The sequence below is a fragment of the Capra hircus genome, chromosome 10 (assembly GCF_001704415.2).
Source record: "Capra hircus breed San Clemente chromosome 10, ASM170441v1, whole genome shotgun sequence".
NCBI lineage: Eukaryota > Metazoa > Chordata > Mammalia > Artiodactyla > Bovidae > Capra > Capra hircus.
The window spans coordinates 96,261,718-96,405,896 of record NC_030817.1 but is presented as its reverse complement, the minus strand read 5'-3'; the positions used below and the strand labels follow the sequence as shown (position 1 = coordinate 96,405,896).

Sequence of the window (144,179 nt, the reverse complement as noted above, 5' to 3'; positions counted from 1 at the left end):
TTATGGTCAAATAATATTCCATTGTCTAGATATACCGTGTTTTGTTTATCCCTTCATAAGCTGGTGGGCATCTCGATTTTTCCACTTTTTGGTTACCATGAGTAAGGATGTTATGGACATTCAGGCACAGCTGCTTATGTGTACATATGTTTTAATTTTACTTAGGCACACACCAATGAATAGAATTGCTGGGCCATATAGTAACCCTGAGATGGATCATTTGAGAAATGGTCAGACTGTTTTCCAAAGTATAAAAGCTGTACCACTTTCCATTTCCACTAGTAAGGTGTGAGGGTACCATTTTCTTTACATACTCTCTAACTCTTGTTCTTATCTGACATTTTGATGTTAGCTATCCTGTTGACTTTTGAAAAATTATTTTTTTCTGAAAAAAGGCAACGTCTTTCTCATCTAGACCTTTTTTGTCCTTTCCCAACATCCCCATTTAGTTCAATACAGAAATGGAGAATTATGCAGTGTTCTGGAGTCTAAACTGCTTTCTTTCTCCCCTTTCCAAATTATAGTACCCAACCCTCCCACACTCTATATGTGAAACATACATTAATCTATATTTAATCTATGTTAATCTATGTTTAATCCCTTCAGTGCCTCCTAAATTCCTAACACCAACTCTGAGCCCCTCTTGCTGGCCTTCCAGAAACTCCTGGAAAGTCTGGCCCTCCTTATGCGCGTCACCACAATCTTCCCTCTCTCTGAACACATCGGCAGATTCCACCCTCCTACCAGTAGTGACGCTGCTGCTTGGCCTTAGACTTCTCCCTGTGAACATCCCCTTTTCTCTTCCCCTTGACCAAAAAATACCACAGCTTCTAAGGAGTTTTCTCTGCATCTTTATCTTTCCAAGAGGTGGGTGGGCTAATCATGGGTCCAGCATGTAAGCCAATCACCTACTTTCTCCCTGGAATGTGAGTCTGAGCCCAGTGATATTCAGGGTGAAAAACAGAGACTCTTCCTGCTCTTATGCAGATCCCTGATTTCCGTCCCTTCTACGATCTAATTCTTTACCTCTTAAGTCTCTAAGCTATCCCCTTAAATTACCATGTTCCTTTTTGTCTGCCTATACTAGCTAAAGCCATACTTTATTGCTTAAGCCTGATCATCCTGATGGATACATCAAGCACAATAGTCCTAGTATGAGTATGTCTTCAGCACTTGCCCTGGACCAGGTGCTGTGCCCATTTCTTCACCTGGGTGACTTCAGTTAAGCTTTGCTACCACCCTCTGAAGTAAGTAGCATCTTGTCTCCTTTTTATGCATGAGGAAATTATATCTTTAATAAGGCAGAAAACCATCCCAGATGACAAGCTGACTAATGGAGGCACTAGGTTAATACTTGGTTCTGAGCATGTGCCCTTAGCTATTATGCAGTAAGGCCTCTCCGGGAGATGGTGATGGACAGGAAGGCCTGGCGTGCTGCGATTCATGGGGCTGCAAAGAGTCGGACACGACTGAGCGACTGAACTGAACTGAACTGAAGGCCTCTCATGGCAGCTGTCTGGCAGCCCATGACGACTCTGCTCCACTGAGGGCCTTAGACATTTGTACATTCTTTGGTTAGAGAACAGGTCACATTTTCTGATGGCACTTAATCACCTTCTTGTGATTATTTGTGTATGTGTTTGTGTTAACTTCCTTAGCCCAGGACATAGTATATATAAGAAATAAACAGTAAGTATTCCTGAATGGATAAATGAATGTACGAAGTGAAGTTGCTCAGTCGTGTCCGACTCTTTGCAGCCCCATGGACTGTAGCCCACCAGGCTCCTCCGTCCCTGGGATTCTCCAGGCAGGAATACTGGAGTGGGTTGCCATTTCCTTCTCCAGGAGATCTTCCCAACCCAGGGTCTCCCGTATTGCAGGCAGACGCTTTACCATCTGAGCCAGCAGGGAAGTCAAATGAATGCATAGTTGCATCTAAAGAAGATCAAGTGAAATTTCCAATTCTAATGAAAAAAGGAAAACACTTTAGCAGGGTTAGTAGAGGAACCTCACCCTGGTAGAGGTGGCAGCAACTACCCTTTCCCCATATTTATAATTTCCTCTTTACAAAGTATGTTACTGTAAAATACCGATCTCCTTTCCAGTACTTTACACACAAACCTTTAACAGTAAGTTGTGGTTTTGGTCACCAAGGTTACTTTAATTAAATTCAATAATTAGCGAATACTTGTGGCAAAATTCCTCTCAAGCTGTACTGCTGGCCAGTGGAGCAAACTGCTTTTTACCAGGGCCTCTCCCCTGAGATATTTTCTCCTTCTTTTCTTTAAAATTTTTCAAAAATTTTCTTTATTTTCATCTTGCTTCTCCTAGACTTTCATTATGGCCCAGCCGAACCAGCTGCCCCTCACCTTGTAACCTTCATGTTAAATCCTGGAAGGAACTGGAAGAGAAGCAGTTTTTCACGTAGCAGCTGTTGGCAGGGGGGTTGGTAGGAACAGAGGTAGGGGAGCAGCCTTGCTGGGACAGAAAGATGCCAGGCTGGCTGGCTGATCCTGGGCAGAGTTAAGCAGGATGGCAAAGACCAGCGCCAGTGACGTCAGTAATAACACTGTCGTGTCTCCGCAAACTGCATGAGTTGTCTTAGTGAGGCAATTTTTTGAAGCTTCCACGGAAAAGATGCAAAATCTAAGTTTTATTTTAAATATCATCAGATACTATTTGCTATCCAGGGGTCAGTGTTTTAAGACTACTGTCCCCCTTACGAGGGCTATTGAACACAACATTTGTGGGCCTCTTTGGTAATATAGAATATTTTAGGCTGCCCCTATCCTATGAACTATGTGGCAGAAAACCAACTAGACCCCTGCACATACAGGAAAGAGGAGCTGTTACTGTGACTGGAGACAGGGGAGAAAGCCTGAGATAGACCATGCAATCATGTCACTTCAAGGAAGGATGAGACGAGCTTAAGAAGATCAATATGTAGGATGACAGAATTGAAAATAGCAAGAAGTCACCTTCATTTCTAAAAGTGAATATATTCTACACACTTGAAAAGATTTTGTTTCATTGAAATGTTCTTTCACAGCATTAATAAATAAGCAGAATGGTTCTGAAGAGAAGCATGCTAAACAGTGCATTCAGGGCACAGACCTGGATTTAAATCCCAGCTCTGCCGCTTCTCAGCTCTGTGTTCTTAAGAAACCACTGAAGCTCATTGAGCCTCAGCCTCCACGTTTATACAGTGGAGATAAAACAACTGCCTGCAGGCTATCGTAAAGGGTAAATGAGATATGTGTGTATAAAGTACTTGCTAGAGTGAGCAAAGGGGCTTCCCTTGTGGCTTAGTGGTAAAGAACTCACCTGCCAATAGCTTCAGTTCCTGGGTGGAGATCTCCTGGAGAAGAGGGCAACCCACTAAGGTATTTTTGCGTGAGAAATCTCATGGACAGAGGAGCCTGGTGGGCTAAAGTGCATGGAGTTGAAGAGTCAGACATGACTCAGCGACTAAACAACAACATCAACATAGCAAGTGATACACAGTGGTTCAGTTCAGTTCAGTCACTCAGTCGTGTCCTACTCTTTGCGACCCCGTGGACTGCAGCACGCCAGGCCTCCCTGTCCATCACCAACTCCCGGAGTTCACTCAAACTCATGTCCATTGAGTCGCTGATGCCATCCAACCATCTCATCCTCTGTCGTCCCCTTCTCCTCCCGCCTTCAATCTTTCCCAGCGTCAAGGTCTTTTCAAATGAATCAGCTCTTCCTATCAGGTGGACAAAGTATTGGAGTTTCAGCTTCAACATCACTCCTTCCAATGAACATTCAGGACTGATTTCTTTTAAGATGGACTAGTTGGATCTCCTTGCAGTCCAAGGGACTCTCAAGAGTCTTCTCCAACACCACAGTTCAAAAGCATCAATTCTTGGGTGCTCAGCTTTCCTTATAGTCCAACTCTCGCATTCATACATGACCACTGGAAAAATCATAGCCTTGACTAGACATACCTTTGTTGGCAAAGTAATGTCTCTGCTTTTTAATATGATGTCTGCTGCTACTGCAGCTGCTAAGTTGCTCTAGTCGTGTCTGACTCTGTGAAACCCCATAGACATCAGCCCACCAGACTCCTCCGTCCCTGGTTTCTACAGGCAAGAATACTGGAGTGGGTTGCCATTTCCTTCTCCAACATGCTGTGTAGGTTGGTCATAACTTTTCTTCCAAGGAGTAAGCGGCTTTTTATTTCACGGCTGCAGTCACCATGTGCAGTGATTCTGCTGCTGCTGCTGAGTCACTTCAGTCGTGCCTGACTTTGTGCGACCCCGTAGATGGTAGCCCACCAGGCTCCCCCGTCCCTGGGATTCTCCAGGCAAGAATAGCAGTGATTTTGGAGCCCCAAAAAATTAAGTCTGCCACTGTATTCACTGTTTCTCCATCAATTTGCCATGAAGTGATGGGACCAGATGCCATGATCTTAGTTTTCTGAATGTTGAGCTTTAAGCCAACTTTTTCACTCTCCTCTTTCACTTTCATCAAGAGGCTCTTTAGTTCTTCACTTTCTGCCATAAGGGTGGTGTCATCTGCATATCTGAGGTTATTGATGTTTCTCACAGCAATCTTGATTTCAGCTTGTGCTTCATCCAGTCTAGCATTTCTCATGATGTCCTCTGCATAGAAGTTAAATAAGCACAGTGAAAATATACAGCCTTGATGTATTCCTTTTCCTATTTGGAACCAGTCTGTTGTTCCATGCCCAGTTCTAACTGTTGCTTCCTGACCTGCATACAGGTTTCACAAGAGGCAGGTCAGGTAGTCTGGTATTCCCATCTCTTTCAGAATTTTCCATAGTTTATTGTGATCCACACAGTCAAAGGCTTTGGCATAGTCAATAAAGCAGAAATAGATGTTTTTCCGGAACTCTCTTGCTTTTTCCATGATCCAGAGCATGTTGGCAATTTGATGTCTGGTTCCTCTGCCTTTTCTAAAACCAGCTTGAACATCTGGAAGTTAATGGTTCGTGTATTATTGAAGCCTGGCTTGGAAAATTTTGAGCATTACTTTGCTAGCATGTGAGATGAGTGCAATGGTGCAGTAGTTTGAGCATTCTTTGGCATTGCCTTTCTTAGGGATTGGAATGAAAATTGACCTTTTCCATTCCTGTGGCCACTGCTGAGTTTTCCAAATTTGCTGGCATATTGAGTGCAGCACTTTCACAGCATCATCTTTCAGGATTTAAAATAGCTCAACTGGAATTCCATCACCTCCACTAACTTTGTTCATTGTGATTATCTGAATTATGAAGATCTTTTTTGTACAGTTCTTCTGTGTATTCTTGCCACTTCTTAATATCTTCATCTTCGTTTAGGTCCATACCATTTCTGTCCTTTATCAAGCCCATCTTTGCATGAAACGTTCCCTTGTATCTCTAATTTTCTTGAAGAGATCTCTAGTCTTTCCCATTCTGTTGTTTGCCTCTATTTCTTTGCATTGATCACTAAGGAAGGCTTTCTTATCTTTCCTTGCTATTCTTTGTAACTCTGCATTCAGATGCTTATATCTTTCCTTTTTTCCTTTGCTTTTCACTTCTCTTCTTTTCACAGCTATTTGTAAGGCCTCCTCAGAAAGCCATTTTGCTTTTTTGCATTTTTTTTCCATGGGGATAGTCTTAATCCCTGTCTCCTGTACAATATCACGAACCTCAGTCCACAGTTCATCAGGCACTCTGTCTATCAGATCTAGGCCCTTAAATCTATTTCTCACTTCCACTGTATAATCAAAAGGGATTTGATTTAGGTCATACCTGAATGGTCTAGTGGTTTTCCCTACTTTCTTCATTTAAGTCTGAATTTGGCAATAAGGAGTTCATGATCTGAGCCACAGTCAACTCCTGGTCTTGTTTTTGCTGACTGTATAGAGCTTCTCTATCTTTGCCTATAAGAATACAATCAATCTGATTTCAGTGTTGACCATCTGGTGATGTCCACGCGTAGAGTCTTCTCTTGTGTTGTTGGAAGAGGGTGTTTGCTACGACCAGTGCATTCTCTTGGCAAAACTCTATTAATCTTTGCCCTGCTTCATTCTGTATTCCAAGGCCAAATTTGCCTGTTACTCCAGGAGTTTCTTGACTTCCTACTTTCATAGTCTAGTCCCCTATAATGAAAAGGACATCTCTTGGGGTGTTAATTCTAAAAGGTCTTGTCGGTCTTCATGGAACTGTTCAACTTGAGCTTCTTCAGCCTTACTGATTGGGGCATAGACTTGGATTACTGTGATATTGAATGGTTTGCCTTGGAAATGAACAGAGATCATTCTGTCATTTTTGAGACTGTATCCAAGCACTGCGTTTTGGACTCTTTTGTTGACTACGATGGCTACTCCATTTCTTCTAGGGGATTCTTGCCCACAGCAGTAGATGTAATGGTCATCTGAGTTAAGTTCACCCATCCCAGTCCATTCTAGTTCGCTGATTCCTAGAATGTCGACGTTCACTCTTGCCATCTCCTGTTTGACCACATAGTGGTCACTTCAACATATGATAAGCAGTATATGTGCTCTTCCACCACCCAGTGTGTTGACCTGATTAATAACCTTCTTTTTCACGACCAGTGAAGTGAATAAGAGCGTGGGCAGCTGCGACGGCACTCAGAGCACGGCCGAGAGGAGCTACCCCACATCCGAGGTCAGGGGCAGAAGCCGGGAGGACCCCACGCCGGAGGGACAGCCGCCAAGAGGAGTTACCCCACGTCCAAGGAGCGGTGGCTGTGCGGACGCAGGAGGGCCTAGAGGAGCTACTCCATGTTCAAGGTCAGGAGGGGTGGCAGTGAGGGGATACCCCTCGTCCACCGTAAGGAGCAGCAGCTGCACTTTTCTGGAGCAGCCGTGAAGAGATACCCCATGACCAAGGTAAGAGAAACCTAAGTAAGACAGTAGGTGTTGCAAGAGGGCATCAGAGGGCAGACACGCTGAAACCATACTCACAGAAAACTAGTCAGTCTAATCACACTAGGACCACAGCCTTGTCTAACTCAATGAATCTAAGCCATGCCCGTGGGGCCACCCAAGATGGGCGGGTCATGATGGAGAGGTCTGACAGAATGTGGTCCATTGGAGAAGGGAATGGCAAACCACATCAGTATTCTTGCCTTGAGAACCCCATGAACAGTATGAAAAGGCAAAATGATAGGATACTGAAAGAGGAACTCCCCAAGTCAGGAGTCTAATATGCTACTGGAGATCAGTGGAGAAGTAACTCCAGAAAGAATGAAGGGATGGAGCCAAAGCAAAAACAATACCCAGTTGTGGATGTGACTGGTGATAGAAGCAAGGTCTGATGCTATAAAGAGCAATATTGCATAGGAACCTGGAATGTCAGGTCCATGAATCAAGGCAAATTGGAAGTGGTCAAACAAGAGATGGCAAGAGTGAACATCGATATTCTAGGAATCAGAGAACTAAAATGGACTGAAATGGGTGAATTTAACTCAAATGACCATTATATCTGCTACTGCAGGCAGGAATCTCTTAGAAGAAATGGAGTAGCCATCATGGTCAACAAAAGAGTCCAAAATGCAGTACTTGGATGCAATCTCAAAAACAACATAATGATCTCTGTTCATTTCCAAGGCAAACCATTCCATATCACAGTAATCGAAGTCTATGCCCCAACCAGTAATGCTGAAAAGGCTGAAGTTGAATGGTTCTATGAAGACCTACAAGACCTTTTAGAAATAACACCCCAGAAAGATGTCCTTTTCATTATAGGGGACTGGAATGCAAAAGTAGGAAGTCAAGAAACACCTGGAGTAACAGGCAAATTTGGCCTTGGAATGCGGAATGAAGCAGGGCAAAGATTAATAGAGTTTTGCCAAGAAAATGCACTGGTCATAGCAAACACTCTCTTCCAACAACACAAGAGAAGACTCCGTACATGGACATCACCAGATGGTCAACACCGAAATCAGATTGATTATATTCTTTGCAGCCAAAGATGGAGAAGCTCTAGATAGTCAACAAAAACAAGATTAGGAGCTGACTGTGGCTCAGATCATGAACTCCTTATTGCCAAATTCAGACTTAAATTGAAGAAAGTAGGGAAAACCGCTAGACCATTCAGGTGTGACCTAAATCAAATCCCTTATGATTATACAGTGGAAGTGAGAAATAGATTTAAGGGTCTAGATTTGATAGAGTGCCTGATGAACTATGGAATGAGGTTCGTGACATTGTACAGAGACAGGGATCAAGACCATCCCCATGGAAAAGAAATGCAAAAAAGCAAAACGGCTGTCTGGGGAGGCCTTGCAAACAGCTGTGAAAAGAAGAGAAGCGAAAAGCAAAGGAAAAAAGGAAAGATATAAGCATCTGAATGCAGAGTTCCAAAGAATAGCAAGGAGAGATAAGAAAGCCTTCCTCAAGATCAATGCAAAGAAATAGAGGCAAACAACAGAATGGGAAAGACTAGAGATCTCTTCAAGAAAATTAGAGATACCAAGGGAACATTTCATGCAAAGATGGGCTCAATAAAGGACAGAAATGGTATGGACCTAACGGAAGCAGAAGATATTAAGAAGAAGAAGTGGCAAGAGTACACAGAAGAACTGTACAAAAAAGATCTTCACAACCCAGATAATCATGATGGTGTGATCACTCACCTAGAGCCAGACATCCTGGAATGTGAAGTCAAGTGGGCCTTAGAAAGCATCACTATGAACAAAGCTAGTGGAGGTGATGGAATTCCAGTTGAGCTGTTTCAAATCCTGAAACATGATGCTGTGAAAGTGCTGCACTCAATATGCCAGCAAATTTGGAAAACTCAGCAGTGGCCACAGGACTGGAGAACGTCAGTTTTCATTCCAATCCCTAAGAAAGGCAATGCCAAAGAATGCTCAAACTACCATACAATTGCACTCATCTCATATGCTAGCAAAGTAATGCTCAAAATTCTCCAAGCCAAGCTTCAGCAGTTCGTGAACCATGAACTTCCAGATGTTCAAGCTGGTTTTAGAAAAGGCAGAGGAACCAGACATCAAATTACCAACATCTGCTGGATCATGGAAAAAGCAAGAGAGTTCCAGAAAAACAGCTATTTCTGCTTTATTGAGTATGCCAAAGCCTTTGACTATGTGGATCACAAGAATCTGTGGAAAATTCTGAAAGAGATGGGAATACCAGACCACTTGACCTGCCTCTTGTGAAACCTGTATGCAGGTCAGGAAGCAACAGTTAGAACAGGACGTGGAACAACAGACTGGTTCCAAATAGGAAAAGGAGTACGTCAAGGCTGTATATTTTCACTGTGCTTATTTAACTTATATGAAGAGTACATCATGAGAAACGCTGGGCTGGAAGAAACACAAGCTGGAATCAAGATTGCTGGGAGAAATATCAATAACCTCAGATATGCAGATGACACCACCCTTATGGCAGAAAGTGAAGAGGAACTAAAAAGCCTCTCGATGAAAGTGAAAGAGGAGAGTGAAAAAGTTGGCTTAAAGCTCAACATTCAGAAAACTAAGATCATGGCATCGGGTCTCATCTCTTCATGGGAAATAGATGGGGAAACAGTGGAAACAGTGTCAGACTTTATTTTTTTGGGCTCCAAAATCACTGCAGATAGTGATTGCAGCCATGAAATTAAAAGACGCTTACTCCTTGGAAGTAAAGTTATGACCAACCTAGATGGCATATTCAAAAGCAGAGACATTACTTTGCCAACAAAGGTCCATCTAGTCAAGGCTATGGTTTTTCCAGTGGTCACGTATGGATGTGAGAGTTAGACTGTGAAGAAGAAAGCTGAGTGCTGAAGAATTGATGCTTTTGAATTGTGGTGTTGGAGAAGACTCTTGAGAGTCCCTTGGACTGCAAGGAGATCCAACCAGTCCATTCTGAAGGAGATCAACCCTGGGATTTCTTTGGAAGCAATGATGCTACAGCTGAAACTCCAGTACTTTGGCCACCTCATGCAAAGAGTTGACTTATTGGAAAAGTCTCTGATGCTGGGAGGGGTTGGGGGCAGGAGGAGAAGGGGACGACAGAGGATGAGATGGCTGGATGGCATCACCGATTCGATGGACGTGAGTCTGAGTGAACTCTGGGAGTTGGTGATGGACAGGGAGGCCTGGCGTGCTGCGATTCATGGTGTCTCAAAGAGTCGGACTTGAGTGAGTGACCGAACTGAACTGAACTGAAGAAGACAGATTTAGTATGTCTGATGCAAAGAGAGATGGTAAAGGAAGTTAAAAGATTAGGGAGAAGAGCTTCTATGACAAAAAAACATTTTTAAAGGTAGCATCTTTTTTTAAAGTAAGTGTTCATGGCAGTGCAGAAGCATCTTTTGTAAGATTGGCTGCAGCTGCCACTTTCAAAGAGAGTTGCAGTCTGAGTACATCAAGTAAAGTAAAGACTGCCCAGGCTGTAGGTACTGTATGACCTCAATACAGTTCTAACGGTTTTAATTCTGGCTAACTCAAGCCTATCTGAAGTCAGGAAAGCTAACTGTGTCCCAGAAAGCAAAAGACTGTTTGAAGCAATGGTGAATTTATATTATGCGGAAAATAAAAGGGATGGGGTAAAATGAACCCTGTGATCTAAACCAACAAGCTTTAACAGCCTGCAATAAAAATCAACAGCCAGTTGTATAATGTAAGTATAAAGCCACTGGATAAGAGTTGGAAAACTGGTTACATAGCCATAGTCAAAATACACCGGAAATCATAGACCATTGATTTCATCTTGAAAGGCAGATTTAGTTTGGATTTGAATGTTTAAATTATATGCAATAATTTCATCCTCGACAGCTTTCTAGTTTTTGTAAATGATTCTTGGCCTTAGTAGTAACATCCTTGATGCTGATTCTATGCTAGTGAATGTAACTTCCATGGAAATAGAGTAGAACATAGAGGGAAAATCAGAACTGTTTAAAATTGTTCACCAAATTTGCAACTTTTTCTTTAAACAATAACTTGTAATTTATCAGGTATTTCCAGAGAACAAGCTGCCATACCCAAATAGATTCTGTAGGCAAGAACCAAGAAAACTTAAAAAAAAAAACTTTACTTCTGTGAGGCACTCTTACATTTTCAGCTTCCAGGCAATGGCACCCCACTCCAGTACTCTTGCCTGGAAAATCCCATGGGTAGAGGAGCCTGGTGGGCTGCAGTCCATGGGGTCACGGAGGGTCGGACATGACTGAGCGACTTCACTTTCACTTTTCACTTTCATGCATTGGAGAAGGAAATGGCAACCCACTCCAGTGTTCTTGCCTGGAGAATCCCAGGGACGGGGAAGCCTGGTGGGCTGCTGTCTATGGGGTCGCACAGAGTCAGACACGACTGAAGCGACTTAGCAGCAGCAGTAGCAGTAAGCAAAGTAAACAGAATATAGCTAAACCTTTTCTGACTTGGATATGGGTAACTCAGGGTGATCGTTTAGAATATCTGGAAAGTAGAGCAGTGATGTATTAGAAAAAACACAGGATCAGGAGATCTATTTATAACTAATTCTAGTACTTGGACAAATCACTTTATTCGAATCTCTATTTTCTCACATTTAAAATTAGGGATGGGTTTCTAAGGTTCTTCAAGAAATGAAATGCTTCACTTCTAGTCAACTGTGGGATTCTGCTCAAAAGCTTATGCTATAGCTAAATCCATGTCCTCACCTGCACATTCAACACAACTGATCACTCTCTCCTCCTCAAAACATGTCGTTACTTGGGTTCCAAGACTTTGCACTCGTCTTGCTTTTCCCTTCACTGGCATCCTCGTTTCTGTGTCCTCTGTCCTTCCTCATTGTACTGAAATCTAAATCTTGGCATGCACAATCTCCTCTCCATGCATACATCTTTCCTAGATTACTTCACTTAAGTGTATGGCCAAAGCCATAAAAAGATCCCAACTATTGATAACTTCCAGATTTACATGGACAGTCCTCATGTTTCTCCTAGATTCCAGGCAGCCTACTTATTACCTCCATTTGAATATCCAACAGACATGTAAAAATCAATGATTTAAACAGAACTTTGATTTTCCACCACAAGCCTAAACCTTGCCAAAAATTCTAGATGGCAATAAATGACACTTCCACTTATCCTGTTTTTCACAAGAGTCAAAGCTTTGGAGTCAGTCTTGGCTCGGCTCTTTCACTCATATTCCATATGTTTTCCATTAGCAGATCCTTTTTGACTCTACTTTCAGAATATAACCAAAATCTAAGCACTTCTCAACACTTTCAACTTGATACTATCAAGGTCCAAGACACCATCATGTGTTGCCTTGAGATTGTCTCCTAACTGGTCTCCATCAGCAGCAGGGTCATCCTGGTTGTATTCCTCCCCGGCTCACAACCTTGCCCTGGCTTCCCATCACACGGAGAAGGAAAGCCTGAGTCCTCACTTGGCCCTGGATGGTCCAGCCCTGGCCTCACCTGCCCTCACTGTTCACGCCGCGCCAGCCACATCCCTTACTGTTTCTGAAACTCAGCGCACGCTTGCCTCAGGGTCCATACTGCTCCTTCTTCCTGGAGCGCTTTCTTCCCAGGTCTTTGCGTGGTTTGCTCTCTCACTTGTCTAAATGTCCCTTCTTCAGAGAGATCTCTAGCTGTTCTGTCTAAAATGGCAGTTGCTCCCACTTCCATGACTCTCTTCCTTTATTGACTTTCTATTTCTCTGAAACATTTATTTCACCCCAATATTATTGATCTGTTTTCTTGTTTACTGTTTCCCCAACTCGAATAGCACCTTCTTGAGGGCAGGACTTTGGCCGTTCTGTTCACTGCCACATCCCTAGCAACTATAACAATGCCTGGCATGCAGTAAGAGCTAACTGTTTGTCAAATGAACTGTGAAAGTGTTGGACTGTTTGCACGTAACTTCCAGAATATTAGTGGGCACAATGTTTGATGGCTCTGTAATCGCCTTACTTCTCAGGGTGTAAACTTCCATTTCCACTCCTAGCTTTTTATAATCAGCTGCTCCTTATGAACTATGGTTATAACCTACAAAAATTCCAAGGTTTCCAAGGGAAGCTGGATAAGTAAATGTTAGGGCAGCGAGACTAATTTTTATGTATGTTGCTGCATTAATAGGTCTTGACTGTGGCCGTGTGAAGCTAGAATGGGAGCCAGAAGCTGGGAGCTGTAGTTTACTACTTACTACTTAGTAAGTAAATAAGTAGTAGGTTATTTAGTAAGTAGTAGCTTACTACTCTACCACCCAGCTGTGTGGTGGGGGTGAAGCACATGGATTCCCATCCCCCCTCTGTCTCTAGGTCTTGAAGATATTGTCCTAGGGCTGCTGGTGAGCAGAGTACCTGAATTTGTGACATCTATTTCTATCACAGCTGGGAGGATATTTTTCTTACATTTGGATTTGGGGCTGAGTGAAAGGTGATATAGTAGTTGATTGGAATTCAAGAATCTTATATTTCTTCACTAGTTTTTATGGAAGATTTATTAGGCTTATACTATGCCAAATAGTAAAATAGGAATTATAAACAAAGTGGTGCGTGAGACAGTCCTTATCTTTGCCTGTATGGAGTAAACAGTCCAGTAGACACAACAGACCTCAAACAAGCAGCTGCATGCCAAGTGACCACTAAAAAGCTTTTGCAATTCTTCAGGTCAAGCGTGATGTCAGCCTGGAAGTGTATAGAGAGAAAACTAGAGAGATGTTTTGGAGGCAACTTGGCAATTTTTTGGATGTAAGTAGTAGAGACGAAGGGGAAACATAGATTACTTCCTAAATCTGCTGATTGAGTGAATGCAAGAAGTGAGGAGGAAGGAGGAAGTGTGCCTAACTCCCGATTTTCTGGCTGCAAGAACTAGGGCTGGGAGTGGTGATATCATTTCCCAGAGGGAAACTCTGGAAGAGGAGCAGATGCGGGACAAGACTCTGGGAGAAAGGATGAGTCCAGTTCAGCCTGAGGGGCCTGTGAGACAGTGAAGATGGAGCAGCGGGGGACATGGGTCAAGACCACAGACACTGGACACAGATGCAGGGTCCGTCAGCAGAGTGAGAAAATAGCACCCAGGACCAAGCCTTGAGGAAACTGCTATATTTAATATTTGGAGGGAAGAGAAGGTTGGGTAAAGGTATCAAGAAGGGCCAGAGAGGAAGAAACCAAGGAGAGCTGGCTAGGTCCCAGAGGTCAAAGAGAAGAGAGTGGCTGACTGTGACCACTGCTGCAGAGAGGCCAAGTGAGGTCAGGACTTTCGATTCAGTGCTATGCACATACCAGCGACCACAGAGTGGGCAGTTCCAGCAGATGAGTTTGGAATTTCAAAGGCGGTTATTTGGAGAGTTGAGTAACAGGAGAGAAAATAGAGTGCCTAACTTTTTAAAGTATCTTGGCTCTAAATAAGTGGTAGAACTGAGGAGCCAGCAGAGGCTGGTCCCCATGGGTTTATACTGTCACCAGCCTGCCCGGTCATGCTACCTTCTCCTGTTTTGCTTCGCCTAACAGCAAAAGTAAGATAGAGAAAAGTATGAAGAAGAAAACACATATCAGCCACGAGTGCTGGGGTGTTTCTTTTACCATCCATCACCCTGGGTACACTCCTGAGTTCCCACTATCATAAATTTATCCATTAGCTGTCTCTGTGCCTGGGGGGCCAGGGAAAGAAGCCCTCCTGGGAGAAAGAAAGGCTGAAACTACTGCTGCCATCTTGCCACCATGACGAAGAACCAATTAAAAGCTCACTAAGTGAGCAAATGTTGCTGAGGATGGGGAGAGAGAGAGAGAGGTTTTCCTGGCAATGTTGTTTGAGCCCTGGACCTAGCGATGTCTGGAATGATACCCTGCCCTTTCCAGCTCCAGAAGCCAGTAAGTTTCCCTTTTTCCTTGAGGTAGTTTGGACCGAGTTTTCAAAAGGGCTTTTCCCTGATGCAAGATTTCAGTTTTTAAAAGGAGGCCCCTACTTCCTCAGTCTTCTCTTCTTTGGAGATCCTTTGCATGTGAGGACAAAGAATCAAAAGAGAGGCAGATCAGGGGAGTGTTTGTCAAATGGTTGACAAAAATGCTTTGGAATGATATAAAGTTTTTTAAAAAGCACAGGATTTAAATTGTACAAAAATTTTAGTTACAATACCATTTTTATAAAATCAACAGTAGATTTAAATTGTACAAAAATTTTAGTTACAATACCATTTTTATAAAATCAACAGTAGTTGATTTGGGTTATGAAACTGGTTGATTCCCCTGCCCCCCTTTTTTGTTATTATTTTCTAAATTTTTCTTTTTTAAACTACTTTTTAAAAAATTATTATTTATTTTTACTTTTGGCTGTGCTGGGTCTTCGCTGCGGTGAGCAGGGGCTGCTCTCTCGCTGTGGGGTGCGGGCTTCTCATTGCAGTGGCCTCTCTTGTTGCAGAGCATGGGCTCCAGGGCTCACGGGCCCGTGGGTGCAGTCGTCCCACAACATGTGGGATTTTCCTGGATCGGGGATCGGACCCATGTCCCCTGCACTGGCAGCTGATTCTTAACCACTGGACCACAAGAGAAGCCCCTTTATATATTTTTCTTAATGAGCATGTGTCATTTATATGTGTTCATCTACATACTTACTTCTGAAATGAATTTATATTTTCATCAGAGTAATAGGTACACCGGAGAAGGCAATGGCACCCCACTCCAGTACTCTTGCCTGGAAAATCCCATGGATGGAGGAGCCTGGTGGGCTGCAGTCCATGGGGTCGCTAAGAGTCGGACACGACTGAGCGACTTCACTTTTGCTTTTCGCTTTCATGCATTGGAGAAGGAAATGGCAACCCACTCCAGTGTTCTTGCCTGGAGAATCTCAGGGACGGGGAAGCCTGGTGGGCTGCTGTCTATGGGGTCGGACACGACTGAAGTGACTTAGCAGCAGCAGCAATATGTACACATTTAAATGAAAACCAAACAATGCTAACAAATTTATAATAAAAAATAGCAATCTATTACCATACCCCTCTCCACACATTCCTGTACCTACTTCAATTTTTCCTTGACTATATACTTCCATATTTCAAAATACTATGCACAGACAGATATTTTTCACTGTCATTTTTAGAAAGTATCTTTTGACATTCTATTAAATCAAAATTATGAATTAAGCTGTCTTCTATAGCACCGCCTTTCAATCTCTTTCTTCCCATCCTCCTAATAGTTTTGTCACAGTTTAATTCATATCAATAACGACTGAAATGCCCATTATTCACTGATAAACCAATAATCTAGCTGTGAGTATATTTCTGTTCTGAGACAATTTTTTCCTTCCTATTGGAGTTAGTAATTATCTTGTTTTTTCGCTTGTTCAGTTCAGTCGCTTAGTTGTGTCCGACTCTTTGCGACCCCATGAACCGCAGCACGCCAGGCCTTCCTGTCCATCACCAACTCCCAGAGTCCACCCAAATCCATGTCCATTGAGTCAGTGATGTCATCCAGCCATCTCATCCTCTGTCATCCCTTTCTCCTCCTGCCCTCAATATTTCCCAGCATCAGGGTCTTTTCAAATGACTCAGCTCTTCACATCAGGTGGCCAAAGGATTGGGGTTTCAGCTCCAACATCAGTCCTTCCAATGAACACCCAGGACTGATCTCCTTTAGGATGAACTGGTTGGATCCCCTTTCAGTCCAAGGGACTTCACTTGTTTGTATCCATTTATTTCCACGTATGCATTGCAGTTTTCTGTAAAGGGTCCAATGATCAGTCAAACTTTCAGCAAAAAAGTTTCTCAAAAAACAGAACATCTCAGATCATCCCACCATCACTCCCACACCTCCTCTAGCCTGGAAATAATATGGCCCTTCACCCTTTTAGACAGATTCTTTCTAGGTCTGTCACACGGCTTTCAGCCCCAGGGCTCATGGACGGCTAGCCCCACGTCATCATCTGACTTCAGTGTGTGGAGAAGCACATCTTTCACTGGCTTCCTAAGAAAGAGAATGCTGTTCAGCTGCTGAGTCTCTGTGACTCCAGAGACTGCACCATACCAGGCCTCCCTGTCCATCACCACCTCACAGAGCTTGCTCAAACTCATGTCCATTGAGTCAATGATACCATCCAACCATCTCATCCTCTGTCACCCCCTTCTCCTCCTGATTTCAATCTTTCCCAGCATCAGAGTTTCTTCCAATGAGTCAGTTCTTCGCATCAGGTAGCCAGATTATTGGAGTTTCAGCTTCGGCATCAGTCCTTCCAATGAATATTCAGAGTTGATTTCCTTTAAGATTGACTGATTAAATCTCTTTGCAGTTCAAGGGACTCTCAAGAGTCTTCTCTAACACCACAGTTGGAAAACATCAATTCTTTGGTGTTCAGCCTTCTTTATGGTCCAGCTTTCACATCCATACATGACTACTGGAAAAACCATAGCTTTGACTATATGGACCTTTGTCGGCAAAGTAATGTCTCTGCTTTATAATATGCTGTCTAGGTTTGTCATAGCTTTTTTTCCTAGCAGCAAGCATCTTTTAATTTCATGGCTACAGTCACTGTCCACAGTGACTTTTGGAGCCCAAGATAATAAAGTCTGTGACTGTTTCCATTGTTTCCCCATCTATTTGCCATGAAATGGCAATAGACTGGATGTCATGATTTTAGTTTTTTAAATGTTGAGCTTTAAGCCAACTTTTAAACTCTCCTCTTTTACTTTCATCAAGAGGCTCTTTAGTTCCTCCTCACATTCTGCCATTAGGTTAGGGTCATCCATGTATCTGAGGTTATTGATATTTCTCCCAGCAATCTTGATTCCAGCTTGTGCTTCATCTAGCCCAGCGTTTCACATGATGTACTCTGCACAGAAGTTAAATAAGCAGAATGACAATATACAGCCTTGATGTACTCCTTTCCCAAGTTGAAACCGGTTCATTGTCCCATGTCCGGTTCTAACTGTTACTTCTTGACCTGTATACAGATTTTTCAGGAGGCAGGTAATGTGGTCTGGTATCCCCATTTCTTTCAGAATTTTCCAAAGTTTGATGAGATCCACACAGTCAAAGGCTTTAGCGCAGTCAGTGGAGAAGAAGTAGTTCTTTTTCTGGAATTCCCTTGCTTTCTCTGTGATCCAATGAGTTCAGTTCAGTCACTCAGTCATGTTTGACCCTTTGTAACCCCATGGACTGTAGCACCCCAGGCTTCCCTGTCCATTGCAACTCCTGGAGATCACCCAAACACATGTCCATTGAGTCGGTGATGCCATCCGACCATCTCATCCTCTGTCGGCCCCCGCTGCTCCTGCCTTCAATCTTTCTCAGCATCAGGGTCTTTTCCAATCAGTCAGTTCAAAGTATTGGAGTTTCAGCTTCAGCATCAGTGCTTTCAATGAATATTCAGGACTGATCTCCTTTAGGATGGATTGGTTGGATCTCCTTGCAGTCCAAGGGACCCTCAAGAGTCTTCTCCAACACCACACTTCAAAAGCATCAATTCTTTGGCACTAAGCTTTCTTTATAGTCCAAATCTCACGTCCACACAGGACTACTAGAGAAACCATAGCTTTGACTAGATGGACATTTGTTGGTAAAGTAATGACTCTGCTTTTTAATATGCTGTCTAGGTTGGTCATAACTTTTCTTCCAAGGAGCAAGCGTTTTTAAATTTCATGGCTGCAGTCACCATCTGCAATGATTTTAGAGCCCCAAAATAAAGTCTGTCCCTGTTTCCCCATCTATTTGCTATGGAGTGATGGGACCAGATGCCATGATCTTAGTTTTCTGAATGTTGAGCTTTAAGCCAAATTTTTCATTCTCCTCTTTCATTTTCATCAAGAGGCTTTTTAGTTCCTCTTCACTTTCTGCCGTAAGAGTGGTGTCATCTGCATATCTGAGGTTATTGATATTTCTCCCAGCAATCTTCATTCCAGCTTGTGCTTCTTCCAGCCTAGTGTTTCTCATGATGTACACTGAATATAAGTTAAATAAGCAGGGTGACAATATACAGCCTTGATGTACTCCTTTACCTATTTGGAACCAGTCTGTTGTTCTATGTCCTGTTCTAACTGTTGCCTCCTGACCTGCATACAGGTTTCTCAAGAGGCAGGTCAGGTGGTCTGGTATTCCCATCTCTTTCAGAATTTTTCAGAGTTTGTTGTGGTCCACACAGTCAAAGGCTTTGGCATACTCAATAAAGCAGAAATAGATGTTTTTCTGGAACTCTCTTGGTTTTTTGATGGTCCAATAGATTTTGGCAATTTGATCTCTGGTTCCTCTGCCTTTTGTGAATCCAACTTGTACATCTGGAAGTTCTTGGTTCAGGTACTGTTGAAGCCTAGCTTGAAGGATTTAGAGTGTTGCCTTGCTAGCATATGATATGAGCACAATTGTGCAATACTTTACACACTAGTACTTTACTAGTGTGTGAGATGAGTACCATTGTGCTGTAGTCTGAACATTCTTTGGCATTACCTTTCTTTGGGATTAGAATGAAAACTGACCTTTTCCAGTCCTGTGACCACTGCTGAGTTTTCCAAATTTGCTGGCATATTGAGTGCAGCACTCTCACAGCATCATCTTTCAGGATTTGAAATAGCTCCACTGGAATTCCATCACCTCCACTAGCTTTGTTCATAGTGATGCTTCCTACGGCCCATTTTACTTCACATTCCAGGATGTGTGGCTCTAGGTGAGTGATCACACCATCGTGGTTATCTGGGTCATGGAGATCTTTTTTGTACAGTTCTTCTGTGTATTCTTGCCACCTCTTCTTAAAATCGTCTGCTTCTGTTAGGTCCATACCATTTCTGTCCTTTATCGAGCCCATCTTTGCATGAAATGTTCCCTTGGTATCTCTAATTTTCCTGAAGATATCTCTAGTCTTTCCCATTCTGTTGTTTGCCTCTATTTCTTTACATGTTCACTTAAGAAGTCTTTCTTATCTTTCCTTGCTATTCTTTGGAACTCTGCATTCAAATGGGTATAGCTCTCCTTTTCTCCTTTGCCTTTCACTTCTCTTCTGCTCTCAGCTATTTGTAAGCCTCCCCAGACTGCCATTTTGCTTTGCTACATTTATTTTTCTCAGTCCGTCTTAGTGTCCTGGAAATATACGATGGAGGTACAAAATAAGCCTACTGCTCTAGACACACGTGAGGCGAAGGGCTCGTCAGTGTTTCTTCAGAATCTCCTCAGCGTGTCCAGGAACAATCAGTGGAAAATAAATAGCACCCCCTTGTGAGACACAGTACAAAACGCTGATTTTCCATTAATGTGATTTGTGACGCTCAGCACCTCAGCAGGTAATGAGAACCGTGCTTTGTTATCTGGGTTTGGATTCTGTGACGTGATGACCCGCCAATCGAATGATGCTGAGTTGTGTGTGGGCGGCATGCGGCCCTACCACTCCCATCACAGGGACGCCATGTCCCTCGGCATGGGCTCCAGGGAAGGCAGCTTTCTTTTCTGCCCCTTCCTTTCTGTTCAAGGCCCCAAAATAGGGAGAAATAGTAAAGTAGGAATTTCAGAGGAGATGACTCTTGGCCTGTTTATAGTTGGGTTTCATTAATTATGTTTTAGATTTTCTTTTTCTATTCTGCTTTTATAGTATATTAAGGTCATGACATCCAGTCCCATCACTTCAAGGCAAATTGATGGGGAAACAATGGAAATAGTGACAGACTTTATTTTGGGGGGCTCCAAAATCACTGCAGATGGTGACTACAGCCATGAAATTAAAAGACGCTTACTTCTTGAAAGAAAAGCTATATGACCAATCTAGACAGAATATTAAAAAGCAGAGAAATTACTTTGCTGACAAAGTCTAGTCACAATTTCCAGTAGTCATATATGAATGTGAAAGTTGGGCTATAAAGAAGGCTGAGCACTGAAGAATTGATACTTTTGAACTGTGGTGTTGGAGAAGACTCTTGAGAGTCCCTCGGACTTCAAGGAGATCCAACCAGTCCATCCTAAAGGAAATCAGTCCTGAATATTCATTGGAAGGACTGATGCTGAAGCTGAAACTCCAATACTTTGGCCACCTGATGCGAAGAACTGACTGATTGGAAAAGACCCTGATGCTGAGAAAGATTAAAGGCAGGAGGAGAAGGGGTCGACAGAAGATGAGATGGTTGGATGGCATCACTGACTCGAAGGACATGAGTTTGAGCAAGCTCCAGGAGTTGGTGATGGACAGGGAAGCCTGGCGTGCTAAAGTCCATGGGGTTGGGAAGAGTTGGACACAACTGAGCAACTGAACTGAACTGAACTGAAGGGCTTACATTATATTATATTCTTATATTAAGGCCTTATCTGGTGTGTGTTGTGTGTCTCAATATCTTAGAATATATTCCATTATATTAATGGAATGGATATTCTGTCAAGGCACCTGAATATGTATTCAACTCCTGCTTTAGTTACCTCTTCTCTGGAGAAAGAAATGCCCAAACATCGGCCATCCTCTGGAAGGATGTGTGTGGCATGTTGGAATCAAGCAGAGTGGTCTTCTTCAGAAGACGTGTGGCATGGCTTCCTGGAGTCACTGGTTGTGCTCGACCCAGTGCTACTGGGGTGCCTGAGGGTGCCTTGTGGGGGAGGAGAAAGAGCTGACCCCTGAGAGTGGCAGTCTTGGGATTCCCAGCACGGGGCCTGGCTGAGCTCCTCCACTCTTCAAGAACCAGAGAGGCCTGTGCAAGGATCTAAATAAATAGGACATCTTGGGAGAATAGGCAGTATATACACCAGGAGCAGTTTTTAAAAGCAGCTTCATACGACAGTGAAAGCAATGCCAGTCGTAGAATTAATTAGACCTCTGTCTTTCTCCTCTTGGGGTGTGACCTCCCTACCCACCTTCCATCACTGAGAATTTTCAGAAAAAGGTGGCTGGAGATAGAGTCATTTGACACAATTTTTAAACAAGTTACCACTCCTGTATTCTTTGGGAGTGCGGGATAGTTTGGGTGGTGCCACATAGAGGAAAGCTTTATTATGGAGATAACAGACTACTTGCTATCAAGGCAACTAGCGAAGACTATATCTGTACTGCTTCTGGAGGTTTTGTGGTAGTTCATACGAGTCATCCTTTGCTCCATTTATTCCTAATTTAATATCTATCACTTTAATCTTTGTCTTCCTGCTTCTGCCTTGTTTTCCTTTATTTTTGTATACTTAATCTTTACATTTAAACTCGTATTTTTTTAATTGAAGTATAGTTGATTTACAATGTTTTGTTAGTTTCAGGTATAAGAAAAGTGTTTCAGTTAAACATATCTGTGTGTGGGCGTATAAACATAAATTTATATGTTTAATAATGATATTAATTTATAAATTTATATTTATAAATATATAAATATATTTATATTTTCCAGTCCTGTGGAAAATATGTACACACATATATAAGTATATTCCTTTTCAGATTATTTTCCTTTATAGGTTAAAATCCTTATATTTGTAAATTTATTTTTATTTCTATCTTACTAATGACAGTTTTAGATGTTTATTCGTGATCTCGTCATTTATTTTTTAAAAATCCTTCTGTTTTTCTAATATTTTGTCTTTAAGAATATTATGATTTATTTTTGTTTTAAATTTCCATTATTTTATATTCTTAATTTAAACTGACAAGATTCTTTTCTTTGGTTAGAATTTTATCTTCTCTCCTTTTTCTTTTAAATTTCTTTTTATTCTGAATTTTGAGTCAATCAGTTCTTAAATGTTGATTCCGTATTAACTTTAGATCTTTTCTCTTTTTTACTTATCCTTTAAATTTTGTTTGACTTCATGGTTTGTTTTTCTGGAACTTGGATCAAAGCTTGGCTACTTAGGAGCTGCCCCTGCAACCACCCTTCTGAGTTCCACTTGCCCTTTCAACCCTTCTAAAGAGAGCTCTTCTAGAAACCTGACCATCGATGACTCCACCTGGGTCTCCATAGGGCTTTGCTTACTGTTTGTAGATGAGGGGGCTTAACCCACCAGCCGTTGTGTGTGCGTGCATGTGCTAAGTCGCTTCAGTTGTGCGTTACTTTTTGCAGCCTTATGGACTGTAGCCCACCAGGCTCCTCTGTGCATGGGATTCTCCAGGCAGGAACACTGGAGAAGGGTTGCCACACCCTCCTCCAGGGGATCTTCCAGACCCAGGGATCGAACCTGTGTCTCATGTCTCCTGCATGGCAAGTGGGTTCTTACCACTAGTGCCACCTGGGAAGCCCAGGAGTTATTGAGACGGTTATGAGAATATAGTGTCTCTAGGATCGAAATATACTGGCAGCCAGCAGGGTTGCTCCTTCACATCTATTGAACAGCAAGTTAGAGTTGAAGACCAGGAGGCTTAGGGTGGTCATCCCACTGAAAACTCACAAGTCCTCGTTCTGTTTCCAGGCTCAAGCCAGTTTTATATCTGAAGCACACTGACTGGAGAAGTAATTATAGAAGGAGTACCACGATGTTCACTGGTGTCTACTGACAGGATGCTTCCTGTCCTGCAAAGGGATACGCGACCCTTTACTTCGGTGACTTTACACTGAGAAAAGGGAAATCACCAATTTTGAAGGGTACTGGACACAGAATCTGAGCTGACAAAATGCTAGAGACCTAAAGTGTCTTCATGGATGGTTGTTAGACCGGAGCCTCGGAGTCTAATAAGTGGAGTCCTGGCTAAAGTCTGGTCCCCAGTCCCTGAGTGCACACAGCTGGCATGGTTACACTTGGTAGCTGGGATAGCCCTAATATTGAGACCCTTGTCTGTGAAGTAAAGAGCATCACAGGGGGAAAGACCAAACGGGAGCCTCTGAGTCTGTACCTCCCTCCCCAGTTAGATAGTAGATCAGAACAATCCTTGTACCCCAAGGAGAATGGCAGGGAATGATGCCGCCGCTAAAGAGCTGAAAGAGGCAGGGATGGTGGTTCCTATCATGTCTTCATTTAATTCCAGTCTGGCTCCTACGGAATCCAGATGAACCCTAGAGAATCACCAGACTGCTGCAGATTTGACCAAGTAGAACCAATGGCATTCGTGAACAATTATTTTGAAAAGGCCCATTCTCACAAGGATAGGTGACCTGTTTGAAGTATGGGTTTGCCTTTGCTGCACAAAGCCTTGGCTAGAACCATTATCAAGGGGCTGTGGGAACGCTTGATCCATAGACACAGAATCGCATACAGTGTAGCATCTAATGTGGGGACCCACTTTACAGTAACAAGATCGTGGCAGGTGCCTCTGCCTATGGGATTCCCTGGTTGTGGCACACATGGCAACATCCAGAGGCAGCTGACCTTGTTTGAGAATATAGAATATCCTGACCTTGCTTTAGGATATATAATATCCCTTATAATAGGATGCGGAAGAGGCCATCTAAGGCGTAATTCAGCTGCTGCCTTGAAGGAAACTTTGAAAGAATGGGGTCTCACCCTTCAGAGTGCGGTTGAGTTGTTAAATCAGAGACCCTCTAATGTGCTGCTTCCGCAGTTGGAAGGGTTCAGTATGGAAAACAACAAAACCAGGATGGCCCTACCTACTATTCCTTCCAGGATCTCATGGGGAAATTTGTATTTCTCATCTCTGCAATCTGGGTTCTATGTGTGGTTGGAAGTCCCAGTGCCCTAAGTGGGTATACTCTTCCTAGAGGACCCAGCAAGGGTACCGTTGAACCATTGCTATGGTGGCTACAGAGCACTTTGGACTCACTGTGCTCGGGGGGCGCCAGCAAACAGAGGCGCTACAGTGCTGGCAGGGCTAGCTGACCCTGATCGGTGGGGAGAGGCGGATGCTTTTACGCAATGAGAACAGTGTCATGATCCAGCTGGGCACCTTGAGGTACTTCCTTGCCCCGTTGTAACTGTGAGTGGACATGCACACCAACCCGAGACTGAGAAAGGTGTGGCGATCGAGTGATCGTCACACGGTCAACCTTGGGAATGAAGGTTTGGTTCCTGCTATCAGATAAGCCACTAGACCTGCTGGGGGTAAAGGGAATTCGGCATAAATGGTGGAGGAGGGAGGGGCTGAGTTTCGGCTGTGGCCTTGAGATCAACTGCCAGGTCAGGAACTACAGGACATCCTGCTAACCTACTTGCTCTTAGTTTCCCTGCAGAAAGAGAGGCCAATAGGAAATGGCAGAGGTGTGGTTCCTGGAGAGAAGCAGCGCCTCTGTGCAAGGGATGTCGCAGGCAAGAATACTGGAGCGGGCTGCCATTTTCCTTCTGCATGGTATCTTCCTAGACCAGGGATCGAACCTGTGTCTCCTGTCCTGGCAGACAGACTCTTTACCACTGAGTCAGCAAAACCATTTCCTCTTGTCCTTTCAGCACAGGACTCCCTTGGGTCAACTGCCGCATACTTAGCTGCACGTGCACAGGCTAAAAGGCCATGAAGCTAGCCAGAAAACAGAACAAAACAAAAAACAGGAAGCTGTAAGAAGATTGATTCCAGAGTTTATAAAACTCTGGAGGATATTCAGGTTCCAGCCAGTCAGAGTGAAGAGTCCTTGCTGTACTTCGAGGCACTTAATCAGAAACCCCAGAAAGGAAACTCCTTGGCTTTTGGGCTGACTAACCTTAGAAGAAAAGGCTATTTGAGACCTGGCCCACCTAAGCCTCAAAACAAGCCTCAGATGTTCCAGATGACTTGACAAGTAAGTTATCTGTCTGTCGGAACAAAGTCACAGCTCTGTGTTCAGTCTGCACCCTTCAGGAGCAGACACCAAATGCCAAGAAGAGATGAAATGTGCCAGGGTTTTATTAGGGGAAATGCCTGTGGGGAAGAAAATAGGAGGCAAGTTGGGAGGAAAACGGGAGAGTCATTAGACCTCAACGTAAATTTGACCTTGAGTGAAGGAGAGAGGGAAAGAAAGTTGGGTACAGGTTTCCTGGACTGCCCTGTGGCTGGTGGAAGGGTTGATAAGGCTGTTGGGAGTCCCAGAGCCACCCTGTAAGCCCGGGCCCCAGTTGCTTTGCTTAAAAGCTGTCACCAAGGGAGGCCGCGCCTCCCGCTGCGGGCTCTCCTCGCTGGGTCAGATAGACGCAGAGCTCCGACCGCAGCCTGTGGGCCCTGGGACACCACCTAAGGACTGAACAGCAAGGACGATGACTGGTGGGATGCTCCCAGGATGTGGGAATTAAAAAAAAAATTCCTGATCTTACTTTGATACTGTCAGTCCACGGGAAAGCTTCTCAGGGAGGTAGAAGTAGAAACAGGAAGGGAAGTGGAATTTTCCAGCTCCTACCTGCTGTTCAGCTCTGTACCTGAACTTCAGAACTTCCCCCGTCTTCCTTTTGCGTGGTGATTTACGCAGAGGCTGAGCTTCACTGGATGCCAGTGGGAGGCTTGTGGCCTCTGGGCAGGCTGAGCGAGGTGCCAGTAACAGGGCGGGGCTCAGGGAAGCCCCCACCTCCTCAAGGCGGTGTACTTTTAGAGGGAACCCTGGAAAATTGAAGGTGCTCTTGGCAGGTCTGAGGCCCATTTTCAGGTGAGCTTCATTGGCTCAGAAACGGTGTGACAAATAATAACTACCCTGAGAGACCCTTCTGTGCGTCCTTAAGTATTGACGTTTGGCCATACACAACACTCTCCCTGAGGTTTAGCTTTGTGGTAGCTTCCTTCTTATTTAATTTAATTTTGAGGCAAGAATGACTATACTAAACTTCTTTTTTCAAGAATGGAAAAGACTAGTAATTGTCTTCCAATGTCCATTCTTTCTTCCTTTTAGTCCTAGAAATCACCACCTAGCATATTAGAAACAAATCTAGTTTTCCTTAGAGCCAGATATGGCCACATGACTTCCTTACCACTGGAATATGGACAAAACATACATGTGCAACACATCTGTATCATTTTCCTAGATAGAAACACTTGCCCTCCACTCTCTGCCTTTTCCTTGGTCAGGGCCAGGGTGCAGTTGTGGAGCTGGTGAGGCCGTGAGAGCAAGTGGACAAAGGCCACCCCTCAGGGGATGGATGACACCGTGGGAGAGAACCACCTGCCCACCTAGGTTCCCAAGGGTCCCAGCCTTACCACTGGCTGTCATGTGAAGAAATAATTCTCTGCCTTGCTGAGCCACTGTGTTTTTGAATTCCCTTGTTATTAGCAGTCTAGCCTGAACCTTAAGTGATGATACATCAGGGTTTTTCCAAAAGTTACACATGACAATGGGCTGTTCTGTGCAAACTTGTCTGAGAAACTCTCCTGTAAGCCCTAGCTTCCCATCTAAATGAACAGGTGACCAAACAAAATATTTTATCGAAAAGGAGGTTTTGTATTAGTTTTATGTGCTTAAATGGATAGCTGAAAACAGAAATGAACATTTATTTTAATGTGTGTTTTTTGGTATTATTTCTAGGACAGTTTTCTCATTCGTGTGCTTTTTCATTCATGTGTTTTTTTCCTCTCCTTTGAAAAAATCACTATTTTTCATATGTACGGTTCCCACACTACGTTGTGTGCAAGAGACTACAGAGAAGAAAACACACATCTTTATCCTCCTCTTCTTAGTTGTTCTCAGCTATTCTACGTGAATTGTCAAAGTCAGGAAGGGTATTTTCTGTTTTTTTAGTGTTTATTATTATTTTTTTAATATAAATTTATTTATTTTAACTGGAGGCTAATTACTTTACAATATTGTATTGGTTTTGCCATACATCAACATGAATCCTCCACGGGTGTACACGTGTGGCGTGTACACCTCCCCATAGGCAAGAGGGTTGGTTTACATACAGTTGATTTTCATTTTAAACACCTTAGCTTAGTGAAAGTGACTAATATATAATATCTGATATGACAGAGTAGAAGAAATAAAATGCTTGGGAACTGATCATTTGAATTCCATTGTTCATTCCACAAACATTTATTGACTATATTGTGCTGTGAGGGTACCGGACTCAATGTTTCTTTAACACTCGGGCCATAGTTTCTATGAGAAAGGCCTTTAATATATAGAAGGGAAGAGAGCTCTTTGCACTTGTCTTATATAAAGCTATGAATAATGGAGTTAAGGCTTCTTTAAACCAGCCTCTGAGGAGAGCTTTAAAAAGGTTAAATATAGCACCACCAAAAACCGGGAGTAACGACTGCTGATAGCATTTGGAGGAGTTTCTATGACTCGTTCCATGACGTCAGAAACAGGGCAACTCTCATTGCCTGGAAACACACCAGAAGCCCTCTGCTCTGCCTAGAGATCCATGAGCAAACAGGACAAAATGAGACTCTTACCTGACAACATAAAAAAAAAAAAAGCCCTCAAGATGCATCAAAGACACAAACAAAAGAAAAATGAAACTCATTCATTTCATAAACTCATTTCATTTCATAAAAACATGAGACTCATTGAAGAAAGCCTTGGGAAAGTCTTTCCGACATTGGATTTAATGAGCTGAGGAAGTTATGCAGGGAATGAGTGACATGTTGCGTCTGAGGTAGTATTATTGCCACAGATAAAGCTTTTCAAGTGGGAATAGAGACAAGCGGCAGCGAAGCCTTTGGGCACTAGAGTTTCCTGAGCTGATACGCAGCGACGGAGAAGGTAGCGGGGCTACTGGTAGGGGAGGCAGAGAGTGGAGGCCTCACTTCAGCCCCGTGAATCCCTGCGTTCCAGCCACTCTCATCATCCACGGTGTGTAGGACTCTCGGGCAAATGACTTCCTCAGTACTCAGCTGGCAGCTTGTCCAAGTCCCAAGAGTGGATCAATTTTTCCTTTTGTGCATCTTTATCATGAGGAGGAAATACCTGATAGATTCTCCAAGAACTCAAGAGAAAAATGACTTAAGATAAAATAAACAGAAAGAGCGTAATAGTTCAAGAAGAAAAAAATGACAGAGATTCAACGCAAGAATTATGGATGTATCTGATAAAGGAGGAAAAAAATGAAACAGAAGAAGCAATAATTAAAAACAGAAGTCTATGAAACGTTATTAAAGTAAAAAAAAAAACTGATTACAAATCTCAAAAGAGGTTATGTTTAAGTTATAGCAATCCAATTTGAATTTATACCAACTTAATTTCTAAAGCATACAAAGACTCTCTTCCTATACAGTTTGATTCTCTTCCCCCTACCTTCCTGTTATTGATGCGACATCTTTATATACTGTGTGGCCATAAGCACACAGGAAATAAAAAGCGGAGGCACTAGCCAAAATTACAATAATACCAGCTTTTGTAATTGCCCATGTGTTCACTTTTTCTGAGAGATCTTGATTTCTTCAAATGGCTTTGAGTTACTGCCTGCTGTTCTTTCATCTTAACTTGGGCTCCTCTTAGCATTTCTTACAGGCACACATAATGGCAGCATTCTCCTTCAGCTTCCGTTTATCTGGGAATGTTTAATTTCTTCTTCAGTTTTGATGGACAGTTTTTGTTGGTATAGACAGCTTCTGTTGTCCATATCAAAAGTTTTCATTGATATAGATAGTTTTTGTTGTCTACCACCACAGTTTTTGTTGTCTATATCCACAAAGACTTTTTTTCCCCCCAGTACTTTGAATATGTCAACCTACTGTTTTCTAGTCACCAAGGTTTCTGATGAGAAGTCGGGTGAGAGTCCTACTGGAAATCCTTTGTATGTGATGAAGCACTTCTTTCTTGTAGTTTGCGAGATTCTCTCTTTGTCCTTGGCTGTTGACAGTTTGATTATAATACATGTTGATGTGAATTTCTTTGAGTTTATCCTATTTGGACTCTGTTGAGCATGTTAAATTTATAGAGATATATCTTGTAAAAATTTGGGGCAGTTTTTATATATTATATCTTCAAGTAATCTCTTTGTCCCTTTCCCCCTCTTTTCTTTTTGGTATTTCACAGTCTGTATGCTGGCCTTCTTGATGGTATCCCACAGGGCTCTTAGGCCCTGTTTGTTTTTCTTCTTTTTTTATTCAGACTGGATAATCTAATTTGACCTATCTTTAATTTCACTGATTCTTTCTCCTTCCTGGTTAAAAACTGCTCTTGAACTCCTCCAGTGAAATTTTTATTATTTTAGTTATTATGCTTCTAACTTCAAAGTTTCTATTTTGTGTTTTTTAAGAATTTCTACCTCATTTTTGACATTCTCTATCTGATGAGATATCATTTCCATACTTTCCTCTAGTTTTTCAAACATGGTTTCCTTTGGTTCTTTCAATATATTTAAAATAGCTAATTTAAAGTATTTGTCTCTTAAGGCCAAAGTTTAAAAGTCCTTAGGAACATTTTCTATTGACCATTTTCACCCCTGTGTATGGGCATATTTTCTTGTTTCTTTGGATTTCTCATAACTTTTTTGTTGGAAATCTATTTTAAATAATGTGAAAGCTCTGAAAAAAATATTTTCTTGCTTCTTCAGGGTTTGCTGTTGTTGTTGTCATTTGTTTGCTTAAAGACTTTTCTAAACTAATTCAGTAAAGTCTGTATTCTTTGTTAAAGTAGCCACTGACATCTATGTTCAGTAAGCTTTTTGGTCGGCTGATAGCTGGACAGAGGTTTCCTTGAAAAGCTAGAATCGGTGCGTTCCCCAGTTTTTGCCAAGGGGTTCTCTGTGTGTGTCGAGGCATCCCTTTAACACTCAGGCAGAGTCGGCAGTTCTGCCACAGCCGTCACATCTGCCGAGAGCTGTGCCTCCAGATTAGCCAGATGTGAGTGTTTAGGGCCTTTCCATTGCCTGTCTGAACATGGTCATGTGCACAGCTGAATACGCGCCTGTGCCCTCTAGATTTTCAGGAATATGCTGGAGCTTTCAGAGCCCCCTATAGGTGCCTAATTCCTGAATTTTTCTTTTAGGCTTTCTATTGAGCTTAATGTTTGCCTCAATTGTTTGCCCACCCGGGCAGTTGCAATGTTAAACAATCGCCTATTTTTATTGTCAACCACCGTCCCTGGGGAAAGGCTGTTTGCACTGAATCAGCCCCGAGTCAGGTCAATAAAGACAGCCTTGACAGTAGAGTCTTCCAGGGAATCACCAGATGATTCAAATAAATGACAATTCTCTCAGAATGAGGCTTTAAAGGAACTTAACATTGATGGCTGCCAGACTGCTGGTTTTCACCACGATACCAGGTTGTTAATTTTTAAGTCTACTGCAGAACTAAAGAGAGGAAAATGAGAATCAAGCAAGTTAAAATGCCATAAGCGCACTGATTTTTTTTTTTTAACTGAAATTCGGCCGTTTTTCTTGAACAAACCCTCTCTTAACGGCTGCAAGCTTTTGGCTACTTTCTTGAGCTCTGAAATAGTTAATTCTGACCATGTTTCCAGTGTTCACAGTGGTTTCATGGAGGAGACTTTCAGTGATCCTGGCCCTGCCTTCTTTCTGGATATCTGATTTTTGACTCTCGATCAGTTTATGATGTGTTGATTAAGGTCTAAAATTTTCCCGGGAAACCCTTAGGGTCAGTTTCTTTACTGACAGTTTACAACTGGATTTATGGTCTGACTAACCTAGCTTGATTATTTCAAGAGCTTCCCAAAGAGCTTCTCCTTTGAGCCCTCTGTAAACAAGATTCCTTTCACAGACCTTAGTGGTTCTAGTTGGTGACATGGCATGGCCCACTTAGGCAAATAAGGGCCCTGGAGGAGCTTGCAGATGGGAGGTCTATCAGACTTCCTATGCTTGCCTGTCTTGTCTTTCTCTTCCTGCACCGTATTATTTTTCATTTAAATAAAAGCTTAAATGAAAGTACTCTGTGAAAGCTGGTGAATCCTTTCAAATGACCAAACTGGGAGATACTGGCAATGGTATGGACATACAGTACAATAGCATGCAGCTATGGAAAGGAACATGAAAGGTATCTGCGGACTGATATGAAAAGACATCCAGGATATATTGTTAAATGAAAATGCAAGGTGCAGAACTGTATATGTGGTATACTATCTTTTTTATGTAGTAAAGAGGAGACATACAAGGGTATATAACTGTATTTGCTTGATTTGCATAAGGAAATAATGAAAGAATACAAACAACCTATTTAAGTGATTAACTATGGAAGTAATGGAAGCAAGATACAATTTTCATATTGTTTTGATTTCGAAATTTATGAATATTCCCATTCAAAAAATTAAAATTTCAAAGTAAATAAAGAAAAAAGGAAAATAAAAACTAGGTCAGGAATGATGCTGAAGCTGAAACTCCAGTACTTTGGCCACCTCATGTGAAGAGTTGACTCATTCGAAAAGACTCTGATGCTGGGAGGGATTGGGGGCAGGAGGAGAAGGGGACGACAGAGGATGAGATGGCTGGATGGCATCACTGACTCGATGGACTTGAGTTTCAGTGAACTCCGGGAGTTGGTGATGGACAGGGAGGCCTGGCGTGCTGCGATTCATGGGGTCACGAAGAGTCGGACACGACTGAGCGACTGAACTGAACTGAACTGAACATGTGACCCAAGGGGGATAATAAAGTATTACGGAGGCCTATAATAAATACCAAGAAAAAAAGGATGGAAAAATAATTGACATGCCAAACAATAAATGTAAATAACGAAAGTAAACAGACGCAGATACAAGGGAGAAGTTTCACTTGGGTGGCATAGAAAAGGCTTGGATTTTTGCTTAGCTTAGGATTTCTGAAGGGCAGCACTGACAATATTTTAGGTGGAGTATTTCTTCATTGGAGGAGACTGTCCTGTGCCTGGGAAGTTTAGCAGAATCACTGGCCTCTACCCACTAGTTACCAGTAGCACCACCCCTGAAACATTGTCACAACCAAATATGCCTCTAAACATTGCCGAATGTCCAGGGAAGGGGGACACCAGAAGCACCCCCAGTTGTGAATGACTGCTTTAGCTGATCTGATTTAGCTGATTTTCTGAGCAACTCATTAAAACCTAGTAACTGTTTTCCCAGCAGTTGATCTGGGTTCCAAAACTGCTCTTTCATGGAAATGTCAAATATTGCATATAATAGTATTTTCCAGTCCTTTAAAAATTAACATAAGCATGACTCAATCAGTATGTTATTTTGCAACTTCTTTTTAGTGACATTAATGGTTTATCAGAACTATTTTCCCTTTAGTAAGATATTTAAATTTCTCACCACCTGACATGATTTTATGACTTTTAGGCTTTTTGTGTGGTAGCCAATCTCTGTTTCTTCAATGATATTAGAGAAGTGGAATTAAATAATTAGATCCAGGTAGACACTTTTCAGTAGGGTTTTTAATTTAAAAAATGAGGGGAGGGACAGCTCTAATGTTAAGCAGTTGTGTTACTGACTTTTTCTTTTTCTTTCTACTCTTTCCATTTCCTTTCTTTTTTCTATCCTTTGTTTCTTAATCTTTCCTTGGAAGTCTGGAATCCATCAAAATGCTTCAAGAAATTGTCCAGTGAGTGGTAAGGCCAGTAATTAATCAGCTCCATATCTGTGGCGATCCCTATCTGGCCATGACCTACACCCAGAGGGCCTTCCTAGCTCAGTTCAGTTCAGTTCAGTTCAGTCGCTCAGTCGTGTCCGACTCTTTGTGACCCCATGAATCGCAGCACGCCAGGCCTCCCTGTCCATCACCAACTCCCGGAGTTCACTCAAACTAACGTCCATCATGAGAAACGCTGGGCTGGAAGAAGCACAAGCTGGAATCAAGATTGCTGGGAGAAATATCTATAACCTCAGATATGCAGATGACACCGCCCTTATGGCAGAAAGTTAAGAGGAACTAAAAAGCCTCTTGATGAAAGTGAAAGAGGAGAGAGAAAAAGTTGGCTTAAAGCTCAACATTCAGAAAACGAAGATCATGGCATCTGGTCCCATCGCTTCCTAGCTCAGTAGCTCGCAATTCTGACAGCCTGATGGCGGTAGGTCCTGCCCAGGAACGGAGCTTCTCCTCCCTCACCGCTTCCCAGAATCTTCTGAGAGTGGTGTGCGTGATCCTAATTATTTTTAAATATGATTATTCCCTCTCTGAAGAAAGCAAACCCCACCTGTAATCACAGCACAACCATTGCACAAGCTTGGTGTTAAGTCCCCTGTCTTGTTCCAGAGGTCTTTTTGTTAATGTGATTAATTTCAGTTCGAGGAACTGTGAAGATCACAAGGCCCAGGAGAATCACTTCGGGTTACCCCGACTCTGACCTCTGGTGAAAGGGCTTCCTCATTGGAATGGAGATACGGTTCCAAGCAGAAAAGCGAAGACTTTTTAATGGCTGCGAAGAAAAAAAAATCTCTTCATTCTGAAAACACAAAAACATTGAAGGAATCTAAAGATGGGGTATGTCCGGAGCAGAATCTTCACCCACCTCTCCCCCTTCTTCCCCAGCGCCTCCTGGGTCTTCCCAGTTCACTCGAGTGCGAGTCACGTAGGTGGGAACCCGGCTCACAGCACGCGGAACTCCCCCGGAAGCATCCGGTAAATAGCAAACAGATGCCCAGGACGCCAAAGACCTCGCTGACCAAGGCTCCGCCTGGAAACGAGTTCCAGCCGGCTGTTTTCAAGTGGAAAGGCTAACCGCCGGACTGTGCCGTTCCCTGTACTTGAAACCAGTGGGTTTCGAAAGCAGGGCGTCCTCTTGCCCCATGCAGGGTGTGAGGAGCCAGTCCGAGCTCCAGTACTGAAAGCCCGTCCCCGGCCGTTGCAGAGCCAAGACACAGCTCTATGCCTGGTTTCTTCCCGAAGTAAAGCAGCCTTCACCTGGAGACGCAGACGCCACGCTCGTCTGTCTGTTTGTTGTCCCCTCTTCCCGCCCCTCTTCCCAAGCTGGGAAGAGGCTCCGGGACACCCCGGACTTTGTTTCCAACCTCGCACTTGTTGCCTGGACCGCGTGAGTCCCGAACTTATCTAGAAAGCTAATTTAGGGCCAAAAATTTGGTTCCGGAAGTTAGTTCAGACAGAGGGACTGTCTCTTGGAGGATCATCTCAGAGCGTATCCTCCAAAGTCCTGGTCCTTAAGTCGCTACCTCCGCGCCTAGCTCTAGAATCCCCAGGTGGGGGGTGCAGGTGTGAGCCCGAAGCGCATCACTACTGTCAGGGAACCGAGGGTCCTCTGTAACTGTCTCTTTTGCGACAGCACTCGGTACCACACCGGGGCAGCCTCAACAAATCCCATGAATCCAGATACCCCCGTCAGAGATGCCCCCTTTCCAGTCTGGTCCGACCGCGCCGATTCTAAAAGCCTCTTCGGCGGTGTCTCTCGCTGCGGACTCCAAGAGGCGCGCGCGCTTGCTTGCGCGCGTCCGCCTCCTCCCCCGGCCCTGGCAGGGGGCGGAGGGTGGGTGGGCAGAGGACCTGGATCCGATTAGCTGGGAGGGGAAGCTGTGGTCCCAACCACTCTCTCGAGTGTCCTCGCGGAGGAGGGAGGGACGGTGCTCGAGAGGAGGGGCAGGGGTCCCATCACTGAGCGCTCAGGCCCGGGGGTCTGAACGCTCACGTCTCCCCAACCCTGGGCCGCGGCCATGGGACCCCCTTCCAGGTCCGGCTTCTACGTGAGCCGCGCCGTGGCCCTGCTGCTGGCGGGGCTGGCCGCCGCGCTCCTGCTGGCGCTGGCCGTGCTCGCCTCGCTGTACGGCCGCTGCGCGCGCGTCCCGCCGTCGGAGCTTCGGGACCGCGGGGCTCCGGCTGCCGCGCCCTCCCTCCCCGGCAAGCAGGAGCCGGCCTCGCAGCCCGGCCCCACTCCGGAGCCCGACGCGGCGGCCACCCCGCCCACCTGGCGACCCCCGGGGCCCTGGGACCAGCTGCGCCTGCCGCCCTGGCTGGTGCCGCTGCACTACGAGCTGGAGCTGTGGCCGCGGCTGCGGCCGGACGGCCTCTCGGCGTCGGCGTTGCGCTTCACTGGCCGCGTGAACATCACGGTGCGCTGCACCGCGGCCACCGCGCGGCTGCTGCTACACAGCCTCTTCCTGGACTGTGAGCGCGCGGAGGTGCACGGACCCCTGTCCCCGGACGCTGGAGACGCCACCGCGGGCCGGTTATCTGTAGTGGAGACGTGGTTCGCGGCGGACATGCAGTACCTGGTGCTGGAGCTCGGAGAAGCCCTGCAGCCCGGGAGCCTCTATGAGCTGCAGCTCAGCTTCTCCGGTCCAGTGAGCCAGGACACCAGGGAGGGCCTCTTCCTTAACCTCTACACGGACCAGGGTGAGCGCAGGTAAGGGCAGAGCGGCCTAGGCCTCATCGATCCCTGGCTCGAGGGCCCCCGCGCCGGCTGCGGGTCTAGCTGCCTCGGGGCGCATCTCTTGGCCCTTCGCAAAGATCGCCAGCCCAGCCCTCGCGACGTTTTCTTCTAGAGTCCGAGGGTGAGCGCCTCCTTCCTCCCATCCCTCCAGAAACTGCTCGGAATAAAAGGCTTTGGAGACCGTGGTGCTTCTTCCAGCCAGGTTTCAGCCCCCATCCTTGCCCATCCAGATTGTTCCTATCGTTGTCCCTTTTAATTTTCTTGTTCTCTTCAGAGAACCCCTCTACCTCTAATTCAGGACGTTCTCTAACCCAGATTATCCTCAGGGCAATGAGTAAACCCCTTGCTACTCAAAGTTTGGTCCACGGACCAGCGATAGGTGTACAGTCTGGGAGCTTGTTAGAAACGCAGACGCGTGGGCCCAACATCGCCCAAGGGGATCCGAATATGCATTTTAACGGAGGTCCTCGGGTGATCCGCCCGCGTTCGAGTTGAAGCTCGGCGCTGGAGCACCCTTGAGGCTCTTCCTCTTTAGCGTCCTTCTGCGCTTTTCCTGCTCTGCCTCTGTTAACTGGAGGCGCCCTAACTGCTGCTCTTGCAACAGAGACACACGTCCGGGCTGTTTGTGTCATCGCTTTTTCTTTTTTTTGCCAAGGTTCTCTCAAAACTTCAGAATCACCTTTCATTCCTGCCCTCCCACCCCTGCCCGGCCCCGCGAGTCGTTTTGCTGGTGAGCAGCGGACATCCCCTGCTCTTTGACCGGCTCTGTGCCAGCGTTCAAGAAAAGTAAAAGCAATGACGGGGACCTCCCCTCTGCGCCTGCAAGCCCACAGAGTGTACATGTGTGTTCTCTTACACTCTTCTGCGATAGTGTCTCCCACACGGAATGTTTCCAGCTCAAGAATTGCCTCTTGCCACGCTCTGGGACCACATCACTGACCTCAAGCAAGCACCAGGGAAACTGATTTTTTTCAAACTTGTGAGCTCCTGCTTCACTCATGTACTCGTGGAGCATTTGCGGTTTATACAACTGCATGTACTTTCCCCTTTATTATTAGAGAAAATGTTCTCAGATGTTCTCTGAGGGAAAGAAACCCACTAAATTACCCCCTAAATCTTCTGAACTATTTTCAAAACTTCGAGGGTTTAAAATAAGTTTAACAAGCTGGCCTAGGTGGGTGTGTAAGTTTTGTGTTTTAGGACAGCATGCTTGATTTTTCCTTAAAAATGCATCAGTGCTCGAGGAAAAGTTTTGAAAATCTTCTGAGGGTCATGCGTTCCTGTACTTACGGGGCTCTGGAAACCTTTTGAAATAACTGAAAAGGGGTTGCTTTTTACACACCTATCTGCCAGTGTTTTCTGCTGTCAGTAAATTTTCAGCTGTTCACCACTCTTCCTTCCTCCTGTCTTCATGAGGCTATGGCCAGGACAAAGGACCCTAGCAGACACAGGAAAGGAAAGTCCCCTTTCATTTTTCTCTTGTGCTGCCAGCTCTAGCGGTAACTAGAAACCGTATTTTGAGAGCATTCAAATTCAAATAAGCAGAAATTTTAATGGAGTCCTACAGGTGTTCATAGACCTATAGGTAGGGCTCTGGGACTGTGGCGTCTGGGAGGAGCAGTTACCTGGAAGTTGTTCTTGAGTCTCTGCCTCTGAAACCAGGAAGAAGAGAAACCTGCAGTTGTGCTTGAAGCCAAGGTCACAAAGAACCTGAACAAAATGATGACTTGTGATGGGGCAGAGTTTGGAAGCCCAAGTCTTAACTTGGGCTTAACTGTGTGACTTGAGCTAGTCTCTTCACCTCTCTGAGTTGCCTCATTCATGGAATAGACATAATAACTGTCAGCCTTTAGAATATGAGAGTTGAATGGGAAAGGGGGGATCCTGACTGGTATATAAGCTATGTAGTGGTGGCCACTAGCATTAGCTCGGGTGTTATTATTAGGCACAGTCTCCTGTTATCTAAGCATGAAACCTGCCATGTTACTGGTAGATAAAATTCTAAGACTATTTCTACATGCAAAGAAATTGCCTACTGTCTTCACATTTTTCTTGGGTGTCTCTAATTCCAGTCACAGTGGTTGGGACATGCTTACTTCTGCTCCTAGATGGTCTCTTATCACATTCCAGACAGGCTAATGTTTCTAAATAATTTTACTCAACTCTAAGGGAAGAGAGATGCGGCTTGCATCCTTAGGTCAGGAAAACCCCCGGGAGGAGGGCAGGGCAAGCCACTCCAGTGTTCTTGCTTGGAGAATCCCACGAACAGAGGAGCCTGGTGGGCTACAGTCCATGGGGTCACAAAGAGTCTGACACGACTGAAGCAGCTTAGTGAACACACACACACACACACACACACACACACACAAGGAAAGAGAGAAAGTCAATCCAGGAAATACAGAGAGCATCACCATTTGACACTTGCAAAGTTTAGGGAACGATTTTGTAGCTTCAGAAGTTGCTGGGGACGGCTTCTCCTCATTCTCAGCCTCATTTGACAGGTGACTTTACGTCTCTACTACAGGATCCATCTACTGGATGCCTTGGACAGGCGCATCTTCCACATGTGGAAGGTTGAGAGCAAGATCCAAACGTTAACGTCCCTCTAAGCAGCATTTCCCAAGCTTCATTGGCTGTATCAATGTTCAGATTTGGCTGTATTCACATGACTGGCGGTGCGTGCTGTTACTTCAGTCATAGCTGACTCTTTGTGACCCCACGGACGGTAGCCCACCAGGCTCCGCAGTCTATGAGATTTCCCAGGCAAGAATACTGGAGTGGGTTTGCCGTGCCTTCCTCCTCCAGGCGATCCTCCCCACCCAGGGATCCAACCTGTATCTCCTGCTGCATTGCAGGCAGATTCTTTACTGCTGAGCCACCAGGGAAGCCCATCTCTGGCCATATTATTTGCTTAAAAAAGCTTCTTGATTTAAGCATAAATGTTAAATAGATTTATCGAAGCCACTCTGTATCATTATAGATGAAAACCCACTTGAAATTTACAGAAAGGAAGGGGCACAAATACAACAAAACAGAACATTGTTAATATGTTCAGCCTATTATTATTGCCTGCTGAAGGATCTGAAGGCTTTGAATAGGACGATTGTTGTCTCTTTGTTAAAAAGGGAAATTAGAATTAGTTGTTCAAGACAAATAACACCAAGCCAATGCTTTCTCTTTTACAAATCAGAATGATTCGTAAAACTGAAAAAGGACTGACTTTATCATGTGTGAGCCTGATCTATCTAATAGTGTGTGTGAGGGTTACCAAAAAATTTTCTCCTTCTATGCTTTGGGAAGTCTTGCATTGCAATGTGGTTCACACTTCAAGGTGCATCAGAAGCCCCAGAGGAGCTTGTTAAACATGCAGATTCCAGGGGTACACCCTCAAAAATGCCAGACCAGTACGATGATGCTCATAGCAACTGTTTTCACAGGAGCTATAAGGTAGAAGGAACCCAAGTATCAATTTATGGATGAAGGGAAGAAACAAAATGTGGTATATACTCACAATGAAATATTTTTCAGCCTTAAAAGGAAGGAAATTCTGACCCATGCTACTACACAGATGAATCCTGAGGACATTATATAAGGACCTAGAACAGTCAGATTTATACAATCATAAAGTAGCATGGTAGTTGCTAGGGGCTGGTGGCATGGAGAGATTTTGTTTGATGAATATAGAACCTTAGTTTTGCAAGATGAGAATTCTGGAGACTGGTTGTACAACAATGTGAATGTACTTAACACCACTCAGTGCTATGCTTTAAAATGGTTAAGATGGTGAATTTTATGTTATGTGTATTTTTGACCATTTAAAAATTTCAGAAGCAAAAAATTTCTAGAGCAGTGAGTTTTGAGTGAGGGTTTGGAAATTTGTATTTTTCAGCAATTGCTGCAGATAATCATCTTTTCATGCTTACTTGCCGTCTTTATATCATTTCAGTGAAATGGCTCTTCGCGTCTTTTGTCCATTTTCTGATTGGATTTTGTTTCTTTACTGTTGAGTTCTGTTATTTCTTATATATTCTACATCTGAGTCCAGTGTGAGATATATGGCTTACAAATATCATTCTCCTAGTCTCTAGCTTGTCTCTTAATCTTCTTAGCAAGGTCTTTCAGAAAGCAAAAGTTTTAATTTTAAAGAAGTCCAGTTTATCAAAAATGTTTAATAGAACATGCTTTTGGTGTCATGTCTAAGAATTCTTTTTTTTTTTTTAAGAGAGAGACTTTTGTTTTTTTAAGAGAAGTTTTAGGTTTAGAACAAAATTTAGAGGATAGAAATTCTTCATCTATCCCCTGCCCCAACACATGGATAGCCTCCCCCCATGATCTGCTGCTGCTGCTGCTGCTGCTGCTGAGTCGCTTCAGTGGTGGCTGACTCTGTGCCCATAGACGGCAGCCCACCAGGCTCCCCCGTCCCTGGGATTCTCCAGGCAAGAGTACTGGAGTGGGTTGCCATTGCCTTCTCCGCCCGCCATGACCAGGCAATCATTAAAGTGACACTTTTTTTTAAACTGAGGCTGCGTCTATAGAAATACATAGTTTACCTTGAGGTTCCCTTTTGGTGTTGTGCGTTCTGTATGTTTGATCTAATATATGACGTATCCATTCTTACATTATCATACAGAGTGTTCTCACTGCCCTAAAAATCCTGTTCTCTGCCCGTTCCTCTTGCCACCATCCACTCTGCCCAGCAACCACAGATCTTTTCACTGCCTGCATAGTCTAGCCTTTTCCATATGCCACACAGGGGGGAATCATACAGTGTATCAGCTTTTCAGCGTGGCTTCTTTCACTTAGCAGTATGCGTTTAAGCTTCCTCCATGTCCTTTCATGCCGCAGGAGCTCCTTTCTTCTTAGTGCTGAATAATATTCTGTTGTCTGGATGTACCACAGTTTATCTATCCATCGGCTTACAGAAAAGGACATCTTGTCTGCTTCCAACTTTGGCAATCATGAAAAAAAACTCTTATGAACTCTATGGCCAGGTTTTTGTGTAGACATACATTTTCAACTCCTTTAAGTAAATACCAAGGTGCATAATTGTTAGGTCATATGGTAAGCATGCGGAGAAGGCAACGGCACCTCACTCCAGCACCCTTGCCTGGAAAATCCCATGGACGGAAGAGCATGGTAAGCTGCAGTCCATGGGGTCGCTAAGAGTCGGACACGACTCAGCGACTTCACTTTCCCTTTTCACTTTCATGCATTGGAGAAGGAAATGGCAGCCCACTCCAGTGTTCTTGCCTGGAGCATCCCAGGGACGGGGGAGCCTGGTGGGCTGCCGTCTCTGGGGTCGCACAGAGTCGGACACGACTGAAGCGGCTTAGCAGCAGCAGCAGCAGCATGGGAAGCACGTGTTTAATTTTGTAAGACACTGCCAAACTGTCTTCCAGAGTGGAGGTACCATTCTCTATTCCCAATAGCAGTGAGAGTTTCTTTTGCCCCATATTCTTGTCAGCATTTGGTATACCACTGTTCTGCATTTTGGCCTGTTTTCTAGTAAGTATCTCGTTGTTTTCATTTACAATGTTGTATTAATTTCTGCAGTACAGCAAAGTGATTCAGTTACACAGACATAGAATGAAATTGTTTTCTTTTTCTTCCTTGGGTGTGAGAGAGACTGCGCTGAGAAGCTTGCAGGATCTCAAGTTCCCCAACCAGGAATGGAAACGAGGCCAAGTCAGTGCAAGTGAGTCCTAAGCATTTGGACCACCAGGGAATTCCCCCTTCTTTTTTGATTGTTGAATTTTCAGGAGTTCTTTGTAGATTTTGGATGACAGTCCTTTTTCAGATGTGTCTTTTGCAAATACTGCTAGTCTGTGACTTGTCCTCTTATTCTCTTTATATTGCCTTTCACAGAACAGAAGTTTTTTACTTTTAGTGAAAGGTGAAAGGTGAAGTCGCTTAGTCGTGTCCGACTCTTTGCAACCCCGTGGACTGTAACCTACTAGGCTTCTCCGTCCATGGGATTCTCCAGGCAAGAATACTGGAGTGGGTTGCCATTTCCTTCTCCAGAGGATCTTCCCGACCCGGGGATCGAATCCGGGTCTCCCGCATTGGAGGCAGACGCTTTAACCTCTGAGCCACCAGGAGAAGTCCAGCTCATCAATTATTTCTTTTATGGATCTTGTACTTGGTGTAGTATCTTAAAAGTCATCGCCATACCCAGGGTCATTTAGATTTTCTTCTGTGTTACCTTCTAGGGGTTTTATAATTTTACATTTTACATCTAGATCTGTGAACACTGTGAGTCAGTTTTTATGAAGGGTGTAAGGCCTGAGTCTAGATTCTCTTTTTTTGGAGTGTGGTTGTCTAGTAAGAGGTTTTCTTTGCTCTGTGGTTTTGTCTTTGCTCCTTTGCCAAAGATTAGTTGACTATATTTATGTGGGTCTATTTCTGGGCTCTCTATTTTAGAAAGCCCAGAAATATTTAGAAGTATTTCTGTTTCTACTTCTGGGCTATTTTATGCCCTTGGCCTCTTTGTCTGTTCTTTCGTCAGTACCACACTGTCTTGATTATTGTAGCTTTAAAGTAAGTCTTAATATCAGGTAGTATAAATTTTACAACTTTGTTATTTTCCTTCAGCATTGTGTTGAGTATTCTGAGGTTTTGTTTGTTTTTGCGTCTCACTGTAAACCTTAGAATCAGTTTGTTCTTAACTTGCTAGGATTTGAGTTGGGATTGCATTGAATCTATAGATCAAGTTGGGAAGAACTGATATGCTGATAATATTGTCTTCAAATCTGTGAATATGAATTTGTTTAATTTGTTTAGTTCTTTTTAAAATTTCACACATCAGAGTTTTCCATTTTTTTCTCTACCTAGATCTTATACACATTTTGTTAGATTTATGCCTAAGTATTTCATGTTTAGGGGCACTAATGTAAATAGCTAGGCTTCCCTGGTGACTCACACAGTAAAGAATCTGCCTGCAATGCTGGAGACCCAGGTTCAGTCCCTGGGTCAGAAAGATCCCTTGGAGAAGGGAATGGCTACTCACTCCATTATTCTTGCTTGGAAAATTCCATGGACAGAGGAGCCTGATGGGCTACAGTCCATAGGGACTGAATGACTTAACAGTCTTACTTTTTCAGTGTAAGTGGTATTGTGTTTTTAATTTCACATTCCATTTTTTTCATTGTTGGTATATAGGAAACAAATTGACTTTTGTGTATTAACCTTGTATCCTGCCAATTTTCTATAACTGCTTATTAGTTACAGGAGGATTTTGTCAATTCTTTTGGATTTGTAGAAAACCCAGATTATGATGTAATCTGCAAATAAGAGTTTTATTTCTTCCTTCCCAATGAATACACCTTCTATGTCCTTCCTTGACTCATTGCATTTGTAATGACCTGTACAGTGCTGAAAAGTGGCAAAACATCCTTGTCTTGTCCCTGATCTTAGTGGAAAGCTTCAAATTCTCACCATTAATTGTGCTCTTAGCTGTAGATTTTTAGGACTGAGTAACTAACACTTTCACTTCATCAAGATTAGGCAGTCCCCCTCTATTCCTACTTTACTGAGAAATTTAGTCATAAATGGGTGTCGGAGTTCAGCAAATGCTTTCTTTGCCTCTATAAAGTGGTGATCATGTGATTTTTCTGTCTGTTGATGTGATGAATTATACCAATAGATTTTTTTAATGTTGAAAGCAGTCTTGCATACCTGGGATAAATCTCACTTGATTGTGGAGCATAATTCTTTGTACGCCTTGCTGGATTTGGTTTGCTATATTTTGTTGAGGAGTTTTGCGTCTGTGTTCAGGAGGGCCGTTGGCCTGTAGTTTTCTTTTCTTAGAATGTTTTGTTCTAATTTTGGTGTTAGGGAGAGGCTGGCCTCATAGAATGAGCTAAGAAGTATTCCTTCTGTTTCTGTCCTCTGAAAATGATTGTAAAAGAATTGATATTCCTTAGATGTTGGTAGAATTCACCAGTGAATCCATCTGGGCCTGGTGATTTCTGTTTTGAAAGGTTATTAATTATTGATTCAATTTCTTTAATAGATATAGGCTTTCTCAGATTGTTTCTTCTTGTATGAGTTTTGGTAGGTTGGTTCTTTCTAGGAATTGGTCCATTTCATCTAGATTATCAAATTTGTGGGCATAAATCAGTTCATTCCTTATTATCCATTTAACGCCCATAGGATCTGCAGTGATGTCTCCTCTTTCATTTCTGATACTGGTATCAATGTAATGGGATGAATATATACCATAAGTGTTATTTTTTTCTATTTTTTGCCCTTGTTCTTTATACTTATTTTTGTCTTCCTCTATTTTCCTGCTTTTCTTTACTATGGGTTTTCCAGTCTATGAACATGAAATAACTGTTCATTTATTTAAATCTTTAATTTATTTCATCAGCATTTTATTTTCAGCATATAAATCTTATACCTGTTTTGTTAGAGTTTTGCCTAAGTATTTATTTTTACTTGAACAATTATAAACAGTATTGTACATTTAATTTTCGTTTTCATGCATCTGTTTCTCCTACATAGAAGTGCTGAGTTTTGTGTGCTTATCTTATATCAGAGGACTTGGTGATCTCACTTGAAATATCTAGGAAGGTGTTTTTTTTTAATAGATTTCTCATGATTTTCTGTGTAGAGCATCATGTCATCTGCTTATAGAGGCAATTTTATTTCTACCATTCCAATACATATGCCATTTCTTTTCCATTCTTATCTTACTTTGCTGGCTGAAATTTCCAGCACTGTGTTGAATAAAAGTGGAAAGAGTGGAGATTCTTTTCCCTAATGTTAGGGAGAAAGTTTTTTTCCCCTAATGTTAGGGAGAAAGTTTCTAGCCTTTTACCATTAAGTATGATTTTAGGTGGAACTTTTTGTATGTGCCAGAGAAGGCAATGGCACCCCACTCCAGTACTCTTGCCTGGAAAATCCCATGGATGGAGGAGCCTGGAAGGCTTCAGTCCATGGGATCGCTGAGGGTCGGACATGACTGAGCGACTTTACTTTCACTTTTCACTTTCATGCATTGGAGAAGGAAATGGCACCCCACTCCAGTGTTCTTGCCTGGAGAATCCCAGGGATGGCGGAGCCTGGTGGGCTGCCGTCTATGGGGTCGCAGAGTCAGACACGACTGACGTGACTTAGCCTTAGCCTTTTGTATGTGCTCTTTATTAAGATGAAAAAGTTCCTGTTGAGTCATAGTGTTTCTGGGTTGCTTTTTTTTTCTTTTAATCGTGAATAGGTGTTGGATTTTGTCACACATTATCATTAGCTGTCACAGGATAGGACGTGATGGATTCTGGAGCATACAGCGAAATTAGCCAAAGGGCACCTGAGGAAGACCTCAGAGCAAGACCCTTCTTCTTCCCTTTATGGTGAGCGTGGTTGGCAGTCAATGTGGCATCTAATTTATATACTAGAAATGGCTTAGGCCAGTGGGCCCTGGATTGTGCAAGTTATCTCTGTGATTTATTTGAGACCTGAGGGGATGTAGAATTTTTTACATGGGATAAGGATATTGACTAGGGAGCTAAAGAGGGGCCGCCATGCCAGGGATCAGAGTAACTGTGTTGCAGTGAATGCTGTGGAGTGGTTGTGCAAGGTACGCACAAGCTTCCAGAGGGAGCTGCAGCCAGGCTCAGAGGACTGGCCTTGTGAGCAAGAGCCCAGATGAGCACCATGCTATCAGTGAGAGCTGCTGGACCTTGACTGTCGTGAAGGAATTGTTTACAAGTCATACCAGTCAAGAGAATGCAGGTAAACCAGCATGGCAAATCCAAGAAGTCCTCTCCTTTCAAGAGATCTCCTCTTTCTCTGCTGACATTCGGGTGTAGGAGAAAGCATCTTAGTTCTCATGTGCTTAGGAAATAAAAGATCCCTGGAAGGTAATTTGGATTTTGAATGACTATCCCTGCAAACAAGACTGTTTTAAAATCGGTAACAATGAGTAACCTATAATTGGCAAACTGGCATTTTTTGCCTCTACCAACTTTGAGTACAGGGGTTCCAGAGTATGAAGTCATAGGGCAAGATTGCTGTACATATCTGAGTTTTGGTAAGTAAATTTCGACAATTAGTTCCCTTCATGTAAAATAAAGGTTTCCTCCAACATGAATAAGTAGAGCTTATAACCTTTGGACTCATCCAAGCTTTCTAAACCATTCTTCTCCATGAAACAATATTTCATACCAGTTTCTTCTGACCTTTGGAACCTATTGCAGAGAATACTTAGGCTAAATGCCAGTTTCTCAGCTCATGAAGCTTTACTTAGCCATCTGATAACAGGCATATTATGAAAATTAAAATTAAAAAACATATTCTTTTCTTTCCTGGTAAGTATGAGTCACTCAAATGGCCTTGGACTACAGAATGGCTAACAGGTTGTGTTTGGCTGCTTTAAAGATGTAAATTGGTCTTTTCTAAAATGTCTTTCTGAGGGTAAAATTGGCTACAGCAGTATTGAGAATATTAGGGCACCATGTTCCACTTATACCTCTTGAAGATGAACTTGGCCTTCCCTGAGACGCTTGCCCATGATCACTAATTCCAATTAATAAATATACACCCTTTGCCATTACTAGTTATGAGAATTATAAATATGCATCTCTTCGTTTACCGTGTGCAAGATTTATGTTAGGATAGGGTGGACATGAGAAGCATGGAATCTAACTCCATGAAAAGCAGTTTAAAACCGTGACAGTACAAGAGCCACCTCCTTATTAGCACAAGTAGATTGAGAGGGCTTAGAATGCGTTTAAAAAGCATAATTCAACTGCATAAATGTAAAGATGTTAGTGGCTTTATTCACTGATGCATAAATCAGGCAGTATCCCATCTGGCGGGTAAGAGAAGTGCCCGCAGGAGCGCTAAAGAATGAAAGGCGTACTGGCAGAAGTGGGCAGCACAGAGAAGTTATACTGGCAAAGAGCTGACTGTTTACTGCAAGGTCATCTTTCTCCAGGGAACAGCTAGGGTCTATCAGACACATAAGCTCACTAGTGATAACTAGGGTAATTCCAGGCTGAATGGTTTAAAATTCCATTCCTGGGAGAGGCTGAGACTATAATTAAGTATTCAAGTCTTGGTTTGGTAATGTGGGCATAGGACAATGACTCCATTTGGGGCCTGTTCAGTTCAGTTCAGTCGCTCAGTCGTGTCCAACTCTTTGCGACCCCATGAATCACAGCACGCCTGGCCTCCCTGTCCCTCACCAACTCCCAGAGTTCACTCAGACACGTCCATCGAGTCAGTGATGCCATCCAGACATCTCATCCTCTGTCGTCCCCTTCTCCTCCTGCCCCCAATCCCTCCCAGCGTCAAAGTATTTTCCAATGAGTCAACTCTTCTCATGAGGTGGCCAAAGTACTGGAGTTTCAGCTTCAGCATCATTCCTTCCAAAGAAATCCCAGGGCTGATCTCCTTCAGAATGGACTAGTTGGATCTCCTTGCAGTCCAAGGGACTCTCAAGTGTCTTCTCCAACACCACACTTCAAAAGCATCAATTCTTTGGCGCTCAGCCTTCTTCACAGTCCAACTCTCACATCCATACATGACTACAGGAAAAACCATAGCCTTGACTAGACAGACCTTAGTTGGCAAAGTAATGTCTCTGCTTTTGAATATGCTATCTAGGTTGGTCATAACTTTTCTTCCAAGGAGTAAGTGTCTTTTAATTTCATGGCTGTAGTCACCATCTGCAGTGATTTTGGAGCCCCCAAAAATAAAGTCTGACACTGTTTCCACTGTTTCCCCATCTGTTATCTTGTATTTAACAAATAAAATCTTTTAAGTTTACTGTGAAGAAAATAGCCCCCTTTTGTTTGAAAAAAATCTGAAGGTCAAATCTACATTAGAAATGACAACCCTTGCCTAACCTGCTCATGGCACTTTTGAGAGAATGTGCCCTGCATGGGCCATACACCAGTGATCTTCTCCCTGTATTCCCGTTCCAGCTTTCTTTACTATGTACATGATACATCTTTTTCTAAAGTTTTACTTTTAACCTATATGTGTCTTAATAATAAAAATGAATTTGTTATCGAAACCTAGTATTGGGTCCTTTTTTTGTTTTTTAATTCTACCAGTTTGTTGTTACCAGCCCCTCTCCCTCCATCCTCTGCACGCATGCATGTAACCCCATGGACTGCAGCCCGCCAGGCTCCTCTCTCCATGGACTTTTCCAGGCAAGAATACTGGAGTGGATTGCCATTTCCTTCTCCTGGGTCTTACAGTCTGACAATCTCTGCCCTATAATTGGGGTGTTTAGACTGTTTGCATTTGATGTAGTTATTGAGTTGATTGGACTTAAATCAACTATCTTGCTATTTGCTCTTTATTGTCTAAACTGTTTTTTAATTCTGTTTTTCTCTTTTTTTTTGCGTTAAGTAGTTTTTAGTATTCCATTTAATATTAACTCAGCTGATTAGTTATGTCCTTTTGTGTGTGGTTGAGGTAGGAAGTAGGGAAAGAGGATTGCTCTAAGGTTTATAATATGTGTCCTGAACTTACCACAGGCTAAAGTCAAATAAAATTACTTCTCATATTATGTATCAGTCTTAGAAGCATATCCTTTCATTTTACCCATCCTCTACTTTGGGCTATAGCTGCTACACATTTCACTTTTACATAGGTTATAAACCCCACCATATACTGTTACTGCTTTTCCTTTAAACAGTTAATTGCTTTAAGATAAATTTTTACAAAAGAAAAACATTTTTTAAAATTTACTTGCATATATACCATCTCCAGGGCTCTTCATTCCTTTGTGTACAGTTCAGTTTCCATGTTGTATTACTTTGCTTCCACCCAGAAGGCTTTAATATTTCTTCAAGGTTAGGTGTACTGGTGATAAATTCTCTTGGTTTGTGTCTGTCTGAAAATGTCTTATTTTTCCTTCACGTTTGAAAGATATTTTTGCTCAGTATAGAATTCTAAATTGGCAGGTTTTTGTTTTTAATTTCAGCAGTTTAAGGATGTTACTTCATTGACTTATGAATTAAATAATTTCTGAAGAGAAGTCTAGAAACTTTAATTTTTATTCCTCTGTATAAGATTTGCTCACTGAGATAAACATATGATTTTTCTTTTTAAATTTGTTAATATGGTAAATTACACTGACTGATTGACTTTCTAATATTAAACTAACTTTCTACTGCCGTGACAAATCCCACTTGGTCTTGATGCATTATCCTTTGTATGCTTTGTTGCAGTTTACTAAACTTCTGCTTATGATTTTTATCTTTGCTCATGAGACATGTAGACTTGTGGTTTTTACGTTGCCTTACTTTTTTCCTTGCAATGTCTTTGTCTGGTTTTGGCATCAGAGTAACACTGGCTTCAAATAATAAATTTGGAGGTATTCCTTTAATTTTCTGGAAAAATTTATGTAGGATTGGTATTATTTCTTCGTTAAATGCTTCATTGCTTTTCACCAATGAAGCCACCTGGGCCTGGAGCTTCTTTGTGGGATGGTTTTTAACTGCAAATGTGTTGTTGTTCAGTTGCTTAGTCATGTCCAACTCTTCCTGATCCCATGGGCTGCAACACTCCAGGCTTCCCTGTCCTTCACCGTCTCCCGAAGCTTGCTCAAACTCATGTCCATTGAGTCGGTGATGCCATCCAACCATCTCATCCTCTGCTGTCCCTTTCTCCTGCCTTCAATCTTTCCCAGCATCAGGGCCTTTTCAAATGAGTCAGTTCTTCACATCAGGTGGCCAAAGTATTGGAGTTTCAGCTTCAGCTTCAGTCCTTCCAATGAATATCCAGGACTGATCTCCTTTAGGATTAACTGGTTTAATCTCCTTGCCATCCAAAGGACTGTCAAGAGTCTTCTCCAGCACCACAGTTGGAAGGCATGGATTCTCTGGTGCTCAGTCTTTTTTATTGCCTAGCTCTCATATCCATACAACTGAAAAAACCATAGCTTTGACTCTACAAACCTTTGTAGGCAAAGAAATATCTCTACTTTTTAATATGCTGTCTAGTTTTGTCATTGCTTTTCTTCCAAGGAGCAAGCAAGCGTCTTTTAATTTCATGGCTGCCTTCACAATAGAAAATTAAGATCTTTATTTGGACAGATTAAGATGAGGATAGCATGATCAAAATCAATCATTTTGTGCAGGTGTCTTATTAAAGAGTGAACAGTGAATTGAAAAAGACTCCAGTTGCTTTTTATGCCAAGAAATCTGGCACAGTCCTCAGGGTGTGACACATAAGAGAGAAATTGAGTAATATTAGGGAAGAATTTAAAAGTCTCAAGACAAGTGCCAGGCACATGATATCGTTGGTGTCACAGAGAAAAGAGGTCAGTTCATTATCTTATAGAGGTGTTAAACCCATGTATTTTCTGTGGCTGAGTTGTTTTCTCTGGGAGATGGTTTACTCTGCAGGGTTTTAGAGCTTGTTTTTTTGAAAACAAGTGCAACTAGCATATTGAAAAAGCATACCTCATATTTCAGCAAAAATGCAGTCATTTTTCTCTCACTTTCTCTTTACAGTTTTATCTCCTGCCTGGATCCTCTAATATTATATATATGAAAATGCAGGTATCCTCAGTCATTTCTGACTTTTTGTGACCCCGAGAACTGTAGCCCCACCAGGCTCCTCGATCCATGGAATTTTCCTGGCAAGAATACTTGAGTGGATTGCCGTTTCCTTCTCCAGGGGATCATCCTGACCCAGGGATCGAACCCACATCTTTTGTGCCTCCTGTATTACAGGTGGATTCTTTCCCACTGAACCACTGGGGGAGCCCCACATGAATGCTCTGCTGCTGCTGCTGCTGCTGCTGAGTCGCGTCAGTCGTGTCCGACTCTGTGCGACCCCATAGACGGCAGCCCACCAGGCTCCCCTGTCCCTGGGATTCTCCAGGCAAGAACACTGGAGTGGGGTGCCATTGCCTTCTCCAATGCATGAAAGTGAAAAGTGAAAGTAAAGTTGCTCAGTCATGTCTGACTCAGCGACCCCACGGACTGTAGCCCACCAGGCTCTCCGCCCATGGGATTTTCCAGGCAAGAGTACTGTAGTGGGGTGCCATTGCCTCCTATGACGAATGCTCTAGCAACCCATAATTGTCTACTAATTCTTAAATAACAGAAGATCTATGTTCACTAAGTTACAATCATTATCCTGATGCAAAAAACTTAGAAAATCCAGTCTTGGATGATACTCAAAACTCTGAACTTTAGTTACTATTAAATCTCCCTTTTTCTCTCTCCAACATTACTTCTCGGAGCTTGGGCTGACTTCAGAATGGAAGCCTGCGGTGAGATAGAGAGCGGTGGTCCTTCCTTCCCGCCACCTCCTATTTTGAGTCCCCCATCTCCATCCTGAGAGCTGTTGTTTCAACCCCACCAGGTCCTGGGGGGAAGACAGAGGCAACACATGGTGCAGCTTTGACTCAAACCAGTCCTCTCATTGTTTGCTCTCACTCTGGTCTAGCAGATGCCTTTTTCCCTTGAGATGTCATGTTCCCAGACTCTTCAGAGCTTTCTCCCTGTTTCTTTTTCTCCTACAATTCTCTTGTCCCTGCAGCATGTTTCTCTTATTTCTCTGTTCTGAGGGTCACTTGGGACTCCTTCCTTAGGCCCTAGACACACAGTAATGCCTCTTCAAACTCCTCCAAGTGGCTCTATCGGACAGAACCCAGGCAGTCTTCATACTGGCTCACTGTGTGTGTCAGGGACCACAGCTCTTCCAAGGAACATTCATACATCCCTTGCCCAAGGCTGATGTGGGTGGCTAGACAACAACACCCTCCTGGTTTTGCCTCCAAAACAGTCGGTATAGATTCCTACCTGATAGGAGTTCGACTCTAGCCAGTGTCAATTTCAGCTTTCTCAAGAGTGAATTAGTCCCTCTCTCAGGGCTTTCCTGGGGGGTAAAGAATCCACCTGCAATGCAGGAGACCTGGGTTCAATCCCTGGGTTGGGAACATCCCCTGGAAAAGGGAATAGCAACCCACTCTAGTATTCTTGCTTGTAGAATTCCATGGACAGAGGGGCCTGGTGGGCTGTAGTTCATGGGGTTCCAAAGAGTTGGACATGACTGAGAAACTCACACACACACACACACACACACACACACACACACTCTAAGTCTCTCAGCCTTGGGAAGCACTTTCTCTGCTCTCTGAAGGATTTTTTTCTGCCTAGCTCAGGCTTAGAGAGTAGCTGCCTGAATGCAGGACGACTTGGCAACACACTGTCCCTCCCCATCAAGGAATCTTTTCTCTGATCACTCTTGTCTGTTCCCTGACCCTTCTCCTGTGTCCTCAGTGTAGCTGAGAATCCCAAGATTGGCTCGGAGGTTCTTGAGGCCATTTACTTTCAAAATCTTCATAACATGGTTTGGCACCTTTCTTTGGAATTTTACATCTATTATGTTTTGTCGTCGGGTGGAACCTTCAGTTTTAAGATCGTATTACATAAGTAATAAACAAACATGATTCATGGGCCAATCCTTGAACCACAGTCCAGTGGTGTACCATCTGTCTTTACTAAACATTCTGGTTTCTGAGTGTTGTTACTGTGTTAAAAAAAAAAAAAAAAATCAGGGCTGGGGGAAAATGCTCCAGAGCATCTTATTTAATCTTTAACCAGCCACGTTATTTAGCACTTCTTAACTAGAGCTGTAGGTAGACAGCGTTCATGAAATAATTTGGAGTGAAATACTGTACTGAATGGGTGTGTTTTCTATGAGAGTAGATGAATCCCCAAGGGCATTGCGTATCTTGCCTGCTAAGACTTTTTCCAGCACAAGAACGTGGTGAGTCCACAATTCTCTGGCTATACAAGAGGGCAGGAGAGTGGCTTTGCAATACTGAGCCACTGGGAGACAAATTCTCCAAAATTAACTCTCTCCCCAGCTGACCACTCTAAACCCAGACTTCATAGGCACCATAATAACATGGTTCAGTAAGGTTTGCAGGGAGGAGAGGGCGGTGGAGGTTCTATATTCTGAGACCAGGATATCCTCACAGGGTTGCTTGAATCCGAAGCAGAGAGAGAAGGGAAATAAATATCAACCTCGGGTCCTGACGCGGCATAACCAGATTGTGTGTGGTGCTGGCTGGCCCTGACCTTTGCAGTTAAGAATTAGCCAGAGTGGCTCTATGTTGTAGGGCTTTCCCCTTTTTTGTTTGTTTGTATGAAACCAGGGAGGGAAATAATTGAGTAAAACCCAAGTGTTTTTCTTTCATTTCACTTCTCTGGAGACCTTAATCACGGAATTGGAAGGACTCGCTTGATGGATTTGTTAACGCAGTGACTCCCTAAACTTGTGTCTCCTAGTCTTTTTGAACCTGCAGCTCCTTCGGGTGAGCATGAAAGTTTCCCACCTCCTTGAAGAGTCTGATTTTCTCCCTCCTCCCCACCTTGCCACCTCCTTGAGATCTGCGTATTTTGGGAAGTCATGGCAGCAGAAAAGATGTTACCAAGCTGCATTTTCTATAGTTTCCATTACAAAAACTACAGGCATGTGTTGGCTTTCCAAATATATAAGCGTGTGTTACATAATTGAATGTGCTTTTTCACCTTACATTGACTTTTCATGCTGACAGATCACCATTTGTGCAAAGTATCCTGCTATTTGAGAAGGCTCATAGATCTTCTGAAGGTCATGTGTGAAAACTCCCGAGGGGACTGTTTGTCACCACCCCAGATGGCTCAGTCTTGGCCACCTCATGGGCTCTTTTTTCTCTCCTGTTGGAGTCGTTATCTCTGTTGGAATCAGTTTTAGAGCTGTAAGTGGACTTACAGACTCATCTAGTCCCATCCCCGCATTTTACAGAAATGGATGTTCAGAGAGTTTAAGCAGCTTTTCCAACATTACATCACTATGTTTACACGGCAGGTCCTGAGCCATGACTCAGGTTGCTGAATCCCCTGCTCATTTTTTCTCTTTATTGTATTGTTCGTTACTCGCATATTTCCCATACCCTTTAAAGTTTATCCCATCCCCTTTAAAGATACCAACCGATACTACAAAGCAAAGAAATGCCAATGTGGCATGTGGCGAACTCTACCAAAATATTTCATATTCTTCTGTATATATTAATATCCAGCTTCCTTTACTTTATAGTAACTCCAAGGCTGAGAAAATAGTTGCTGTGAACCCATATTTTTGCCAAGTTTTAAAAAATCATACAAAAGAAAAATATATAATCCCTAATTTCTGGTAGTTTAAAATTAACTGGGGAGACAAACTTGGTTTATATCCAGCTTATGGCCACCTATGATCTCTGGAACTCAATTTTTTTTTTTAATTTACAATGTTATGTTTAATTTCTGCTGTATGGGAAAATGATGGAACCTTTTTAAATACATTTGTAATTAGTGATCTCCACCCCAATCTGTAATTTATCCCTCCTTGAATTCTTCTGTGGTTCATCTATATCAAGAACAGTTTGTGAGAGCGGAAGGAGTAGAGAGAATTCACAGATCATTTGTTGCTGAATTCAGTTACTAATAATATAAAGCCTCAATTAATCATGAAACAGAGCTAGTGGAGTTATTTTCTAGAAGGGGAAACTGGGGCTCAGCAAGGGTACATAACTAGTTCAGGGTTACCATTACATAGAGCAGAGTCTTGGAACCGAAGTGGCTGCTGTCAGAGGCTCAACTCCTTTCAGCCCATGAAAGTAAGAGTGTAGTAAAGTTGGAAAAAGCAAATAAAGCAAAATAGGCCTGTTGAAAATTACAGTTTTGTCACTGTGACGTTGAGAGCCCATCAAACCAGCTGATGGGAAACGTTTGAACATGCCCCTGGTCTGTGTGCTCTTCCGAAAATTGTGTGAAGTTTCACGTGAGCAGGGCCCTTATCACAGTGGAGGAGGGATTTACAGAGGCGGATGATGGGTGGGCTGAGCTTTCAAGCTATCTGTGTTGAATTCACCTTTTATTTCTCTAAAAACTGGTCTGGAACTTCCCCAGTGGGTCCATTGGTTGAAACTTTGTCCTCCAAGGCAGGGAGTGTGGGTTCCATCTCTGGTTGGGGAACTAAGATCCCCCATGCCTAATGCCCTAAAAACCAAAACGCAAAAACCGTACCATAATGTCGACTAAAAAATGCACAACTGGAGAGCTGCAAGTTAAGTTTTACTGGGGGCAAAGCTCGGGAGACAGCACATCAGAGAGCTCTGAGAGACTGCTCCAAAGAGGCAATGGTGGAAGGTCAGTATATAAGGTTTTGGTGAAGGAAGAGTTCCATACAATCAAGCGCTTACTTTACAGAAGGCTTTCTGCTAGTCGTGAGGAGCTGATGTCACTATGAAGGGATTTAGTTATTTTCTAGATACAAAGAGATGCAAGGATTTGGATCATGAAATCAGTTCCTGAAAATATCTAACTAAAGATCTAAACTACCATAACTAAAGCTATGACCAAGTTAGCATACTACAAAGCAGAGACATTACTTTGCCAACAAAGGTCTGTCTAGTCAAAGCTATGGTTTTTCCAGTAGTCATGTATAGATGTGAGAGTTGGACTATAACGAAAGCTGAGTGCTGAAAAATTGATGCTTTTAAACTGAGAAGACTCTTGAGAGTCCCTTGGACTGCAAGGAGATCCAGCCAGTTCATCCTAAAGGAAATCAATCCTGAATATTCATTGGAAGGACTGATGCTGAAGCTGAAACTCCAATACCCTGGCTACCTGATATGAAGAACTGACTCATTAGAAAAGATCCTGATGCTGGGAAAGATTGAAGGTGGGAAGAGAAGGGGGATGACAGAGGATGAGATGGTTGAATGGCATCACCATTTTGATGGACATGAGTTTGAGCAAGCTCTGGGAGTTGATGATGGACAAGGAGGCCTGGCATGCTGCAGCCCACAGGGTCACAAAGAGTCGGACGTGACTGAGTGACTGAACTGAACTGAATTGAAAGATTTGTTCCACCAGATTCCCTGGAGCACAGAGTGCCTCACTCCGCCCTGAACTCCCTCAGCAGTTGCTGAAGGTCAGCAGCAGCAGCTGCACAGGGTTCAGTCTCCACAGAGGCATTTGGCAAATCCTCTTGTTGTTCACTCACTAGGAGGTGCTCTTGGGAAGTGCCAATTTGTAGTTGACAGTAACAAATTCCTTAAAGACTTTAAAAATGGTCCACATTTAAAAAAAGAAGAAGAAGTGGGCCTGAAGCTAGAATGACGTTAGCGTGAGAGACATTAAGTCTCAGCACCTGAGGAGAAAAAAGGGAATTTAGCATCTGTAATTGTCACCTAAAAGCAACTCCCAGGTCACAGAGTCTTGGAAAATGGGCTAATGAGACTGCAGATTTCTTCGGAGGAGAAAGCACCCATGGTCTTGTCTCCAGCAGTGTTTACAGAGGGAGAAACTGGCAACCTCCATATTTCCTCAGGGTACTCTTGTTCCTAAGCTTTTCCCTGTAAATCACCAGTCCATTGTGAGATAATGTCACTTTGGAATTTTTCCATGAAGATGCAGGAAGGAGCAGTAAGGATCCGATTGTTGTTCTTGTTTAGTCGCTAAGTCGTGTCTGATTCTTTGCGACCCCATGGACCGCAGCACACCAGGCTTCCCCCTTCCTTCACCGTCTCCCAGAGTTACCTCAGATTCATGTCCACTGAGTCAGCGATACTATCTAACCATGGCATCCTCTGACGGAGACTGATGCTGAAGCTGAAACTCCAGTAGTTTTGCCACCTGATGCGAAGAGCTGACTGATTGGAAAAAGCCTTAATGCTGAGAAAGATTGAAGGCAGAAGAAGAAGAAGTAGGCAGCAGAGGATGAGAGATTCGATAAATCCACCCATATGCAAATGAAAGTTGTTTTGTTCAGTTGGGATATGTCTATATTGTTTAGCACCAAGGGTATGCAAAATAAAACCTTTTAAAATTTCCAACCAGGAAAAAGAAGGAACATGTGAGAAAAAGATAAAAATATAGACATTCTTCTTCTGACTTGCACTTTGGTGGGGAATGAAAGCAATAGGCCATCCCCAAAGAATTAATCCTAGTTTAAAAAATCCTTGGTTCTCAAAAGCCTGGCATTGCATATTTGTTCCTATTTTGTTTGTGAAAGGGTTTAAAGGCATATGATGTAATGAAGGAAATGTTATTTTGTGGCTGAAAATTAAAGAGTTCTTTTGTATTTTAGGTCTTACAGGAAATCTCAGGGGTAGTGAGAACTGGAATTTGTGTATATTATGGGAAGGGGAATAAGGAAGATGAGGGGAAAACATTCCAGCTCCTTTCTTCAGATAATTTTAAGCCATAATCCATCTCTCTCTCTCTCTCTGTATATATATATATGTATATATACATATATATGTATATATACACATATATGTATATATACACATTTGCTTCCACTGGTTTAAGATAAAAATAAGTAGATTTGTCCCCCAAATGTGTTTCAGGGCCCTGTTAGCATCTCAGATGGAACCAACATTTGCCAGGAATGTTTTTCCTTGTTTTGATGAGCCAGCTCTGAAGGCTACTTTTAATATTACAATCATTCATCATCCACGTTATGTGGCCCTTTCTAACATGCCAAAGCTAAGTAAGTAATGTTTTCTATCATCTTGTATCTATATGTTTATATATATACTTATATATTTTATATGTGCACATATATTTGTGTATTACATGTTTTATATATGTGTATGTGTGTGTGTGTGTTTAACTCTGTAATAGATTTTACAACAATAGATTTTCTTGGCAGTGTATTGAGAATGTATTTTAATTATGGTATATTATAACCAGAGAGGACGGTCACCTAGGATATGTGTCAGCACCCACATCTTGGTGATGGTAAATCCTGATCCTTTTTGTATTAGGAGCTGGGAACATTGTGCTGTTTTCATACATTGGTATCCTGTCTGCCCATTGATTTGGGTTTCAGTCTCGTAATCATTAACGATAGCAAGCTAGTGGGTTTAGTCTAAATCTGGTACATAGATGTGGGCTTTTTGTTCATTTCAGGTTTTTTTTCTTGTTTCAAGGGTGTGGTTTTGTTTGTTTTTTTTTTTTTTTTTTTGCTGTTAGCTCACAGCACTTTTTTTTTCCTTTTAGTGGAGTTAGTATGCAACTTAAAACAATTCTGATATTTCTCATAAAAGTTAAAATTCTTGTTTTTTGGGGGAAACTCAGGCCGCCTAACAGCACTGGCCCTGCACTTCCTACCTGCCAGTTTGGCTGCGGGTGAGAAGAGGCTGCCCCCTGTGGTCCCCACCCTCCCTGTTATGGACATCAGCCCGTTCACACTGAACACCTGGCCGGCACAGGACTTTGAGTTTGTGATTTCAGGTTCAGAGACCCCAGCGGGACTCCACTGAGGACCTGCCCCAAACCTGAGAATGGCAGAATTGTGCCTTGTTGACCTGCCATGGGTCTGGGAAACTCTAGACTAAGTGCTGAGAGAGACGGGCTGGAGTAGGAAACAGCAGTGGATGGAAAGAGAAAGCAGCTCACGGGCCTGACTGACAGCTGCTGGTGGATTTGCCCTCCACCCAGACCGTATTATTCACGGTGCTAATTCAGAACCAGGAATCCAGTCCTTGGCTTGGTGATGGTTTAGTCGCTAAGTTGTATGCGATTCTTGCGACCCCATGGACAGTAGTCTACCAGGCTGCTCTGTCCATGGGATTCTCCTAGCAAGAATACTGGAATGGATTGCCATTTCCTTCTCCAGGGGATCTTCCTGATCCAGGAATTGAACCCGGGTCTCCTGCATTGCAGGCAGGTTCTTTACTGACGGAGCTAGAAGTGAAGCCCGACACTGTCCTTAGGCCTTCCTAATAAATAGCTCGAAGGCAGAGAAATCCAAGCCACTGAACCGTGGGGTGTAGTTGGGAAGACCGTAGTTGCGAGGTCGTCGAACTTGGCAAGTTGTTTCAAAGGTAGATAATTGTGTTCCTTATTGCTTATTTACAATGATTTGGACTAAAATCAATTTCTTTAGGTCAGTTTGAGAAAGAAGATGTGAACGGAACCAAGTGGACTGTTACCACCTTTCACACCACGCCCCCCATGCCCACTTACTTAGCTGCCTTTGTCGTCTGTGACTATGGACACATCAGCAGGATCGAGAGGGGCAAGCAGGTGAGTGAGGGAGACTCCAGGTGCGGCACGTTGGTGCTGGCAGCGGACCGTTCGCGCCCTCCTTCGCCTCAGGGGCTGGGCCTGCACCCCTCACGGACCTCTCCTGGTTCTTCCCCGAGCCCTGTCACTGCTCTGGGCGAAACACTGCAGAGCGGAGCGCAGCCCTTCCCGCTGGGGCTCTGCGGCGGGGTTTCTATGGAAAGGTTGCGCCTCACGTTCCCTGGAGGCAGGTTCTGAGCCCCCTCTTCCGGGGCCCTCGCTGCCTTTCAGAGCGCAGAGAGAAGAGGGCAAGGGGCCATGCTAGCTTCTTGAAGCTCAGGTTATGTGTTGTGTACCTTGCCTACACGCTCCTGATGCCAGCTGAAGCAGCTGCTCTGGCTGAAATGCAGGCAGGTTAAGCACCGTCCCTATGAAGGACCGGGCCCGCTGGGTATGAACACTTCCCCAGAGCTGTGGAAATAGGTGCTCTGTCCTGGAACACCTAGTTTTCACCCAGTTGTACACTTCTTACGTAACAATCCTTTGGGAAAATATCAAGGTGGCTGTAACAGTATTTTTGGACTGGTTCACTCCCTATGTAGAATGTGGGCTAGGTAGGGCCACTGCCTTAGGCCCAGTTCTTTCTAATCAGATGGGCCTCATCAGGCTAAGGCTGTCTCCCGGGCCTGTGAACTTCCAGGCTTGTGCCTTTGGCTTGTGCAGATAAGCAAGCTGTAGATCTTATCACTGGGGGAGAATTGCTCAAAGTTTCTCCTCCGAAGGATGAACGCACCAGATGCAAAGGACAGCTCATTATCACCCTCAGCTGTTGGCTCCGGCCTGATTTCCCTTACTGAGTAATCACTGCTAGATCCTTGATATTCACAGATAGAACTCGGGCCAAGTCAAACATTCATGACGTGTGTTGATAAATCCACTCAGACACGGTGTGGAAGCCTATGCTTTGTACCTGGTATGAAGGAGTGACTTGGAGCTCGCGAGCGATGGAGATGGCTGTCAGCATCCTCGTCTCCCCTGGCTTGTTGCTCTCAATGCTGCTGCACGGTGAATAATTCTTATAAACGGATTGTATCTGTTTCTTCCTGAAAGGTCACCCTGAAAAGAAAGCTGCCATGGAAGCAAAGAGAAAATGGAACATGCCTAAGAAAGTACTGGTCCTAGCCAGAAAGTTGAAATTTGGGATGAGTTTATCAGTGGAATGTTGTGTTTGGCTATGACTCAGTTCTGGAAAGCTAAGGAATCCACCATATACTCTACAGGGAACCAGACTGTACTCTTGGAATAGCACCCAGACTCTACAAAAAGGACTCCCTAAATAAGAGAAAAAATTTAGCAAAGTTGAAAATGTGGTTCATGCGTGGCATGAGGATCAATCTAAGACAGGCATAACTGAGGTTGGAAATGAGAAACGGAATATTTTCTGCTGTATCAATAGAGAAGGATGTCATAGTCGTCAGCAGTTGCAGCCTTCCAGTGTGAGCTGGTGAGCCCTGAGGGGACTCACTCACAGTGTGAGCTGGTGAGCCCTGAGGGAACTCCAGTGTGAGCTGGTGAGCCCTGAGGGGACTCCAGTGTGAGCTGGTGAGCCCTGAGGGAACTCACAGTGTGAGCTGGTGAGCCCTGAGGGAACTCCAGTGTGAGCTGGTGAGCCCTGAGGGAACTCCAGTGTGAGCTGGTGAGCCCTGAGGGAGCTCACAGTGTGAGCTGGTGAGCCCTGAGGGAACTCACAGTGTGAGCTGGTGAGCCCTGAGGGAGCTCACAGTGTGAGCTGGTGAGCCCTGAGGGAACTCCAGTGTGAGCTGGTGAGCCCTGAGGGAACTCACAGTGTGAGCTGGTGAGCCCTGAGGGGACTCCAGTGTGAGCTGGTGAGCCCTGAGGGAGCTCACAGTGTGAGCTGGTGAGCCCTGAGGGGACTCCAGTGTGAGCTGGTGAGCCCTGAGGGAGCTCACAGTGTGAGCTGGTGAGCCCTGAGGGGACTCACTCACAGTGTGAGCTGGTGAGCCCTGAGGGAGCTCACAGTGTGAGCTGGTGAGCCCTGAGGGAACTCCAGTGTGAGCTGGTGAGCCCTGAGGGAGCTCACAGTGTGAGCTGGTGAGCCCTGAGGGGACTCACTCACAGTGTGAGCTGGTGAGCCCTGAGGGAGCTCACAGTGTGAGCTGGTGAGCCCTGAGGGAACTCCAGTGTGAGCTGGTGAGCCCTGAGGGAACTCACAGTGTGAGCTGGTGAGCCCTGAGGGAGCTCACTCACAGTGTGAGCTGGTGAGCCCTGAGGGAACTCCAGTGTGAGCTGGTGAGCCCTGAGGGAGCTCACAGTGTGAGCTGGTGAGCCCTGAGGGAACTCACAGTGTGAGCTGGTGAGCCCTGAGGGAGCTCACAGTGTGAGCTGGTGAGCCCTAAGTGTGAGCTGGTGAGCCCTGAGGGAACTCACAGTGTGAGCTGGTGAGCCCTGAGGGAGCTCACAGTGTGAGCTGGTGAGCCCTGAGGGAACTCCAGTGTGAGCTGGTGAGCCCTGAGGGAACTCACAGTGTGAGCTGGTGAGCCCTGAGGGAGCTCACTCACAGTGTGAGCTGGTGAGCCCTGAGGGAACTCCAGTGTGAGCTGGTGAGCCCTGAGGGAACTCACAGTGTGAGCTGGTGAGCCCTGAGGGAACTCACAGTGTGAGCTGGTGAGCCCTGAGGGAGCTCACTCACAGTGTGAGCTGGTGAGCCCTGAGGGAACTCCAGTGTGAGCTGGTGAGCCCTGAGGGAGCTCACAGTGTGAGCTGGTGAGCCCTGAGGGAGCTCACAGTGTGAGCTGGTGAGCCCTGAGGGAACTCCAGTGTGAGCTGGTGAGCCCTGAGGGAACTCACAGTGTGAGCTGGTGAGCCCTGAGGGAGCTCACAGTGTGAGCTGGTGAGCCCTGAGGGAACTCCAGTGTGAGCTGGTGAGCCCTGAGGGAACTCACAGTGTGAGCTGGTGAGCCCTGAGGGAGCTCACAGTGTGAGCTGGTGAGCCCTGAGGGAACTCACAGTGTGAGCTGGTGAGCCCTGAGGGGACTCACAGTGTGAGCTGGTGAGCCCTGAGGGAACTCAGGAGGGAAGAGAATAGCTGTCATCCAGGAGCCGTTAGATGACAGCCACCCCCTAGGGTGAGCCCCAGGGAAGCTCAGGACTCACTCCTCCCCTTGCCTCCTCAGAGCAGTTCTCTCTGGTTTCTTGAGATGCTATCTCCCGGGCTTGAAGCCCTAAAAATTTCTGCCATAACTCTCAGCTTTTAGGTTGCTATATTTTTTCACTCGACAGTTATGGCAGCCACGAAGGGACGGGAACCCTCAGCTACCTGGGACCGATACCCTGTGTTTTTCACACCTTGAGCTTCCTTGGGGCTGCTCACCATGGGGAGTGGCTACAGTCTGACAGCTGCTAGTGGCCAGGCGCTCTTTACCTTGCTGTCTTCTCTCGGGGCTCCTCGGCTCGTGCGGGAGGGCTGCAATCATTGACAACTGTAACATCTTCGTTTCCTGATACAGCAGGAAATATTCTGTTTCTCAGAAATAACATTTTGGGTAGAATTTATCACACATGTGCACGTGTAAAGATATTTTTCCTTTAGAGGGTGAGGTCTGCTGGGTCTAAGCAAGACCACAGGGACACACTGGTGGGCTAGGTGTGATTTGGAAGGAACTCTTTTTTCAACGTGTTCCGCACATATTTGTGATCCTCACTGCCCTGGCCCTCCCCGACAGCTTGAAGTCATCATTTGCCTCCACTGTGGCTTAGAGTGGTCATTTGTGGGAGGAGCCTTGTGAACTGGAAATTTATATACACACTTTATTACTGCCTTCCCTCCCAAAAGGCTGCAGTTAATATGCGCGTATTATCCTGAACATGGTGACTGTTGCCTCCGCTCAGCAGTGTGGGCTCTGGTTTCGATGTCCTCCTGACCTTGCCTTGGAGGTGAGGGCTTGAGACGGGGCAGGTACCGGGAGTGTAGGGGCAGGACTGAGGCCTTGGGGTGGGAGGAGGCTGGAAGAAAGGAGAGCATCCAGGCAGGAGGCTTCTAAAACAGGCCGTTGCATTTTGTGAAAGGGAAGCATTCCGAAGACCTCATGTCATGCAAAAGTCACAAAACGCAAGACAAACTTTCCAGCAGAAATAAAAGCAAAGACAAGTGAGCATTTGGTTGGGGGACAGCAATCTGCAGATATTATGCTGCTTTGGGTTTCTTCACGTTGTCTCTTGTATTTTGTAGAGAGCTCTTTCTCAAACTAACTGCATTCACAATCAGGACGATTCCCTCCTTGCTAACTCTCATTCTAGAGTTAGGTGTTTCAGACGTGTTTTTAAGCACTGACACCAGCAATGCCATTTAAAAGTGCTCAGATGGTGTTGTTGAAGGAGTACCATGATTTCAAAATAAAATGACAATGGATGGTAAAACAACATCGAATTAGTCACCCAAATAACACAAACAAGTTCAAGCACCCAAACAATACAGTCACACTGAACTAACAAAGCATGGCAGAGCTTTCTTTCCATCTGCTACTGACATGGAAGTGTCATATGCAGAGGCTATAATTTGCTTACTTCAGAAACTGTAGAAGTCATGAGACTTTTGATGAACTTTTTAAAATTAAGGAAATTAACCTTATTTCAAAATTTGAAAATAAGATGGGACTCTTCATGTTTTGGGAGCTTCCCGTGTGGCACAGCGGTAAAGAATCCACCTACCAGTGCAGGAGATGCGGGTTCAGTCCCTGGGTCAGGAAGATCTCCTGGAGTGGGAAATGGCAACCCACTCCAGTCTTCTTGCCTGGGAAATCCCATGGACAGAGGAGCCTCGTGGGCTATAGCTCATGAGGTTGCAAAGAGTTGGACATGACTGAGCACACTTGCGTTCGTGTTTTTTATTAACAAGTCATTTTAAATTTGCATGATTCACATTTGTTTCATATGTTCTATACTGCGTAACCCCTACTAACTGCACAACTCTGTTTTGAATCGCTGGAAATATGTCCTGAAAAGGGAAGCTAGCATCCAAAGGGCCCTTTTACTCTAATATAGAATCCATGTTTTCTGTGGGGGTAGATACCACTCCCCAGGATTTTTTTTTTTTTTAATTTATTTTCTATGCATTTTTGGCTGTGCTGGGTCTCTGTTGCTTTGCAGGCTTTGCTCTAGCTGCTGCTAGCGGGGGCTGCTCTCTCGCTGTGGTGTGCGGGCTTCTCATCGCTGTGGCCTCTCTCGTTACGGAGCACGGCCTATAGTGTGGCTCCCAGGCTCCAGAGCACAGGCTTGGTAGCTGTGGCGCACAGGCTTAGTTGCTCAACAGCCTGTGGGCTCTCCCTGAATCAGGGATCAAACCTGCATTGGCAGGCTGACCCTTTACCATTGAGCCACCAGGGAAGACCCCCACCCCCACCCCCCGCAACCAGGATTATTTTTGAATTATAGAAGTTTTACACATTATTGCAAAAGATTGAAACAACACACTCTCTGGAGAGTCACTGTTCCCAACTGAATGAGTAGCCTCCAGGGCTTTTCTCCTCGCATGGACACATGTAAACATTTTGTCATGCAACTTCTTCTGAAAAGATAACCTTTGGCTCCAGAGCATCAGGAAATCGGAGCAAGCAGGCTGCCACTTTCAAACATCACTGTACATGTTGCTTTTCCTAATCACTGCTTAATTGTTTCTGTCTAGATACGCATCTGGGCCCGGAAAGATGCCATCGCAGAGGGAAACGCAGACTTTGCTTTGAACATCACAGGTCCCATCTTCTCTTTTCTGGAGGATTTATTTAATATCAGTTACCCTCTTCCAAAAACAGGTGAGGTATCTTCCCTAACAATGGGTTTGATTTCCTATTATGGGTGCTCTAGGTTGAGATCAAAAGATACCTAGATGGGCCTCCAAGGACCCGTTGGCATTTTGCTGTTTTTGCTGTTTTGGAGTCAGCCCTGCTGGCTTCCCCTCATTGTGTCCTACACGTTCCTAAACACGCAGAGGTCTGTCTGCTCCTTCTCTGCATGGTGCCGCGTGACTAGCTGGTGCTCAGAGGGCTCCCGGCTTCAGATTCCTCCTGGGTGCTCACTGGCGGCTTACCTCCTCCAGACCTTGCCTTCTCCCTGGCTTTCTGTCCTTTCATCTCATATAGCAAGCATGCAATGCAATGTTCTGGATCCTCTAACCACTTGCGCGAATTACTCCAGTTCCCTTTAGGAAGGTTTTGTTGTTTTTTGCAACATATGTTCTTTAGCTGTGAGTCATTGGATTAGAACTTGGGGGTCCCATCAGTGAATTTTTATTGTATAAAATTGGAATCATGTGCGAACAGAATACGATCCTCGAAGGAATATGTAAACATTTTATTTCTCGTAGATTTGTATGGAATGCCCTTAAAATTATGTGAGCCGCTCAGCCCAGAAAGTTGTTCCATGTTTTTTCTCTCTCGCTTGAGGGTATCATGTCAGTGTGTTTTGTTCCTCTGAAAGGTTATTTAGTCGAAGTCTTGGGGGAAAGTATGCTTGGCCTTTACTGGCAGACAGTGGAAGAAGGTGGGGAGTAAAAATTAGGGCGCTCCAGGCTCCCGAATGCTGCGTAGCCAGGGCCTCTGCCGCTCAAGCCTGGCTGAGGAGGGACGGGGAGTGAAGGAACGGGGGCCAGCTGTGGCCTGCTTGTGGATCCCAGAGGTTATACCTGTCACTTAGAGAGTTGGAGGCAGGGACTTCCCTGCAGGCCAGTGGTTAAGGCTCTGAGTTTCTGCTGCAGGGGGCACAGGTTCGATCCCTGGCCAGGGAACTAAGATCCTCGATCCCACATGCCACGCAGCACGGCCAAAAAAAAAAAAAAAAACTAGAAAAAGAAGGAAAGAAAGAAAGTGGGCAGCAACAGGAATCTGAGCATGCAGACCAAGTTTCTGGCACTTCTGTGGCCGGAAGATCTCAAAATGACCCTTGTCTAGGCAAGAAAATTTCTCTTTATCTTTATTTAGATAAGGAGGAGTCCAGAGTTATTCTTGATATCCTCGTCTGTCAAAACATCTCCTCCATCCAGTTAGTCGCCTCCTTATTATCTCCACCTCCACCCACTTCTTGCCCATCCCTCTCATTCTCCCTAGTTCATATCACCAAAGTCTCGACCACAACTGACCTTGCTTAGTTTGACCACCGTCCCTCTTGTCTCCTCCAGTTCATCTTCCACACTGAGGCCTGAGGGATCTTTCCAAAGCAAAATCTGATCGTGTTATTGCCCTGTTTAAAACTCTCCTGTGGCTTCCCAATGCCCTGGGGATAAAGTCCAAAGTTCACACCCTATCTTTAACAGCGCATCTCTTGCCAACCTCTAGGGGCTTTTGACAGTTTCTCAGAGTAGAAGGGCGTCTCTAAGCAGCATCTCTGTCCTCTTCTACACTTTCATCTTTTTCTCCTCTTGGTCAGGCTCTTGCATATTCAGTTTGCACATCCTGCCATTCCTTTTACCCAACTTGTTGATTCTTATATTTCTCAATGCAGTGCCTCCTCCTCCAGGAAGTCTTCCCTGACTCTCTCTCTCCCAAGCTTCCACAGCATCCTTTGCATCCCTGTATTCAAGTTCTTGAGCTGCTAGATCCTAATCATCTCTGGATTAGGTCAAGGGCAAGTTGAGGATCAGGGTCTGGACTGTCCTTTATTAAGTACCTTCTGAGCCTGTGATGCTGCTTTTCTCAGTTTTTGTTTAGTTGCTAAGTCATGCCTGACGCTTTTGCAACCCCAGGCTCCTCTGTCCGTGGGATTCTCTAGGCAAGAATGCTGGAGTGGGTTGCCATTTCTTTCTCCAAGGGATCTTTCCAACCCAGGGATCAAACCCACGTTTCCTGCATTGGCAGATAGATTCTTTACCACTGAGCCACAAGGGAAGGCCCTCTCTCAAACTAGTAAACAGTAAACATTTTTTTTTTTTTTTAGTGGGAGGAAAATATGTTCAATGAGTTCCGTAATTCCATGTAAATTCTGTCTAGATTACCAGCTCCTGGAAGTCAAGGTTATGTTGGCACTTTTTTTTTTTTTTTTCTGTATCTTTCATAGCATCTGAGCCAGTGTTTCTCTATGAGCACGTGTAGGTGGTACTTAGTCAAAACTGCCTTTTGATGGATAGATGATTACAATAGAGTTTTTCTGTTACTGGATCTTTAAGAGAAAGATGAACTAATGTCTCCTAATTACTTTGACTTTTGGTTGAGTCATTTAAAAACAAAACAAAAAAACTATTATAGCCGCTGGTGGAGTTGGCTGTTTAGGTTGTTATAAGCTTTAAAAGAAAAAGTGACATCATGATGCTTTTAGGAGTAAGTATGGGCAATGGCACCCCACTCCAGTACTCTTGCCTGGAAAATCCCATGGATGGAGGAGCCTGGTAGGCTGCAGTCCATGGCGTCGCGAAGAGTCGGACACGACTGAGCGACTTCACTTCACTCACATGGGTGTTTAAGATTTGCAGACTTTTAAAATAGCAACTTCCCTTTTAAGTTTTTATTTTTCTTAACTTATAACCATAGCAGGCTAATGATATATATGGTACATCTCAGCAAAGTTTGAATTTTTGAAGCAATAAAACTCAAGTACTCTATAAATCATAAAGCGGTGACATGATTACCATAATTAGTGAGAATCTACTGAGTAAATGAGAACCACCTACTACTTTTCTAGGTGCTCTCTGAGTGCAGAAGCAGTAGATGGCAGAGGCTCTGTTCAGGTAGCTGAGTTTGGCAGATAGCTGCTGCTGCTAAGTCGCTTCAGTCGTGTCCAGCTCTGTGCAACCCCTTAGACAGCAGCCCACCAGGCTCCTCCATCCCTGGGATTCTCCAGGCAAGAACACTAGAGTGGGTTGCCAAAGTTTCCTTCTCCAGTGCATGAAAGGGAAAAGTGAAAGCGAAGTTGCTCAGTCGTGTCCGACTCTTTGCGACCCCATGGACTGCAGCCTACCAGGCTCCTCTGTCCATGGGATTTTCCAGGCAAGAGTACTGGAGTGGGGTGCCATCGCCTTCTCCATTGGCAGATAGCATGTACATGTTAAAAACAGAAGCAAACAAATTGTGAAGGAGGAGATAGCACTGACTCATAACGTCAGCATGAAGTCTCAGCAGAAAGAGGACTGTGTGGCAGAAACCAACACAGTATGGTAAAGCAATTGTCCTTCAATTACAAATAAATAAATTTTAAAGAAACAGTGAAGCAAAAAATAAAGGACAATAAGTGGTCATGGGAGTACCCCCAATATATAAAGAACACCTACAGATAAATAAGAAAAATACAATAGGAAAAAAAACAAGTAAAAGATATATGAATAGATGTTATACAAAAAAGGAAACACATGTGGCTAACAAAGTTATGAAGAAATATTTAAGCTTTTTAAGCAGTCTGAGAAATGAGTACGCAAGGTCACAGTGACAACCTACTCAGTTGTCAAAGAGTAGGCATTCTCACAAATACAAGTGTTAGAAAGTGACACTGTTGAAAGGAATATCAGTTGTTACAACTTAGAAAGCTGTTTGTTGTCTTATAATGTTGATCATCAGAATACCTTAGAACCCAGAAATTCCATTCCTAGATATATCTTCAAGAGGAATTTGAGCACATACATGCCAGAAGACATGTGCAAGCATGTTTGAAGCTACACTTTTCATACTCATGCCAAACTGAAAGCAACCAAAGTGGTCACTGATAGAATGGGTATGGGTCATTCACACAACGAAAAACTATCCAGTAGAATGGGAAACTCAGGCTGAGGCAACTAAGTATGTCGAAAGATAATGGAGCATTACCTGTTGAGGCTATGCAATGACCTGAATGTTTCTTACTATACACTGTCAGCTTCAACTAAGTGTAAAGTCAACTAAGTTACTGAGCGTAGCATAGCTAAAGCATTCATGAGGCAGACGTAGCATGGACTATAGCAATGACATTTCTTTCACTAGCAAAGGAAAATTTTGAAACTTGCATCATTCTAGTTTTAGAAGTGACAAATGATCACACTGTAAAAAATTTGGAAAGATAAGGAAAGCACAAAAAGGAGAAGCAAAATCTCTTGGGATGCTGCCATGCAGAGATGACCGTGGGTAACGTTTTGATGTCTAGTTTCCCCGGTATCTGTCTTTGTCTCAATTTCCATCTTTCTCTGTATTTGCTTCTTTGTTTTTAACAAAAATGACACCATGGAATTGATACTATTCATTGATTAAAAAAAAAAGAACAATATAAAGCAATATGATCCAGGTAACTGTTCTTTTTTATTGTCATTTTAACGCGTAGGCTGCCTACGTATCAATTTGACAAAATAATTTTTTTAATCTTCAGTGGTTGAAAATTGGGACTGATTTTTCTTTCTTGAGGGGGAGGGGGCTGCTTTTAAAACACGGAAGAAAACATAAGGAAGTGTTTACAAATATCCATGCTATTTGCCTTAGTAGAAATTGCAAAATTTGAAAGGCTAGGAACATTTTTAAAAGTTACGAAGCATTTTGCTGGTCTGCTCCAGAAAAACTACTAGTTCACACCCTCACCAATAGGCTATGTGTCAGTTTTCCCATACCTAATTATAAATTCTAGCCAATACTAATTATTATATTTGAAAATGTATTTCATGCATTTGAAAGTTATATCATTGTTTTAATTTTTGTTTTTGATACTAATGAAGCTGAAAATTTTAAATAAGATTTTTGGGTGTTTGAATTATTTCTTTATTGAATTGTTCACATTTTTCCTTTTTGATTCATCAAAGTTCTTTAAGTATTGAAAAAATATTATCTAGTTGTGATATAGGCTGCAGATACTTACTCCAGTCTGTGTTTTGCCTTTCAAATTTGTTTGTGGTGTTTTTGGTGCACTAAAACATTTAATTTTAAAGACACTTAATTTTTTTAGAACAGTTTACGAAAAAAGTGTGCCCAGAGTGTGAAGAATCCTCATATATCTCCTCTCCCTCCCCTTGCCCCCACTCTAGTTTCTCCTCTTGTTAACATCGTACATTGGTGTGGATTTTTAAAAACTATAGTTGATGAATCAGTACTGATATATTTTTGTAACTAAAGTCCATAGGTGAGTCGGCAGTAAAGAATTCTCTTTCAGTGCAGGAGACACAGGAGACATGGGATTGTTTGATCCCTGGGTCGGGAAGATTCCCTGGAGGAGGGTGGCAACCCACTCCAATGTTCTTACCTGAAGAATCCTGGTGGGCTACAGTCCAGTGGGTCGCAAAGTTGGACCCGACTGATTTGACCGAGTACATAGTAATGACATATGTCTACCGTCACAGCATCAGACGATAGTTTCACTGTCTTAAAAATCCCGTGCTCTACCTGCTCATCCCCTCGTTTCCCACAGTCCCCGACAGCCACTGATCTTTGTACTGTCTATATAATTTTGCCTTTTCCATAATGTTAGGTACTAATGGAATCATACCATGTGTAACTTTTTCTTATTGGCTTCTTTCACTTAGTGGGATTCCCTGATAGCTCAGCTGGTAAAGAATCCACCTGCAATGCAGGAGACCTGGATTAGATTCCTGGGTTGGGAAGATCTCCTGGAGAAGGGATAGGCTACCCGCTCCAGTATTCTTGGGCTTCCCTGGTGGCTTACTTGGTAAAGAATCTGTCTGCAATGCAGGAGACCTGAATTGACCCCTGGGTTGGGAAGTTCGCCTGAAAGAGGGCGTGGCAACTCACTCCAGTGTTCTTGCCTCGAGAATCCCCATGGACTATGAGGTCGCAAAGAGTCGGAGACCACTGAGCGACTTTCACTTTTCTTTCACTTAGTAACATTCACTTAAGTTTTATCCATGTCCTTTCATAACTTAATAGCTCATTTCTTTCTAGCACTAAATAGTACTCTGTTGTATGGCTGTACTACAGTTTATTTATCCATTCACCTATTAAAAGACATCTTGATTGCTTCCAAGCTTTGGCAGTTATGATTAAAGCTGCTATAGGCATTCACGTGCATGTTGCTGACTTCAGTTGTGAACTCATTTGGGTAAACCCTTAGGAGCTCAGTTGCTAGACTGTATCGCCAACCTATGTTCAGCTTTATAAGATGTCTTCTAAAGTGGCTGTGCCATTTTGCATTCTCACCAGCAATGAATGAGTGTTTTTATTGTTCCACATCTTCTCCAAAATTGATGTTTTGTTTTGAACTGCTGTATCATGGTATCTCGTTGTTTTCATTTGCAATTTCCTAATGACATATGGTGTTGAGCATATCTTCATCTGTTCGTTTGCCATTTGTGTGTCTCTTTAGTGAAGTGTCTCTTTAGTGAAGTGTCTCTTTAGTGAAGTGTCTCTTTAGATCTTTTGCTAATTCTGTAAAGTTGTTCTCTTAATTTTGAGTTTCAAGTGTTCTTTGTATATTTTGGATATAGGTCCTTAATCAAAAGTATTTAATTTTCATATAGTCAAAACAATTTGTTTTCTGAGCCTGTCTTCTCTATGTCTTTAATGCCTTTCTCCTGCCCCTAAAGTTATAGATATTCACTTGCATTTTCTTTCAGTAATTTTATGATTTCATTTTGAGATGTTGTATCTGGAACTCTCAAATCTTTGGAAAGAGATGATTCATTTTCCCCTCCATTTAAATCCACTTAGATATAATTGCTTTGCCTACTTTTGACAACCGTGCAATGGAAAACTGGGGACTATTGATATTTGACGAGTCATTATTGTTGCTGCAACCAAATGATAAACTAACAGAAAAAAAGATCGTGATCTCCTTTACTGTCTCCCACGAAATCGGACATCAGGCATGTGGTAAAATGTTCTTTCTTATTTCACACGAAAATAGTCTCCAGCTTCTGTACCGAAAGCAGCAAAAACTCCTCAAACTCTACCGTACAGCAAATTTCAAAAAATAACTTGAAAAGTGGTCCAGTGAGTGAAAACAAGGAAGGATCCATGTAATCAGACCCTGGGTGGATTTGAACTTTCGGTGATAGATCATAGTGATGAGAAATCTCAGAACATTAGCAGGTCGTGTATTCAAAGAGTAATTGTGTGCCACAAAGTTCGCTTCAGGAAAAGTGAACCAAGCAGACCTATGATTATCTGCTTTTCATTCCATCTTAAAATAGAGATATTCAAAAGAGTCACCAGAAGATATTCCATTTCATCAGTAGATTGTCACAAACTTTTTTTTTTTGGCGAGAAGTTACAAGTTAAAGGATTATAGTCACTTTGCTAGCATCACTGAGGTGGCAACCATCTAAACTGTGAAATTATCTTCTTGTTATATGGACCCCTAAGAAGTTTTGGAGAGGAATGATTTACTGTGATTAAATTACACCCTGTTACACAGTCAACACATACTTTCACAAGTCTTGATCATCACCCAAAGTGTCATTTTTTATTATAGCCTAAGTGACACATTGTTTTGGAAAATAGGGTGCTAACTATTAGCACATCACAGCTATTATAAGAATTTGGTTAAAAACCAGGGTGTGGATTTGTTGGTTTTGGAAATTATTGTGTTTTTCTTTCCTGATTCTATTCATCATCATGTGACACTTTCCTTCTGTTAAGCTCAAATAGAAAATAATTATAACTGGACCACTTTGCAGAAACGAATACTTGAGTGATTCTTACATGGTGCAGATCAAATTATGTCCTTAAAACATAATCGACTGCTTACAGCAAAATTCTGATGTAGTCTGTTTAGAGTATGAGATGCTGTCATTAGTAGGTGTTAAGTGAACATTCAGGCCTTCTCCTTTAACTTAACTTTGGAGTAAAGTGGACAATTTAAGAAATGCTATTCTAGCTTACTTTATGTCTGAGCATCACAGTTTTAAAGCAAAAATTGCTTCCAGGCTTTGGATGTGAAATTTTACAGGAAAAAATAAATGATTTCATGTTATTAATAAAACAACAACATGACTTTGGAGTTCTGTTTTCAAGTTTTATCACTGATAGCAAATTACATTTAATTTTGTCTTTGACCTTACATTTATTTAACATGTAATTACAACAAATATTACTTAAATTGAAGTTAAGATTGTTCTTTTTATCCCCAACTCCAAAAGTGGTTTGGAAACTTGGTTACCATGAATTGGTGGAATAATATCTGGCTCAATGAAGGTTTTGCATCTTATTTTGAATTTGGGATAATTAACCACTTCAATCCTAAATTCCCAAGGGTAAGTATGTCTGTTAAATTAATTTATAATTTTTCTTCTAATTATAATAGTAGTTAATTTTCATTGTTGAAAGTGTGTAAAATACAGAAAAATATAGAGATAATAAATTGTCTGTAATATCAGAGATGATCAATGTTGTCTTTTTGATTTGTTTTCTTTTGTCAGGCTTTTATGATTGTAAATATTCCTAGAAGTGAAAATTACACAGAAATGTGTAATGCCCTTTCTACTTCATACTATATCAAGAGCTTTTCCACAGGTCATTAGATCATCCTTGAAAATAAGATTTTTAAGGGTTGCCTGGTATTATCATATAACTTTATAAGATGTGTGTATATGTGTATATATATATATATATATAATATTTTCCCTACTGTTAGATTTTAGGTTATTTTCATTTATTTCTACCTAGACTGACTTTTAAAGCACTTGCAATCAGTAATCTACAACTTTAATAATAAGTAATATGCTATGTTATATTACCCATAATGTAGCTGAGATTGCATATGATACTCATAGCTGACATTGTATCTATTATAGCTGATAATCTTTTGCTATGTTGAGTAAATAGTAACATGAAAAATTAATCTATGTGTTTGCAAATCTGAATTGAAAGTTATATTTCCAATATTTTATTTAGAGTAGTTAGGTAATGCTTTCAGAATGGCATGATAAAGCTAAATTGATTTAAGTGTTTAAATGTTTAGATTTAATATGATCTTTTGACACAGACCTCATTTCTTCACAGCAAGTCAGGGTTTCTTCCTTCCTCTCTGTTCCTGCCTCCTGCCATCCCTCTGATGCTCAGAGCTGCTCTTTCTGCTGCTTTTCACTAATCTTTTTCTCTCCCCTCCCAAGTGTTTCCAAGGCTCTACTTCTAGCTTCTTTTCTCCTCTCCATACCCTTGCTCATTAGAGTGTGTTGACGTTTGACATGCTGATTTCCACTGGTCAGATATTCACAGGCTGAATTTATTCACTTTGAAGGAGAATCTAAGATTGTTCTTTCTATTATTATGAAAGTGAAAGTCCCTCATTCGTGTTCAACTCTTTGCGACCCCATGGACTATGTAGCCTGCCAGGCTTCTCTGTCCATGGAATTCTCCAGTCAAGAATACTGGAGTGGGTTGCCATTTCCTTCTCCAGGGGATCTTCCCAACCCAGGCATCGAACCAGGGTCTCCCTCATTGCAGGCAGATTCTTTACTGTCTGAGCCATCAGGGAAGCCCATTAATATATTGGTTGTAAATTTTTCCCTCTTTTATGAAAGGAAGAAGATAGTAAGTAGATGATATTTATCTTTTGTTTATTAAAAAGTTGGCAGAAAAAAAAAATTGACAGACCTCTCTTGGCCACACAGAAACTTAAAAAAAAAAACTTTTTTTACCTGTTTGTGAAATTGTAGCTTCTGAGGAGCACTGATGTAGCAGTCTTTTACTGCCCCAGTTCCATGCCACTTAGCAAGTTCAGTTCAGTCGCTCAGTCGTGTCTGATTCTTTGTGACCCCATGAACGACAGCACGCCAGGCCTCCCTGTCCATCACCAACTCCCAGAGTCCACTAAAACCCATGTCCATTGAGTTGGTGATGCCATCCAACCATCTGTTCTTCTGTCGTCCCCTTCTCCTCCTGCCCTCAATCTTTCCCAGCATCAGGGTCTTTTCCAAATGACTCAGCTCTTTGCATCAGGTGGCCAAAGTACTGGAGTTTAAGCTTCAACATCAGTCCTTCCAATGAACACCCAGAACTGATCTGCTTTAGGATGGACTGGTTGGATCTCCTTGCCGTCCAAGGGACTCTCAAGAGTCTTCTCCAACACCACAGTTCAAAAGCATCAATTCTTCAGCACTCAGATTTCTTTATAGTCCAATTCTCACATCCATACATGACCACTGGAAAAACCATAGCCTTGTCTAGACAGACCTTTGTTGACAAAGCAATGTCTCTGCTTTTTAATATGCTGTCTAGGTTGGTCATAACTTTCCTTCCAAGGAGTAAGCATCTTTTAATTTGATGGCTGCAATCATATCTGCAATGATTTTGGAGCCCCAAAAAATAAAGTCTGACACTGTTTCCCCATCTATTTGCCATGAAGTGATGGGACCGTATGCCATGATCTTCGTTTTCTGAATGTTGAGCTTTAAGCCAACTTTTTCACTCTCCTGTTTCACTTTCATCAAGAGGCTCTTTAGTTCTTCTTCACTTTCTGCCATAAGGGTGGTGTCATCTGCATATCTGAGGTTATTGATGTTTCTCCCAGCAATCTTGATTCCAGCTTGTGCTTCTTCCAGCCCAGTGTTTCTCATGATGTACTCTGCATGTAAGTTAAATAAGCAAGGTGACAATATACAGCCTTGACAGACTCCTTTTCCTATTTGGACCCAGTCTGTTGTTCCATGTCCAGTTCTAACTGTTGCTTCCTGACCTGCATACAGGTTTCTCAAGAGGCAGGTCAGATGGTCTGGTATTCCGTCTCTTTAAGAATTTTCCTCCTGCCCTTTGTGAACATCCTATAAAATGCCCACCATCACACAGTCCAGCCACTCTACAGTACCTCTGCTCTTCCTCCCCTGGGCTAGACGTCATTATATAGATCTGCAGAATGAAGTACTGAAAGGTTAATTGACTTGCCCAAGGTCATTTGCCTGGTTGAGGCGAAACTGTGACTACATTCCAGTGATCTGGGTCTAGGCTGAAGATGAGGATAATGATGATAATAAATGTTAATAGATAATCAAAAATATTATTTAATACCATTCACTGAGCACTTGAGACTTAACTGCCTGGTAGTGTGATTCTTATATATCATCTTAATCAATGTTCAAAATAATCCTATGAGTATAGTTATTATTTTTTCTACCTTCTATTGAGGAAACTGAGGGTATAAGTACTAGGTAAGTTGTTCAAGATCTCACAGTCGTTCAAGGTCAGAGATGAGATTCAGTCCCAGGTTTCTCTAGCTGCAAAGTCCGTGCCTTTAACCCTGGGGAGAAAACACCTGGTAGTGTGCTCGTTCTCAGGGGGCTTACGGTGTGTGTGAGCGTGTTCATTGCGACGCTTCTCATTTATGTGAACTATATGCGTATATAGTAACTCTTAGTCCTTCCATATATGCTACACCTACAACATTGTTCATCTCTCTCTTTTACAAAGCAGCATCTACACGTGGTTAGTGTTCTCTGTAACTATTTTTGAAAGCATTTGGTTGTACCCCAAATCACCCCTGTGCTGAGAGTCAATATGGAAAGACATTCCAGTCCTTGAAACAATTAGATTCACCCTTATGTCCTTTATAGACTGTACTAAAAATATCAATCAGTTCAGTTCAGTTCAGTTGCTCAGTCGTGTCTGACTCTTTGCGACCCCATGAATCGCAGCACGCCAGGCCTCCCTGTCCATCACCATCTCCCGGAGTTCACTCAGATTCATGTCCATCGAGTCAGTGATGCCATCCAGCCATCTCATCCTCTGTCACCCCCTTCTCCTCCTGCCCCCAATCCCTCCCAGCATCAAAGTCTTTGCCAATGAGTCAACTTTTAATGCAACAAAAATGGCTAAGATATTATCATTTCTGGGAAACATCGATGAAAACATGTCACCAATGTTTTTGAAGCTAAAATGGTAAGATTATGGTCTCATACCATTTATTTATATTTTTTTATCATTGGTTCGTAATCACTGTTTTCTGAGTGTACATTTCTCAATCACTTGTAGAGCTGAGTGAACCATAACCCTTGCTAGAAGAGTATCTGATCTTGGAGCTTGAAAAAATTGCCATGAGCTTTGTTTTTGAAAAGTTTAAGGCTTTGTTTCAATGGTCTTTCAGAAATCAGAACTTTAGCTTCCTTTGAATCAGTCGTTAGATTGAAATTAATTAAAGAGCATCACAGAAACATATGCAGAAACAGATTTCCATTTTTTCTAATTCTGGTCTATTTTCAGCTGAAAGTTATTAACATACAAGATGAATGGGTCATGGTCAAATATTCAGAACATTCCAGTTGGTTTCTTGATCCCTGAAGCTCCAGCTTTAACATTGCTACTCCCTGACTTTCCTGTATCCCTCTTCTGACTGGTCTAAGGAAGCAGCAGATCTCATGAAGGGAAAGGGCACATAGCGGCCTTGCAACCAGTCAGGTCTCGCTATGTTTTTATGATCACTGTAAGCTGAGGCAAGTAGTCGAACACGTGTGAGCATTCATTCCTCACCTGTAAGATAAAGTTTCATGCAGTCATTCAATAGATTGAGTATTTAGTGGGCACTATTGTGACAGCCATCATTTACTAAGCATTCATTATGTGCTTAGAGTGTATTAGGTACAATATCTGATTCGCCCTTCTGAAGCACTAATGATGATGATATAATTACAGTAGTGGTTAACCCTTATTAAGCATATTCTACTTGCCAGTCGCAGTGCTAAAAATTCTATGTAAATTAATTTAGACCTGATAATAATCCAGTGAGGACAGTGTTCATCCCATTTTCAGAGGTGAAACTGAATTTCTGAGTGATGAAATTAGTTGCCTTTTGTGAGTCAAACAAACCCTAAGAGGCTGCACTAGTATTCAGACCCAGGTAGCTCAACTCCAGACCCTGTGCTTTCAACTTCAGTGATAGTCCATACAAATTTCATGATAAATACTGTTACATTTCTTAGGATAATCACAGATTTGATAGAAATAGGTTTGTTTTCTGGGATCTCACAGCTCGCATGAAGAAAGAAATGGAAAGTGTACGGATTCACTTTATCCAATCATAATATGCAGTAGCTAGATAGTGTTTTTTAAAAAGCTGATATTGCTTTTTACGTATAGTTTCCCTTCCACAAGACCAGAACAGACTGGGACGAGCATCACCTTATGGAAGGCCCAGAGTAGAAAAACCGAGGAATGTTGAGTAAGAGGTGTTCGCCTCATTCATCACAGTTATCTTGTGTGATTGGGAAGAAACCAAGAAGATTATATAAACGTTATGCTAGGCGGGCGCAAGAGAGACAGACAATCCATTCTGAAAGAAAACTATGGAAAAGGTTATGTGTACAAAGGTATTCATTAATACTTTGTCTATAACAGAAAAAAAAAAAAAACTGGAAACAACTTAAACGCCTACCCAGTAGGGCAATGACTAAGTCAGTTATAGTCCATCAACCTGAAGGGGTATTATGCAGCTGTGCATTTGTTTATTTTAGTGTTTTGCTTTTGCAAAAGTTGTATCTTCCCTGTGAGAATCATGATTAAGTCTGGGGTTATTTCTTTCCGATTTGTATTTGTTTCATTTATAATACAGCAGCCATTATTAGGAATAGTTATGAAGATAAGATAGCAAAACTTCTAAATGAATGTGATAGTAAGTGAATGAACAAGACGAAAACTTTTTACAACTGTAAGAATGAATAAATGGGGGAAAAGATTAGAAAGAGCTGGATTAACAGCATTCTAATGGGAGTTATTGCAGGATGTGTACTTACGGGTGTTTTTTTTTTTATTTTTGCTATTTTCTTCATTGGGTTTAAATGAACACAGGGGTTGACAGTGCACACTCTCAAGAGGTCTTACGTGTTAAATTAATAAAACCTATACTTAATGAGTAAGGTGGGACTTTATGCAGATGTCTCCTGTAAATCTTTGCTACGCAAAGTGTGGTTCTTGAGCTATATACCAACATCAGCATCACCTGTTCATTGAGTAGAAATACAGACCCCAGACTTCCTGGTGGTCCAGTGGTTAAGTGTCCACGCTTCCACTGGAGCGGGCATGAGTTTCCGTCCCTGGTCGGGGGAACTTTTAAGATCCTGCATGTCTCAAGGTGTTGCCAAAAAAAAAGCCCAACCCCAGCACAGACCAACTGAATTAGACTACAATTTGACAAGATCCCCAGGGGATCCTTATGGACAGTAAAGTTTGACCTGCATTTCTCTAAATGACAGGCTTTCTCATTTTGAGAAAAGCTCAGTTTGATGATAACGTAACCAAAGTATTCATAAATCTAAACATAATATGCTAACTAGAGAGGATTGGTTGAAACATTGGCAGATGGCAGTGGGGCAGAGTTTGAAGGCTTATCTGACACTGTCGAGGGGTGAGGGAGTCAACCTGTGACCACAGAGAGAATGCCCTGCGAGCTGAGACTTCCCGTGGTTTCCAGGTGCTCGCCAGGGTATGCCTCTGCCACCCCTGTGGTGTCTCCACTGCCCTTTCTTTGGCTCTGTCTTTGCACACACCTCTTAATTCTTTGGTCTTCCTTCTAGCTTTCCTTCTGAAAGAAATGGCCCTTCTCATGTGTCTAAGAGAGATCGAATCTTTCGGAGAGTTCTAGACCTCACTGAAATATAAATAACTGCCAGTTTCTCTGGTGGCTCAGAGGGTAAAGAATCTGCCTACAGTGCAGGAAACTGGGGTTTGATCCCTGGATAGCAAAGATCCCCTGGAGAAGGGGATGGCTGCTCACTCCAGTATTCTTGCCTGGAGAATTCCATGGACAGAGGAGCCTGGCGGGCTGAAGTTCCATGGGGTTGCAAAGAGTCAGACATGACAGAACAACTAACACTTTTACAGTAAAAAAGTTCCTAATGCATGAGCTATAAATTACAGCATCCAGTTTGTAGATTTATTTTGATTTATTTCTAATAACTGATATTACTACATCATCATCACTGTGAATTTGTAAATTTGGCATTGCTTTTGGTTTATAAATGTCCATATAAGAGACTGATACATTTTAAGGGATTACTAATAAAGTTACCAATAAAACTCTAGAGGATTAAAACCACCTAGAAATGCTGTTCCTGGAGGACCTGTCTGGATGGTCAGGGACCTCCTTACATAAGGAATGTGTTGGGTTGGCCAAGAAGTTTGTTCCATCTTATGGAAAAGTCAAACAAACTTCTTGGCCAATCCAATAGATGGCTGTCTTGGAAACCACATTAACTTTTGTAATTGATTTTTCAAATTGAAATAAAAAAGGAAAACAAATGGGAAGGAGAGTATCATAGAGTTTTGTTATTCAAGGACTCCTGACTTATTTGGCACATTGTAGCCCAAAGTGAAAGTGAAGTCGCTCAGTCGTGTCCCACTCTTTGCGACCCCATGGACTGTAGCCTACCAGGCTTCTCCATCCATGAGATTTTCCAAGCAGGAGGACTGGAGTGCATTGCCATTTAAGGGCTGCTTCTCAATTATTGATTTCTTCCCCTCTTCAATGATAGTTTCTGAAAATATTTTAGGAACATTGAACTTCCTGTTTCTGTGATGCCTCAGAAGTTAGTGTGTCTCAATGTTTTCCTTTTAGAATGAGATCTTCTTTTTTAACATTTTACATGGTGCACTCAGAGAAGATCACGCCCTGGTGTCTAGAGCTGTCTCCGTGAATGTGGAAAGTTTCACAGAAACCAATGAAATAAATGAGCTCTTTGACTTATTTACTTACAACAAGGTAAAGCAGTTTCATATTTATATTCATGCTGCACTCTTGCAGAAGGCTACATAAGATGGGTTCTTTGGGTTCTAGACTAATGTGCTACTACACAATTTTGGCACAAAGACCTTAGATGGATTTCAGAAAATGTGGTTAAATCAGTTCTTATCTAGTAAATGTTAATCTATAACAGGTGCTCAATGCCAGCTACCTTTTTTAATATTGACAGACAGCTGGACACTTTTAAGGTGAACTCCTCTGCCTGGTGGAAATTTGTTCCTGTTTCCCTGAAAGAAAAGCACACACCATAAAAGCTGTGTTATTCAGGAGCCTGACTGAGGACTCTAGCCCAGGAGACCGCCTCTCAGAGTATTCCGAGAAACTGTTGCAAAGAGATAAGGGAGGCGCCAGGATATAGCGGAAGGTTTGGTTTTGTATTGTTCCTGGGAAAAACATCCAGTCAGGTATAAAAAGAGGACTGCTAGTCCCAAGGAACATCCCAAGTGAATACGTTCAGTGCTTTTCTGTGTGTGGAAGGATGCCAGAATCGGGTCATTGAAAATTTTCTTTAGATATGTATCTGAACTATCTTGGCATTCGTATATTCAAAACAAAGAATGCTGCCTAGTTTTCCCCATCCTAATCCCCCCTGCCCGCCCCCTACACCACCCAGGGACATTGTCATCAGGCAACCGCAGCGGCTAATTGCTGATCCTTGTAGAACTGGAACAACAGGCAACATTTATTTATTTATACCTGTCTTGTGAGTATCTCGATTTAAAAGGTTTTCTGTACCCTGAATTCTTATACGTAGGACATTTTCTCATCTTTTATCTATTAATTAGTGACAGTTAATTTTATTAGCACATTTTGGGTTAACCCAGACATTCAGTTGAGGTATACGATACGATGAGGAGCACAGCCCAAAATCTTTCATGCCAAAATGGAATGTGTCAGTATTTAGATACTGAATTTTGTTCAAATAATGGACAACTTCTTATGTCTTAGGGAGCGTCTCTGGCCCGGATGCTTTCTAGTTTCTTGAGTGAGAAAATATTTATCAGGGCACTTAAGGTGAGTTTACAAAATTGTTGTTACCTAAAGACAGTAAACATGAATTGCTTTGGCAGGTTATTCATCTTAACCTTACCTTTTCTATTTTAACAGTCATATTTGGAGACTTTTTCTTACGCAAATGCTGAGCAAGATGATCTATGGAGACATTTTCAAATGGTAATTCTCACTCTCTGCCGTGTGTTTGCTGGGTTGGGCTGTAAGATCGTGAGGCCACGTGTGTGTGCTGATGCCACAGGAAGACCCCCTTCCCGTGTCTGTGACACTCGTTTAAGTCAGAGGTTACTTCTTTAGTTTTCGCCGCTGCATTCCCAGGCTTCCCTGGTGGCTCAGAAGGTAAAGAATCTGCTTGCAGTGCAGGAGACCTGGGTTCAGTCTCTGGGTTGGGAAGGTCCCCTGGAGAAGAAAATGGACATCCACTCTAGTATTCTTACCTGGAAGATCCCATGGATGGAGGAGCCTGGTGGGCTACAGTCCACAGCGTTTTGAACACAACTGAGCGACTACTCATACACACACTATGTTTCCAGTGCCCAGAATAGAGCCTGCATGTATTAGATCCATGAAAATTGTGTTCTGTGATTGAATGAAAGAGTGAAAGGATGAGCTAAGGAGCCACTCGTATATACAGAGATGAACAGAATTAAATTTGGTCCAGAAATTCCCCATTGGGTTTTACTCTATAAATGAGAAATACAATTGCTATTATTGATAGTTTCTTTTAGGAGTTGTCTACCTCAAAAGATTTGGATGGTAAATAACTGCTTTTGTGATGATTTTTTTTTTTAAAAACAGGCCATAGATGACCAGAGTAAAATTCTTTTGCCAGCAACAGTAAAAAGCATCATGGACAGGTGGACACACCAGAGTGGTTTTCCAGTTATCACCTTAAATGTATCCACGGGCGTCATGAAACAGGAGCCATTTTATCTCGGAAAGGTTGAAAATCAGACTCTTCTAACCCACAAGTAGGTAGATTTGCTCCTGTCTTCACCCTCCTTGGGGTTGAGCTCTGATCAAAAGGAAACCAGCCTATGGATGAGGAAGCGTAACTCCCACTGGATACACACCCCTCCATGAGATGACTTGGGGATGGTGACGCGGTGCTCCATGCCGGATGCCACTGTGTGCTAGGACGGGGCAGAGCCCTGAGGTCCTGAGCAAGGCCAGAGACCTGCCTTAGGGATTCTTGCAGTGTTCCTCCCCTGGGATTTAAGGCCACACCCACAACCAGAGCTTTGAGTGCTAGGCATTCTTTTTTGTCATTTAGACAGAGGTAATGAATTACTCAGAATCCTGTGTGAAAGCCAGTGAAATAGAATCTGAATGGCCTTATGTTAATTAAGAGAAAAGGGGATATGGTTGCCAGGTCGTCTTCCCTTCTCTAGAAATGGAACTGAATGGTGACTATATCCTTGAGGAATAATTCTGTGCATGTATGCCCACACATGAATGTGTGCTTTTGTAACCATACATAAAATGTTAGAGTTATAGATCCCAAATTCAAACCTTAATCTTATTTAAAGTCTCTGAGTTTCAGTTTCCTTATATATAAAGCAAATGTAATAATACAAACCCCAGTGGATTGTTATAGAAGTGAAATGAGATAGTAAGTATACCGTGGCTTAGCATTCATCACTTTCTCCTTCCGTTTCCTTTTCTTTCTTAACTTATTAGGTAGTTTTCAACTGTTTTTGATAAAGGGTTTGATTCTCAGATCACATTGTATTAAGTATAAACACAAATGAGTAATTTATTTTCATGTACCATCACCAAAAGTTTCAGGTTGTCCCACTCTTTCTTTAAAACTCCAGGGGAGGAAGTAGACCTGCAGGTCCCTTCTCCCTGTGATATTTCATGACTTTTGAGAAGAGGTGGCCTTAGCTATCATATGAACAAAGACTCTCAGTTCAAAGTCTGAGAAGCCAGACGTGCGAGCACTTGAGCAAGATTGGAAATATTGTCTAAATTCCGAGTAATGTGTGTCTTCAGATGACTAATGTCCCCCTCGTGGTCAGTGACTTCATCCAGGTCACATCCACCAACACGGGAGGAGTGCCAGCATTCAGTGAATATGAATAATCTGGCTGATTGCTGTTGAACACTTTTCAAACTGGGAGACAGCTTGAGGTGGAAAAGCATTTTGAAATGTTTGTCATGCTTTTTCTTCTTAAATGATTATTCAGTTTTCTTGGCGCAGATAGCTTGGGTATGTCTGCAGCATTTGAATGACCCCTGAGTAAGGCCAGATGGCTATAATTGAATATAAACAGGCCTTGAAAGTTTCAGATACAGGAGAACCTTAGAAGCTACCCTGAGTTGCAAGAAGAAGCAAATCTGTGAGGCACAAGAGAATAAATAAATAGCCAAAGCTGGCTTGTAAAACAACAGTGAATAATTCTAAGAGCAAAGTCCTGTATATCCACAAAGAATGACTGAAGAATTTGAGTTCTTTTATTTTATCATCTTATTTAATATTGGCTCAAAGCTTTTATTCTTATGTGTGAACAATAACTGAAGTTTCCACTTTTTTCCCAAAAAGTGACACATGGATTATACCTGTTCTTTGGATAAAGAATGGAACTACACAGTCTTTAGTCTGGCTAGATAAAAGCAGCAGTAAGTAACAAATTTTTAAAAATACCTTCACATATATATGCAAATATATGTGTGTATATATGTATATATATACACCCCCACACACATATATATAAAAGCAGAGAATAAAATATTAAAATGTCTAGCTTTTGAATAGCTTATTTAAAACTAAAATATTATATCATTCTTGTTGAACATAGAGCTTTAAAGAAACATTTCTAATCAAAAGACATTGTATGTGAAAAAATATATGGTAAGATCAATACATATTTTGGAATATCTTTACTTTTTGTTTTACTGGATTGCTGTTTAGAATTAAGAGGGCAAAGTAAAACATGTAGTGAAATATTTTAAAATGTACCAGTTCAAACTGTTCATGTATTTCTTTGCAGAAGTATTTCCTGAAATGCAAATTTCAGATTCTGATCATGACTGGGTGATATTAAATTTGAATATGACTGGATACTATAGAGTTAACTATGATGAATTAGGTTGGAAGAAATTAAATCAACAGCTTGAAAAAGATCCTAAGGTAAGTTTTATTTTTATACCTTTTATTGACTATCGTTAATACTGTACTCTCTAGAATTTATAGGCTGAGCTTTTATTAACCTGACTGGTGGGAACCTGACCCTTCTGCCACCCCTCATACCAAGGCATGCTGGATTTTTTTTTTTTTTCTTAGAAAAAAGAGGTTTTGGTTGAATGTATTGTGTTTTTGAACATTTCTCTCACTTTTCCACAATAATTTTGCCTTTCTAAGTGAAAATCAAAATAATTTCCAATTAACTGTTAACTTTGTGATCTTAGGCAAGTTACTTAAATGTTCTGCTTCAATTTCTTCACTTTAAAATGGGAATAATATCGTATCTTTCTTATTCCTTATGAGAATTAGAGGTAATGTAAGTAAACGAATTGTCTAGGGACTTTCTCAGTAGTCCAGCGGTTAAGACACTATACTCCCAATGCAGGGGACACAGGTTCAATCCCTGGTCAGGGACTAAGATTCCCCCGTGCCACCTGGTGTGGCCAAAACAAAAAACTTTCTAAGCCCATAATAGGTGCCAGTACATAAATGCTAGAAAATGTTAATTTTCTAAAAATTGTATTTTCATCTTCTGGCCAAGGAGATAATTTAATTCACAAGATAGCAATAATAATCCAATATCACTTAAAATTATCAAATAACTAAATTATTATACAATATATAAAAATTAAAATATTGGCTAGCTCTTCTCAGTCAGACTTGACTTGGTTGAATTAAACCAAATCTCCATTAGTGGAGATGGATGCTGGCTTAGAAGTCTGTAGAGTTGGCTCTGCTGTGAAATCTGGGGCAGCTCATTTAGACTCCATTTGTAAAACTAGTGTGTTGAACTAAAAGATATCTTAGGTGTCTCTGTCATCAGAATTTCTGTGAGTCGCCCAGTGAGTCTGGCAAAAGAGGCCGTGCACAGAGCTGGCCGAGCTTGGCTTCTGGGTCAGATCAACTTGCGTTCATACTTTTGAGCATCATTTACCAGATGTGTGACCTTGGTTCTCTTATTTAGCCACTCATGCCTTGGATTGCTTGTCTGTATAATAATGGATATAATGGACCAATGTTAAAAGCTTGTTGTGAAGATTAAATAAGATGATGTATGTATGATGTTTAACAGAAGCCTAACCCAATTCAGGCATTTAGAATATGATCAGTAATTTTAAAAGATTTATCATTGGGCTTTTGAATGAAGGTACAAAAACCAGCTGTAGTAATACTTTATTCAAAAATCTTTTTCAGAGTAGCTAAAATTTTTTAAATTTCTAAGGGCAGTCTTAGCTGTGGAAACACTAGGTCATGCCATTATAGCAATGATTTCTTGAAGCCCTTGTAGATTTTACTTATTGAAAAACTGAAATCAGTTATTCCTACAACATAATTGCTGAGCAAACAAAACATTTCTACTATTAATATTAATCTAGAAAATGTAAGTATTATTATTACTGCCAGAAAAGATATGTGACTACTGCCAAGGAAAGAATTAAGCTTGGCTTGTTCAGATGCTCAGAGGGATGCTGTGAAGATAAATCTTCTGAGACCACATATATGAATATACTTGGCGGGGGTGGGGGGTGGGGTGCTGCTGTTGAAGGAATGCTGTAGGAAACTTGGGGACCCTTGGGACACAAGCTGAGACAGTCCTGTGGCCTCGCAGTGCCGGGGAGCTCAAACAGGAGCGTGAGAAGCTAGGCTGGCAGTTGACTCCTTTTCAGGATTCAGAGGGCTCTGTTGGTGGTGCTGTGTTGAATTACTAAACTCTTGAGAAGAGAGATACCACTGAAAAGAGCACCTCAGCAGTGCCAAAATAGTGCTAAGTAGTATTTATTTAAGGCTTTCTATGCCAAAAAGTCCCCTGACAACAATTTGGACGTTGTGATACAATTAATGTATACTTTTTGTTTCGGAGAGGCCCTTTAAACTTGGCTTCCTGTTTTATTTTTTAATATGCTGTTTTTCACAGAGTATTTTGGCAGAACTCTCAGCCATATTGAAGCCATATGATTGATGTCCAAAGGGATCGCTTATCAAAAGCAGATGTATAATAAATAAATTATGGAAATTATCCTTAGGAATGATCATTTCTCTGTACATGAGATAATGCACATGAAAGTGCTTTGTAAGCAGCAATGATCTTGAAATGTTGTTATTATTTGGAAAGTTATTTTTCTACTAAAAATGTTCTCATCTTTTCCTGAGCGTTTTTGGATCTCATCTGCAGGCTATTCCCGTTATTCATAGACTTCAGCTGGTTGATGATGCCTTTTCCTTGTCTAAGTGAGTATATTTTCTTCTCTCGTCATTTAACAGTGTAGCTTGAGAAATTTACAAAAATAATAACCTCATCCCTATGAAGCTGGCTCTTTAGTTTATACAAGCCTTAGCTTATAAAGATTAGGGTCAAATTCTGTGGTTATTATGAAATTTTATGATATAAAATTTGCTGGACAACATGAATGGACCTAGAGAGTGTAATTTTGAGTGAAGTAAGTCAGACTGAGAAGAAATATCATATTACATCCCTTACATGTGGAATCTAAAAAGAAATGATACAAATGAACTTACTTACAAAACAGAAAGAGACTCACCGACCTAGAGAAGGAACTTAACGGTTGCCAGGGGGAAGGATGAGGGGAAGAGACACGGCGTTCGGCACGCACACGGACACATTGCTGTATTTAAAATAGGTAACCAACAAGGTCCTACTGCATAGCACATGGAACTCTGATCAGTGTAATGTGGCAGCCTGGATGGAATGGAGTTTGGAGGACCTAGGATACATGTATATGTATGGCTGAATCCCTTTGCTGTCCATCTGGAACTATCACAACGTTGTTAACTGGCTATACGTCAATACAAAAGAAAAGGTTTAAAAATTTTTTTAAAGTTGATGGAATATGCAACAACATGGATGAACCTTGAGGACATTATGTTATGTGAAATAAACCAGTCACAGAAAGACAAACACTGTATGTTTCCATTTATATGAGCTACTTAGAGTGGTGAGAATCTCAGACAGAAAAAGAGCGGTGATTGCCGAGGACTGGGGCGGGAGGGTGGGGGGCATGGGGAGACACTGTTTAAGGGGTGCAGAGGTTCAGTTTCACAAGATGAGAAGAGTTCTCTAGATGGCTAGTGATGATAGTTGGACATTATGAATGTACTTTTAAAAAATTTTTATTGGAGAACAGTTGATTTACAGTGTTAGTTTCTGCTGTGCAGCAAAGTAAATCAGTTATACATATGAATGTATTTAATACCAGGGAACTGTACACTTTAAAATGGTTAGGAAGACAAACTTTATGTTATGTGTATTTTGCAGCAATAAAAAATTTAAAAAAAGACAATTCAAAAAGGTCATCATCAGGAAAGAGCAATAACATCTACTACAAATAAAAATGAAAGCCACAGGACGCAATATTTTTTATAACAATTTGACAAGAAGGAATATATGTTCTTTGTCAAGTCAAAATTTGGTGGTTAATTATATGAAAGTCCCATGTATTTTGATTAAATTAACTTTGGTAAAATAAGATTTAAACTGATCATGGAGAAATTTTGAAAGGCTCTTAAAGGAGCAGCAAAGAAAATTTAAAGTTTTAAAGGGAACTCCTGAGGGGAAGGGAGGGATAGACTGGAGTTTGAGATTGACATGTACATACTGCTATATTTAAAATAAAATAAAATGCCTTTCCGTGATAAAAAAAAGAGGGGGAAGCCCTTAAAGGAAAACCTTTAGAAGGATGCAGTAGAGATGATGTAAATAGGAAAAAGTAATAGTGTTTAAATATTTATAGGATTATTACAAAAGGTATAAGAATCATCATTTTAAAATCTAGTCAAGAGTGAAAACTTAGGTAACATACACGGAGTTCAGACTTGGATTTGTAAAGACTGTTAATGTTCAAATGGATAAATTTAGGAAGATTATGAAAGATATTTTCATATCATTCTAAGATATTGAAAGTTAAGGAAATAAAGTAACTGATTTATCCAAAATAAAGAGTTTCTGGAAATAAATAGACTATCAATTAGGACTTTGAGTGATTTTTGTTACCCAAAGCTAATGCCTGTATGTATAATTTTAATGAGCCTATATTCTAATGTATTACAGAATTATTGATTTCATTGATAGTGGATTTACTCTACTGCCAAGTTTCTAACCAGGGAAATGAATGCATGTTTAGAATTTAAATTTTTAGACAGTAAAGTTAAGGAGTACACATTATGCAGGGTATTCTCTCTTTCCTTCGCCTGTTGTATTTCTTGAATGAATGTCTGCCTATTTTATCCCTCCTTTTTTTTCTACTCTTCCCCTCTTGACGTAGAGCACATTTCCCCACCCCCTGCTTCACTGAAGCATTTCTCTGAGATCACCATGAGTTTAGTGTTGTTAACCACACCCTCCTGCAAACCTCTTGTTTGACTTCCTGAGACTGCAGTGTGCAAATGTGGTTCCCCTCCAGTACCTGACTTCTTTTTCCAGCTGCCCTGAGCATCTTTAAGACCAGTCATGCTTATGTTATTTTCTACTCTCTTTCCTCTGAGTAATTCTTGCCTTCTATGGTTTCAGTGGTCATTTTATTATGCATATGTACAGTGCCCACCAGATATAAGGTATTCAATAAATGTTTGTAAAGGATATGTTGATGACTTCTAAATCTATGTATTTACTTGTCTTCTCCTGTCTTCTGTTCATCCTGAGGTTATTTAAATTCAGTACCCAAAGCGCTGAACTTTATATTGGCCTCTAAATTGCTACTATCAATCTCTCTTTGTCAAAGGTACTTCTATTCTTCCCATCTCCCCCACTTGAAACATTAGAGATATCCTTGACCCTCCTGTCTCTCTCCATCTCTCATCCAGTCACTGTGTCTTATCTATTCATTCTGGGGATCTGGGGAATGTCTTTTGGATTCTCACCTCACTCATCACCTTCACTGTTTCCTTGCTAAGTCAAATTTGCATCACCTTTTGCCTGGCCTGTCACCTTAGCTTCTAGCTGTTAGTCCTTTAAGAATTCTATTCTGTCTTCTGCAGCACAAACTGAAACAAAGTTTTAAGGCATCAATTTCGTGATGTTACCCTGATTGTTTAAATACCTTCCCACCAAATGTAAATTCTTTATCCTGATAGTCAACCCTCTCCACACTTTTGATTACCTATTAGTCCCCATCTCTCAGGACACACCGAAGAAATTCCCTGCCTTGGTTAAGTTGGTCTGCCATGAACCTCCTCTTTGTCCTAACTGCCTTCCTCTATCTTTCTGCTTATTCCAGTCCTATTCTTCCTTCATTCTTTTTTCAAGTTCCTCCTCCAGAAAGCCTTCCCTGTCCCTCCCATCACATACCTATATTTTTCTTCTTTGCTACTTTATTGTATTCATTGACCTTGAATCTATCAAATTGAAGTGGAGAGCCTGTCAACATTGCTTGGGTTCCACCGTATCAACGAGGTGGGACCTTTGCCCTCTAGCTTCTTGGTTTCATACACCTTCTTGAAATCAGGCACTGAATCGTGTAACAGACACGGAAAGTGTGCAGATCATTTAGCAAAGAAAGGCTTTTTTGAATCTTTGTTGTTTTTTTAAAAACCAAACAGAAACGATTATATCGAAATTGAAACAGCGCTTGATCTAACCAAGTACCTTGCTGAAGAAGATGAAATCATAGTGTGGCATGCAGTTTTGATGAACCTAGTAACCAGGGATCTTGTTTCTGATGGGAACAACTATGAACTATATCCATTGTTAAAGGTAAATTCATTCTTTGTGAGATGGCTTTTAAAAATAATTCTTTCGTTTCATCTTCCTTCCATATTTTAGGTAGCACCTGTGAAACTAGTCTTTCCCCAAATAAGAGCCTGTTAGTTCTGTATATATTCATTTTCTTAGGAATAGTTGCTTATTCTTAAAAGAAAATACCTTGGTCATAAATCTGCCCTAGGAGATGTATGTGAGAGAAGGTACTGTGTTCTTGCTGAGGTGTCAGTGTGTCTTAAGAAACCAGAAGTGGATGGAAGCGATATACTTTTCTTTTTTATATAAAGAAAGGATAGTGTCTATTAACAACTGTTTTCCTAAAAGATTGTTGGTAAACAGAATGACTTTTCACAGTTCTATATCCACAATTTATATACTCTGATTTATAGGGCCAGCCCTTGAAACCAGAGAGCCATGTTCTAGAAAAGTAGGTATTTTGAAGCTGCTTTTGATATTGGGAAGAGAGATGTGGAAATTAGAGTCAATGAATGAAGAAATGACTGCTCCAGCTTGTCCTTATAAAAGGGGAAAATAGCATCAATGAAACGGGAAGTTTCCGTTATTAGGTCTTTAACAGCGATCTGGTGATCATAAGATAGATAGCATAGGAAAAGCCTAAGCTTGGGTGCAGCCCCTCGGAGATTTGGGGACCACACGCAAAACAGCAGGTGTGTTAGGTAAGGATTTCAGGTGAGTTTCCAGGGCCATCTGAGAGCAAAATCACAAGCACCTTGGAGTTCCAGACTTTCTTTTATCTAGTGTCTAAAGTGCTGATGTAAATGTGCTTGAATGTGGGCATAGTGACCAATAGGATGTCTGTGGGGCGTCTGTGGGGTTGAGGTGGCTCGCTGAAGACATCTGATCTTGGCCGGTGAGTAAAGAAGTAAAAGCTTACACTTATTTTTTTTGTTTTTAAAGAATTTCAATGAATAATACTGTTCTGAGGGATGTATTGGTAAATATATGACTGTAAAAATGCTATTATTTACCAGCCAATAGCTCAGTTGAAGAAATCTTATTTTGTATCCAGGGTTTACATTTGTCCAAGGCATAAATCAGTGTTCCCTGTTTTCATATATATATATATATATATATATATATATACACACTAAGCATGAAAGTTTGAAAGTTTCAAGGTAAAACGTTTGTCTTATATTTTTTCCCTTTTTTTCCCTCTATTTTAAAGACAACTAGAAATTTTGGGGCGATAGCGGTGAGACTGGCTAATACTGATTAAGCTCCTACTCTGTGCCAGGCACTGTGCTTACACACATCATGTTGTTTACATAACGCTTTCTTATGAAGAAAGTGAACCTAAAATGTTAAAAAAAATCAATTAAACATTTAGTAACAAATGAAGTTTCTTTCTGAAGAAATATCTGTCACCTCTCTGTTAATGTCTTTTCAGACAAGGGAAAAGCACTGCAAACTGAGCGTTGTGAGCAGAACTAACTAATATTCTCTTTATTGTTTATAGAAGTATCTGTTGAAGAGACTTGTCTCAATATGGAATACTTACTCAACCATGATTCGTGAAAATGTGACAGCCTTGCAGGAGGACTATTTAGCTCTGTATGTACTTTCTGAACAGTGACAATTGAACTAAATGATTCTTATTAATGGACAGGTTTCCAGATTCATAAAATAAGATCCTAATAGTTAACGATTCACTGAGAGATTTGTGTGCAATTTGAGAATAGTAGCTTTGAGATTGGTGAGCTACATACATCTTAATGGGAAATAGTAGTTAGGGATCTTAAATCTACCTGCAAACCACATACGTGTACACACAGGAGTTTATAGCTTTATATTCTCAACTATTATGCTCCAGGTTGAAATCTTAAGTAAGCTGTACTTTTGGTGAAAAGTTGTGCTAAGCAAAACGAGCTGGTACAAATGAAGGGTATCGGAAGGCCACAGAAGAAAACATTCCGCTCTGTGTATTATTGATGAAACAGGGAAAAGTTCCATTATGTGTGTCAAACAGAAATTCTAACATTATGCAAATATGATGAGGGAGGTTGATGACTAGTGATCAAATCATCAAACATCATACAGTGACCTGTATCAATCATCGGTGTGTGAGCATGAGCAAGTGTTGTGAATGACATTGGTTTGGTGGGGGAGTAAGCCATAATGCTAGTCTGGGAAGGGGGTGAAAGGCAAGACAGGGCTGCAGGACCCTGTGACAGAAGGTAGGCTGGGCTTCCAGATTTGAAGAGGGGATTTGTGATCAACAATAAACGGTGCAGGAATTCCATCTACAGCTCTAGTCAATGTCAGGCTGAAGTCAGTTAAACCAAGCAAAAAATACGAACTGTACAAAAGGTGATTATTCTCTCTCACGAGTTCCCTTCTAAAAGGGGAGAGATTTTAGCCTAGAGAGTGTGACTAGAAGGACATGGCGCTGGATTTCCAGATGGATGGAAGACAGGGGGAGGAGCTGAAATGGAGAGTGGATAGGCAAGTGGATAGGTGAGCAGAAAGGCCCAACCAGGCAGCACCTTTGTTAACCAGCTGTGGCCTTGGCTCTCCTACACTGGCCTGAAATGACCTGTTTTTTTGTAGCATCCCGGGGCCAACCTTGGGAGTTAGATTGTGCTTCCAGAGAATTCCTTCTTGCTGCTGTCAGCTTGGGAAGGGTGGAGAGAGGAGTGAATGTGTAGTGAGTGGTCAGAGCTGTCTCTCGGAAGCCTTCCACCCCTGTCTTACTACTACTGCTTATCAGAAGGTCAGGCCAGGCAGAGAGCAAACCAGAGGGAGGGTGGAACAAAGGAGATTTGGCTCTTGTATTTTCTGGAAAACTTCTGACCCTTCTGAGTTCCTTTACCTCTGACTCCAAACTGCAGAGTGTGAGGAGTCACACGTCACACTTATCTGGATTTATCATTGTTCCTCTCTCCATGTTCTTTTGAACCTACTTTCTTTGCAATCGTAACACATACCTCTGCTCAACTATAAAAACAAAACAGAAACCTCCGTTCCTTTTCTGGGGATGACATTAATAGCTAGGAGGGGCAGAGGGAAAAATGGAAGCTGAAGCGAGGGACGGCATAGCGTCAGAGGAGAGAAATAAACCATTCCCTCTGTTTTCATGTGTAGAGAAAGAACTTTATTTTTAAGTGTATTCTATCAGATACTCTAAAGTCATTTTTTAAAATCTGTAAGCCAATTGTTGTATGAGAGAGAAAAAATAAATTGATAACAGATGTGGTGTGCGTGTACACCCATGTGTGTTTGAGGGAGATGAAGGGTGGCAGTAATTTATTTCTTACCTTCAAAAAAATACCAGTCTGAGAGCTTATTTGGTGCCTGAGAGCGTCTCAGCAAATATTTCCCTGAACCTTAAATATAGTTGCCATCCACAAAGGCTATTTTTTAACAAACCTGATATTATTGGAAGGATGTTTTTAAAATACCCATCTTTTTATGAAACACATATTTTTGGAAGCAGAAAAATATAAATGTAGTAATGAAAAATAAATGTTCTTTGACTTTTCCTTCAAGAATATTACTGGAAAAAGTTTTTGGAACTGCATGTTGGTTGGGTCTTGAGGACTGTCTTCAGCTGTCCAGAGAACTCTTCAGAAACTGGATGAACCATCCAGAGAATGAGTAAGAGTCGTATTATAATTGCTCTTCTTTTTGCCCTCTTTCAGCACCAACAGTGTCTCTCAATGTTTGATGCTTTTACTCTGGAAAGGAACATTTTGTTTTTACTTACATAATCTCTTTCTCTCTTTCTTTTTTTTTTTCCAAATATCCTTTAAAAACAGATACACACACAGAATTGTCTCATGAAGGTCTGTGCATAACAATCAGTTCAGTCCAGTCACTCAGTCGTGTCTGACTCTTTGCGACCCCGTGGACTGTAGAACGCCAGGCCTCCCTGTTCTTCACCAACTCCCGGAGCTTGCTCAAACTCATGTCCATTGAGTTGGTGATGCCGTCCAACCATCTCATCCTCTGTCGGCCCCTTCTCCTCCTGCCCCCAATCCCTCACAGCATCAGGGTCTTTTCAAATGAGTCAGTTCTTCGCATCAGGTGGCCAAAGTATTGGAGTTTCAGCTTCAGCATCAGTCCTTCCAATGAATATTCAGGACTGATTTCCTTTAGGATAGACTGGTTGGCTCTCCTTGCAGTCCAAGGGACTCTCAAGAGTCTTCTCTAATACCACAGTTCAAAATAGATCAGAATTTACACACTGAATTCTCACCCAGGACCTCTCATTACCAGTACATTCCCTAATAAGCACCTGTGCTTATTTAGGTTGTACTTTATGGTTATTTATTCTTACATATAAAAGTGCATCAGCACATCTCTAAGTTTTCAGCTTCATTGACAGCTGAGACCAATACTCAGTCATTTTGGTGTCTTTATAGTACCTTGAATATATGCCCTCAGATGGACTCTTAGAAAATGTGATAATAATATATGAAATCAAACAGAATTATCAACATACACTGTTTGTACTATTCTAATTCATTTCTCCCTCAAATCTCCTTAGTTTCTAAACTAATTTGATGACTTCAAGATGTTAGTGTGAGTGACAGTTTTCACATTGCTTTTCTAGATTCCAGCTTTTGATATTCATATCTGAGATGGCAGACATTTTTCTAGATTCATACTTCAGTGTTCTTGCCTGGAGAATCCCGAGGACGGCGGAGCCTGGTGGGCTGCCGTCTATGGGGTTGCACAGAGTTAAACACGACTGAAGTGACTTAGCAGCAGCAGCATACGTCTAAATATGTGACAACCTAGATTAACATGTAACTTAACTGCTATGAAAAATATCATTGCATGTTGTGTCTTACAGAATACCTAATCCAATTAAAAATGTTATTTTATGTTATGGCATTGCTTTGGGAAATGATAAAGAATGGGATTTTTTGTTAAAAATCCACAATAATAACACAAAGGAAGAAGAAAGGATTCAACTTGCTTACGCAATGAGCTGCAGTAAAGATCCATGGATACTTAACAGGTGATTATTGTAACTTAACTTGAAAAAGTTCTTGGTGGAGGATTGCAATTAATAAACTAAAGGGAGAAAAACAGACATGAGCTAATGTAAGAATTAATATGAAACATATTTATGCACCACTAACTTAGAACCATATGGGATTTTTAACTCCACTTATATTCTTTCTATTGAATAATTTTTACATATTTATTTTCTGCCAAACACGCTTTTGCAGATATATGGATTATGCCATCACTGTGTCTCCTTTCGCTTTTAATGAAACAAATGTCATCGAAGCTGTTGCAGAAGCATCTGAAGTTGGCCGATATGTTGCAAAGGACTTTTTAATCAACAATTGGCAAGCTGTGAGCAAAAGGTGAGGATGAAATGTGAAACCACCCTTTTCTTCATGTCTTCCAGCTGGTGAATGGCTCAGGTTTAGTCTGGCTAGGTCCCTAAAGGCCTTCACGTTGCCTAGAAAAGTGGTTATTTTTCCTGCATTTAGTCTTACCACACACCAGCTTCGTGGAAGATAAGATCACTTATCCTTGGTTTTGGCTTTCTTTGTGAATGTAGTTTTGCATGAGATATTTATCTACCCCTCAGTTTCCCCATTTTGCCTACTAAGAATCTTGTCTTCAGAGACACAGATTAGAGTAAGTCGTGTGTTTTGGTATGAGTGTACACTTTCCATTTTGTTTTGTGAAATACATCGCCGTATCTTTAAGAAACAACGTATGCAACATATTACTACATATGCTTGGATGCTGAGCTTGCGTCTTTTGTCAGATTTCCTTCATATATTTGGGTTCCATATTATTGAACATTTTGTGTTTTTCACCTTTTAAGATTAAATATGCTTGCTTTATAGCCTGTCAGGTAAAATAGACATTGAAATGCACGAATCAAATAGCTTGCCTTTAATAATCGCTTTTTTTAGAACATGACTTAACCATACATTCTTTTTTGGAGGGGGAGGGAATGAAGCTGTTTTACTGATGGTCTTCGGCGACCGTTGAAGGGCAGGAAGACAATGAGATTCAGCATCCTTCTCCTGGCTGAGATCTCCCCAGCTTCACAGTCACTGAAAGCCTTAATTAACCATGCCTTCTTAAAAGCCCAGAATTAAGACCCAGCTTCACATTGCTTCCCAGGCTCAGTGCTTCCTAGTGCCGGGCACTTGTGTGTATTTGTAAGTGTTAAGGGTCTTTCCTATTGTGTCTGAAGGTGACATGGTGCCTGTCAGTCCAGGGTCATATCCACACTCAGACAGGGGAGCACAAGCACAAACCTGCCCCTTTCTAATGTTGCGTGCCTAGTCTAGTCTGACTCTTTGCAACCCCAGGGACTGTCGCCCACCAGGATCCTCTGTCCATGGGGTTTTCCAGGCAAGAATACTAGAATGGATTGCCGTTTCCTCCTCCAGGGGATCTTCCCAACCCAGAGATCAAACTCAGGCCTCCTGTATCTCCTGCAATGGCAGGCAGATTGTTTACCACTGACCCGCCCCCGCCCCCGCCCCCGCCCCCGCCCCCGCCCCCGGGAGGCAGAGCTTTGTAGTCACCTGGAGTGTCTGATACATCTAAAGGCTTCCAAGCCCACCTACTCCTTAAAAATCAGAATCTGTCAGAATAGGGGCAAAATCTATACCTTTCGACAGTCCCCTGAGTGACCCAGGTGTAGTTTAACAAGGAACCAACTGGCACCAGATTAAAAAATTAACTAAGGCTGCATTGCTCAATACACTGGCTACTAGCTAACAGATGGCTGTTTAAATGTAAATTAACTGCAATTAAATAAATTTAAAATTCAGTTCCCCAGTTGTACTAGCCTTGTTTTAAGTGCTCAGTGTGGCCAGTAGCTACCGTAATAGACCAGAGAGCGTTTCCATCCTGGAGAGAATTCGATTGCACAGCACTGCTCTCTGGGGTAAAACAGCCCCTTGGTTCATTTTCCCTCTCTTTCTATACCATACAAAGCACATCTAAACAGTGAAGCTCTTGCAAATGGCTTGATCAACCTATGGGAAAGATTGCTCTTAATTTAAACGTGTTTTAATTTTTATCCCTCAGAAGAATTTTTTCTGCATTTGGAGAACCGAAGCATGTTTGCAATACTCTAAAAAGTCCATTGTCTAGTAATTTATTTAAATGATCTAACTGTATTAAACACAAGTATAGAAGGACTTCCTTTGTTTAAAAGAACAGCTCTAAATGGATATTTCATCATCCCTGAGAAGTTCTTAGAATTATAAATGCATTCACCTTTAACCATGGCTTAAATTTTTTTATCTTTTAACAAAATGCTATGCTCATAAAATAGATGCTTTTCTTTTCTATTTATGATAAATTAATCTCAGTTCACTTGCCCATTCTGCTACAAAACTTCTTTGAGACTCAAGTAAATTTGCCTTCTACATCTAAAAGATTTATTTTTAGGATTCAATTTATAGTCACCAGTCTTGCTGAATTTTGAAAATGGTTTTGAATAGTAATAATGTATGTGGATTATAAGAGGACATAAAAGTTCAAATTAATATTCAAATGTTTTCTACATTAAAATGGCACCAGGATGCTTACCTTATTCTTTGTATAGCAGAATATTTACTTCTCACTTATTTAACAGTTATATTTGACACAAATAGTTGTATGTCACCAGTCTTCATAAAATGATATGAGACAAGTAAACAAATGCTATGGCAAATTTAACATTTATTATATTTAAGTGAACAGGATTTATTCTGAATTTGCTAAAATGTGATTGATCACTTGTGAGTTAGCTTTGAAACTCGTGTTTCTCCAGAGTGTTTCAGTTCAGTTCAGTTCAGTCGCTCAGTTGTGTCCGACTCTCTGGGACCCGATGAATCGCAGCACGCCAGGCCTCCCTGTCCATCACCAACTCCCGGAGTTCACTCAAACTCATGTCCATCGAGTCGGTAATGCCATCCATCCATCTCATCCTCTGTTGTCCCCTTCTCCTCCTGCCCCCAATCCCTCCCAGCATCAGAGTCTTTTCCAATGAGTCAACTCTTTGCATGAGGTGGTCAAAGTATTGGAGCTTCAGCTTTAGCATCAGTCCTTCCAATGAACACCCAGGACTGATCTCCTTTAGGATGGACTGGTTGGATCTCCTTGCAGTCCAAGGGACTCTCAAGAGTCTTCTCCAACACCACAGTTCAAAAGCATCAATTCTTTGGTGCTCAGCTTTCTTCACAGTCCAACTCTCACATCCATACATGACCACTGGAAAAACCATAGCCTTGACTAGATGGATTGTTGGCAAAGTAATATCTCTGCTTTTTAATATGCTGTCTAGGTTGGTCATAACTTTCCTTCCAAGGAGTAAGGATCTTTTAATTTCATGGCTGCAATCACCATCTGCAGTGAGTTTGGAGCCCGGAAAGATAAAGTGTGACACTGTTTCCACTGTTTCCCCATCTATTTCCCATGAAGTGATGGGACCAGATGCCATGATCTTCGTTTTCTGAAAGTCACTGAGCATTATTCATGGAAGATACTGACAAGCCTTCTGTAAACAAGGGAGGCAGTAGCCCAATCAGTTTGGGAACTACTTTAACTCTCTCAAATTCACAGTATATGTTAGCATCACAAAGCTCCGAGAAGCCCTTCAGAAGGAAATCTAGCATCTAGCCCAGCGTCTTGTCACTGTGATCCTGCTTTGTGCTGTCTGTGCTGACATAAACTGTCATTCTGCCGGTACATCAGTTGTTCCAAAACAAAGACAGATGAGAAACTAAATTCTCTCACCCTCTTATCTGGAACTGAAACTAGACCAACCTTTATTTATTGATGGCCCACTAGTTAAGTTTTAGGCCTTGGTTAAAAAGTTGTATAAAATGGAAGAAGTTGTATGTGATCAACTGTAAGGTTTTTCTGGTAATAAATGTTCTAGTTTTTCTATGCCAAGGCACAGTTGGTTCAAGCTGTTGTAGGGGTTATAAAGTGATGAAGACATGGTGTCTGATAAATATTACAGAGGACAGATGGAAAGGGCTCTGGGGATTGAGAGAAGAAGGGGGCTTGAGTTGTGCCACAATGTAGACTTTGTGGCCTATAGGAAAACCCTAGTTCTACTTGAATATAGAATACAAAGTGTCATCTGTTTCAACCTGAATAAATCTTACCCTCTTCTTCACCAAATGCTTAATTTCTTCTCCAGATAAGTTTTTTAACTTCCCAAAACTTTGTGCCATTTTATTTACTTATTTGATTTTTTTGTGCCATTTTAATTGGCAGCACTTTTCTCTTTCTTTTTTTGATTGCTCCAGTTTATTCCTTTAAATTTATTATTTATTATATGTAACAAATATGTTTAATAATAATATATGAATTATAATAATATAAATTATGTATATGTTGGCTGAGCCACACAGCCTGCAGGATCTTTGTTCCCCCACCAGGGATTGAACCCCCTGCAGTGGGAGCATGGAGACCTAACCACCAGACCAGTAGGGAATTCTCTCCAAATGTGTTACACTGGCTGAAGTCTTAAGCTTAAAAGCTTACACTCATTTTCACTTTACTCTGTTCTATTTCATGATGGGGAACATGGATCCGAAAGGGTTAGATTGGAACAACCAAGAGAATTAAGATGTTATCAGAGTGGCATGCTGAGGCACGGGAGGGCCCATTCCCATCGCCTGTCACTGGGTCAGGCTGGATGCCCGGGTGCCTCCGTGCTTGTGGCAGGAAGCCAGATGTGGCGGGAGGAGGGATGGGAGGGGAGGATGGATGCGAGAAAGGAGGGAAGAGGCAGGTGTGCACGGTGAGATGGACTCACGTTCCAAATCACCCTGGCTAGCCCTGAGTGTTGGAGAAGGCAAGGGCACCCCACTCCAGTACTCTTGCCTCGAAAATCCCATGGGTGGAGGAGCCTGGTGGGCTGCAGTCCATGGGGTCGCTGAGAGTTGGACACGACTGAGCGACTTCACTTTCACGCATTGGAGAAGGAAATGGCACCCCCCTCCAGTGTTCTTGCCTGGAGAATCCCAGGGACGGGGGAGCCTGGTGGGCTGCCCTCTATGGGGTCGCACAGAGTCGGACATGACTGAAGCGGCTTAGCAGCAGCAGCCCTGAATGTTACCAGTTTCTAGAAGGGGCAGCCATACCGACAAACACTGGGTCCTGCCCTCACGTCAATACACTACTGGCAGATAAACTATTTGTAACGTGTAATTTTTGTTGAGTGCTATTTCAGAGAGATTACTCTTTCAACAGGAGTAAGAAATCATCTGTCTCAAAAATGTCTCCTCTCTAAACTTTCAAGAATAGGAAGGAAAGAAGAGTGCCACGTACCCTGATAGGCGCTTCAACACACATCATCGCATTCAGTGTCCACACCGACGCTATTAACTGTATGCGGTTCCCCATTTTGACAATTTATAAGTTGTCCCAAGGTGTCTTCGAACCCAACTCAGCTTTTAGCATAGCTTTTCTCTTTATTTGGTAGAAAAATCACACATTTAGCAACGTAAGCAGTTTTCTTCTATTTCCTACCTTTTATTTTTTAAACTCAGTTTCTTCGCAAATTTTGTCAAATTTCTTGAGTCATTTCACAGGCTTTTTATACCTGGCCAGCAAAACTGAAGAGCTAAGAAACATTTCTTCTTTCCCCATAGAAACAGGTTTGCTTGCCTGAATTATATGTAGACGGTCGCTTGCTCTCCACTGTGCTGAAGTAGATTCAGTTTACCTTACAGCTGGGAACTTAAAAAAGGACAAAAGCACTGTTCTCTTCCACCTTCGTCACATAGATGCCAATGTTAATTCTCACAAATTTTAGTTTCAAGTATTCATTTTGGGAGTAAGTCAGTTGTGCGAATCAACTATGAATAAGACAATGGTAGTTCAGTCCTTTCTTGTCCGTTCCATTGTATTAACCTATTTTAATTTTCTTTCTTTTTTAACGCATCCAAAAGTCTTTCTTTGCTTTTTTAACCACAGCAGCAGTCTGAGCAGGTATGTATCTGCTGTCTTTCCACAGCAATGCTTCGTGGCTGTTTGTCAGGCAGTTCTTGTCAGGCATTCAGGGTCACTAAACTAAAAGGGAAGTTTCAGTGGCCAGGCCTCTTGAGGGAGCTCAAGGAAACCCAGAGTACTTAGCCATCAGGGAGCACCAGCATTTTGAGAATCTCTGAAGATATGGATCCTCTTTTGAAAAAGCACAAATACGAAAGTTTCAATAAGCTTTCATGGTATTTAAGTCAGAGCTTCTGAAACTGATTCTATATTAACCACATTTTTAAGGAATGTGCATTGAATATTTCCTATTCTCTTTTAAATGTTCTTAATTTGGGCTGTGTGACATCTATTCTAACCACTTCGTTTTAAAAGATAAATGCAGTTGCTGTTACTGTTTTTAAGAAGAGCTTTTTATATTTATATGAAACTTTTAAAACCATGTGTTACATAAATCAGTATTTAACTGTAATTACTTCTTTGTGCTAATAGACTTTTCTACAGCATGAATTTTCTATTAAAAGATGAAGCTAAACTACTTTATATATGTTTTGCTTAGATTTGGGAGAGAGGGATTAATAGGGACTGTATACTTAGCATTTACCTGCTGTGTAGCTTTGTCTTACAAAACATTTTCCACTCCTGATTAGCTGTTTGTTGCTTTGTAGGTATGGAACGCAATCATTGGTTACCCTACTATATGTAATCGGGAGAACCATAAGTACAGATTCACAGATCTTAGAGGTAAGTAGTATAGATAGTGTGAATTATGATAATGTAGAAGCCATTTTTATGTAATTTGGAGTTGCTAAAATTAAAAATAATAAGCCTATCTGAATTGTTACCTTCTGTGCTCTATCGGTGCTATTATCGCTGTGCAGGAAATGTCTTTTAATTCTGCCTTGCTCCCGAAATAGAGACCATTCTTATTCATACTGCTGCTAAGTCGCTTCAGTCGTGCCTGACTCCGTGCGACCCCATAGACAGCAGCCCACCAGGCTCCCCCGTCCCTGGGACTCTCCAGGCAAGAACACTGGAGTGGGTTGCCATTTCCTTCTCCAAAGTGAAAAGTGAAAGTGAAGTCGCTCAGTCGTGCCCAACTCTAGCGACCCCATGGACTGCAGCCTACCAGGCTCCTCCGTCCATGGGATTTTCCAGGCAAGAGTACTGGAGTGGGGTGCCACTGCCTTCTCCGATTCTTATTCATGGAGGGTTGGATTTCACCATTTCACATCTGAGTCATTGCAACAGAGTGTGGCCTCAGCACCCTGGTCCTGTCTTCCCTCCGTCTCATCCGTCACAGTGTTGCCACTCATTGCCCTGCTCATCATAGTTCTCACAGAAAATTTAGAAGTCTTTTCATTAGCTCGCAAGACCCTTCATAATCTGGCTGCCTTACTCTCCATCTTAAGTTTTGCCTTCTTCACGAACTGTTTCGGAGAATAAGAACGTAGGCACCTCTGCACACATTTCCTTTAGTTACACCATTCCACTTAGAAAATTTCTTAAATTATGTCGTTGTACATTTCCTAGATTTCAGAAACAGTCTACCTCTGTCTCATGGCTTCTTCATGCCTGTCTTTGGCTGGATAATTCCTAATCATCGTTTCAGACCCTGCTCCAAACACATACTCTGGGACACTTCTAATTAACTGATTGACACCCTCTCCTCCATGCACCCAAATCATCCTATGTAGTTGTTACTGTGAGAGAGGAAAAACTGATAATTCCTGGAGGAAGGATCTTTGCTTGGGTTTTGGCCTGCCTGAGACTGAGGGACTTAACTTGTCAGGGATTCCCCAGACAAGAGAGTGAGGGGCACACCCCAAAATGCTGAAGTGGCAGCTCCTACAAGCAAAACTGAGTTTGTGTGTTGATCTCTTCAAAAGTGCCTCAGTTCAACTTTATCTCTACGGAAGCCGGGAAAGTGTTCCCGTTGTTATTGAATGAGTGAGTGAAGTTTGTATAACTTTAGCACTCCTCAAAGTTCCAAAAGTCTATGATCACTGATGGTTCATTTTTTTAAAAACACAGAAATGGATTTAGTAGTGGTTCCATTATCGCAATTTTGAAAACAAGTAAGTTAGCTCCCATGAATATCCTTATCAAAAAGCTGTTCATGCCCAACAGTCCTATTTGTATCAGTTCACATGGTAATATCGAAAATAATTACTAAAAAAGGAAAATGAAAGTCACATGAATCCCTTTTCCCCTCCATACCAGCAGCTTTTATCCTCTCTCACATCTCTTGATCTGGTCTGTCTTCTCTACTCTGCTGAAGCCCGGCCTCTCTCGTGCTCCCGAGCGCCTGTGAAGCCCCCCCCAGTCCCACGCTCCCTTCCCGCCCCCTGCAGACTCAGTCTGGGACACAGCTGCTGGCATGTGGCTCCCGCTGCCTGGCGGGAATGCCCAGGTGTGGGGCAGAGAGAGAGGTTTGCTTTTTCCCCTTAATCTGCTTTATCCGAGAACCTTACTTTTCTTCTGCATTATATAGTTAGGCATGACAACCCTATTGTTACTTAATGTCAAATCTATTAAAAGTTTAAGTGACCTTTCGTGAAGTGTGTTGGCTCACTGGTAAAGAATCTACCTGTCAGTGCAGGAGATTGGAGTTTTGATTCCTGGATCAGGAAGATCCCCTGGAGAAGGAAATGGCAACCCACTCCAGTATTCTTGTCTGGAGAATCCCATGGACGGAGGAGCCTGATGGACTTTAGTCCGTGGGGTCGCAAAAGAGTCAGACAAGACTTAGCGACTAAAAAACAGAATCAGTTCAGTTCAGTCGCTCAGTCCTGTCCGACTCTTTGCGACCCCATGGACTGCAGCACGCCAGGCTTCCCTGTCCACCACCAACTCCCAGAACTTGCTCAAACTCATGTCCATTGAGTCAGCGATGCCATCCAACCATCTCATCCTCTGCCGTCCCCTTCCCCTCCTGCCAGGAGGAGAAACAGCAGGGTACACTATCATTTTATGGTAACGTGTGTTCTGAGTTCTTATCCAATGACACAGAAACAGACTTTTGGCATATATCTTATCCATCGCTTGGCATCTGGCTTGTATGTGATATTGGAACAAATGTTCTTAAAACTGAATGCCTGACCTGGCTCAGTGAAGGAGTTTAGCCAATGGACGATCCACTATAAGTACTCGTAAGGATAACGTTTGTAAAGAAACAGATGCTGTGTACTGGGTTTGCGCTTTGGAAATTACGTTATTTTTGAGAAGAGGGAAGGTCTCTCTGTCCACACATCGGGTCTAATATCCAACACGAATCAGGAAATCTTTGTTGAAGACCTACTGTGTGCTGCTGGGGGGATAGAGCAGCAAATACAGTAGACAAATTTCCTACTTCCTGGAACTTCCTCTCTACACCGGCTGCTTCAGGACAGGCGTATTCTTCGTCATATTTTCTCAGTTGCAGTCTCCTCAGGGACACACACTTCTGCTCATTCCAACTGCCATTCATCCGTTTGCAAGATCACGCTACTACCTCACATGAGCTGTGTCTTGCTGTGTCTAAGTGAGAAGTTCAGCGGCACTGATGGACTGACCATCTATTTGTTCTTTCAGCTGCAGCAGTTTTGCAGTAACATGTTGGAGGAGCACCAGAGACTCACAGTTCAGGCCAAGTTACAGACAATAAGGAACGAGAATCTGAAAGGCAGAGAGCGAAGTGCCAGGATAGCGGCGTGGCTGCGGAAAAACACATGATTTACTGGTGACTTTCGGCCTTTCACTTGCAGATTATAATGTGCTCACAGTTTTGTCTTCCAATATTCTCGGAGTCTGGAAAACCCCACGTTTTGTTGTTTGCATTTCAGTCCCATTTGCTGCTCAGAGTCCTGTTCCTCCCATGTTGTCGCATTCGGCTCTGTGGCTCAGCGACTGTTGGGGATTTGGCCAACCGTGCTGCATTTCTGGGGAAGATTTTGCTTCATGTCAGGCTACAAACCACACAATTTACTTTAAATGCCTTGGAAAAACAAATTTACCTTGCAAAATTTCGCTTACTCTTGTTGTGAAGGCCAGTGGAATATTACATCATTCGGTAAATGAGAGCATTCTTTTCTGAGGGACACACAAATTTGCAATTCTAGGGTTTATTTAGTTCAATACTGAAAAGAGTAATAAGCAAATGACACAACAGTGTAATGAAACAGAAACCAGAAAAATAATATTCACTGGCAGACAGAGAAAGCCAAAGAAATGCAACTTTTTAAAAGAACAATTTTATGAGCCACGTTAAGTGCCCCAGAGGCAAGAAACGAGTCTGCTCCTGCCCCTGTCTTTCTCCCCAGTGTCTGCTGCGTCGCCTCACACTTTACTGGCTACTGAACCTCCTGGTGTCACAAAGAGACCGGGTCATAGCACCCAGGAAGTCCCTGGAGGACCGCTGTTGTGGAGACCAGATGGAGACCACGGCTCTGCTGAAGCTCTGGACTGTATACTTCACCTGTGGGATGGACTGTCTTTCAGCCAAAGTGTAGCCACAAAAATAGTGATGTCAACAGACAAACAGCAATTATGGGCTCATCTCTGGTGCAAAGGAAAATGGTCAAATAAAGAGAAATAGAACTAACGGTTTAACCAGAGCATCATCATCTTTACAACTTTGCACTCAGGGGGATTAAGTTCGAAATGGGGTTTCAATTGGCCAAATTGAACTTGTTTGTAGTCTGGACAGTTTTAAACGTTGTCGTCAGTCCCCATGTACAGAATTAGCTCAGTTTTGTTACCTCTGATTTAATCAGGACCACTAAGACAAATCACCCTACTCTAGACTTTGTGTGTCTACTGTTTTAATTCGTTTAATTTTGATTTTGTTTTTACAGAATGGGGTCAAACTACACATCTCCTATCTACCTCAGAGTGATGCTGTAAAGACTAAGGATTATGTCAATGAAAAACCTCTATTTTTTAAAATTGAAAAGAAATTGGAATATAATTGCTTTACAATGTTGTGTTGGTTTCTGCTTGCCACATGTATGCATAGGTCTCATCTCTCTTGAGCCGCCCTCCCACCCCTCTAGGTCATCACAGAGCACCAAGCTGAGCTCCCTGTGTTATATAGCAGCTGCCCTTTGGAAAAAGCCTTTAAATATGTCATATAAGCTCAAGGCAATGTGATCTAAGGGGTTTTTTTAGCTCACTTTCATATTCACCTTACAGGAAGATTCTCCCTGCAAGGGAGTGGGAAACTATGGGGCGTGAGAACAAGCCAAAGCCGTCTGCGCAGACTTGATGATGGATTGTGGGTCCAGGAGACTGTTCTTTAAGTTCAGCGGTTTAAAATGTAAGCAATAAACCGCCTCCATGGCTTCGAAGTATCACTGTGCACTATCGCCCTGGGTTTTTTAAAATGTGCATTCTCTATTTCCTGTGTCTCTCCCAGTCGTCCGGCGCATCTCTCCATCACTGTGTCACGGTGCTCTCTCCTCCCCACTGCTCTCTCCTCCTCTCCTCTCCTCCACTTCCACCCGCTCTCTCCCCTTGGCTTCCCCTGTCCTTCCCCCTTTCCAGGCATTTCAGCTGTCCTTCCACCTGCTTGTCCATGTCCCCTCTCCTTGATCTTCCTCCCCTCCTGTGCTCTCACTCCACCAAGTGTACTTGGACGCTGGTGCCCAGGGGTCCGAGTGGGCCCTGACGCCTGTTAGTAGGTGATGCCAAGCCCACCAGAGGAGCACACCAGGTTCTTCAGACCATTTGTTGACCAAGTCCTATTATAGTATAGCTTCTGTAGTCTTTACACAGCACTGAAAACGTTTAATCAAACCAAATGCCCAAATATCTTGCTGATAGTCCTTCCTCTAAATATGAACAAGAGTTTTGAACAATATACACTTTCTTATACTTGGATGAAGCCAGTTACTCCAGATAAGCATTTTATTACATTTTATTAAATCGTACCTTATATTTAGTATAAAAAGAAGTAATTATTGGTTACTGTGATAGCATTAAGTCAGGCAGTGACACTGTGGCAGATTTGTCTAAATGATAGAAATACTTTAATGACCAATGAGCCAGCTTATCTACTAGCACCACAACTGTAACACAATTTTTTGACCCATCCAGTTTGCTTTGTGCTGTTCATCCTAAAACAGGTTCATAAGATATGCAATATATTCATGATTTTTTTCAATTTAACAATCAGAAATTAAAGTTTTCCTTACAATCTTATCATTTTTTGCTCCTCAGACCCATTTGGTGACTTTCCATTGTTGACCTTAAGTGAAAAAACAAATGCCTTAGTCTTGAGGACTCTGGATGCTCTGTAACTTAGAGCTCTGGGGCCAGTTTGTACAGCAATTTATTCTGAAGAAGGAAGAAGCAAAACGGGCTTTTAAAAGCCCTGCTTGATTACTTTTCCTGTTTACTCCAGTAAATGCTATCTTTTTTTCCATCCAGACTCTAGCAGGATTATCTCAAGCTTTAAGAGAGGCTTAAAAATAAATATAACTGCTCCTTTGTATAAACGAATTATATACAGTAGTCAGCTTTAGAAACTACACATATATTGCCTCCAGCCCGATCTTCTGTCCAATTACACAACATTCAGCAAAGACGTTCTTCACTGTACATGTGTTGAAGAGTTATTTGGACTCTTCCTTTCCCCTTCCTTTCATAAACAGGTCAGTCCTAAGAGTGAGGCATCAACATCAGTGGGAGCTGAGGGGCAGCTGGAACAGGGTGTAAGAGCTTGAGTAGGTGAAGAGGGAATCCAGCCAGCAGGGAGCAGCTTGAAGGGTGAGTAGAGTGGTAACACGGTGCAAGGAGCTAGCTTATGACACAGACCGTCAGAGCCCAAACAGGGTGAGAGTCGGGGAGTCCCACAATGGGGTGGAGAGGACGTTCAGATTGGAGGGGGGTTCAGCATAAGGTATCAGTGCCTGAGGGGAAAGAGGAAGTCATTCTATGGGATGGGGGGCAGGCAGAGATGGAAGCATGGTTACCAGTGGGGTATGGATCAAATAAGACAATTTACAAATGACAGTAGGGTGCAGATTTCTCACTGCTGGAGAAGGGAGTTGCCGATAGGCAAAAGGAAAAACTAGAATGAACCCTTTGTTGTTGGATTGAAATTGAACGTATTGATGTTAGCGGTTCTCAGTAACTGGATAGATTTACACATACGGCTTTCCAGGTGGTGCTAGTGGTAAAGAACCCGCCTGTCAATGCAGGAGATATAAAAGATGCGGGTTTGATCCCTGGGTTGGGAAGATCCCCTGGAGGGGGGCCTGGCAGCCTACTCCAGTATTCTTGCCTGGAGAGTCCCATGGACAGAGGAACCTGGCAGGCTACAGTCCATGGGGTTGTAAACATCCATGGTCTCACACAGACACAAAATTAAACAAGTAGAAAAATTTTTTTTCTTGTGATGAGAATTCTCCATTTACTCTCTTAACTTTCATATATGATACATATAAAGCAGTGTTAATTATACTTATCATATTATACATTATAGCCTTAGTATTTATTATCTCTGAAAGTTGAGATAATTTATCTTTTAATCATATCTTTTGAATACCTTCAGGTAACCCCTCCATCCACACCACTCTCCCCCATCCCCTACCTTTGGTAATCATAAAAATCTGATCTCTTTTCCAGGAGTTGGTTAGTTTGTTTTTGAAGTGTATGCTTAGTTGCTTAGTCCAATTGCACACTTTTCGACCCCATGACTATAGCCTGCCAGACTCCTTTGTCCATGGGGAATCTCCAGGCAAGAATACTGGAGGGGGTTGCCATGCCCTCTTCCAGGGGATCTTCCCAACCCAGGGATAAAATCCAGGTCTCCCACATTGCAGGCAGATTCTTTACTGTCTGAGCTGCCAGGAAGCCCATGAATACTGGAGTGGGTAGCCTATCCCTGCTCTAGGGAATCTTCCTGACGCAGATATCGAACCAGGGTCTCCTGCATTGCAGGCAGATTCTTTACCAGCTGAACTACTGGGGGAAGCTCATGTTTTTAAAGTATAATTTACTTAAAACACTATGAGAGTTCCTGGTTCACAACATGGTGATTTTATATTTCTGTACATTACAAAATGGCCACTACAATAAGTCCAGTTATGATGTCACCATATGAAGATATTATAGAATTATTGACTATATTCCCCACGCTGTGCACTTCCTACCTGTGACATTTATTTACTAGCTGGTAGCTTGTACTTCTTCATCACCCGTACCTATTATTCTCCTCTCCAGTATTTCCTTCCCTCTGGCAACCACGACCTGTTTGTTCTCTTTATCAGTGACCTTGTTTCTGTTTCCTTGTGTGGGTTCTGTTGTCCTGTTTTCTAGATTCTCGGTCTAAACTAAATCATACATTATTTGTTTCTCTTTGACTTACTTCTCTTAGCATAATACCCTCTGGGTACACCCATGTTATTGCAAAATGCAAGATTTCATTTTTTTGCAGCTAATATTCCATTATATGTATATACACCGCACATACTTTATCCATTCATTCAATAATGGGCACTTGGGTGTGTGCGCGCTCAGTCGTGCCCCACTCTTTGTGACCCCATAGACTAGCCGGCCAGGATCCTCCATGGGATTTTCCAGGCAAGAATACAAGAGTGGGTTGCCATTTTCTACTCAGGGGTTCTTCCCTACCCAGGGATTGAACCTGTGTCTCTTGAATCTCCTACATTGGCAGGCAGATTCTTTACCACTGCACAGTTGCTTCCGTACTTAAGCTATTGTAAAAAATGCGGTTATAAAGGTAGCTCAGCTGGTAAAGAATCTGCCTGCAATTCAGGATACACCGTTTTATCCCTGGGTCGGGAAGATCCCCTGGAGAAAGGCATGGTAACCCACTCCTGAATTCTTGCCTGGAGAACCCCCATGGAGAGAGGAGCCTGCCGGGCAAAAGTTCACGGGGTCACAAAGAATCGGACATGAGTGAGCCAGTAAGTGCAGCACACAAACATAGGGAACATATATCTTTTCTAATTAGCGTTTTTACTAATTAGAAAAGGGAGGGGCCAGGGCTAGTACCAGTCCACCGATGGACACACTTGGGGCGTGGGGGTCGCTGGCTGTGGTGCCCTGGGGTAGTGGGGCTAGTGCCAGGCCTCTGGTGGGCGGGGCTGTGTCCTGACCTTGCTGTGACCCCCCCGGGAGTTCAGGGGGTTCCTTCAGCAGCCGGCCTGCTAATAGGTGGGGCTGCGTCCCTTCCTAACTGGCTGCTCAGCCCCAGGCCATCAGATCCAGTGCAAACTGGCTGGTGGGTGGGGCCTGGACCGGCACTAATAAGCTGGAGGCAGCATTCTGAAACGGTGTTTACCACCTCCAGCGTCCTCGTGGTGGGACGAGCTCCCACAAGTGGCAGCTGACAGTGCTTGTGTCCCCGGGGTGAGTCCCAGCTGCCTCCTGCCTCTCCAGGAGGCTCTCCCGAGATCAGCAAGTGGGTCTGGCCCAGGCTGCTTTCCCATTACCGTCTGTGCCCTGGGTCCCCGAGAGTGCGAGATTCTGTTTGCGCCCTTTGAGTGGAGTCTGTGACCCACGGCCTTCCGGCCTTCCTGAAAGTAAGCCCCGCTGGCCTTCAAGACACGTTTCCCGGGGGCTCCTCTTCCCGTGGCGTGGCCCCTGGCTGACGAGCCCGGCGTGGGGCTTGGCTCCTCAGCCTCGGGGAGAGCCCCTGCAGTGGTGACTGCCTTCTCATGGGTCAGTTGCTGGGGCGGGGCCCGGCACAGCTGGTGCTGGTAGTTCTGCGGGGACACGTTAGGCTGGGCCTCGGGGACGGAGGGTGGGTGGGGGCCCTGAGAACTGGAACCCAACAGCCCCCGCGGCGAGGAGACCGCGTTGCCGCAGAAACAGGAAACAGCCCGAAGGCGCACGCGCGCTCGCCCCGCCGGCCTCCTGTCGCCCGCCGGCGCCCCCTGTCGGCAGAGTCAAACTGGTCTGCAGAACCGGGTGCTAACGTCTCACCGCGGGGGCGAGACGGGGGATTTGGAGCTGAGAGACGACCGCTTAGTCACCCCTCAGGTCAGTCTACCTGTTCTGATGTTAGCACCCGGGGAAACAGAGGCTGAAGGCCCCAGTGCCGGGAGAGGCGGGCGTGTGTGCTCAGCCGCCTCAGCCGTGCCTTAGACTCTTCAGTCAACTCTGAGACTGAACTCTTCAGTCCCGTCTTCAGACTCCCTGCGACCCCATGGACTGCCGGCCGCCAGGCTCCCTCTGTCCACGGGATTCTGCAAGAACCCTTCCCTTCCCGACCCAGGGATCGAACTCGCGGCTCTTCCGTGTCTCCTGCGTTGGGAACGCGGGTTCTTTACCACCTGTGCCACCGACAGCAGACGTCAGTGCTTTTTAAGGCCCACCGGCGTCCCGGGCCGCACCCGGACTGGACCTAACATCTGCCGGTTCTGAGGCAAGCCTCGGCCTTGCTTGGCCAACCACTCCAGGCGCGGCCGACGCGGTGGCTGCCCTGTCTGTCAGGGAAGCACCCCTCCCCAGAAGTCAGAATTTAAGACCAGCTCATTTACTGCCAAACCCTGTTTACTTCGGTATTTGTGTTTTGACTGTCCGATTGAAAGTGAAAGTCGCTCAGTCGTGTCCGACTCTGCGACCCCAGTCCATGGAATTCTCCAGGCCAGAATCCTGGAGTGGGTAGCCTTTCTTTTCTCCAGGGCATCTTCCCCATACCAGGGATTGAACCCAGGTCTCGCGCACTGCAGGCGGATTCTTTACCAGCTGAGGTATCAGGGAAGTCCCCGACTATCAGCTTGGAACATGGTTAATATGCTGAGAAGCCACAGTGAAACCTCTTAATCCATGCCGTCCTCCAAGGGGTCTTCCCTAACCAGGTATCAAACCTGTGCCTCTTACGTCTCCTGCATTGGCATGGGAGTTCTTGACCACTAGTGCAAGCTGGGAAACCCTAATCCACAACCTTACCATAAACCAGACAGCGTGGCTCAGACGGTCAAGAACCCACCTGCAATGCGGGAGACCTGGGTTGGGAAGATCCCTTGGAGGAGGGCATGGCAACCCACTCCTGAATTCTTGCCTGGAGAACCCCCATGGAGAGAGGGGCCTGCCAGGCAAAAGTTCATGGGGTCACAAAGAATCGGACATGACTGAGCCAGCGAGCACAGCACACAAACATAGGGAGCATGTTCAGTTCAGTTGCTCAGTCGTGTCCGACTCTTTGCGACCTCATGAATTGCAGCACGCCAGGCCTCTCTGTCCATCACCAAATCCCAGAGTTCACTCAAACTCATATCCATCTCATCCTCTGTCGTCCCTTTTCCTCCTGCCCCCAATCCTTCCCAGCGTCAAGGTATTTTCCAATGAGTCAACTCTTCGCATGAGGTGGCCAAAGTACTGGAGTTTCAGCTTTAGCATCATTCCTTCCAAAGAAATCCCAGGGCTGATCTCCTTGCACTCCAAGGGACTCTCAAGAGTCTTCTGTAACACTACAGTTCAAAAGCATCAATTCTTCGGCGCTCAGCTTTCTTCACAGTCGAACTCTCCCATCCATACATGCTTGTATCTTTTCTAATTAGCGTTTTTACTAATTAGAAAAGGGAGGGGCCAGGGCTAGTACCGGTCCACCAATGGACACACTTGGGGCGTGGGGGTCGCTGGCTGTGGTGCCCTGGGGTAGTGGGGCTAGTGCCAGGCCTCTGGTGGGCGGGGCTGTGTCCTGACCTTGCTGTGACCCCCCCGGGAGTTCAGGGGGCCCTGCAGCAGCCGGCCTGCTAATGGGTGGGGCTGCGTCCCTTCCAAGCTGGCTGCTCAGCCCCAGGCCATCAGATCCAGTGCAAACTGGCTGGTGGGTGGGGCCTGGACCGGCACTAATAAGCTGGAGGCAGCATTCTGAAACGGTGTTTACCACCTCCAGCGTCCTCGTGGTGGGACGAGCTCCCACAAGTGGCAGCTGACAGTGCTTGTGTCCCCGGGGTGAGTCCCAGCTGCCTCCTGCCTCTCCAGGAGGCTCTCCCGAGATCAGCAAGTGGGTCTGGCCCAGGCTGCTTTCCCATTACCGTCTGTGCCCTGGGTCCCCGAGAGTGCGAGATTCTGTTTGCGCCCTTTGAGTGGAGTCTGTGACCCACGGCCTTCCGGCCTTCCTGAAAGTAAGCCCCGCTGGCCTTCAAGACACGTTTCCCGGGGGCTCCTCTTCCCGTGGCGTGGCCCCTGGCTGACGAGCCCGGCGTGGGGCTTGGCTCCTCAGCCTCGGGGAGAGCCCCTGCAGTGGTGACTGCCTTCTCATGGGTCAGTTGCTGGGGCGGGGCCCGGCACAGCTGGTGCTGGTAGTTCTGCGGGGACACGTTAGGCTGGGCCTCGGGGACGGAGGGTGGGTGGGGGCCCTGAGAACTGGAACCCAACAGCCCCCGCGGCGAGGAGACCGCGTTGCCGCAGAAACAGGAAACAGCCCGAAGGCGCACGCGCGCTCGCCCCGCCGGCCTCCTGTCGCCCGCCGGCGCCCCCTGTCGGCAGAGTCAAACTGGTCTGCAGAACCGGGTGCTAACGTCTCACCGCGGGGGCGAGACGGGGGATTTGGAGCTGAGAGACGACCGCTTAGTCACCCCTCAGGTCAGTCTACCTGTTCTGATGTTAGCACCCGGGGAAACAGAGGCTGAAGGCCCCAGTGCCGGGAGAGGCGGGCGTGTGTGCTCAGCCGCCTCAGCCGTGCCTTAGACTCTTCAGTCAACTCTGAGACTGAACTCTTCAGTCCCGTCTTCAGACTCCCTGCGACCTCATGGACTGCCGGCCGCCCGGCTCCCTCTGTCCACGGGATTCTGCAAGAACCCTTCCCTTCCCGACCCAGGGATCGAACTCGCGGCTCTTCCGTGTCTCCTGCGTTGGGAACGCGGGTTCTTTACCACCTGTGCCACCGACAGCAGACGTCAGTGCTTTTTAAGGCCCACCGGCGTCCCGGGCCGCACCCGGACTGGACCTAACATCTGCCGGTTCTGAGGCAAGCCTCGGCCTTGCTTGCCTAACCACTCCAGGCGCGGCCGACGCGGTGGCTGCCCTGTCTGTCAGGGAAGCACCCCTCCCCAGAAGTCAGAATTTAAGACCAGCTCATTTACTGCCAAACCCTGTTTACTTCGGTATTTGTGTTTTGACTGTCCGATTGAAAGTGAAAGTCGCTCAGTCGTGTCCGACTCTGCGACCCCAGTCCATGGAATTCTCCAGGCCAGAATCCTGGAGTGGGTAGCCTTTCGTTTCTCCAGGGCATCTTCCCCATACCAGGGATTGAACCCAGGTCTCGCGCACTGCAGGCGGATTCTTTACCAGCTGAGGTATCAGGGAAGTCCCCGACTATCAGCTTGGAACATGGTTAATATGCTGAGAAGCCACAGTGAAACCTCTTAATCCATGCCGTCCTCCAAGGGGTCTTCCCTAACCAGGTATCAAACCTGTGCCTCTTACGTCTCCTGCATTGGCATGGGAGTTCTTGACCACTAGTGCAAGCTGGGAAACCCTAATCCACAACCTTACCATAAACCAGACAGCGTGGCTCAGACGGTCAAGAACCCACCTGCAATGCGGGAGACCTGGGTTGGGAAGATCCCTTGGAGGAGGGCATGGCAACCCACTCCAGTATTCTTGCCTGGAGAACCCCCATGGAGAGAGGACCCTGGGTGGCTGCAGTCATGGGGTCACAGAGAGGACAAGATTGAGCTGCTAAGCCAGCTAACCAGCCAGGCAACTCTTAGAAATAACAAGCAGTGCTTCAGGTAATATGTTGTTCAAAACAAAGGGGAACTTTCTAAAAATAATTTCTTAAAGCTAAATTTAGACTTGCATTGAAAAGAAACTCTAGGTGAATGCATTTAAATAGGTTGTTACTTCTACTTTGTAAACATTATTTAGTCAGATCTTTATGGAATTCCAAAAGTTCTAAAAAAAAAAAAAACTAGTTTCTTGCTGTCAGATCACTTTTTGTCATGGTTTATAACTGCATTTTGCAATATAGATGGTACAGAGAGTACAGCTTGAGTATTTTATTGATACAAGTAAACTTTATTGATACAAATGAATGTGCTTATCCAAGAATATGGTTACATTTCTAACGAAAGCTTGCTTTAGCTGAAACGCTGATTTCCCGTAGGTTGCATAAACCATGGAAAGGATTAAAAAGGATTTTAAATCATAAAAAGGATTTAAGTGAACCCAAAGTTAATTCAACATAAATTTTAATTGCAGATGTCAAATGTGTGGAATGTATGAGTATTGAATTTATTGATGCATTTTGAATGTCCTTACTGATTTTTTCTTTTAAAAGCAATTAGTGACTTTTTTTGGCTTGTTTTTATGCATGTTTCCATTTCAAAGCGGAAACTCCCCTCCTCTGAGGAGAATGGTAAAGTGAAAGTACTGCAGTGCCCTTAGGGGGTTTCTCTAGGGCTTCTTAGAACTATTTGATGGATTGCATAGCTGTTGATTAAGTATAGCCTATGCTTGATTATGGCAGCTCCCGGTTCTGGGGTGGGGAAACTTGGACAAAGAGTAGGCTCAGGATGGCTCTTGTCCCTAACCCCCACTCCAGTTAGAATAGCTAGAGTTTTATTGGCTCAATATATTGGGGTTTACTCTGAGAAAAATCTAAAAAACAATGTGTGAAAACTGATGGGACTCTACAACCTGCAAAACCCTTTGCAGGTGTGACATCACGTTGACACTCTATAAATCATCTTATGTTGCAGCCTCTGGAAGTTCCATACGCCCCCTCTTTATAGTCTTCTTCCTTTCCTTTCCTCCTTCTTGCCTTTGGCTGTAGAAGAGGTCAAACAGATTACTTTCGAGGAACACAAATTCTAGAGCCAGCGTGCACGTTGACTGATCTGTGGTCACCAGGAAACGTCCCCTCCACATGCACTTTCTTGCAGCAGTAGGGTTATCATTTTTATTAATCTATTTTAATTCTGGATTGAGGTTTTGCGCCATCTGCTGGACATATTTTGCCACACTACAAGAGAACATTTATTCTCAGAAGTGTTTTTTGAAATATTAATACTTCAAAAAAATTGTAAAAGGCATGTTTATTACAGGAAATGGATGTGTAGGAAATAATATAGCGTAAGACAAAGATCCAGAGATAACTACTACTAATATCTAGCAGTTTTGTTTTTTTTTTTTTAAATACACATGAGAATATGTCCCTGGAGTAGGAAATGGCAACCCTCTCCAGCTCTAGTATTCTTACAGGGAAAACTCCATGGACAGAGGAGTTTTGATGGGCTACAGTCTATGGGGTTGCAAAGAGTTGGACACGACTAAGCACACACAGCCTACGAATATGTCATCATTAGGTTTGATTTGTGTTTTCTGGGGTTTTGTTTTGTTTTTATTGAAGTAGAGTTTGTTTACAGTGCTGCGTTAGTTCCAGGTATACAGCATATACATATACACACACATTTGTTGTTTTGCAGATTCCTTTCCATTATAGGTTACCGCAAGCTTCTGAAATAGTTCTGTGTTATACAGTAGGTGGTAGTTATTTATCTATTTTCTGTACAATAGTATATATGTGTTAATACTAAACTCCCAATTATCCTTCCCACTTCCCCTTCGGTAACCATAAGTTGTATTTCTATGTCTGTGAGTCTGTTTCTGTTCTAAATAAGAAAAAAATTTAAGTTTGAGTTCCGCACTCTGCTCATTTGGGTGGCAGCTGTTGTAAAAGGAGAGGGCACTTTGCAGAGATGAGGTTCATGGGGTGGGAGTGCTCTTGGGTTCTATTGTGTGTGAACCTTAAGGTTTGCTTTGCGAGTTATGCGAGACAGGGATCTTATTACCTTTGAACTTACCTGGGCAGCGTGGGAGGGGGTACGGGTGGGTGTGTGGGTTAGACCCTGGGGAAAGCGTCTTTTATTGCTTGGATTCCCAGGAAACAGCTCCCTGAGTTGCTAGTCCAGTGCGGCACTGCTCCTTTATGGCAGTGACCATGTGCTGAGCCCCAGTGTGCTCACGGCCATGACATACGCTGCAGAACTGAAGAAGTCTTACTCTCTCCTTGCTTCCAACAGTTCTTGTAGTATGTCGATATTATTTATTTACATAAAGCTCCATTATCATCACAGCTATATTGGGACTATATATCGTTTATAAATACAAAAAATGATGCTCTCTTGTCCTTCCTAATTCTTTTCATCTTAAAGTTTGAAATTAAGATTGCCAACTGTATGTTTTTTGTTTGAATGTTTTCCTATATTTTTGTGTATTCTTTTGTTTTTAGCCTTTTTGATATATAAGTTAGAATATTATGCTAGCAGATACAAGAGTTTTCTTTTTTTATTAAATGTGTCAGTATGTTAAAAAGGAAAATAAATGAAGAAATCTGTTGCTTTGAGGTAAGTCCAGTGCCAGAGACCAGTATATAGACTCTGACACAGGGCTTCCTTGGCAGCTCAGTGATCGAGAATCTGCCTGCCAGTGTAGCAGACCCAGGTTTGATCCCTGTATCTGGAAGATCCCCTAAGGAAATGGCCACCCACTCCAGTATTCTTGCCTGGAGAATCCCATGGACAGAGAAACCTGGCAAGTTATAGTCCATGGGGTCACAAAGAGTCGAACTCACTTCAGCAACTAAGCAACAACTACAACACAAGCTTGGAAACACAGAAGCAGGGTGCTGGCTCTTAATTGCGCAGCAGGACAGAGGAAAGGATAGTGACATTCAGTGCCAGGTTAACGGAAGGATGCAGTGACCGTGAGGCTGGAAGAGCAGACTTAGGTTATGTATCAAAGGGTGAGGATCACAAAACTCCACCGCCGTGGCGGAAGGAAGGTGACACGGTGTAAGGCGATTTTAGGAGGATGACCCTGGTAGTCATGTGTGGAGATAGCAGGATTGAAGGCAGATAAACTAGGCTAGGGCCCCAAGCTGGCCTGTTAACTGTGTGGAGTATGAAACAGAGATGAAAATGCCTTATTCAATGTACTTAGGAATCAGAGTAAAGTAGAAAATCACATCCCATGACTAATTACTGCTAAATAAAGTAAAATTTGGACCCAATTGTGAAAGAAGTCTGAGAGCAGATAAATGTTCTGTGGATCTGACTTCCCCAGTGGCTCAGGGGTAGAGAATCTGCCTGCAGTGCAGGAGACCTGGGTTCGATCCCTGGGTCAGCAAGATCCCCTGGAGAGGGAAATGGCAACCCACTCCAGTATTCTTGCTTGGAGAACTCCATGGCCAGAGGAGCCTGGTGGGCTACAGTCCATGGGGGCCCAAAGAGTCAGACATGATGGAAGCGACTGAGCACAAAGCACCGATGGATCCTTAATAATATGCGGAGCCTTCCAATACGAAGTAGCAGACCCTAGGGGAAGCTGGAAACCCTTCCCTTAGAATTGAAAGCCTTCAATAGTCTTCCAGTACATCCTTGGCACCTGAGCCACCAGGAAAATGGGGCAGAGTGTGGAGACGTGCGGAAGCAATGCTTGCTGTTGGAGTGGTAGGATGGGGGAGGCAGGGTGGCAGTCAGCCGTGCAGTTCCTAGTCTTGATCAGTAAAAGGACCAGGGACATTCCAAGTCAGGGGAATTGCAAGCCAGGAGCACGTGCGAAGCCAGAAAGAATGGCCTCCATGCTATGACCAGAGGTAATCAGAAATGATTAGAATGGGACCTCTGCAAAGGCAGTGGGGGAAAAAAACCAAATTAACTGGTGAAGAATACACAGCAGAACACATACACCATAAAGAAGAAGAAAACATGAACAAATTTCTCCATGGAATGAAAAAAAGTTTTGGAAGCATTCCTCTTTGAAATGAGAGGTCAAATCAGAGATAGCACTCTTTTAAAGAGATGAATCATGTCTTATTTGTGTTTTCATCTTTCACAGGGTGCCTCACCAGTATTTAATCAATGCTTGCTATGTGAGTGATTCAAAGAGCAGTCATAATAGATCCCAGTGAGCACCTCCAGTGATCAAGCCACTGGTCCTAGTTCAGGTTATCAACTTCATTCACTTCTGAACCTTCATGTTGATTCCCACTAGGAAGTCTTTGCTTTCAAAAGTATGACTCATAAGAGTTTCACAATGGAACAGTACCTTAATCAAACGATAACCTTCAGTAATGGTACCAGACAGTAAGGATTCATCTCATTGGGATCCTTCCAGTAGAGGCTTAGAGAAACCCACTGAAAGCCTGTTCAGTAGCTGCTGAGAAACATTCTAATGCATTTAGGAAGTTAAACTAGAGAGTTTCCTACTGCAGCCCCTTCCTCGATGCTCCTGACTCTCAAAATCAGTGACTGTTTAATTACTTTATAAGCCACATCCTGTATCACATTGGGTTTATTAAAATTATTTGGCTGCAAGTAACAAATTTTGTTATATACCCTTCTTTCTCACATGAAGGTAGTATACTTTCTTACATGAAGGGTAAGTACTCATTTGTGCTATTTTTTTTTTCCAGTTAATAGAATATTCTGGAAATTACATCATAAAGATCTTCCTCATTCTTTTTCACAGCTGCATAGTAGTCTATATTTACAGTACATGTGGCTACATCATACTTTGTTCAACCACTCCTGTATGTATGGACATTCCAGTATTTCCCAGTTTAAGAAATACTACAATAAATAAGTTTGTGAGTGGTATTATTTTTAAAATAACAGTTGAACTCTTGAACGGTGTGGGAGTTGAAGTGCTGACCTTCTACAGTGGCAAAATTCTGATCATAGCTTGTAGCCAGACTTGCATATCTAGAATTCCTCTGTGTCCAAGGTTTCTCAGAATCCATGGATTCAACCTCCAGCAGATTTAGCTATCCGTGAATATTGTGTGCCTGTGTTCTAAGTCGCTTCAGTCGTGTCTGACGCTTCGTGACCCTATAAGCTGAAGCCCAGCAGACTCCTTTGTCCATGGGATTCTCCAGGCAAGAATACTGGAGTGGGTTGCCGTGCCCTCCTCTAGGGGATCTTTCCAACCTAGGGATCGAACTCTCATTTCTTACATCTGCTGGATTGGCAGGCAGGTTCTTTACCACTAGCATCACCTGGGAAGTCCGTGGATCATGAATATAACTTATGAATATAAAGGATTTTACACTCCAGGAATTAACAGGTAACTGAGAAATGTTTTACTGTGTGAATTCTTAATTTTAAGAAAGCAGCCAATTGTGAATTACCTCCACTTAAGCTCTAAAAAACCAGAGAACATCTGAAGAGAGAAAATTATTTTCTTAGTCAAACTCATGTCAAAGTGCAATATATTCAGGACTAGGAACTTTAGCAAGGTATAATTCACTTTACAAAATACTATCTTCCATCTTTTAAAATCACATTGTTATCTGTTTAAAAAATCATGTAAAGTTCCTCTGAAACTTTGCTAGCTACATTAGTTTGCAGTGCTTTAGATTTTTTTTAACCAGGTCTCCCTTTTATTTTTTTTTTAATTGAGATGTGGTTAATTTACAATGCTGTGTTAATTCAAGTGCACAGTGATTCAGTTATGCACATATACTTTTTCAGATTTTTTTCATTATAAGCTATTGTAAGATATATAGTTCCCTCTGCTGTTAAAAATATCATTAGATTTTTCTTGAGGAACTTGAAAATTATACAGGAAAATAATTTTGTGTAATTTATATCTTTTTAAAATTGAAGAAATAAGAGGAAGCGATAACTTTTGAACTTGTGGCACACATTTCTTAGCACTTAAATTTTTTAAAAAGATTCTCAGTTGGGACTTTTCTTGGTTGACTGTAATCCATATCCTTTAGAGGATTTTCCTTCAGTTTTAGAGGATAATCCCTTGTATGTGGCCCTTGATGGATGTTCTTTCTGTAGCATCTTGTGTGGTCAGATCAGTGAAGAGTACGTTCTCCTGTTATGCATGTAAGAACAAAGCCAAACCTTGACCAAAGATGTATTTTTGTAAGGTGTGATTGCCTGTGAAAAAATCTGGTAGGATTTTTACCTGATTTGAGGATTGTTAATCCTTAACTGGCAAGATGGAATTGGCAGTTCTTTCATGACAAGATGACGTATTTTTAATGGGCAAAATTTACTATGTAATCTCAAAAATACAGCCTTTGCCTAATGGTTATAAAATTCAGGTCAGAAATACCTAATTCTGGTACCACGTTAAGGTTTTACATCACTGCCAAAGGGATTGCAAGCTGTTATAACTAAGATTTTGTTTCCCTTTTCCTTATTTTTGTGGCAAAAGTTATTAGGAGTGAAAGGATGGTTTTTACCATGTAATTCAGAAATGAATGAGGCAGGTGTTAATCTCTCTGGAAAGTGGTTTTGATGACTCACATCACAAGATCTGAGTCCTGGTGACGGAGGCGAATGATTAGAGGACTGTAATTTAGAGATAATGTATGACTTAGGCCCAGCTTATAAACATGGTTTAGTTTCTCATTGAGAAGTAGGCACTCACAACACAGTTTTTTACTAAATGGTTTTTAGCTTAAATGTATATATATACATTTAGATGCAATACTTACTGTGTAATCTCAAGAATATAGCAGTTACTTAATGGATATAAAGTCCAGGTCAAATATACTTAATTCTGACACCACCTTCAGGTCCTGTATCCCTGCAAGATACAAGATGGGTTGGAAGCTCCTGTAACTGACAGTTTTGTTTCCCTTCTTTGTTCTTTGCAAGATTACTCTGTGTGTGTTGTGTGATAGTCACTCAGCCACAGTCCGACTCCACAGTCCAGCGACTGTAGCCCACCAGGCTCCTCTGTCCATGGAGTTCTCCAGGCATGACTACTGGTGTGGGTAGTCATTTCCTTCTACAGGGGATCTTCCCCACCCAGGAATGGAACCTGGGTCTCCTGCATTGCAGGCAGATTCTTTGACTATCTGAGCCATCAGGGAAGCCTTTACTACATATATGTGTCTATAGTATATATATTGGGCTGTTTACACTGAAGTATAAAAATAGCTAGGAAACAATTTACTGTTAACATTAGTTGAATATCTGAAGTCGAGATATAACATTCAGCAGTAGAGTTAAATTGTGGATTCTTGATTCATTGCTTATTGCAGATTGAAGATAGGTCAGCAAATGAAATGGTCATTGCCTGATTTTACATTATTTTAGATAGACTCGTGGCGGAAGAGATAGGTAACAATTACACCCACCCTCCAGCCCCTCCGTTTTTCCACCTCTCCTCTCAGCCACTCTGACAAAGCGTTAAATTGTAGGAACACCTTAGGGGCCTTCTGACTTTTCCCCCAGAGGGTTCTGCAGTCTCTCAGCAAAACAAAGGAAACCAGGAAGTACAGTTTCTCTTTGTCCGCTATTCTTCTCTTCTTTATCATCCAAACATAAAGGTATGTGTGCTTTCTCTTTCCCACTGCTTTGGCTTGGCAAGGCAGCTCTCATTGCGAAGTAGGCACTCACAGCATTGTGAAAATCATCACTGGAAAGACCCTCCTTTTCAAGTGATGCTCCTGAGTCCCTCTGAGGCTGGCGGAGGAGAGGTGAAAGCAAGCCACAGGATGTCGATTCTGAATAGATACCACCACAGTCCATGTGGTGTAGGAAGAGCAGAAGAAAATCGGGGTGCTTCTGTTGCAGAGCGTCGTAAAACAAAACCGAAAACTAAGGAATGAGCATACAAGGGCCTTAGGAAAAAGGACCTCCACACTTGAAATTTGGGATGAGGGGTTCTGAAGTATGTTTACCAGGACACATTTGAAGGCATACTTAGCAGCATCAGGCTCAAATGGCCCAGGCTGCTGGTCTCATAGACCAGTTTTCTTCTTTCTTTGCTTTCCATTGATGGGGCAGAGTCATCAGGCAGACATCTTTTTTTTTTTTTTTTTAATCCTTAAAATCGCAAGGAGGAGTATAAATGTGTAACTCAAGAAATCTAGATAATGAGTGAGGTGTGAACCCTTTAGGGGCTTTGGTTTCATTCAGAATGACGACAGAATGCAGCCTTCCTGGCACTAACAAAAAATAGAATGAAAGCAACAGTATGGTCGCACAGCTTATCATATTCTCTTCTGAGTGCATTTCACATTACTTTATGATAGCTGTTTTCACATTATTTTATACTGGGCCATTTTGCATGTGTATATGTGGCAAATCCAGCAATAAAAATGTTCCTAGGAATCATTATACACTGCAAATAAAGTTGTTTCTAAAGCATTAACGTTGTTTTAAAAACACTCTGAAAGACTTGGATCAAGGTAACTTTTAATTCTTATGGACAAAGGGCGAGGGAGATTTTGTTGGAGATATTGAGCAATTTTGTGGCTCTGAATACAACTGAGTCAGCCAGGAGGGAGCAGCAAGGGAGTGGCCTAAATTGATCACCAGCACCAAAGTTGCTGCTTTTCCCAAATAGGTCCCTGGTGGAATTTGGCTCTCCTGTCAATTATCTCAGTGATCTGTCATTTTCACCAAGAATGGGAATTGAGGCTAGAGACAGAATGCGATTAAGATAGCTTGACTCTCTTCTTCAAGGGCATTGAATGAAAACGTGTGTGTGTTTTCCTTCTAAATGTTTCCTGAGGAGTGTCTGACTGAGAGTGTCTCTGAATAAACCCCTTTATCTGCTACTGAGTAAAAGTGGAGACCAACTTTTGAGCTAGAGCTTAAACTGAAGACTTTTCTTTCCTCCCTTGGAAATGTGAAAATATCCTTAGGGATAAAAGTAGAAAAAGCACTTTACCTTGTGCAAGATACCATCAGCTGACTTCAGCCATACCATGTTGGAGGCAACCCGAAGAGAGAGTTAAGTGCTTATGGTGTGAGTCATTTCACTGCATTTCCCTCGATGACGGGTGCCTGAGAGTGAGCAGAAATGCGGGGCTCAGGGCCCAGCGCAGTTTCTGGGGTGACCTAGTTCTGGAGGCCTCCACAGAGTGAGAAACTTGCCAGGGTGTATGGATCTGGAGTTTAAAGGTAAACACAATTCCATCATGCTGGCTCCTGTGTATGTCGAGTAGTACTAGTGTGTATGCTCAGTCGTGGCTGACTCTTGGCGACCCTACTGCAGCCCGCCAGGCTCCTTTGTCCATGGGATTCTCAAGGCAAGAACACTGGAGGAGGTTGCCGCTTCCTCCTCCAGGGATCTTCCCAACCCAGGGATCAAAGCCCTCTTGCTCTGCATTGGCAGGCAGATTTCTTTACCACTGGTGCCACCGGTACATATGAGTCAGCTGTTAATACCTCATCTGATTCGTAACCTGAGAAGCTGGAGGAAAGCCTGTCTGTCCAGGGCTCTTCCCAGGCAGCATTTTCTGAAAGGATGTTTAAGAGTAATCTTACCTGTCTGTAACTTTCTTCTTTTCAGCTGACTTCTGAATCTAATCCTGAGGTCAGTTACGGCTCATGTGTCTGAGATAGGAGCCTTTCCCAGCACATCTTGGAGGTGTGTGCTGGGACAGAGAGGTGGAAGGAGGCGGACTTGAGTTGATGTAAATGCATCTTCCCCGGTTCCTAGTCCAGCTTTCATTGAAAAAGCTCCGTGTGGCTCAGGTTGATTATATCCCACCACTAAACGATACCCTGTGGTCATCATAAAAACAAAGCTTGAAGCAGTGTAACTTCCTGAAAAGGGCTTAGTTTAGGGAGTCAGACAAATCTGGATTTTAAATCCACGTGGCTTACATGATCTTTCTGGGCCTTAGTTTCCTCATCTGTAAAACAGGGATAGCAGTATCTAGTTCAGAGTGCAGTAGTGGAATTAAATAATATATGTAGAATGGTGGTTAACAAAGTGCTTGGCACATAGTAGGAGCCTAATAATTAGCATTATTAGTATGATATTTATGAAATATTTATTGAGTACTAGCTGTGTACTGGAGAAGGTAATGGCACCCCACTCCAGTACTCTTGCCTGGAAAATCCCATGGATGGAGGAGCCTGGTGGGCTGCAGTCCATGGGGTTGCTAAGAGTCGGACACGACTGAGCAACTTCACTTTCACTTTTCACTTTCATGCATTGGAGAAGGAAATGACAACCCACTCCAGTGTTCTTGCCTGGAGAATCCCAGGGATGGGGGAGCCTGGTGGGCTGCCGTCTCTGGGGTCGCACAGAGTCAGACACAATTGAAGCGACTTAGCAGCAGCAGCTATGTACTGGGCTTACCAGGTGGCTAAGTGGTAAAGAATCTGCCTTTCATTAAAGATTCAGAAGATGCAAGTTCAATCCCTGAGTCGGGAATATACCCTGAAAAAGAAAACAGCAACCCTCTCCAGTATTCTTAATCTTATTTGTGTCGTGGATGCCTTTGGCCAGCTCTTGTATCTATGGACCATTTCTCAGAATTTTTTTTTTTATTTTCCAGAATGATGTTTTTAATCATACCAAAAAAAATTTATAAGGTTACAAAGAAAACCAATTATATTGAAATACACTTCCTAAAATGTTAAAAAACAATTTATGTTGGTGGTATATGTTTTATTGGGGCTTCCCAGGTGGTGCTAATGGTAAAGAACCCTCCTGGCAATGTAGGAGACACAGGAGACATGGGTTTGATCTCTGGTTTGGGAAGATCCCCAGGAGGAGGGCATGGCAACCCACTCCAGTATTCTTGCCTGGAGAATCCTATGGACAGAGGAACCTGGTGGGCTACAGTCCATAGGGTTGCAAAGAACTGGACAAGACTCAGGTGACTTACCATGCATATGTTTTGTTATTAATGTGTCAAATGAGATCTGCCATCATTTCGAAGAGATGATGAGTCTCACTAACATTTTGACATTCTCAACTATAATGAATTATAAAAAACTTCTGTCAAAAATGTGACTAACACTATTGTGGTTTATTGGTTGCCTTATAATAAAAGGAAATATCAGAATTTCAGTTAAAGGTGAGTAAAAATAAATAGATATTCTTTATTCATCCCAAGTTCAAGGGCCCCTTGCTTTCCTTCTCTGGTTAGGAACCCCTGCATGGGAAATGCCAAGCAGAGGAATAAATGGAGTTCTGAACCATTTTATTACTTTTCCTGGGACAGGTATTTTGGATTCCAACTAAAATCCAGTTATAGTTTTAGGACCTGGTGGAATTCTACTAAAAATTCCTTTTGCTTTATTCAGAGTAAGGAGTAAGTTTTACCCTAATCTAATCTATTTGTGGAGACCTACATTTCTGTTGGAGGAGACTCTTGAGAGTTCCTTGGACTGCAAGGAGATCCAACCAGTCCATTCTAAAGGAGATCAGTCCTGGGTGTTCATTGGAAGGACTGATGCTGAAGCATCAGTTGGCCAATACTTTGGCCAACTCATGCGAAAAGTTGACTCATTGAAAAGACCCTGATGCTGGGAGGGATTGTGGGCAGGAGGAGAAGGGGACGACAGAGGATGAAATGGCTGGATGGCATCACTAACTCAATGGACATGAGTTTGAGTAAACTCCAGGAGTTGGTGATGGACAGGGAGGCCTGGAGTGCTGCAATTCATGGGGTCACAAAGAGTTGGACACGACTGAGCGACTGAATTGAACTAAACATTTCATGAAGGACTTAAAGGTATGTTGGGTTGAGGATTTGCATAAAATACTCATTTCTCCCAATGCAGTTAAATGGATGCTCTTTCAGAAGATGTTCTTGCTTGCAAAGATGATCATAAAGTCATGACTATTCCCATATGGAAGAAAATTTGTTACATGAAGAAGCTCGAAGGTTTAGGACCCCTCTGGGGGCAGTTTTCTTGAGGAAGCTTCTAACTGAGCCCAAGAAAGAAAGTATTCTTTGAGGATGAGAGTGACGGGGAGGCTTCTTGGAATAAAGAGATAAACCAGAGTTTAAGGGGAAGGCTGGAATTAGGTAAGCCATGGGAGGGGTGTTAACAGGACTGGGTAGCTCAGTAGCTTTGGCCCAAGGGAAGGAATGTGGGGAGGTGAGCCTAGATAGGTCACCAGAGTCCATTTCGATGAACCTTCACTGATAGGGCAGGGATGTGGGATGTTATTGGCAGAGAGGAGTCACTGAAGTCTTCATAGGAATCAGATTAAGAATATCAACATGACCACAACATTCTGGGTAAATTTAGGGTAGGAAGAAATTGTGGGCAGTCCTTATAGGATGAGATGGCAAAACTGAGTGAAGAAAATTATACCTATCCTAATCACCTGTAATTTCCTAAGGACGATTCATCTGGAGAACTTACTAATTATTGCTGATCATCACGATTTTCATCCGCGAGTGGTCACCCCAGTAGGGCTGGCATCTGATAAGCAATTGATCATTTAAAAAATAGCTCCGTATGGTTTTATATCCAGATAGCTTGAGAAATGCTCCCTGGGAATGTCTAGCTGATGAGATGTGAAATTGCATGGGATAGTGTCAAAGCAAAAGCTGCACGTGACCAAGTGAAGCAGGCAAAGTGGAGTGTATACCATGCTGTCACAGAGAAGGAGAGCCAGAACTCAGCCTGAACTCAACTCCACTGAAATAGATGTGGGAGTGAAATATTAGAGGGTTTTAGGGGCGAGATCCATGGGATGTGTTGAGCACATTGAGTAATTCCAAAGCTTGCAAATCTCTGTGATTAGGCTACCTGTGTTAACTAACTCCACCAATGAGTGAGTTAGGCTTCTACCTTCTCTCAGAGACTGGCAAATGGGTGCCTGGTCCTTCTGGAGCTGATAACATTTCAAAGGGATAGCTCATAGTCCTTGAGAAAGACCTTCTGGGCTTGTAAAACTGGCCTTAGGAGGCTGGGAAAAGATTTACATCTCAATGGAGTAGAGAAAGAATTCACAATGACACATTTTCTGAAGAAAGGATGTAAGGGAGGTCAGGGCATAGAGTCAGAAGGCGGAAGTTTAGTCAGACTGAGGTGAACATTATGCTCCTCTCGCTCGTTACTGCTATTACGATTGCTGTCTTTCGGGTAGTGTCTACCTGACTCACTGGAAAAAAACCCTGATGCTGGGAAAAAATTGAAGGCAGAAGAAGAGGGCTCAGAGGATGAGATGGTTGGATGGCATCACTGATTCAATGGGCATGAACTTGGGCAAGCTCCGGGAGATGGCGAGGGACAGAGAAACCTGGCGTGCTGCAGTCCATGGGGTTGCAAAGAGTTGGACACGACCTGGTGACTAAACAGCAATAACTACCTGATACAGAATGGAAAAGAAGAGTCAATGTTAGGAATGTTAGGAAAGAAAAGTCAACGTGACTTCTAACCTACCTTGGGAACTGGAGAGGGGATACAAAAGAGTGGACAGTCCACGTCTAATGGCCCTAGGCATGGGAGAAGCAGAGGTGTTGGTGGCACTGGGATTTCTGGTTGGCAGGCAGAGCGGTGGTGCGGATGGACTGGTCACAACTGAGCATAACCCTCAGGTCCTTTGTTAGAAACAGCGCCCTGCTCCCAGCATGGGTGGTTGACGAGAGAGGCGGGAGCCGCATGGTCCTTTCTGGCAGAACACTGCAGAGAAGCTCAGAGGGTGGATTTGTCATTGGCACCGTGTGTTAGGGTTACCTAAGATGCACGCGTGTGCGCGCGCGTGCACACACACACACGTGTGCCTGCAGAGACATCTTGTACATATATTGAAGTATTTCAATAAGTAAATTACAGGCATGTAAACAGCTGAGTTGTATGGAAAACTGATTGCTTCCATTTACCACAAGTTGTGTTAGAAATACGTCAGAAAACTTGAGTGAGGAAGTTGGGGCTTTTGGAGGCAACCTGGGCAACGATTTCAGAAGATGTGATAATGAAACCATGGGAGCAGAGATGTTCGCAAAGTTACTGAGGATGTGTGTATGATATTAACACATCTTACTGTTTTTCAAGGAAGTAAGTGTAAGTGAGGGAAGAACCCAGGTCTAAGAATTTCTAGTCCTCTTGAGCAGGAGTGGATGGCCCCAGGGTTGCCTACTCCTGCGAGGTCTGCGATGCTAAGAACTGTCAAAGGTACTTTGCTCATTGAACACCAGGCCAGAAAGATGTCAGTAAAGCATTCTGGAGAAGTCAGATGCAGGATTTAAGAGTGAGTGGTAAATAAAAATTAAGAACCAGGAAAGCAATGGTTTTTCCAGTAAGTCTGGATTTGAGAAGAGAGTAAGATGGTAGGGAGAGAGCAGGAAAGTAACAGGGTTAAGTTACTTGGAATATGTGATGTTAATGTGTTTTTATTTTTTCCAATTACTTCTCTGTAGTGATCAGAAATGAGTGAACAATCAGGAAAAACCAATTCCACGCAAGAGAGACCTGCAGGTCAAAGTTCTGAGAAAAAAAGTCAGATTGGACAGAAGCAACTGGTATGGCACATGGATACTATGATGCTGTGGTATCCGGGGAGTTCTCAACGTGTGGAGTCTCTGAGTTGCCTTGGATTTGGGTGGGAAGGTGGCCCCATCAGGATTCCACGGGCAAGATCTCTGCTCCCTCATTTACATCCTGCTCACTGCCAGGCTGCTCTCATCTCACCTGTCCCCTCTGTGCCTCTCAGTTCCCAGTGTCCTGTGCAGTAAAGTCCTACCCTTGGAATAGAATAATTGTAGAGAATATGGTCAAGTATTTTCATTTAACAAATCCTTGTGTTTTTTCCCCATGATATGCTATCCTGGCTCTAAAACTTGGCTCATGTTAACACACCTAACCCTTAACACAAGATACTATTAATCCATTCTGCAAAAGGAGAAACTGAGTCTTAGAAGTAGGAATGTTCTTAAAGCACCCCAGTAAGAGTGGCAGAGCCAGGGTTTGAGCAGAGACATCTAATTCTTTGTTGTGCTACGGAGAATAGTAGACCATGCTGAGCTGTGTTTATTGCACACCTGTACCTAAATATGGAGAAGGCAGGGGCACCCCACCCCAGTGCTCTTGCCTGGAAAATCCCATGGATGGAGGAGCCTGGTAGGCTGCAGTCCATGGGGTCGCTAAGAGTCGGACACGACTGAGCGACTTCACTTTCACTTTCATGCATTGGAGAAGGAAATGGCAACCCACTCCAGTGTTCTTGCCTGGAGAATCCCAGGGACAGGGGAGCCTGGTGGGCTGCCATCTATGGGGTCACACAGAGTCAGGCATGACTGAAGCTACTTAGCAGCAGCAGCAGCAGCATCATACCTAAGTATAGAATTGTTTCCGAAGGTTGTTTGTAAAAGAAAGCCATACAAACCAACCAAAATGAAATTTAAAGAAACATGCCCATATTATTTTAGAGTGACTAGACTATTTCTAAAAAAAGCCTGAGGTTCTGTTACTAATTTGTTACATTGAAAGCTTCCCCTTGGTTTAGAAATGTCCTTTCATATATGTGTTAGCCTGAGTGTTTGGGGGCAACTCAGATTACTTTCTTCTAACAGCTTTTGAAAGAGCATTGCCTTCCCTCCTGATAATGTGTGCTGCATGATCAGAACTAGTTCTCAGGATTGATTAAAGCATATTTATTACTTTACTTTCCAGTTCGTTGTTGTTTAGTCAGTAAGTCGTGTCTCACTTTGATCCATGGACTGTAGCCCGCCAGGCTCCTCTGTCCATGGGATTCTGCAGGCAAGAATGCTGGAATAGGTATCTGTCCCCTTCTCCGGGGGATCTTCCCAACCTGAGGATCAAACCCATATTTTCTTCATTGCAGGCAGATTCTGTTCTGCTGAGCCACCAGGGAAGCCTCAATTTCAAATTACGTGTTTGTGTTAGTCACTCAGTCATGTCTGACTCTTTGTGACTCCATGAACTGTAGCCTCCCAGGCTTCTCTGTTCATGGGATTTCCCAGGCAGGAATACTAGAGTGGGTTCCCATTTCCTTCTCCAATTCAAATTATAAATATCCCCAAACAGGTATTTTGAGAATTTCCACTAACACGCTAGAAAGGCATTCAAGCAAGAGTTTTCTTCTTGCAACCTGGCTTTGACTGAGAGAGGAACCCTCAGGCGGCTGTATTCTACTTCCGTGTCCTGGGCAGTGAGTTCAGAGACGTGCCTAGAGCAGCAGTCCCCAACCCTTTTGGGACTCAGGACTGATTTCATGGAAGACAGTTTATCCATGGACTGAGGCGGGGGGAGGGACTGGTTACAGGATGGTTCGAGTGCATTGCACTTATTGTGTACTTTATTTCTGTTATTAATGACATCAGCTTCACTTCAGATCATCGGGTATTAGACGCCAGAGGCTGAGTGCCGCTCTGCTGAGCTTGGGGATGGAGGGCTCTGGGTGCTGTGCTCTCACTGTGTTCTGGACACTTTGCCTGGAGGAAGGGCTTTTACTTCATCCCCACCAGTTTTGTGATGCCAAGGGGTGTTTTCCAGGTTTAAATGAAATTCTTCTGTTCCCCCTTCTTTTTTATTTTTCAATTATATGTAGCTTTACACTATGTATTTGTTTATTCAGAAAGAATGACCAATGTGAAAAATTTTACATCATCTTTTGAAACTAATCAGATTAAACTGTTTATTTCTCTAGGTAAAAGAGCTGAACTGTCATGCTGATATGGTAAAAGTTACAGAAACTTCATCTTGATGCAATGTAAAACAGATAAAACTATCAGATTCTTACTACTAATACATTTTATTTGTTTCATAGCAACAGATAGAGCGGCAGTTAAAATGCTTGGCATTTCAAAATCCTGGACCACAGGTGGCTGACTTTAATCCTGAAACAAGGCAGCAAAAAAAGAAAGCACGAATGTCGAAGATGAATGAGTATTTTTCTGTAAACTCCAAGTAAGATCAAGATTTATTATATTTGATCTGTGGGATTATAAAATGCGTGAGTTCTCCTTGACAAAGTAATTACAGGTTGTCTCTGTTTTATGATTTTAAAAATGTATTTTCCGTGTTCACTTCAGTAGCATGTATACTAAAAATGTATTTTCTAAAGTACAGTATCACCCCATATGTCTGGAAGTTAGCAATTTCAAGAAATAGCGTGTAATCCCCAGTTAGGCATCAGTTTTTTAAAAACATGCTTCAGAATTCCTTGCACCGGAGTAATAGATGTAGTATGAAAGATGATTAAAATTAAGACAGTTATATAATTATGAAGGGCTTCCCAGGTGGTGCTGTTGGTAGAGAACCTGCCTGCCCGTGCAGGAGCCTTAAGAGACCTGGGTTCAACCCCTGAATCGGGAAGATCCCCTGGAGGAGGGCATGGCAACCCACTCCAGTATTCTCGCCTGGAGAATCCCACGGACAGAGGAGCCTGGTGGGCTACAGTCTACAGGGTTGCAGAGAGCTGGGCATGACTGAAGTGATGAAGCACATACATGTCATGCAACCTCTAGGTGGTGGTTCAGGGGCTCCAAAAACTCTGGTCCTGTGTGTCTTGGTGCAGGAAGAATTCAGTGAGAGGCAAAAGAATAGGATGCTTGGAAGGGTTGTGGGCAGGCGAGAGGGTGCCAGGCCCCGAGAACTTAGTGGGCTACCGTTTTATAATGAAAGGAAAGTGAGGAGGTAAGCCGCCTTCTTGCTCTTTCTTGGCTGTCCCGTCGGCTCCTCCTCCAGGCTGGGCAGGGGAGTTCTCTTGTCCCCACAGTCAAGCCAGGACTGTCGTGGCACTATGGAAAGGCTATTTCAGGCCTCATGCAGTGAGGGCCTTCCATCTGGAAATGCCATCTTTCCATGACTCATTGTTTTCTGTGTGTCCAGAGAGCACGTCCTAGGGATCATTAGCCTCCCGGGCTCCCTGGGCAGGGTGTGGGTCTCGGCCGCCACTGTTCATTGTTTGGGGGCATGCCTCATGCTCTTGTTACGCGGTGCTGTTGCTAAGCAAGCCTGCTCGGTTTTGCGGGGAAGCCAGCCTGCTTTCTTCAGTGATCATTAACTTACAGGGGTCTTCCATGCTTCTTTCTTCATTACAGTCCTCTAGTGAGGCTGACAGTTTAATCACCTACTTTGTCCCTTTACTCCGCCCCTTTCAAATAGGAGAAATAATATACACATAGGAATGAATTCAAGTATCAGAAGGGCACAGAAGTATCATAAATTCAATTATTGCTAGCACATCAGAGGCATAAATTAAGAAGACCATAAAGAAAAAGATTGATAATATTTGACTGCATTAAAATTGAGAGTTAATGCCCTTTGCAAGATACCCTAAAAATAATGAGAGAGATATCACACAGTAGAAGTTATTTCTGAAGGAAAAGATAACCATCCTAAGAGAACAATGAACCAAACAGTGTATAGGTATTTATTTCATAGAAGAAAAGGCTTTCTCAGCCAGTAAAGGAGCTGCCTGCAATGCAGGAGACCCCAGTTCGATTCCTGGGTTAGAAAGATCCCCTGGAGAAGGGATAGGTTACCCACCGCTGTATTCCTGGGCTTCCCTGGTGGCTCAGTTGATAAAGAATCTGCCTGCTATGCGGGAGACCTGGGTTTGATCCCTGGGTTGGGAAGATCCCCTGGAGGAGGGCATGGCAACCCACTCCAATATTCTTGCCTGGAGAATTCCCATGGCACAGGAGATTGGTGGGCTACAGCCCACAGGGTCACAAAGAGTCTGACACGACTGAGCAACTAGACACACACACACACACACACGAAAAGGCTAGTGAACACTCAGGATGCTGAAGCCTCTTTATTGGAAGCATTGCACTGCCCAGGTGGGTAAGGAGTTTAGTCTTCTGATATCACTGCTGATGAAGCCATGGGACATGAAAAAGTGTAAAATAGGACAGCCACTATTTTAAAATAACTTGCATTGCTGTGTGTGTACCTTACGACCTAACACCTCCACTCCTGGGTGTATATCCTGGAAAAACGCATACATGCTCAACAGGATGCATGTTCAACAAACTCATCTCTGCAATAGCAAAGAAAATAAAGCAGTAATAGTCCAAATGCCTATCCATTATGGAAAAGATAAGTAGCTGGTATAGTTGTACAGTGGAATACATATAGACGTAGAAATATTTGAACGTAGCTACATGTGCTACCATGGATGAATCTTAAATCATGATATAGAATTCAAAAAGAAAGTTACAGAAGGGAAAATGCAGAGTGCTTGGAGATACATACACATATGGCATCAGTCAGTCAGCTCAGTCGCTCAGCCGTGTCCGACTCTGCACCTCCATGGACTGCAGCAGGCCAGGCCTCCCTGTCCATCACCAACTCCCGGAGCCTGCTCAAACTCATGTCCATTCAGTTGGTGATGCCATCCGACCATCTTATCACCCTCTGCTGTCCCCTTCTCCTCCTGCCTTCAACCTTTGCCAGCATCAGGGTCTTTTCCAATGAGTCAGTTCTTTGCATGGCCAAAGTATTGGAGTTTCAGCTTCAGCGTCAGTCCTTCCAATGAATATTCAGGACTGATTTCCCTTAGGATGGACTGGTTGGATCTCCTTGCAGTCCAAGGAACTCTCAAGAGTCTTCTCCTACACCATAGTTCAAAAGCATCAATTCTTCTGCACTCAGCCTTCTTTATAGTCCAACTCTCACATCCATACATGACTGCCGGAAAAACCATAGTTTTGATTGGATGGACCTTTGTTGGCTAAGTAATGTCTTTGCTATTTAATATACTGTCTAGGTTGATCATAACTTTTCTTCCAAGGAGCAAGTGTCTTTTAATTTCATGGCTGCAGTCACCATCTGCAGTGATTTTGAAGCCCAGAAAAATAAAATCAGCCACTGTTTCCCCATCTATTTGCCATGAAGTGATGGGACCGGATGCCATGATCTTAGTTTTCTGAATGTTGCATCTGAATGATGCATATGGCATCACAAAAAGTAAAACAAGGAGATGAGATTCCTTTTGGCCAAGTGGAGGGATGCAGCCGGTGGGGCATGAAGATGTCGAAGACGCAACACTCCTTCATTAAGCTGGGCAGTGGGCACGTGTGTTTTATTGATCTACACATGTGTGTCTTGTACAATTTTGTACCTATGATAGCTTTGACTCTTACAGTGGATAGCGTCGGTGGGCAGGCAACTAGGATCTGTCTGACATCTGTGTTGTGGTGGGGAGTATTTGGGTGAAGGCACAGGGAGGACAGAGGCTGAGCCGGGCTCTCTGCTGGCTGCGTGACTCCCCATCCCTGTCGTTCCCATAATAGAGTCTCCATCTCCTTGGCTGCTGACGCCTGCGTTTCCTGTTGGGGGTAGGCACTTTCATTCCTCAGATGAAATGCTTCCAGTGTAAGTCCTCATTGGAAGGCTGTCCTGCTAAATTGAGATGATCAGGCAAATCTGAGTAGTGACCCTTGACCTTCTCCGCTAACAGGAAGGGAGGTAATGCTTGGGGACCATGGGTGCAGAAGGTCAGAGTTTCACAGCCTTGTCTGACTCCAGCTGGGAATAATGGATACAGGCCCTACATAGGTACTTCGGTCATTCTCAGAGTTTGAAGCGGCTCCATATTGAAGGATTTATTTCAGAACAGGTTGGTCTTGAGAGGGTGGCAGAGTCCTGGTGGAAGACTTTTGCTTCCTGGACTTGTTGTAGAGGCTGAAGGCATCAAGCGGATGCAAATCGCGAGGTAGATCTCTAGTGTTCTCCACTCATAAAGAATTTCCTGCCTCCACACCGGGTGAAAAATGGAAGGAGACAGGGACAGAAGCCATAGCCTCAGGAGACGGTTAGCAGAGGAGTCTTCAGTTTGCCTGTTTTTGTTCTTAGTAATGTCAGAATAGTAACTCACAGTTCTGATGCTTATCTTGAGTCATTTGAAATGTGAGTGTGTTCACTACAGTGCTTTTTCTTTTTTTCTGCTGCTGCTGAGTCGCGTCAGTCGTGTCCGACTCTGTGCAACCCCATAGACGGCAGCCCACCAGGCTCCCCCGTCCCTGGGATTCTTCAGGCAAGAACACTGGAGTGGGTTGCCATGTCCTTCTCCAATGCATGAAAGTGAAAAGCGAAAGTGAAGTCGCTCAGTCGTGTCCGACTCATCGCGACCCCATAGACTGCAGCCCACCAGGCTCCTCCATCCATGGGATTTTCCAGGCAACAGTACTGGAGTGGGGGTGCCACTGCCTTCTATTTATTTCTGGCTGCCGTGGGCCTTTGCCGCAACACATGGGCTTTCTCTGGTCGCGGCGAGCGGGGGCTGCTCTCCAGCTGCGGTGCACGGGCCTCTCATGGCAGTGCCTTCTCTCGTTGCGGAGCACAGGCACTACGGTGCTCAGGCCTCGGTCGTTGTGACTGCCAGGCTTCGTCGCCCCACAGTGTGTAGGATCTTAGTTCCTAGACCAGGGATCAAACCTGGGTCCCCTGCATTGGCAGGCAGATTTCTGACTACTGGACCACCAGGGAAGTCCTCCTTCCTTTTTTGTAAAAGTTGGCCACTATTTTAAAAGTCTTTTATCTGATGTACTTATTAATTTGGGGCTATATGGGGCCTTGGTTGCTGTGTGGGCTTTTCTCTAGCTGTGGCACTCGGGCTCCGTAGCTACGGCTCACAGGCTCGAGAGCACAGGCTCAGTGACTGTGGCCCACCATCTTAGTTCCATGATGGGGAATCTTCCCGCATCAGGGAAGGAACCCTGTCTCCTGCGTTGGCAGGCAGATTCTTTACCACTGAGCCACCAGGTGAAGCCCAGTTTTAGGTGTATGGAATGCTTCTTGTTAAGAAAGAAAAAAATAGAATGTAATGTAGTAGAAAAAAATCCCGTTAAGAATGGTTACATTTCTAAGTGAAGTTTTGTAGAAGGAAGCTTTCAGTAGCTTTCAATCAGCTATTCCTCACAATTGGCTTCAGTTGGCTGTCACGCCCTTCCAGCGTGCTGGAAGGATGGAACATCACTCTGAGTGATGGCCTGACTGTGTTGGTTAGGGAATGTATGGACTGAATTTCCCAGGACATACTGCCTGAGTTGGTGATGGACAGGGAAGCCTGGCGTGCTGCAATTCATGGGGTCGCATAGAGTCGGACACGACTGAGCGACTGAACTGAACTGAAAGTTCTGAAATGTGGCTGGGTCATCTTCAGGGTTCTGCTTCTTCAGAACAACGGGAGCTTATTTTGGTAGATGGCTAGCGGCATTCTCTTCCTCTGCAGAGTCATGAAGAAGTACGACAAAAGCGGCAGGCTCATCTGCAATGACGCGGACCTGTGCGACTGCTTGGAGAAGAACTGCCTGGGCTGCTTCTACCCGTGCCCCAAGTGCAACTCCAACAAGTGCGGGCCCGAGTGCCGCTGCAACCGCCGCTGGGTCTACGACGCCATTGTCACCGAGACCGGGGAGGTCATCAGCGCGCAGCCGTTTGACATCCCCGACTAGGACGCAGCCCTGCAGGCTGATCGCTTTTCTCTTCTTTGCATTTAAGCCAGCTTCTGTCTCCTGGGTGAATTTTAGGACTGGGGGAAACAGTGTTTAAAAATGTAACGTAAGACTCCTGTTCTCCCGAAGCCACAGAGTGGTGTGGAACCGCCCCCCTTCTCCAACCTTCCTGCTCTGATGTCTCAGATTCCTCCCCTGGTAACCCAGGAGCGAGGCCGGGGGTGGTTATCAGTACCAGCACCTCCATCACTACTCTGCTCTCAGATTAAAAGTCCCTTTCCCCTTTGCTGGGACCTTAGAAGAGGGAGTGTGAGGATTTTCAGAATTCTGTAGCTGAGAGCTTGTCTTGACTTAGAACGTAGAGTCATACATTCATAATAGTTACGCTTAGGCTCTTAGCCATCGCCAGTTCTAGATCGGAACTGCTCTTTGGATTGATGTGGCACTGCACACCCGTAGTCTCATTTTCTGTTGTTACTGTTTTAATAATACTAAAACTTGTTAATACTTGGCATTGTTTGTATTAAAAATTTGTATTTTACATGGAAACAGGACTTGAACAGCCTAAAAGTCAGTCGTTTACATTGTTTTTTCTTTTCAGGATCAGTATTTCAGAATATTTTTTCAAACGGAGAAAAGTTATTCGACAAAAGCATATTGTTGTGTGTTGGCTAACTGAGTGGTTGATACCTGACTGACTAGATACATGATGTGGGTTTTTTCAGTTCTAATACATGGTAGGAAGTTTATAGAGACTTGGACTCAGCTTGCTTTGAATTCGTCTTTCTGACCCCTGTTTACTGACTCAGTGGTTCTCATCCTCAGTGTGCATCAGAATCGCCTGGAAGCTGGGTTATATGGTAGAGCTTTCTGCCCCACCCCCAGTTTCTTATTTGTTAGGTCTGGGGCAGAGCTCAGGAATTTGCATTCCCAGGTGAGGTTGATGCTGCTCCTGTAACCTGAAATGTTACTTTTCAGTTTGTTTTTTTTTCCCCTGCATAATCAAAAGTAGTTATTACTGCACAGTCCACATGCCCGGGAAGGTTCATGATAGTTCTGAACTTGTTACTTAACAGTAGGTTTTGGGACTGAAGTAACAAAAATCCTGCAGGTCAGGCTGTGATGCCAATATTCCTGTATATGTAGCAGGAAAACTGACTCTCTTTCACAGAATTTACTGGGTTTTCCAGACTCAACTTTGTGCTCTATGCTTCCAGCCATCCAGGCATATAGCCAGAGGAATTCCATTTTTCTCCCTTTTAGGGTGCCTCCCTAACATGCCCACACCTCCCCAGGTAGCAGGTGATCAGTTTCCCTTTCAGTTCTTCAGTTTGGACCCAGCCATTCTGGGTGGCTCACCTAGGGAATGTTCCTGGAACAAGCACAAGGAGGTCGGGTGGGAGAGGTGCAGAGCTCTTCCTACCCCGTGCACCCCACGTTTCCCATTTCCAGGGTGTGGGGGCTCCAGGCCACATCCTAGAGTAATCTCCCTCCCACTGTAGCTCTTCTCTCTGTGTATGCCATCAGGGCTGGAGTCCTGGGTGTGTGGAACACTACTAGTCTAGATGCCTACAGGTCAGAATTCAAGAGAACTGTAATTTTTGCTAAAATACAAAATTGGAAGGGGAAGGGGAAGCGCTGCTAGCGTGGCCGTGGCCGGATGGCAAAAGTGGTGCAAGGGAGGCTAGGATGGGAGGGTGGGCCAGGGAGCAGGAAGACGGAAGGCCTGCGTTCCGGAAAGAGCATAGGGTAGCCGGGCGGAGAGCCAAGGGCACCAGAGCCGAGAAGCTGGAGCCTGGGTCCCAGAGAGCAAAACTCGAGTCCACCTGGCTTCCTCCACCTCATCCCATACTCCAGGTGGGCAGGACGACAGACCGAGGCAGGACGTCCACTTGCACCCAGAACGATCCCCTCCCACACACCGCCCTTCCCGCCGGCCGCCGCTCCACTCTGGGTTGCACGTGGACGGAGGGTCTCGGGGACAGGCGACCCCCGCCGCCGCCGTCTGCCTGCAGGCCCTGATCCCCCGTTCCTCGAGCGAGTTCCCTGTGGCAGTGATTCAGACCCCTGAGATCGCGACCCGCGCACTCCCCCTGGCTCCGGACTGTCTCACCGCCCCCTGGTCACCTCCCTCTGGCCCTACAAATGCGCCCACTCCCGCCGCTTCTCCCGAAAGCCGTTTCCAGCCGCTCTTCAGAGGCCTGCTCGCCCTCCCGCCCAGGTAAGTGAGGTTAGGGATATTTCTATGACATCACATACGTCCCTGATCGGCCTGACTGTAATCTCAGGCGGTGTGTTTACTAGTGTGCATTCTTGAGCGCCCCCCATCCGTCCCATACCTTATCGGAGTCAGAGCCCCCAGGGAGGAGGCCTGGGAATCCACACGTTAAAACGAGCGCCCCCAAGTAGGTCTCATGATCGGGTGAGTCTGAGAAACGTTACTTTACCATGTGTACATATACACACACACATATATATTTAATTTTAAAAATACTATTTATTAATATACACGTTATTTGGTAAGGTCAGATTTAGAAGACTTGTCAGCATGAACAAGGTAAACTACTTTTCAATGATAAAGATTTGAAATGGGGAAATAAATACTGAACTGCTTCATATTAACCTCCCTGTTCAATTTGTATCTGTATCTGGTCCAGTAACAACTGATTTTCATATTAAAAAATAATCAGGCAAATTGACATTAAACTGTTTTTCCCTTTTATCTCATCTTGTCCTATCGTCTTAAACATTAGATGAGAGAATCTGATTTAAAACATGTTGGCAGATTACGTTGGCAAATTTTCCAAATAAAGCAAAAAATAAATGCACATATTTATTAAGCAGATATCTCACGCTGCTCTTATGGAAGCCTAGTAAAATCTTTGATGAAGTCCCTTTTTGGTAAAGCAGTAAAGCAGTTTATTTCATCTTGATCTAATGCCAATTCAATATATTTTTTAAAAGCCTTTTGCAATCGATTATTGCAAAAATAAATTGACGTGAATTGTCAGAAACTTACTTTGTAAGTGTCTAGTTCTATCACAGACTGAACAAAGTTCTTTAGTTATCTGAACTAAATTCAGATTAACAAGGAATAGAGATCTGATTAAGGAAACTGTCTTGTCAGTGTAATAGGATTTTTTCTCTTCTTGGTGATGCTTCAGTGTTGACCAGTGGGTCTTCATGAATATGTATAGAAATTGTAAGGAAAGCTATTTCATAGGTTGTTTAAAATACAGACTGAAGCATTTAAAGGCACTCATCCCTCCTCTACATGAGGATTTATTCCACGCCAGGAGAATGTCATATCACATCAATTTGCGTAATGGTTTATTTGAGTTTTATTTGTAAGAGAAAGAATCCGTACCTCCCCCCACCCTGCAATACGAATCCTGGATGCAAACTCTCAGAAAAATCGCTTAAGCTCTCCTTTATATATTTATTTACTTGTGGAAAATGAACAATGCCAACTTGGATATTTTGTGGTTATTGTGGATTGTAGTTCTCTAACCATCCCCATGGAAAAGAAATGCAAAAAAGCAAAATGGCTGTCTGGGGAGGCCTGACAAATAGCTGTGAAAAGAAGAGAGGCGAAAAGCAAAGGAGAAAAGGAGAGATATAAGCATCTGAATGCAGAGTTCCAAAGAATAGCAAGAAGAGATAAGAAAGCCTTCTTCAGTGATCAATGCAAAGAAATAGAGGCAAACAACAGAATGGGAAAGACTAGAGATCTCTTCAAGAAAATTAGAGATACCAAGGGAACATTTCATGCAAAGATGGGCTCGATAAAGGACAGAAACGGTATAGACCTAACAGAAGCAGAAGATATTAAGAAGAGGTGGCAAGAATACACAGAAGTGCTGTACAAAAAAGATCTTCATGACCCAGATAGTCATGATGATGTGATCACTAATCTAGAGCCAGACATCTTGGAAAGTGAAGTCAAGTGGGTCTTAGAAAGCATCACTATGAACAAAGCTAGTGGAGGTGATGGAATTCCAGTTGAGCTGTTTCAAATCCTGAAAGATGATGCTGTGAAAGTGTTGCACTCAATATGCCAGCAAATTTGGAAAACTCAGCAGTGGCCACAAGGCTGGAAAAAGTCAGTTTTCATCCGAATCCCAAAGAAAGGCAATGCAAAAGAATGCTCAAACTACCGCACAATTGCACTCATCTCAGACACTAGTAAAGTCATGCTCAAAATTCTCCAAGCCAGGCTTCAGCAATACATGAACCGTGAACTCCCTGATGTTCAAACTGTTTTTAGAAAAGGCAGAGGAACCAGAGATCAAATTGCCAACATCCGCTGGATCATGGAAGAAGCAAGAGAGTTCCAGAAAAACATCTATTTCTGCTTTATTGACTATGCCAAAGCCTTTGACTGTGTGGATCACAATAAACTATGGAAAACTCTGAAAGAGATGGAAATACCAGACCACCTAACCTGCCTCTTGAGAAATCTGTATGCAGGTCAGGAAGCAACAGTTAGAACTGGACATGGAACAACAGACTGGTTCCAAATAGGAAAAGGAGAACGTCAAGGCTGCATATTGTCACCCTGCTTATTTAACTTCTATGCAGAGTACATCATGAGAAACGCTGGACTGGAAGAAACACAAGCTGGAATCAAGATTGCCGGGAGAAATATCAATAACCTCAGATATGCAGATGACAACACCCTTATGGCAGAAAGTGAAGAGGAACTAAAAAGCCTCTTGATGAAAGTGAAAGAGGAGAGCGAAAAAGTTGGCTTAAAGCTCAACATTCAGAAAACGAAGATCATGGCATCCGGTCCCATCAGTTCATGGGAAATAGATGGGGAAACAATGGAAACAGTGTCAGACTTTATTTTGGGGGGCTCCAAAATCACTGCAGATGGTGATTGCAGCCATGAAATTAAAAGACGCTTACTCCTTGGAAGAAAAGTTATGACCAACCTAGATAGTATATTCAAAAGCAGAGACATTACTTTGCCGATTAAGGTCTGTCTAGTCAAGGCTATGGTATTTCCTGTGGTCACGTGTGGATGTGAGTTGGACTGTGAAGAAGGCTGAGCGCCGAAGAATTGATGCTTTTGACCTGTGGTGTTGAAGAAGACTCTTGAGAGTCCCCTGGACTGCAAGGAGATCCAACCAGTCCATTCTGAAGAAGATCAGCCCTGGGATTTCTTTGGAAGGAATGATGCTAAAGCTGAAACTCCAGTACTTTGGCCACCTCATGAGAAGAGTTGACTCACTGGAAAAGACTCTGATGCTGGGAGGGATTGGGGGCAGGAGGAGAAGGGGACGACAGGGGATGAGATGGCTGGATGGCATCACCGACTCGATGGCCGTGAGTCTGAGTGAACTCCGGGCGATGGTGATGGACAGGGAGGCCTGGTGTGCTGCGATTCATGGGGTCGCAAAGAGTCAGACACGACTGAACGACTGAACCGAATGTTTAATAGATCTACTGCTTAGTGACCATTCATTCATACATCCGAGTACATCCTGGCTACCAGCTACTTTACTGGGTGCTAAGGACACAGTGGGTAAGAAAAAAATTCATAAACCTGGCATATATGAAGTAGAAAACGCAGGCTGCTTAAACTGTGTCGTTCCTCAGATCCAAGGTCTCTATCCACTCTGCCTTCCTCTCAGTTTTTCAGAGTCCTCCTGTATGTGTGTGTCTAACCTTTTCACCTGTTCTTCCTCAGAGAAATAGGAAAATGTCTGTCCACCCCATCTTTTTGGAGGTGGGAGTCCCTTGTGGTCTTTGATACAGAGATAATGCTCATCTCACAAAAGGAGTTGTGGATTCCTCTCTCTCTTTTCCTTCTCTGGGAGGCTTTGTTTCAGATGACTGTGGTTTCCTTAAATGTTTGCTGGAACTTACCAGTGATACCACTGAATCTGAGCTTGGTTGGTTGGTTTTTATAAGAAGGTGTTTAATAATGTATACATTTGTAAAAACAGTTATAGTCTATCCTAATGTCAATTTTGGAATTATCCATTAAATCTGAATTTTCACATTTGTGAACATAAGTTTGTTCAAAATAAACTCTTATTTATCATTTTTCACTATAAAATATTTCCCCAAATTTTAATTATAAACTGTTCAAAGGGTGGTACAGACCAATATCTTTCAATCAATTCCTTTCTCCTAAGTTAGTCTAAGTTGGATTATAAATATTCTAACGCACACAGGTATGATGCAGAAAACGGAAACTGTCTGTTTAGTGGCAGCAATTAAAAAAAAACTGCCACCAGAAATGTTTCCCATCTCTTTCCTAAGTTTTATCTGAAGCCTGACCTAAGAGGTCTGAGCCAGACCCGTTTCTCTCTGTTTCTTCACCTATGACCAGTATGCTCCCTGCAGCAGTAGCGGAAAAAAAGTGTTGATACAGCTCACAGAATGTCTCCACTGAAACAGAATACAAATGAGCTAGCTTTGCGGAGTTACTACAAACGAGCCCCAGAGAAGAGAGAAAAGGAGGAATGGAGGGAGGGAGGGAGGAATGCTGCTTTTTTGAACTAACTGAGATTCAGAATCCTTCTAGCTTTGAAAGTTCTCTAATGTACTTGGCATCAGAGTAGCATTAAATTATAGGATTTCTACAATTTTGGCATATGTTCTCGGAAGATGAGGTTCATTTGCATTTTGTGGTTTTTAATAGTCCTCTTTCCTGAAAGCTTTGTAAAGTCATATGCCTGGTTTTAG

The 144,179-nt window shown here is 43.2% G+C and overlaps 2 protein-coding genes across 3 annotated transcripts; both read left to right on the top strand.

Moving 5' to 3' along the window:
* Positions 35,083-106,243, top strand: LVRN (laeverin). Its single transcript, XM_018053720.1, has 20 exons — positions 35,083-35,895; positions 57,272-57,414; positions 58,816-58,955; positions 64,636-64,762; positions 71,549-71,703; positions 72,979-73,092; positions 80,379-80,522; positions 81,513-81,578; positions 81,672-81,737; positions 82,374-82,546; positions 84,121-84,197; positions 84,569-84,708; positions 86,936-86,991; positions 90,316-90,469; positions 91,953-92,047; positions 93,983-94,090; positions 95,292-95,459; positions 95,674-95,814; positions 102,085-102,160; positions 104,990-106,243. The coding sequence occupies exons 1-20, from the start codon at positions 35,207-35,209 to the stop codon at positions 105,128-105,130; spliced, it is 2,973 nt and encodes a 990-aa protein (XP_017909209.1). The 5' UTR covers positions 35,083-35,206; the 3' UTR covers positions 105,131-106,243.
* ARL14EPL (ADP ribosylation factor like GTPase 14 effector protein like) lies at positions 108,119-137,994 on the top strand. Of its 2 annotated transcripts, XM_018053817.1 has the most exons (4): positions 108,119-108,163; positions 129,474-129,575; positions 131,843-131,982; positions 137,258-137,994. In XM_018053817.1, the coding sequence occupies exons 2-4, from the start codon at positions 129,483-129,485 to the stop codon at positions 137,478-137,480; spliced, it is 456 nt and encodes a 151-aa protein (XP_017909306.1). In that variant the 5' UTR covers positions 108,119-108,163; positions 129,474-129,482; the 3' UTR covers positions 137,481-137,994. The 2 variants fall into 2 exon arrangements, with proteins under 2 accessions (XP_017909306.1, XP_013822367.1); XM_013966913.2 differs by lacking the exon at positions 108,119-108,163 and having other exon boundaries at positions 129,390-129,575.

Bases quoted from the DNA above. Each gene is read 5' to 3' on its own strand.
- LVRN (XM_018053720.1), top strand. From the start codon at position 35,207: ATGGGACCCCCTTCCAGGTCCGGCTTCTACGTGAGCCGCGCCGTGGCC. The intron at 71,704-72,978 runs GCATGTGGTAAA...CAACTCCAAAAG, and splicing joins CCCACGAAATCGGACATCAG to TGGTTTGGAAACTTGGTTAC. The intron at 84,709-86,935 runs GTAAGTTTTATT...TCTCATCTGCAG, and splicing joins AGCTTGAAAAAGATCCTAAG to GCTATTCCCGTTATTCATAG.
- ARL14EPL (XM_018053817.1), top strand. From the start codon at position 129,483: ATGAGTGAACAATCAGGAAAAACCAATTCCACGCAAGAGAGACCTGCA. The intron at 129,576-131,842 runs GTATGGCACATG...TTTGTTTCATAG, and splicing joins AGATTGGACAGAAGCAACTG to CAACAGATAGAGCGGCAGTT. The intron at 131,983-137,257 runs GTAAGATCAAGA...CTTCCTCTGCAG, and splicing joins TATTTTTCTGTAAACTCCAA to AGTCATGAAGAAGTACGACA.